This window comes from Balaenoptera acutorostrata, chromosome 11 (assembly GCF_949987535.1).
Source record: "Balaenoptera acutorostrata chromosome 11, mBalAcu1.1, whole genome shotgun sequence".
NCBI lineage: Eukaryota > Metazoa > Chordata > Mammalia > Artiodactyla > Balaenopteridae > Balaenoptera > Balaenoptera acutorostrata.
Window position 1 is genome coordinate 53212546 of NC_080074.1, and position 144179 is coordinate 53356724.

The following is a 144179-nucleotide window of genomic DNA, read 5'->3' on the forward strand; positions in this document are numbered from 1 at the left end:
AAGGAGGCAAGAATATACAATGGAGAAAAGACAGCCTCTTCAATAAGTGGTCCTGGGAAAACTGGACAGCTACATGTAAAAGAATGAAATTAGAACACTCCCTAATACCATACACAAAAATAAACTCAAAATGGATTAAAGACCTAAATGTAAGGCCAGACACTATCAAACTCTTAGAGGAAAACATAGGCAGAACACTCTATGACATAAATCACAGCAAGATCCTTTTTGACCCACCTCCTAGAGAAATGGAAATAAAAACAAAAATAAACAAATGGGACCTAATGAAACTTCAAAGCTTTTGCACAGCAAATGAAACCATAAACAAGATCAAAAGACAACCCTCAGAATGGGAGAAAATATTTGCAAATGAAGCAACTGACAAAGAATTAATCTCCAAAATTTACAAGCAGCTCATGCAGCTCAATATCAAAAAAACAAACAACCCAATCCAAAAAAGGGCAGAAGACCTAAATAGACATTTCTCCAAAGAAGATATACAGGTTGCCAACAAACACATGAAAGGATGCTCAACATCACTAATCATTAGAGAAACGCAAATCAAAACTACAATGAGGTATCACCGCACACGAGTCAGAATGTCCATCATCAAAAAATCTACAGGGCTTCCCTGGTGGCACAGTGGTTGGGAGTCTGCCTGCTAATGCAGGGGACACGGGTTCGAGCCCTGGTCTGGGAGGATCCCACATGCTGCGGAGCAGCTGGGCCCGTGGGCCACAACTGCTGAGCCTGCGCGTCTGGAGCCTGTGCTCCGCAACAAGAGAGGCCGCGATAGTGAGAGGCCCACGCACTGCGATGAAGAGTGGCCCCCGCTTGCCGCAACTGGAGAAAGCCCTAGCACAGAAACGAAGACCCAACATAGCAATCAATCAATCAATCAATCAATAAATCTTAAAAAAAAAATCTACAAACAATAAATGCTGGAGAGGGTGTGGAGAAAAGGGAACCCTCTTGCACTGTTGGTGGGAATGTAAATTGATACAGCCACTATGGAGAACAGTATGGAGGTTCCTTAAAAAACTAAAAATAGAACTACCATACGACCCAGCAATCCCACTACTGGGCATATACCTTGAGAAAACTATAATTCAAAAAGACACATGCACCCCAATGTTCATTGCACCTCTATTTACAATAGCCAGGACACGGAAGCAACCTAAGTGTCCATCAACAGATGAATGGATAAAGAAGATGTGGCACATATATACAATGGAATATTACTCAGCCATAAAAAGAAATGAAATTGAGTTATTTGTAGTGAGGTGGATGGACCTAGACTCTGTCATACAGAGTGAAGTAAGCCAGCAAGAGAAGAACTAATACCATATGTTAACATATATATATGGAATCCAAAAAAAAATGGTTCTGAAGAACCTAGGGGCAGGACAGAAATAAAGACGTAGACGTAGAGAATGGACTTGAGGACGCGGGGAGGGGGAAGGGTAAGCTGGAACAAAGTGAGAGAGTGGCATGGACATATATACACTACCAAATGTAATATAGATAGCTAGTGGGAAGCAGCCGCATAGCACTGGGAGATCAGCTTGGTGCTTTGTGACCACCTAGAGGGGTGGGATAGGGAGGGTGGGAGCGAGACGCAAGAGGGAGGAGGAGATATGGGTATATATGTATATGTATAGCTGATTCACTTTGTTATAAAGCAGAAACTAACACACCATTGTAAAGCAATTATACTCCAATAAAGATGTTAAAAAAAATAAAATAAAGTAGCATAAACAAATTTAAAGATAATCAGCAATGAAAAAAATATCACAACTCATATTACAGACAAGGACATTTTTTCGTAGTGTATAAAGAACTGGTATCAATAAGGATAAAAAAAAAGAACAAAAATGAGCAAAGGCTATGAACAAAGGACACATAAAGAATTTTTAAATAAATGTTAACTTCATATATATTTTTTAAATGTACATTAACTACCTGATCAAAAGGTTTGGTAAGATACTGAATAATATGAGGGTAGAAGGAATTGGGCATTTTCATACATCACCAATGGAAGTCAAAATTTATACATAGAACATCTGTAGATAGTAATTTGGCAACTTTATCAAAATCTAAAATGCACATTGTTAACAGGTAATTCCATATCTAGGAATTTATCCTATAGCAAAACTTGCTTGTTTGCAACATAACAACACATGTACAAGGATATGCATATTCCATATTGGAAGCAACCAAATTATCTAACAATGTACAAGAGGGTAAATCCACTGTGTAGAGTAAAATGAAATGCAGCAGTATAAACAGACTGAGGTTGACACCTGCACTGTTGTGGAATGACCTCCATGATACATTAAGTATAAAAGAAAGGTTCAAGACTTCCCTGGTGGCACAGTGGTTAAGAACCCGCCTGCCAATGCAGGGGACACGGGTTCGATCCCTGGTCCAGGAAGATCCCACATGCCGCGGAGCAACTAAGCCCATGCACCACGACTACTAAGCCTGTGCTCTAGAGCCCACGAGCCACAAATACTGAGCCTGCATGCCACAACTACTGAAGCCCGCGCGCCTAGAGCTGGTGCTCTGCAACAAGAGAAGCCACCACAATGAGAAGCACGCGCACAAGGAAGAGGAGCCCCCGCTCGCCGCAACTAGAGAAAGCCTGCGCACAGTAACAAGGACCCAACATAGCCATAAATAAATAAATAAATAAATTTATTTTAAAAAAAAAAAAAGGTTCAGAAGGTTATTATGCTGCTACTTATAAATATTTGTGTGTGAAAGTGTTTGAATATGCATAAAATCTTCCTGGAAGGGTATGCAAGAAAATAGTAGCAGTGGTTTCCAGTGGGTAGAGAAATTGGTTGGCTAAGAGACAAGGCATGGAGGGAGACCTAGTTTTTACCATGTGCTTTTCTGTACATTTTGAATTTTCACCATGTGCAAAGTGAAAGTTTTAAATAACTTTGTAAATGTCCTGTTGCTTAAAGATATTGAAAACCACTGAGCTCCATGATCTCTAGGTCTGATATTTAGTAATTCCATTATTCCAATACAAACACTTTTGTTAAATAATTCCATGATTCTGTGATGTGTTTCCCACTTAAAAAATGCACTAGAAACTCCAGTCCATAGTTCCACGTGCAAAAAAAAACCAAAACTTTAAGCTTTTCACCATCTGCTAGTTTGGTTGCATAGTTTGTGGAGTTTATCAGGTGGCAGTTATATGTAACCTGACTTTTCACAGACCTCAGCAAATTTCTCGTCCAGATAGGGTCCCTGTAACAACAACAACTCAAACCACTGTTCTCACGAACATCTTTTGAGGTAGGGCCTATAAAGTCTTCCTATCCTCTTAACACAGGGCAAGGTTTTCTTGAAATCCTCAAGAGGTGCTTCACTTGTTTTCCCAAACAGGTGTGCTCCCCAGTGAGTGCTCCTACAACTCTGCTGGACACCTCAGCTCCCCAAGAGGCCCACTCCCCAACCCAGCCCTGCTGCTTCCCAGCAGATGCCACCAGAGCTGCTCCAGAGCCTTCTCTGTCAGAGAGCTGCATGGGCACCTGAGGGAGGGAAGGGAAATGCCCTCAGTTTCCATTATAGCCGGTGAGAGCAATTCCACAAATATGCTGCTTGGACTCCCAAACTTTGTGGAATTCAGTTAAAACAACCCTTCCATGTTTTGCATATAGTTTCTCTGCTCTCCACAGGACTCAGCTGTGAACGCAGATGGGGCTGGAACAATAGGTAAAATTGGTGGAAAATCGTTTCATACTCAGAATCACTTGTCCTTCTGCCACAAGGAGACACAAGGCCAAAGAAGATCCAAAGGCTGGAGGAAAGAACCCTCTTCGTAAAACAAGAACCACTCTCCCTGACTCTATCACCAGCTTACACTATCTATTATTATGATGGGGAGAACAGAGCCCCCCAAAAATAATAGAGCTCAGGAGAGGTTTGACTCACTAAACTAAACTAAAAATATCAGCTACTTTTTACTGACTGTACCATTATTTTGCCTTTTTAACCTATAATCTTCATAAAATGCCTGTTCCAATTGACAGGTTTTTAACATGAATGATAGAAAACCCAACCAAACAGGCTAAAACCAAAAACTGGAATGTTGGCTGATGTAATAAACGGTGCAGAGAGATTAATTTAACTTCAGGTATGGCCTGATCCAGGGGTGATCTGATATGAAAAGGGCCTGGTTTCTGTTTCTGAGCTCTGCTTGTTCAGTGTTGACTCACTTCTCCAAGAAACTCTCCTCTCATGGGGAGATGTTACAAGATGGCTGCCAGCAGCAACTCCTGGGCTTTTTCCTTTAGGTTCAAATCCACTAAAAAATGAGCAAATCAGCTTCCCCAAGAGTTCAAAACAAGAGCCCAGGAATTGAGTTTCTTTGCCCATGTGCTTGACCATGGGTCAGACACCATGGCAGGGAAGAGGGAGAGTGCTGAATGGCTTAGCTTGGTCCCTGTGCTCCTGGGGCATCACCTTCACCAGACTGCATGGAGAGAGTTAGAGGAGAACAAAGCTCTCCAGGGTATTGTTGTCAAAGGAAGGTAGTTAATTCTAGGCAGCAAAAATAGCAGAAGCCCACAACAAACCTTATGAGGTTGAAATTATTATCCTCCTTGTACAGATGTGGAAGTAGAAGGTCCCAGATGTTAAGAAACTTACACAACATCCTACTATTGGAAAGTGGCAGGGATTGGATCTGACCCCATTGATGTGTGTGATACGATTAAAAGGATGGGTGGGTGTTTCCCAGGCAGACTGGAGCAAGGGGGGTGCTCTAGGCGGAGGTTAATGAATACACAGTTACGAGGGTGTTGGGAGAGCAAGGAGATTTCAGGGAATTTCAAGTTGCTGTATGCAAAGTTCGCAGACAGTGCAAGGCAAAGAGCTTAAGCTCTGGCGTCAGAGGGATCAGGACTCTGCTATTTACCATGAGGTAAACGTGGTCAAGGACATAACAAGTCACCCCACTTTTATCATCTCTAATACAGGAATAATACGCTTTGTGGGGTTCTTGGGAGGAATATGCCAGCGAGATAACGTATATAAAGGAGCTAGTATAGTGCCTAGCAGATAGGATCTCAACAAATGGTTGATGTTATTCTGCTGCTGATGATAGATTGCAGAAGGCAATGCATGGGAAAGATGGTGGGAAAATAAGCTGGAAAAGTAACCACGGGCCAGATCAAACTAAGACAAGGATTTTAGCCTTTACACTCCAGGAGATGGGAACCGATTGAAGGATTTTGTCCAGAGGAATGGTCTGATCAGTTTTTCATTTTAGAAGAATCACTCCGGCAGCAATGTGTAGCCACGGTAACAGAGAGAGGTGGGATAGGATGGGAGAGACTAGTTGAAGGACATTGAAAATAGGTTGACCAGTGGTTGTCAAATCTAGTTCAGTATCAAAATTTCTAGGGGAGGTTTTTTTTGTTTTGTTGTTGCTTTATTTTGTTTTAATACAGATTTCTAAACTCTCCAGGGGTTGGGAGACACCTGGGTTGAAATATCAGCTAAGTCCCACCCAGAAAGCTGTTGGCCCCTTAGGGAAATTGATCCACCTCCTTCCCAAGGATCAACATCACCTAAAGAAAAACTAGAAGTGTTACAGGAATATATAGAAGGAATGCAAATATTAAGAAACAGTCAACTTTCTGGTTTTTTAACTTTAAAAAAAGACTCTCGAGGCCCCTGGGATGCAGGGTGTAGCAGTCCGATAAGGCTTGCCTGTGCTGGAAGGAATGAAGAGAATGGGATAGAGAGTGACTTTGAAAAAGGTCAGTGGGTTTGATCATGAAAAAGGTCAGTGGGTTTGATCAGAGCTGAGCACCAGGAAAGAAGTAGACTCAGATTCAGGACATAGGCAGCAAGGAAATTCATGGGAGCTGATCCAACCCCAAGAGTCTATGGGTCCCCGTTTGGTCCCCATTTAATTGAGCCCAGGCTGCCTTTGTAGAAGAGCTACACTGCACAGTTCTGCTTTAGCCATCATCCAGTAAGTGCTTCCCATCCGTAGCTGTATCCTAGTGATTCTATGACTCTGGACTTCACTGAAACTTTCATCTGAACTGCCTCACGTGGATAAGAGATAACTGCCATTTCAATGGCCCAAATACTCATGGGCCATTGCACTTCCCTCCTGTAGATCAACCATAATTCATGCAACCATTACCCCTATTCTCAGATGTTTACATTGTTTATACTGTTTCCAAATTTCCTCTAGTAAATTTAACAGTGCAATGAAAATTTGCACATAAAACTTTCACTGCTATCACTTGCAACTCTAAAATATCTTAATATGCTTCGATGAAACCCGGTAATGGCCATTTTCTCAAGTTCAAAGATACCAAATCTCAAGCACCACTTCCTTCTCAAAGGATGCAATTAGGGATCATTTGATAAAGTTAAATATTTGTTGATTTTTTAAAAATCTCTTAGTGAGCAAAGAATAAAAGGTACTTTCCTTAACCTGATAAAAGATACCTACCAGGAATCTCAGGAAACATCTTACTTAATGGTTTTCTTAAAAGTCAGGAATGAGATATGAATGCCCATTATCACTGCTTCTATCAATGATGGAGGTCCTAGGGAAAAAAAAGAAAGAAACTACTGCCTCATCCAGAGGTGTAGAAAAACAGGCATTCTGCTTGTATATATAGTAAGTTCAATCCTCAAGGATGGCAATTTGGCGATACATATATATACGTTTTAAAAATGCACATACTTTCTGACCCTGCAACTCCACCTGGATGAACATACCCTAAGAAAATTCTTAGGGCTGTGTACAAAGTTATAAGTATTAGGATGTTCTCTCCAGTACTATCTACAATCAAAAAATACCTGTTTGAGATACACACTACCATATATAAAATAGATAAAAAACAAGGATTTACTGTACTGCACAGGGAACTACATTCAATATCTCGTAATAATCTATAATGGAAAAGAATCCAAAAAATAATATATGCATATATATATGTATAACCAAATTACTTTACTATATACCTGAAACTAACACAATACTGAAAATCAACTACACTTCAATTTTTAAAAAAAAAACACCTCATGGACAATGAGACACTGGTTATGTGAATTCTGGCATAAACACATGATGAAATAACAGTTACTGAAAATGATACTGTAAAAGAGCATTTACTGGCAAGAAAGCTTAAACTAGTTTTCTCAATATACCTTTTTGTAGATAGTGGTGTGTATATACACGAACACACATAAAAAAACATAGTGGAGAGACCCATACCAGAACACCAATGATTCCTTGTGCTCTTTCTGTTTTCCAGATTGTCTTAACACATGTCATTTTTCTAATTAGGAAACTAATATACTTAAAATGCTGCCTCAAATGACGGCTGTAGGTAGCAAAAAGAAAGTGGCTCAGCAGCACTATTTACAATAGTCAGGACATGGAAGCAACCTAAGTGTCCATCAACAGATGAATGGATAAAGAAGATGTGGCACATATATACAATGGAATATTAGTCATAAAAAGAAACGAAATTGAGTTATTTGTAGTGAGGTGGATGGACCTAGAGTCTGTCATACAGAGTGAAGTAAGTCAGAAAGAGAAAAACAAATACCGTATGCTAACACATATATATGGAATCTAAAAAAAAAAAATGGTCTGAACAACCTAGGGGCAGGACAGGAATAAAGACGCAGAGGTAGAGAATGGACCTGAGGACACGGGGAAGAGGAAGGGTAAGCTGGGACAAAGTGAGAGAGTGGCATGGACATATATACACTACCAAATGTAAAATAGATAGCTAGTGGGAAGCAGCCGCATAGCACAGGGAGATCAGCTCGGTGCTCTGTGACCACCTAGAGGGGTGGGATAGGGAGGGTGGGAGGGAGGGAGATGCAAGAGGGAAGAGATATGGGGATATATGTATATGCATAGCTGATTCACTTTGTTATACAGCAGAAACTAACACACCATTGTAAAGCAACTATACTCCAATAAAGATGTTAAAAAAAAAAAAAAAAGTGGCTCAGAAAGAGTAAAGGGAGATTTTATGAGGGGAGATGGCAGGCTGTACACTTGACCACGGCTCTCCATTATCTAGAATCCATAAGACCAGGAAGCTAAATGGCATTCTTATTGTTCTATTTTATTAAAACAAAGAAAAATGACAGATCCACAGGTTATTTTTATACACACACATACATTCACACACACATACACACACTCCTGAATAAACTCTTTTACTCATATTCGGGAACCCGCCATTCTGCCAAGTTCTTGGCAGGTCATAGGCCACCCTACAACCCAGTGATTAGACCGGCGGAGATGGAGTTTATTGGGCTGTTCTCTTGGTTCACACGACCAAGGTGGGGTAAAGCTGACAGGGTAAGAGAAGGGGGTGGGGAAAGTCACAACAGCGTTCTATGCAGGCGCTCAGATAAACAACATCACAACAGCTACAACAATGAAAATCTTTATGCATATATCTTTGTAATCAGTACAGTTCTTCAGAACAAGAGAGACTGATAAAGGGAATACAATATTCCAAACAGTTACAGCCCCATAGGTTGACATTACAAACTAGGTTTAAATTATCTGGAGGCTTTTGTAAGAGAACTGAGGTGCAGAGACATCAGGAGTCGGCTCCGGCCTAAGTGCTGACGGGGTACAGACATATCTAAAAATAAAGAAACCGCTACTTGGTAAGTACTTCTGGTGCTGGCATACAGTGTCCAATACAAAGAAGATAAAAGTCCATACTGGTCTCTTCGCACATGCTGTGTGCTACAGGCTACTGCAGATTCTTTATTTTCTAAAGTAGGCAAAGCTCACAAGTTGACCAATACACATGGCGATTACATGGTACAATGCATGCACTTTAACAGGACACAGTGCTTTAGCAGGAATCTGTCAGGTTTTGAAATCCTGATGAGGTCATTTTTACCTCAAAGGACTATTATCCTTTCAGTAGTTTATTCATTCGTTCAACAAATACTTATCCCAAACCGTGTGTCATCACATCCATTCTTTTCTCAGGAAGACCAACCCCAGGAAACAGGTACAGCATGTGCTACTCACCCTAAGACAGGTGGCAGACAGCGATGGCACAAGCCTAAGAACTGCAGTAAGTGCCCTCCACCCCATTACCCACCTCCCCAAACCCAGACCCTCCGGGAGCTGGGAGCTGACTCAAGAGAGAAAAGAAAAATTCTCTATTCAAGTCAGACATCCCTCAAGGGGAACAAGACTATTCTGACTCACTTGGGAAGGGGGAGGAGAAAAGAATATAAGGTGGAATGTGAAATTCAGCAGATGGAAGAAAATCGAATCACTGGCTTAACTTTGGAAAATGCAGTGGGTCTCATCCTGGGGGTGGTATGCAAAGTAATCCCGACTCTCCACCTACACCCTTCCCAAGACACAGGCTGTGGGAGTGGCTGCTTTTTAAGAAGCTGCAGGCTAACTTCAGATGGCACTGAATTCTCCTGCAAGACCAAAACTGCAATAACTTATTAGTCATATTTTCCATCTTCAGTTCTTGGAGGGTAAAAATACCACAAAAGGGATAACTCTTCTCACTGTATATATCATTCCTGTGTTTCCTGTGCAAAAAAGCCCACACAACCACATTCTCTATTTTATTATAAAAATTAGTGCCTCTCATAGTAAAAACTCTTTCTAAAACTATAGCTTTGGTTTCAGAATTAGCAATCCAATTAGCTCAAATGAATACTGACTGCATCATCAAAATGCCGGCAAGCCTAGCCGAGGTCTTCCAGGGAACGAGGATAAAAATGCCAAGTCTATCTTCTAATGTTGGTGGGAGAAGGGGATTGAGGAGTGAGCCTTTTGTCCAGCCAAAATGACAGCTGCATGAAGCATTTTTAAAATGAACTACCTTTTCGGATAAGAAGGTCAAAGCTGGTGTTATGAAATGCCATCACAGGACTCTGTACCATCTGGAGAAAGGTCCTTTGAGTCAGGAGGGAGTGCAGTGAATAGCTTCCCAGTCTTGGTTTCTAGAACCTATGTAGCCAATGCATCTGGGTACAAGGAGCATAAAACCCACCTACTGCACTGGAGGCAATGTGGCTGAGTCACATTGAGTACCGGGAGTATTTACCTTGAGTATCTCAAGTACTACTTCACCTCTGTGTGGCTCAGAGTTCCCATCTGCATGGTGGAGATAACAGGTGCTGTCTCTGGGGAGGAATGGGCGAGACAGAGCTAGAAAGCACTGGGGTCTTCTCCAGGGAAAGGCAGTGTTCAAGTAACAAAGTACTCAACAAAGTACTTCCACCCCCAAAAAAAGCACAAAATTCAAGTAATAAGAGTTGCAGGTGCAATGTTCTGGCTTTTGAGCAGAGGCTTCTCGCATCTGCAGTGGAGAGCTGGTAGGTAAATGAGCTGCTTGGTGGAGGCCAGACAAGCTCTGTGTAGAGCCCATTGGTCATCCCAACACTGAGGACCAAAACTCTCCTTAAGAGGCGACCATGAAGCTCGAGGAAAGCTCAGTGGAATCAGCAAGCTGTTGAGAGCAACTGCTTAATGCATAACCCGTTTGTGTCCTCTGCATAAGATCTTCCAGCTGATGATCAAGCTACATTTCAACAGATAAAGGTTTTCTTCCTTTTGCAGGTAGAAATAGAAAGTGAAAGAAAGGCTATCTAGATTTTTCTCCTGCATTTTAGCACAAGAATAAAAACCAGTTTTGAGACTGGCTGAAAGAAACTACTGAAGGAAAACTCACACATACAAGCATTCCCCCCAGCGGGGCATGAAGAGGGAAACTGGGAAGTTCTTTGCAACTAAGAAACTTACTTTCTTTTTACAGTTTCTGTTCTAGCAAGCTAGTGTGTGCATGCTTGAGTATTAACAACACCCAGAGAACTGGAAGGTTGGGTGGGGGGTTGTCACAGGCACCCTGAAGGCCCTCAGAACAGGAGGAAGGAAGAGGGGTTAACAGCCTAGATGCAAAGTCTTTTCTAAACAGCTCACAATGAAAAGTTGGGAAAACTTCACACTTTAAAACCACAATATTTATTTTGCCACAAGAACCCACGGTATCAATGATCGGAAGACATCCCTATTCTAGCACCCATTATAAAATTTCCAATTCCCATTTTTATGGACCGTTGCTCATCTCTGAACCTATCTCTTCATTTTCAATGGACAACTGAAGCTCTCTTGGAGCCATCCGGCTGGAACCCTTCTGCCACCATGAAGAGGGGAATGTAGATACACAGTTGCTGAGAGACGTCACCGTTTCTTAGTACCACTGTTTCCACCGCTGGACTTGCTGAAGCTCCTGCTCATGTAAGGAAAGTGCACAGTTGGGGTTCTTTCTGTAGGACCATATAATCCCAAATTCCTGGCAGCGGCTGACTTCCGCAGTGGCTTGACGCTGGGAAAGGGGCTAAAGACGGGAGTTTTCGGGTGGCTGCCTTGGGGAGACTTGCCAGGGGCCTTGTTTCCTCCGGGTGCATCTGGCGGCTCCGGGACATGCTGCTGGCAGGGCAGGTGCACCTTGGGCTCAGTTTCAGCAGCAGCAGCCCTTGGGTTCAGTTCCAAGGCTTCTAACTTCACCTGGACCACAGACACATCGGCATCAGCATCCCCAAACAGCGGCTCTGGAGACTGCCCTTCGATGGTCCTCCCAGTGCCGCCGTCGGAGCTGCCACCTTCCCTTTGAGCTGCCCCCGCACAATCGGAGGAAAATGCCTGCACTGTCCCCAGGTTGTGAGTCTTGCAGCCCTCATTCTGCTCTTCTATCAGCCCGACGGTGTCCCCACAGCCCAGCTGGCTCTTGGTCCTCGCCGTGTTCTTTTTGTGGACCCGGATGTGAGTTCGCCATGGAGAATTGAGCTTGGTCCTAAGGTCTTCATAGGGGACAGGAGATATTTTGCCTCCTGTGTGACCAGGGATGTGGATGACAGCATTCTTGGCAGCTCTGTTTGACGTTTTCATCTTCTTTCCTAAAAGAAGGTGGTTTATAACTGGAGAGTTGTTTACCTGAGATGGGAGAATGCTGGTCACTGGCCCTTTGTCTGAAAGAAATGTTGAAAGGTCGTGTGAAAGGTACCACAGAGAAAGACATCCATCACAGGAGTCACACACAGGTTGTCCCCGGACCCTGCCCACATATTTCCCAGCTCTTGGCAGAGTCATGCAACTGAAGGCAGCAGAAACTGAATTCAATCCTAGAGCCTGGGGTACGGATTCCCTCCTCTTCAAAGAGGAGGAGACAAGGGGCTGAGGATACAAAAAGGAACAGACTCTGACCCCTTGTTACTAATTAGAGCCCAGCCTCCCTAATGTTTTTTACAGAGAGCCTTGTGCCTGAGAAGCAACCTCGGAGGTCTTGTATCTAGGAAATCTTTGAAGATTTTTTTTTTTAAATAACAGGTCAAACACTATGACCATATAGATTACCAGCTGTCAGCTTCTGAGAGGTAGGAAAACAACACACTGCATATTACTGAGAGACAGCAGAATGAGAGAAGTGATAAGAAGGTGGTAAAAATGCAGTGACATCACAGCTATCCAGTGCCTGGCCCTAGTTCCACTCCTGTGTCCTCAATTGACTTTGAAAGCAAATTGAAAACAGGAAAGCACCAAAAGCTGTGTTCTCCTGGAAGGCACTGTTAACAGTATTACTATCCTCATCCTGTGGCTATGACCGAGCCCCTATTTCCAATGAAGCTTCAACACTCACGGCCCCAGGGACGACAGCTGCAAGCAGAAGTATCAAGAGAAGACCCCGCCGTCTTTGTGCGAACAGCCTTCCTCCTGACATCTAGGTCACGTGGCTGAACTCCCGTCTGTGCTTCTCGACTGCTCCTATCCATCTACCTCTGGTCACAGTCCCATCTTCACTGGAATTCTGATACCTGTTTCCTCTTCACTCTATGTCCTCTTACCTACCTCGGTTACTTTACTGCCTCGGTGACTGACCCATCCTCCACGTGCCCAGTTCCATCCTAAACCTCATCACACAGATCTGCCTCATGTGAAAAATATTTAACTCTCATATTCCTCTCTTTGACTCTTCCAGCTCTCAGACTCTCGATGTAACTATACCTGGTACTAAACCATAAAGATTTCCGTTCCTGATCCCTCAATCTTCTCATAACCTCTCACTGTCTCCTCGGCTCACTTACACCCCTACCCTGCTAGATGCACGGTGGATCCCTTGGACCACACCTCACCAATAACCACACATCCAGGCATCCCTATGGCTTTATCACACATGCCTGGCAAAACTCCACTCTAGATCCACAATTCACATCCTCCTTTCCAAAATAGGAGCCGCTAATAGCTGCTGGGGGTGGGGATGGGGATGGGGATGGGGGGAAATCACACAGCCATGTGGATTGATATCCCTTAAATTCATAACTTCCTATTTTTGTTAGGTCCGCAATGCCGCTGAACAAACTTTCCCTCTCCCATTGCTTCCGATGGCCGATCCAAATCTTCGTTACTTTCTTTAAGCTCCCACCCAACCTTCAACTTACTCCCAAGCAAACAACTTTTCCTCCAATTTCTTCATAAAAACAGAAGCTATCAGGACTGAAAAGCCTTAACTTCCTGTCCTCCCTAACCTAGGAAGCTGGTACCTCAACCACCATCCTTACCACCTTCCTTTAAATCTCAGAAGCTGAGGACTTCTGCCTCTAGCTCAAGTTCAATCTCTCCGCCTGTGCTGCTGATCCTATCCTACACCTACTCAAAGTGCAATCCCCATCCAGCAGCAGTGGCATCGCCTGGAGGCTTATTGGAAATGCATAATCTCAGTCCCACCCACAGCTACTGAAGCAGATTCTTCATTTTGACACATCCCCAAGTGATGCGTATTCACACTAAAGTTTGAGAAACAATGCTCTCAAACTCTGCCCTTGAGCAGCAATCTCTCCCTAAAAATAACCACATAAACCCTGATCTAGAGTAGGGGGTCAGCAAACTTTTCCTGTAAAGGACCAGACTATAAATATTGTAGCCACTGTAGTGCAAAAGCAGTCATAGACAATATGTATACAAATGGGCATGCCTGTGTTTCAATAAAACTTTATTTATAAAAACAGGCAGTGAGCAGAATTTGACCTACAGACCATAGTTTGCTGACCCCTGACTAGAGTACAGACACTGGGCTGATTTAGTACCCAATGGCAATTGTTCACCATTCCACCTAAAGCTTCTGAAAGTGGTTGGAAAAGAACTGCATAAAGAATCAGAACATGGGGGTTCTAGCCCTGGCCTGACCACTCACTATAGTTATATAATCCTAGACAGTTGCTAAGCCTTCCTGAATTACCATTTCCTCATTTTTTAAAAGGATATAAGAATATCTGTCCTTGTCTTTCTCATAGATTTAAGGACAAATGAGGATATGTATGTGCCAATGTTTTGAAAATTAAAGTGTTATAGTTGTTAGTTCCTTTTGTGATTGCTTTTTTAATGATTCAGGATAAAATAAGAATCTTTAAGAAGTTGCCTACTCCTCCCCAACAAGTGAAAGGTAAATTCAGTTTTTATGCAAGATCAGTCACATGCTCACAAGCCTCTTAAACACATGTCAAACTTATATCTTGGTTAATCCTGGATCGGCATCATTTTCATTAGGATTTCACTTAAAATAAGACAAACCAATTCCCAAATCAGCATATATTAAACAATAAATCAGATTGTTCATTGGGATTTTGGGAATTTAAAGGAAAAAAGAAGCCTGGCAATCCTTGGAAAAGAGCATTTCCAACTGCAGTACAACTGTGTTCTTCTCAGCAGACTCCCAAGACACTGCTAACCCACCAGTGAGGCACAGTAATGGCTTTTTCCTTTTCCTCTGATCACAACATCTGTTATATTACTACCTAAATGACTGGTAGTAATATTATTTACCAGTACACAGATGACTAAATTCTACTTCCAAATGCCTGAAATTTAGGAGGCAATAGCTCCAAAATGTCTCAAATCCAAGGACTGCATGACTTTGCAACATTCTAATCATTTGTAAAGCCTTCTCCACAAGCATACAGAGTAAAGAGGTATTGAATACCATCAACTGCCTGGTCCTTGGGACCTTTCTCTTATTTAGAGCCTGATAAGATAAAATAAAAAGTGAGAAGATAAAGATGTTATTGTCTCCTGCCAGCTGTGTTGGTGGATGCCGAGCCAGAGTGAGCAGTAATTCCCAGGCCATCCTGGGAATACTCGGTCTTCCTTTCACAAGTTGACACGGAGCTGAAATTGACTCAAACAAAGAAGTACATTACCTGCCCTGATATACACCTGATGAACCTGCTGCTGCTGCTTCTTTTTAATCCGAGAATATTGCTGCTTCAGCGCGTTGATATCTGTGGTCATGCGTTCCATCATCATACTGTTAAAAGCTGCGTGGTATTCACTTCGGCAGGAATTGATCGCTCCTGGACTCAGCTCCGCAATGTTATTGGATCTCAGATTCTGGTCCCCATTTGGTTCTATATTCCAAGGAATAGAGACAAGGAGACAGTATCACTGGAGGAGAACGGGACTAACTCAGAATTGATTACACTATATAACCTGGGGTAGTATCTTAACCTCCAGGAAATTCTGAACCACAAAAAACATGTACACTAGAATTTGTCTAGTACTTGTTTTTATTTGGTCCTGAAAATATTTCTGCATTTTCTTATTAGGCTAACTGTGAGTCTGAAACGAGCTGTGTGGGTTCATTGTTTGATTTTATTACCCCTTTGTTCATTATATGGACATACGATCCGCTGTTTCCAGATAAAAATCACCGTCATTTTCTAAAATTCCCTTAGAAAAATATAACTCTAGCTGTCTCAAGTCAGGGTACGGATTTCCATATAACTGCGTGAGGATTTACAAGGTTCCATATAACTATATAACTAACTGCATGAGGACTCACAGCTATAAATTTGTAAAGTTTACACTGTAGGGTTTAGTCAGTCATTAAAAGTGAGTTTTTCTTAAGTTAAAAACAGCAAGACAGGGGCTTCCCTGGTGGCGTAGTGGTTGAGAATCTGCCTGCCAATGCAGGGGACACGGGTTCGAGCCCTGGTCTGGGAAGATCCCACATGCCGCGGAGCAACTCGGCCCGTGAGCCACAACTACTGAGCCTGCGCGTCTGGAGCCTGTGCTCCGCAACAAGAGAGGCCGCGATAGTGAGAGGCCCGCGCACCGCGATGAAGAGTGGCCCCCGCTCGCCGCAACTAGAGGAAGCCCTCGCACAGAAACGAAGACCCAACACAGCCATAAATAAATAAATAAATAAATAAATAAAATTAAAAAAAAAAAAACCCAGCAAGACATTCTATAAGATTATCAAGACTTTAGATCATGGTATCACTAGAAATGAATGTTTTTATTCATTTAACAAGCATTTCCTGACCGTCTACTATGTGTGTTATGTCTGATGTGGTTTCTGCTCCCGTTAACACCAACAACTAGTAGATTTATCCCTTAAATAAATTTGAGGTTACCTCCAAGAAACAGAAATAAGTACTGTGTGAAAATACACTCACATGCCACACAGGTAAACAGGGGATAAAATGAGGCTTTTCTAACACGATATGTAAAACTTGCCTGGGGACAAGCTTAAAAAAAAAAGATTAGTAGGGGATTTCAAGTATCCTAACATCTGCTGAAAGTGTTATTCAGATAAAGACTGAATATCTGGTAAACTTTCTTTTTTATTGAAAATACTTCTCTAAGGAGAAGAAAATTAAAAGAGGACCTCTAATCTAACTAAAGTAAAACCAACGAGAAAGACTAAGGATGAAATTTAGGTGAAAATGACCATGTCATCCCAGAGCCTATAATTGCACAGAAAGAATAACAGGGGGGAAAAAATGGAACATAGACCCAGACGACAGAAAGCAGATTCAAAAACGTTAGAGTTAAAATACTTATTGATCCCGTGGCTAGAAACCAAAAGCTAAAAATCAGGCAACTAAAGAGGAGATAGAAACCATTACAAAACCAATAGAACTCTTGTTGAGTTCAGATTTTTTAAAGTCATTTAAAAAGATGACAGGGGAGTACATACCAAGAACACACACACAAAATGACATGAACCGAACATTAAGCAGGTTAAAACTCAAAACAAGCTAAGGCTTGCAGAACATACTCAAAACTACCACGACCAAAACAACAACAACAAAACAAACAAACAAAAAGGAAGCCTTCTAAGCAAGAGGAACAAAAACAAGAAAATAGCCCCATGACTTTGAGAAGGCAGTATAAAGCTAGCAGATGGCAAAGAGAATGCAGAGGTGCTTGACATCTTTTGCTTCTGTCCTCTTTCAGCAAGGAGAATGGTCTTCAAACTAGAATAAATGTCATAAAGGAAGAGCTGCCACCAAAGATAGGAAAGATCATAGTGGGGGAACCACGAACTGCTTTAAAAGAGTTCATTACATGAATAATGTCCCATCTGTTTTCTGCAAGAAAAAAACAAACATAGCATGACATTCAATTCAGAGCACCACTTTTTAAGAGGGATACTATCAAACTGCAGGACATTTAGAGGTGAATTTATAGAACATTAGAAGTTCTGGAAGACGTATCTTTGAGAAATTCTGAATTTGGACCATGAAGAAACTTTTGGGAGACGTGATGACTGTCGTCAAGATTCAAAGGAGACATCCAGCAGAAGAGGGAGCAGACTTGTTCCGTTTAGTTCTGAAGAGAAGAACTACTAATAGAACTAGTAAGTGGAGTTTCTCTCTTCAAAACTAGAAACACTGGGCTAAGCAGAGGAATTAGCAGAATGTCTTATGAGATAATGAGTTTCTGGTCACTGAAATTCAAGTAGAGGTACCATAATATTTTGGCTTTAGAGAGTATTTCTATAGTGGAAAAGAAGCCAGTCTATAATGAATTCAATTTAACTCAAACAGAATGTAGTAAGCATCTATTATATGCCAGGCTCAGTGCTAAGGAACTGAGCACACAACGTTAAATCAGACAAGTGGGAGGCAAAACGAATCATAAAGAAAAAGAAATATGTATTATGCATGTAACACATAACAGAGAGATACTCCTAAATGATAAAGTAACAGAGAAGTTACTTTTTTTTTTTTTTTTTAAAGATTTATTTTTATTGATTAATTGATTGATTGATTGATTGCTATGTTGGGTCTTCGTTTCTGTGCTAGGGCCTTCTCTAGTTGTGGCAAGCGGGGGCCACTCCTCATCACGGTGCGCGGGCCTCTCACCATCGCGGCCCCTCCTGTTGCGGAGCACAGCTCCAGACGCGCAGGCTCAGTAATTGTGGCTCACGGGCCCAGCCGCTCTGCGGCATGTGGGATCTTCCCAGACCAGGGCTCGAACCCGCGTCCCCTGCATTAGCAGGCAGACTCCCAACCACTGCGCCACCAGGGAAGCCCCTTTTTTTTTTTTTTTAACGTGATGATCCATTCATTCATTTATTTATTTATCTATTTATCTATGGCTGTGTTGGGTCTTCACCTCTGCGCGAGGGCTTTCTCCAGCTACGGCAAGCGGGGGCCACTCCTCATCGCAGTGCGCCGGCCTCACACTATCGCGGCCTCTCACTATCGCGGCCTCTCCTGCCGCGGAGCACAAGCTCCAGACGCGCAGGCTCATCAATTGTGGCTCACGGGCCCAGCCGCTCCGTGGCATGCAGGATCTTCCCAGACCAGGGCCCGAACCCGCGTCCCCCGCACTGGCAGGCAGACTCCCAACCACTGCGCCACCAGGGAAGCCCCCAAAGAAGTTACTTTTAATAGAGACCTTTAATAGTGGTAATCAGTTCAGGAAACAACAGGCATTTATAGGACACAATAATACTACCCTTGCTATAGTGAACCAACACATTGTGAGTATCTAATAGATGACACCTCTTTACCTTTAACTTGCTTTTGGTACTTCTGCAGTTCAGGTGCCAGGAGCCCACTAAAAGGTCCGAGACACCCCACCGCATTAGCAATAGCATCTTCATCGTCTGGGTCATTCTCTTCATCGCTGTCTCTGACCTTACCACGTCGTCTTGGAAAACATAAAAGAAAAAGGAATATTTTTTCAAAAAGTGGTATTATTTTTAAATAAGTAATATAGCCACATGACTTAAATGACATATATATAAATTATATACATTAATTTCTATAACATATTTATATTATATTTATATAATTATATATTATATTTATATAATTTATATATATATAAAGTCCATCTCCCATCCCTGTCCAACTTCTACCCTGTTCTTGCCCCACTTAATCCCCACAGGTGACCACTGTTACTAGTTTCTGATGTATTCTTCAGCTTCCTTACCAGTTAAATAAGCAAATATGACTATACAGTCTTACTTTTCTCCTCTTTTTCATAAGTATTAGCATGCTATATATAAGTACACTCTTCTGCACCTTGCTTTTATTCACCCAAAAAAAAAAATCTCTCCATATTCACACAGAGCTTCCTCCTCATCCTTTTCTTAATGGCTGCACTGTACTGTATGTATGTACTGTATTGTACGTATGTAGCCCATGTTATAGAACCAGGCTGCTAAATGATGCACACTCAAGTGGTTTCCAATATTAAACTATTATAAACAACACTGCAATAAATAACCTTATACATACTGTGTTTTGCATGTGTACAAATATATTTGTTGGATAATTCAGAAAGGTAGAATTGCTGGGTCAAAGGATATATGCAATAGTAATTTGGGGAAATACGGTCAAATTGCCTGCCCCAAATCCCATGGTAATTAACCTCTCATGAGCAAAGTGTAAGCGTGCCTGTTTCCCTATAGCCTTATCAACAGAGAACACATCAACCTTTTGAATTTTTGTCAACCTGATAGGTGAAAAAAACAGAATCTCAATCTTGCTTTAAGCTGTATTTCTCTTAGTCCAATGAAGTTGCCTTTTATGTAAACTGCCTATTCCCATACTTTCATCATTTTTCAGATGGTGGTCATTTTCTTACTGACTTCTAAGAACTTTATATATGAGAGGAATCAGTTACAAATATTTTTTCACAAATATTTTTGTGTCTGCTTATGGAGGTTTTCTTTTGCTCTGTTTTGGTTTTAGTCATGCAGAAAATTATTTTTAAAGTACTTAATTTTTTTTCCTTTATTGTTTTTTTTGAGTCAGTTACTAAGGCCTTCCCAATTCCAAAGAACTAAAGATATCCTTCCACATTTTCTTCTGCTTATTATTTCAGTTTTTTCCATTTAACTGTCTCATCTCTATGGAGTTTATTCTGATGTATGGTGTAAAGTATGACTCTAACTTTATTTCTTTCCAGATTGAGTCTTATTGGCCCAGCACCATTTACTAAATAGTATATCTTTTCAGTGTTGATTTACATTTTCATATATTAAATTCCTGTGTGTGTGTGTATATATATATATATTTGTCAATTTCTGGCCTAAACTAGCTCATCTGCCTACACTTTTTTGATTCTACCCTTTTTTAATTACTGAGATTTTTAATATTTGATATTTTTAAATAAGTTGTGGGGTTGCTAAATATCCCTTTAGCTTATGTTCCAACCTTCTTTGGAAAGTACACTTTCAAAAATCTCCCTCTTGAATTTAAATCAAAACTTTTGGGAAAGAGATATTCAGATTTTAAGCACCAAACTACTTCAAATGTATTTCCGGGGTTTAACAAATATTAATAACCAATTAAGGTATTAAGTCTTCCATCATGAAAACAACAAGGAAAAAAAAAAAGGACCTTACCCAGAAACTGAGGTGGGCTTAATTGTGGCTGGGAATGGTGTAATGTTGTAGGTGTATTTTTCCCTCAGCTCTGCCAACTGTGGAAAAGGGAATGGAGCCATAGAATACACAGTCTGGAAAACAAGAACAAAAATGCCAAGTCTGAACTGGTGGCCTTAAACAACTCTTATCAATCCTGCAAAGACATTAAAGTTCTATGATTTGGGTGTGAAGAGGTAGATACTGCTCCTTACACAGCAGGTGGAGAGAATATACTTCAATATCGTTTGAGAGAAAGACAAAAGAATACTGATAAAACAACAGCTAGTCCCCAAATCAACCCAGCTGGGACTGGGCACTCCAACTGGTGAACATGGGTGGGCAAATGGGGACAGTCTGACGTTCTCTTGCTCATTTGATAGATGCGTTAATTCAGAAATTCACCGCTCCCTATTACTTCTTTCACAGTGAACCCATCAATCTTCTTCATATGTACCACTCGTTTTTCAAACCTTTGCTTGATGATCGTTATAGGCATTAAATGTCAGCCTTCCGGATACAATTACGTCTGGGGGACAATCTTGTGATCACCTGCAAGCTTTCTCCAAAGATACCACCTTTTCAAATGTCTGTGAATCAGTTCTAGGTGAAAATTGTTAACTGTTATTTTTAAAGAAAAAAGAATAAAAGTGACAGGGTGTAAAGCATAGGCTGTTAGAAATCTATAAATAAAAATGGGAAAAGCACCTGTGCTTCCTCCAGGATTTTAAGATTATATACCATTCTACCAGCAGGAGGAAAATCATCTTGTTTGTTCTCTTAATTTTATGAAAAATTTAACTGCTCCAAACATATTTCTTCAATCTTTCAGGTTCTTATTCACCAGAAAATGTATATTAACCACATTAACTTTCATTTCTTCCAGGAAGCCATTCAAATGTCCTGATAACACTTTTCTAGGACAATATTTTGAAGTGGTATTTTTCATTTCAGCAGGACTGTTTTCCTGAAGGCTTAGGAGATGTCTAATATCTGCACAGGTAGGAAAAGGAGGGCTCTGAAAGGGGCTTCCTAGCACTGCAGCCTCACCCCATAACTCAGAGCCACCACCGGGACAGTCCACCGTAATTTCGATTCTAAACAGTCTGCACATCTGACTGTCCCCAAACTTCTGTGGTATCTGCTTATACCTTAGTGTAACATCTCAAGATTCCAAACAAGGAAGTGTTGACTAAAATTCCTTCCCTTTGATTCTCCATTGCTTATTATGCAAAGTTACACAGTTTATTGGGACCACAAAAGTCATCTCCAAGTCATATTATCTCACACATACTTGATTACAGACAGTCCCTGACTTACAATGGTTCAACTTAAATGATTTTTTCCACTTTACGAAGGTGCGAAAGTGATACACATTCAGTAGAAACCCTTCTTCGAATTTAGAATTTGGAACTTTTCCTGGGTTTACGATACACCATAGGTCCTCTCTCGTGATGCTGGGCAAGGCAGCTCCCCATCAGCCACGTGATCACGAGGGGAAACAACCAATACATTTACAACCATTCTGGACCCAGACAACCGTTCTGTTTTTCACTTGCCGTTCAGTGTGCAATAAATTACATGAGTCATTCAACTCTTCATTATAAAATAGGCTTCGTGTCAGATGATTTTGCCCAACTGTAGGCTAATGTAAGTGTTCTGGGCATGTTTAAGGCAGGCCAGGCTGAGCTGTGATGTTTGGTAGGTTAGGTATATTAAATGCATTTTCAACTTATGAAGGGTTTATCTGGATGTAACCCCATCGTAAGTCCAGGAAGATCTGTGTACCCAAAAGGCTGAGAAGCCGTACAAATTTACTAATAGTGAACTGTTCCCCACTGGGAAGAAGCAGAAGGCACCCTGTGGTTCCCACTAGTCTGGAATGTGAGACTAAGCTGGTTCCCAACCTCTCCAGGCCTCCTTTTTCTCATCTGAAAAAATGAAGGCATGGAACTCAGGATGCTGGTTACCTCTGAGAGGAGAGGGGGTGGTGGGATCAGAGAGAAGGGTATGAGGGTGTTCACCTGTGTTGTTAATGTTTTATTTAAGTTGGGTCGTAGGTGTGTAAGTTTTGTTGTATTATTTTAATACATTCTGTATGCCTGAAATACGTCATATAATTTCATTAATAACATGGTCAGAGTACACTCTCACATTTTTTGATCCCACAAAGTTTACCAGCCCGAGAAGCTGCTTTACTGCCAGTATGGAATTCTTCCCTCCTTGCTCCTGTGACCTGTCTTAACTCCACATACCCTTTTGAGGGAAATGGAGAGATGTGAAAACCTCAGCACCCCAGCTTTAAGTCCAGAGCACGGCACCTCTGCTTGGGCCTCAGTACAGCAGCGTCAGTCTCTGACACATCAAATGTTGGTCCCACTGCTGGGCCAAGAGTCAGCCTGTCCCTCACTCATGAGACTTTTCTTCCTTAACCATTTAGAAACCTGGTTCCGATTTCAAGAAACCCATACCATGCAATGAATAGCACGGTGACTATAGTTAATGATACTATATTGCGTATTTGAAAGTTGCTAAGAGAGTAGATCTTAAAAGTTCTCATCACAAGAAAAAAAAATTGTAACTGTGTGTGGTGATGGGTGTTGACGGGACTTATTGTGATCATTTCACAATATATACAAATATCGAATCATTATGTTGTATACCTGAAACTAATGTAATGTTATATGCCAATCATATCTCAATAAAAGAGAAACCCACACCATCTGGATTCAAGTTTAAAAGATGAAATTATTAATGCTAGGAATTTCAAAATTCTCTACAAACAAAGTAAGATGTCTCATTGGAGACAATTAGTGGGATGTCTAGCTGAAGATTCACTTGTGTTTTATTTTTGCCAGTTTTATTGAAAGTTATCAGAAAACTCCTTTGTCCAGCCTCATGAAGGAAGTGTATAAGAAAAGAAAGGGCTAATAAGGACCTACTGTATAGCATGGGAAACTCTACTCAATACTCTGTAATGGCCTATATGGGAAAAGAATCTAAAAAAGAGTGGATATATGTAAATGTATAACAGATTCACTTTGCTGTACACCTGAAACTAACACAACACTATAAATAAACTATACTCCAATAAATATTAAAAGAAAAAAAAGAAAGAAAGGGAAGTACATCTTGCCCCTAATCTGTCCCATCCTGCTCCAGGGTAAATAGTCTGGGGTCTTACCAAGCTCCTTCAAGGGCGACTCAGCTAAAGACATTGGACCAAAAAGAACACTGGCTCCACTGAGCTGCATTCTCTATTCCTGGTCTTCCTTTCTCTATAATTTACTTTTAGTTAGCCCTTCAAAGCATACATCGGTGTTCCTGAAACAAATGTGTTTATAGTACTTTGCATATATTCACTCACTTATTTAAAGGTCTCACATGTCGGCAGGCATGTTTATCCCATGAAGGTATACCACACACACCACCACAGTCCTCAGGATACCTGAGAAGCTGTAGATTTCCAACTGTGTAAATCAGAGATTTACAACAGATTTCAAGAAAGGAATTTTACTAATCATCTTAGAGCCAAAGTATAGTACATGGATAGGGTCTTAGGGTTAGAAAGAAATTTAAACATAATTTAGTTCAACCTCCCTCCCAAGCAGGAGTTCCCTCTAAAGCATCTCCAACAGATGGTCATAAAGGCATCGCTTAATCACTTTCAGTTATGGGCACACACAATTCTGCAAGGCAGACGGTTTCATTTTTGACAGCACTAATTAATCAAACAGTAACCTTCTACTGGACAAGCATTCACATCCATGTAATTTCTACTTCATCACTGATAGAAAAAAGGGAACAGTCCAAGGGCAGGTCCTGCCTCGTGGCACATGAAAGCTCCCCGCAGGTAACAGTAAATTATTGACAACCACTTTGGGCTAGGTTTTCCTAAGCACCTAAAACCCATCTAGTAAACAGCATCTAACTAACTTTTCTCTATATTACTCTTAAAGAATTCATGAGAGACTTTGTCAAAAGTCTTACTGAAATCCATATACACTATTTCATCAGCATTCCCCCAATATCTTTTTCTAACATTATTGTTTTTTTTTAAATGGCCATTACTAGTAAAATAAAAGAGTGATGCAATTTGCAGGGAGAAAAAACCCAGTAGATTATTTTGCGTATGGCACCTAGAACTGAAAAAAATACGGAGGACCAAGCAGGGAGAACGTTTTCATCTCTTCAGCTTGGAAATAAAGATCTTGTATGCAGTCCAAATTTTTCATCTGGAGTCATTTCAGGTTTGCTGACAGACTTAAAGTCTACCATAATTGGATCACAGCCATTGAATTAATTTTTTTTTAGAGTACAGAAAAGAGAGTGCTTGAAATGACATTCAGCATTTCTCTCCTTAATACTCTACGATGTCAAGGAAAACCACCAAGTCTATTTACTGCCCAAACTACCAACACATATTTAAATAGACATTTATATTTAGGCACTGCTGAAAAGGAACTATATTTCTCTCTTTCATTATTGACATGCTTTACAAGAAACATGAAAACATAAATTGTACAAAATTAGGCTCAATTCATCTTCACCAGATGTTTTCCTCAGCAGGAGAAATGCCGCTAAAATGGAATTCTAATCAATCAAGCCACAGCCTACATTTTTCCTTCCAGGATTCTCTTAAAGCAGAGTAAAGAAGGGGTGCTCTTTTCTCCTAATACTTAAGACTGGAAATTCCTAAGGGACAAAGATGGAGTATCTCAACATATCTATCATTCCTTCTGGCAATATTTAAACTTTAGGTGAGATAAAACGTTGCTCATTCTTCTAAAAGGGATTTCAGCTTTTAGAAAGTCATGTTTCCAATAAGGTGGAAGCCCTGTGTTGGGTGGTGAGGAGAAGCACTTGGCCAGGTGTCGAGCTTGGGCCCCAGTCCTGGGTCTGCCACTAGACAACCTAAGAATATGGCAAGATGCTCACTCTCCATGTCTTAGTTTCTTCTCTGTAAAATGACAGAATTAGGTTACGTGGACCATTAAGCTTCTTTCAAACCAGTGTTTGTCTAAGTGTCAGCTCAAAGCCACTTGCATCAGAACCACCCACGGGCCAAATATCTGCCTTTTAATACACTCTTGACATGCTGCTTATACACAGTCACGTTTGAAAACCACTGCCTCGAGTTCTAATGTTCTATAATTCTGTGTATGCATTGAGCAACCAGGTGGATTCTTAGCACTACATTAGATGTTATGGGGATACAGAGTAATACAAGGCCCTTATCATTAAGGAACTTGCTAGACAAGATTAACATATTTGAAAAAATACCAAACAATATAATTTGTAATGAACATTAAGTCAATTGCTGACAATCTGAAGTACTGAAGGAGTAGGGAAGAGGTATCATCAACGAGGGCTGAGATGACAGAGCCTGAGGGGAGGGGAGAACAGATGGAGTGGGATCCGGTAGACACAAAGGATTTGCCCAGATAGGGTGTCAGAGGGAACCACAAGCCCTGTCATGGGGATGAGCAGGGCCCACAGAGGACTGGGTGGGGACAGAGCTATGGCCAGTGCAATAGGTCCTGGCTGTGAAGTAGTGGGGAGCGCCTCTGCATAGGTAAGAAATGGGGCAACCACAGAATACCTCCAATGCAACCAGTGTGAAGACAAATCCACCTTCCTCCCCCCGTGAACTTTCCCTCTTCTTCCTAAAGCCAGAAACCTGGGGGCTGTCCTTGGCTCTCCCTGTCTTTCTCCCTCACCCCATGTCCACTTCCCACGGCCAAGTCCTGTCAATTTCATCTTCTAAGTACTGCCTCTGTTCCATTCTTCCTTCTACCCTTCACTGCCTCCCCACGGTGACCCCTTCAAGTCCACCCTTCACAGAGCTGCCCTTGTAGTCGACATCAGACACAATTGAGACCACTTCCCTCTTCTTCCTAAAACCTCTCAGGCCCACAGCTCTTCTTCTTCCCTTTCCAAAGGTTCCACAGAGGCCCAAGAACTCCAGCAAGCACAACCTCACAACCACTGACCTCCAGGATCAAGTCCACACTCCTTACCATGGGTTGCGGTCTCCCATGAGCCATCCCTGTATACCAAACTCCTGTAGCTTCCTTCCCACACCATAAAGGTTTTCATTGCCAATGCCTTGGCTCATGCTGTTCCCTCAGCCATGAACTGCCTCTCTGCTCTGCACCACTGCCTCAAGCATACACACTCACACACCCCACACGTGCATGCACCCATGGACACACACACACAGACACACACACACGCACACACACAGCCCGACCTACTCCTATCCATCTTGAAAGGTAAAACCAGATATTAATTCCCTCAAGAAAGCCTTCTGACAGAGAGAGATGCTCAATTAATATTTGGAGAAGTTAATACAGGGCCTAGAAAACTAGGCCGAAACATTTTATTTACTGCAGTTAATAACAAGGAAGCACAGAAGGTTTTATGAAGAACAATAAAATGACCAAAGCAGTAAGTGTGGACGAATGCTCTGGCAGCAAAGTGAGGACTGTATTAGGGCAGAGGGACCCTAGAAGGAGGGCCATCATCTCCGAGTGTGGTTTAATTCAGCAAACATTTACTGAGAAAGAGAAGGCAGAAAACTAGTTGCAGACTCTCAATAGATATTTGCTTAATGAATTAATACATTTACTGTGCAGCACCAGTAAAAGGCAAAGTGCTCTGTGTTATGAGCAAAGCACAGCCCCTGTCCTCAAGGAACTTACAATATAACTGAGGAAATAAGATACAGCCTCAAATCAAGGTAGAATGTAATGAAGGCTCACAAAAGAGGTACAAGGAAAATGTGGTGAGTCAAAGAAAGAGACGCTTTCAGTTGAGACTATCAGAACGTTTCACGAAGAAGATGGCATCTGAACTGGAACTTTCACAAGGAGGCAGGCCTGAAACACGTGAAGGGAGAAGAGAAAGACTGAACCGAGAGAACAAAGGTGTAGAGCAGCCATATTCCCAGGCATTTCTGGGAACATGGAAGACAGTGTGACTTGACTAGACGAGGTCAAGGGTACAAAAGGGAGGAATAGGAACTATGGCTGAAAAGATGGGTTAATGCCAGACAGTCAAGAGCACCGGATGATAAGCTGAGAAATCCATGCTTTGTGTTGTAGGCAGTGAGTAGTCACTGTAGTTTCATGAGTGAGGGAGAAGGGATGAGATCTCACAGTCCCGCTTGGGGCACGTGAACCAGGCAATTCTGTAGGACGTAAAGGATCTCACATGTGGAAAATGCCAAGCTGGGACCTCACATCCACAACAATGTTCAATAAAAGGCACTTCCCCCTAAGAGACAGAATGAGCGATGAAGCAACAGCCCAGGATGTGTGAGAGGAGTTGAAAGCAGAACACAGAGGTCAGGGGCAGATAGAGCGTTCCACCTGTGAGACAGACAGGAAGGAAGAAAGACCAGATGACAATGCAAAGAAAATGTGAAATACAAAATATGAATGTTCAGGGAAGTTATACCAGGTGGTCAGTATTCTCAATGAATCGGGCAGCTGTCTGCTAAAAGTGAGGGATTCTGAGAAAGAGCTGGAGGTACCAGGATACAAGCAAAGGAGTGGAACCTCTTCACTTGACAAGTCCTAAATCAGGGCCTGAGTCTTTGTTCTCTAACCTGTTGACTGCGCTCCACCACCCAAAAATGACCTCAGGCATGGAACCCAACATGAAAGTTGGCACCAAAAAAAAAAACAAAAGGAGAGAAAAACCACAGAGAAAGAAGGAACTAAGGTCCAAGGACGACCTTGGACAAGACCAACTTTTAGTCAGTGGGCAGGAGGAAAGAAGAACTAGGAAGAGAAGCAGTGGTCAGAAGCGGGAGGAGACTGCAGAAAAATCATGTTATAGAGCCTAAGGGAAGAGAGCGTGTTCACAAATCCGCTATCTCTTCTATACTCACTGCCAATTTTAATGATTTGGCGAATGTAATCTTGAGATACAGCAACATGCCAGAAAAATGACAAAACCCTTCAAGTCTTCCATTTTGAAATTTATGATTCGTATGTAATAACATGAGTTGCAAATGTGGGCAAAACAAATAAACCAAAATGCTGATTAGAATAATCTCCTTTTTTATCCTCAATAATCCCTTCCCAGAAATAATTATTTCTCCCCACAAGTCTCCCTCTACGGCTAAGAATCAGATTCAGAACAAATACCTGGTGATCTGGGGGTGAGGGAGGAGGTCTGGTGGTTTTTTGTTTTGTTTTTGTATTGCACGTTATGATTTTTAAGCAACACAGTTGGAACGAAAGCCGTAACAAATATCCATTTCTTCCTTCCTCTTGTGACACAGTTAGATTCTTAACAAATTATATATAGACTCTTGGTCATTTGAAAAACTACATCTGAGGGCTGGGCAAATACATTTCCCAAGACCGCTGCTCTGGCACTGCTTGTTCCCACGGTACCAGGGTCCTCCGAGCCAAGGGGGGTGGCACTGCCCACTCACCTGCATGAGTTCATGGCTTTCCAGAAGATCATTCTCCAGCATCTCCTGGGTAAGGCGCCCCATGGTGCTATAGAATTCATCTGCTGTTTCACAACATTCTATCTGCCTAGATAAAGGACAGAAAAAGGAACTGTTTAGGACACCCACGCTATCAGGTACATGCTGCAGGCACAACAAGATATGTTTTCTCTTGCCATCAAATCGACCAAGTTAGCAACCAACAAAAATCAAAATCCTATGATACACTCACAGTACAGCCTGTATTAGGCAGAGAAAAGATTTTAAAAATTCGAAGGGCAATGTAAAGGTACTTATTCTAGGATGAGTTCCCATCTTTGCTATGCTGCTCCCCTGACTCAGAGCCCCACCTGTGGCATCTTTATTGTTTCCATGTGACACATTCTACACATCAGAATACCCATCACTGATCAGAAATTATAACCAGGAAATTGGGTGCCCAAGTACAATTATTCCCTAGAGGGAATCTGTTTCTCTGGATCTTCAAACTGCAGTGGCATCGACAGACTGAAACCAAACCACAGTAGAAGTGAAGGATGAAATATACAAAAACTTTATCTGCATATTTCATCAGTCCACAGGATATTTTCACAGGTAGTCTTTGCAGCCCTTCTCAGGACACTGCTGCTAGTGGGAAATTACACCCTGTTTCCTGTGTTTGGTTCGACATGTAAATAAAGAATCTGTCACCTCCCATCCTGTGAGACAGGTGAGACTTTAATCCTTCTTCTAGAGGGGGAAAGAATAACCCAAAGCAAAGAGACCTGTGTATTTGTTTTATCTATTATGACATTCTTTGTATAGCAGGATAACTCTATTTGCCCACCAATCATAAGACATGCTCTTTGGCATACACTAAGGTTAGGGGATTCCCATAGAGCCATCCAAAAACAATATGATGATGGGAAAATTCCATGCTCTGGAGTGCTGTTCAAATCCCACTGCCACAATCATGTAAATAAATAAATGAAATAAACGGCTGACATGTTAATGAAAAATACCGAGTAGCACGTGGGCATAAAGTGGTTAAGTTTATCCTGCGAGTGGCAGGAAGAGTAAGGAAGAGAAGTAATGCCTAAGATGAGTTTTGAAAAATATTCTGCAGGTTGACAAGGTGGAAAAAGCATCCCAAAGATGTGGATACAGGAGACAGAAGGCACTACCGGGGAACTGCATGTAGGTCCCCACCACCAGCATGGGAGCGGCTGCACAGCTGGGGGCACCAGGGAGAGCTGAGGGCAGAGAGGTGCAGAGAGCAAATCGCAAAGGCCTCCCCTGCCTGCTGAGCCCCCTCAGGACAAGAGTCACTGAAAGGCCTTTAATATGGAGTGTGGGAACAGACATGCCCTTGGCAAGGTTGCCCGGGAGGTGGCATGGCGAGTTCGGGGTACGATGGGGAGGCCAGGGAGGACAGTGCCAGGCATGAGGCAACGAGGGAGGGAACCAAGGCAGTCAAGTCAGAAAAGAAAGGACATGTGAAAGAGATGCCAGTGGGGCTAAGGAGATGGTCTACAGCTTACATGTTCCAAAAGTACCGCTGGTATGAGCAAAGGAGGAAATTTCACGTTGCAGAAGCAGGGTGATGGGAAGGGTCCCATGGATAACCACACACAAGGCACATATGTTACTCAGGTACACATAAGCTGGAGATCACCTGCATACTGTTTACGATTTTTCCAATGGAAAGTTTGTGGACAAGATTACAGGCCCTGGAGTCTGACTGATTACAGTCAGAAAGATCCAGGATTAAGTCCCAGCTCTGCTACTCATTAGCTGTGGGACACTGAACTAGTTAATTAGCCTTCCTGGGGTAGTTTTCTCACTTGAAAAGACAGGGAGAATAACCCTGCCTACTTCACAGGGTTGTGGGGAGAATCAAATGAGATGATGTGTTTAAACTTCCTAACACAATGACGGCACTGCAGGTACTTGATGTTGTATACATGTTGGTTGCCTTTCCTTTCGTTTAACAAGCTGCACGCTCAAAACATGTATAATTATAATAAGCAAAGACTATGAAACATTTAAAATTCTACCAGTCTGATTCATAGATCCCTGAACTTCATAAACAGGAGCCATTTATAAGCAGTAAATTCACATTATTAAAAGCACAGATTATAAAGCCAAGGTACCTAGGTTCAAAATCAGGCCTTTCCACTTACTAACTGGGTGATTTGGGGCAATTTACTTAACTTCTCTGTGCCTCAGTGCCCACATCTATAAAATGGGGATGATAACAGAACCTACCTCATAGGATGATGGTGAGGACTAAATGAGTTAATTTTACATCTAGAGCGCTTAGAACCATGCCTGTCCATTGCAAGCACTCCATGAATATTGGATTTTAAGTGTAGCTATTATTATTTCAACAGTGTGCCAGCCTTGGGATGACCATATGAATAAATTCTGATCCTACAGATAATGGATAGATGGGAATAAAATGAGAACCACCTCTTTTCCTCCTGCCCCATAATTAAGAACTAACAAAAAGAGGACCCTAACTGACTCAGCATACAGTAAAGTGCTTTAGCATTTTAATCCCATAAGCTAATTACTCAGTAACACCAGTTAGAGTGTGATAGTGTTTGATAGAGAAATTATCAAAGCTCAAAGAGTTTACGAGGTGTAGAGTGGGTTGGAAATATGTGACTGCAGAAAGAGGTAAACATTGGAAGAAAGTAATCAGATAAGTAAATAGCACAACAAACCCCGCACAGATGAATTTATTTGCCTAGCTGAAAAGCTATGTACAATAAAACAAAGGCAAAGGAGATAGCTCTATGATATTTAAAAATACTTCCACACAACAATGATTTTTTTTAATCCCTGAATTGATAGTCAGTGGATCTTTCTTACAAAAAGTAAAAAATACTGCAAGTCTCCCAGGAAACAACTTGTCATAGATAAAAAGGCTACTGAAAAAGTTTCTGATCCGTGTCGTCTATGGGTACCCACTCAAGTCATTTACAGCTCTAGGAAAGAAACATTAAAAACTTCTCTGCATCTTCAAGTGGTACATATGTACAATGGAATATTACTCAGCCATAAAAAGAAATGAAATTGAGTTATTTGTAATGAGGTGGATGGACCTAGAGTCTGTCATACAGAGTGAAGTAAGTCAGAAAGAGAAAAACAAATACCGTATGCTAACACATATATATGGAAACTTAAAAAAAAAATGGTACTGATGAACCTAGTGGCAGGGCAGGAATAAAGACGTAGACATAGAGAATGGACTTGAGGACATGGTGGGGGGAGGGGGAAGCTGGGGCAAAGTGAGAGTAGCATCGACATATATACACTACCAAATGTCAAATAGATAGCTAGTGGGAAGCAGCAGCATAGCACAGGGAGATCAGCTCAGTGCTTTGTGACCACAAAGAGGGGTGGGATAGGGAGGGTGGGAGGGAGGCTCAAGAGGGAGGGGATAAGGGGATATATGCATGCATATGGCTGATTCACTTTGTTGTACAACAGAAACTAACACAGCATTGTGAAGCAATTATACTCCATTAAAAATTTTTTTTAAAAATCCTCTGCATCTTCAGTTAACTGCAACAACTTCTTCCTGATGTCTCTTCCATTACCCAAAAGGGAGAATTTTAATGTAATAGTCATAATATATTAGAGATAGGTGAAAATACCCTAGTTTTTTCAGCTCTGCTACTAGACAAGAATGTAAGTAAAATCTGTTTAGTAGTAATAGATTTCAACATAGAATTAACTCTTGATGAAATGAAATAAGTTCTACTGTTGACTAGGTACCAAGCACCATGCTAGATACCCTTATACATATTATCTCATTTAATTTTATCACAGGTCACAAAATAAATTATAAAGATTCAAACATAAGCCAAATTGCAGTCTTAACCAACAAACCTACCCAGTCCTCTCCAGATCTGCCTGTTCCTCTTCCACCTAAGTCCCTTTCCCTCTCCCCAACCAGTGTCAGGAAAGATGCTGACAGCTCGGACCAGGCAGGACACCAGCACTGAGGAGGAGGAGACCTACAGGCCTGAAACAGCTTGCCTCCTTCAGTAAAATGGATTCTCTCTGCCCCCCACATTCACAGAAGAGCCAGCTGACAGTTCAGAAGGCAGAAGCAATTGCACCCAGTTCACAACTTTCTCTCCTCCTCAAACCTAAATATCAATCCTTTACTTGTTAGAGCACAAAAATGGTGTAAGGCCCTCAACACCACAGAAAAGAACAGCAGTGGGAAATCACTTACTCTCCCAGTTTTGCCCAGATAGCCAGCGACACCCTTAGGATGATTTCCGAACCTTCAAAGAAGACTGAATCCCAAATCTTTAAAACCGTATGGTTAGGGAGGCACGTAGCGAAGAGAGTCAGAAACCACTGCATCGTGAAGACGTTCGTAAGTGGGGGCTCATATCCACCTGAAATAAAACAAACACTCTACATCTCTCCAGAATCGACAACTTGTAAGATGTAAAAATACCCTCTTTCAGTCTCCCATGTCCACCCAAATATGTTATTTCCTGACTGATTTCTTTATATCTCTAAATTCTGGTTCCTTCCTCCTTTTGTCCTTCCTTTTTTTTGGAAGAACATAGGTGTGTTTAATAAAAATCTCAATAATACGAACTTCACAGATTCTTCGTGATATTTCAGAAATCTTAACCTAAAATTTAATTTGGCTCTACCTATTGTGGGGTGCTGAAAATTAAGGAGGATGTTTTCCTTACCGAAAACAGGATAAAAAGGAAGGATTTTAACCTCTCAAAAGTAAAAGCTGATTTTCAAAACCTCCTAAAGCCTACCTTTATTCAAATGCTGCTGATAAAAATAAAATTGCTCATTAGCAGTTACTTGTCTACTTCTTGATTTATACATAGTTCTCAGACCACAATGGAATTAAACCAGAAATCAGTAACAGAAATAAAGCTGGAAAATCCCAAAATACTCGGAGATCAAGCAAAGTGAAATTTTACAATATTTTTAACTAAACTATACCCAGTTTTAAAGACCTGGGATCCACCTCACTTTGAAGTTTCTGGATTCACTAAAAAAAGAGTCCCCTCCGATTTCCTGTGATCACATAAGCGTGTATTTTAATGAAATATAAAAATTTAGACATTTGGACTAATTATCCCTCCAAATTACAGTCAGAAGGTGCATTTACCCAAGTACAAGCAAAACAAGATCTGTTCTCCTGCACTCATTTTCTTGCTTCTTACCTATGAACAAAGGAATAGCTTTGTTCAGAGACTAGAATCTGAGGTCACCACTTAAGCAAGTACAGGGCATTTGGGGGAAACGTGGAGCCCAGTAAAAGTGTGTCTGACTCCAGGACAGAAAAGTTTGGTCTCTCTGGAAGCTTTACGAAATCCCCATCGGTTCACAAGTATACTGCACAGCCAAATTAAGTAAGATTGCTCAAACGACTTAGAAGAAAATGCTTAGAGACGCTCAGGTGTCACTAAAATTTCCAGTGTATTTTAATCATAGATAGGGTCCTCAAAATCCTTTCGTATTTTCCCAGATTTAAATGCATGGATCAGGAACTGGCAACCACTTAAAGGAAGCATAGCAAACTTCTGACTATTCTATTTCTGGTATCCTGAGCACAGCCGGAGAAGTGCAAGCAGTGGGTATAATGACAGCTATGAGCTCAGGTACTTGGGAAACTGGACGAAGCCGGCTAGATGGAGGAGACTCAGAGCTGCTTGCAGAGCTGTCTCCATCACCGCCCCACTCAGCCCAGCCCATTCCTGCAGGGCTCAGGTTCTAAACAGAGGTCCAGAAGAGCCCTTCTCCAGCAAGAACAGGCCCATTCATCTCAAGTAAATCTAAATACCCTTCGCATGAATGAATAAAAGGAGCTCAGTCCAAAGGACTGCTTTTATCTCCTACAACTTTATGAAAATACATATTCCACTCTCCATAACATCAATGGTTGAGGCAAAACCACAGTCTGTGCTAAGTTGTACCTGTAGCTCAGTTTTAAAGAACTCTTATAGTTTTGGTGCCAACTTAAAGCAGTTTAACTAGATGGCAAGACACAGATACACTACTTTACCTAGAGTACAATATATACTTGGTGATCTGGTACTGGTGAAGTATTAGGTTCTTGACTGAGTTCCTAACCATAACCAGTTAGAGGTTCAACATTTAGCCCTCTGTTTTTTGTTCTTGGTTTTGTTTTTAGTTTTGTTTTTGTTCTCTAGAAATCTATTTCATTGCATTAAACTCTCACCAACAGAAATATCTGAAAATACGTATTTCCATTCAAGGTTTAGGCACTTACGTACAGTGGAACGACAGAAGTAAACTATTTTCAAAGGTAAAATAGCAATGTATCATCACTACCTCCACTTTCCTTGTTTGCAGTTTTCTGAAGAGTATCCAGGTGCTGAGATAATTCAGGGAGCTTCAGTCTCAAGAGGTCTCGGAAGACGGCCATATCCACAGACAGTGCCCGGAGATTGTTCACAAAATAGCTTTCAGGAAGTACCTTGTCAATAAGGTAAATCATAATCTGAAGAAAAAGATAAAGAATAAGATCGTTGGACTTCCCTGGTGGCGCAGTGGTTAAGAATCCGCCTGCCAATGCAGGGGACACGGTTCAAGCTCTGGTCCGGGAAGATCCAACATGCCGCAGAACAACTAAGCCCGTGTGCCACAGCTACTGAGCCTGTGCTCTAGAGCCCGTGAGCCACAACTACTGAGCCCACGTGCCACAACTACTGAAGCCCACGCGCCTAGAGCCCGTGCTCCTCAACAAGAGAAGCCTCCGCAATGAGAAGCCCGCGCACCCCAATGAAGAGTAGCTCCCACTCGCCTCAACCAGAGAAAAACCCGCGCACAGAAACAAAGACCCAACACAGCCAAAAATAAATAAATTTATTAAAAAAAAAAAAGAATAAGATCGCTTCATATAGGCCACGGGGCAACCAAGCCTGTGCGCCACAAAAACTGAGCCTGCGCTCTAGAGCCCGTGAGCCACAGCTACTAAAGCCCACGTGCCACAACTACTGAAGCCTGCGTGCCTAGAGCCTGCGCTCCGCAACAAGAGAAGCCATAGCAATGAGAAGCCCATGCACCACAACGAAGAGTAGCCCCTGCTAGCCGCAACTAGAGAAGGCCCGCATGCAGCAATGAAGGCCCAACGCAGCCAAAATAAATAAATAAATAAACAAACAAAATAAATCTATTAAAAAAAAAAGATTGCTTCATAAAAACCGGTATACTAATATATCCTAAATAGAACATATTCAAACAGATAAAATGCAGTTAACCAAAGCACACTATCCTTTACATATGTCAGAACCAAATGTTCTGGATTTTCAAGGCTCCTCTTCCGCTGGGTAAGGAGCGGGCGGCATAATTGCCTAAGTACCTCAGACCCCACATCTGCCAATGTCTAAAATTTCTAGCTGGGCTGCTAGACCTGAGTTCATCCTATAAGTAGCTGTGATGATAAATAAAACCCTCAGCCTCCCTCTGAGAAGCCACGGAGCACGTGCTTTCTCAGCAGCCGGCAGGAATCTCAATGTCGGCTCTCTCATATCAGCACAGTTTTACAACCTTAACCTGAAAACCAAGAGCTGGCCTGTCATGAAACATCCCAACTGCAGCCGGTCTCAAGATTCACTGACCATCAACCTGGGTTATTCGGACAACTGATGTCGGCTTTTTGTCCACTTCCTCTCCTGGGAGAGTGCAACAAGGTTTTGTTTGAGCAAATGGTACTTTTAAATAGGGATTTCTTTCATGAGATTGTCTCATGCTCTTCAAATTACTATTTTCATTCTGACTTTTCTGATTTTTCTGCATCTTTTCTAAGATGTCAAGGACCACCAGAATGACCCAGCAAAACACACGTGAGTTCTATATGTCAGCTTGCATGCTCGGTTTATGCCCTCCTCCTTAGAAGACCTGCTCTTTCCCTAGAGCACAGAAAAAGCAAAATTAAGAGCAAAATCATAGGACTTCCCTGGTGGTGCAGTGGTTAAGAATCTGCCTGCCAATGCAGAGGACACAGGTTCAAGTCCTGGTCCAGTAAGATCCCACATGACATGGAGCAACTAAGCCCATGCGCCACAACTACTGAGCCTATGCTCTAGAGGCTGTGAGCCACAACTACTGAGCCCGCGTGCCACAACTGCTGAAGCCCGCCACCTAAAGCCCGTGCTCCGCCACAAGAGAAGCCACTGCAATGAGAAGCCTGCGCACCACAACAAGGAGTAGCCCCCGCTCGCCGCAACTAGAGAAAGCCTGTGCGCAGCAACGAAGACCCAATGCAGCCAAAAATAAATAAATTAATTTAAAAAATAAAAGAACAAAATCATAGTGGGTCCTATACGTTGGTGGAGAAGTAGTCGTCTCATATTTTGATTTTCAGCATATCACAAAACACTATTTTCCAAAAAAAATAATTTTCTCCCAGACCTGCCAAGGGCCCATTTTCCCCTCATCCTTGGCTTGTAACTTCTACTTTTAGGGTCATAGTTGTTTTGTTTTGTTTTTTATAAATTTATTTATTTTATTTTATTTATTTATTTTTGGCTGTGTTGGGTCTTCGTTGCTGCGCGTGGGCTTTCTCTAGTTGCAGCGAGCAGGGGCTACTGTTCATTGCGATGCACAGGCTTCTCATTGCAGTGGCTTCTCTTGTTGCAGAGCACGGGGCTCTAGGTGCACAGGCTTCAGTAGTTGTGGCACACGGGCTCAGTAGTTGTGGCTCACGGGCTCTGGAGCGCAGGCTCAGTAGTTGTGGCGCACGGGCTTAGTTGCTCTATGGCATGTGGGATCCTCCCAGACCAGGGCTCAAACACGTGTCTCCTGCATTGGCAGGCGGATTCTTAACCACTGTGCCACCAGGGAAGTCCTAGGGTCATAGTTTTGACTAAGTCAGTAAGAGTGGGGACATACTCTCAAGAAGGCCCCCCGTGGCCTTTACTATAGGAGTGAACAGGCCCAGGGAACCGCCTTAGCCTTCTTACACAGGGTCAGAATTTACCAGGTAAATGCAGCATCACCCTGAAAATAGGAGCTTAGCAGTAAAAGCAGTACATTCAGGCTGTGTGGAGGGAGGAAGTCCTGGAGGGCCCAGGCCAGCGGAGGGGAGAGCAGATTGTCAGCAGAGCAGAGGGCACTGTCAGGGACCTCGCACTCTACAGGTAAGGAGAAGATTTATGGGATCTGAAGGCAAAATTTAAAGGTAACAGTCTATTACTGCACTTTTCATCTAGAATAAGCTATATAATACCAAGAAAGATTTTTTAATGAATTTGTAAGTTTTTATGAAGCGATTACAATCCCTCAAAATTACATGAAAACAAGAAAAAGAATTCCAATTATCACAGTAATTCTTGTGACACACTGCAATTCTCTGTCCAAACGCATCTCAAAATCTGACATAAGACATAAGAGCCAGCTAGGTACTGTGTCAGCTATGTTACTTCACCTACTACTGTATTCCAAAGACCAAACATTAGATCTTTAAAAAAAAAATAGGATACATAATGGCAATAGAACAGACAGTCTCTTCAACAAATGGTGCTGGAACAACCCTACTCTCTCCACAAAAAGTAACTCAAAAGGGATCATAGACCTATGATCTAAAACGCAATACCATAAAACTCCTAGGAGATAACAGAGCCTAGATGACCTTGAGTAGGGAAATGACTTTTTAGATACAATACCAAAGGCACAATCCATGAAAGAGATACTTGGTAGGTTAGACTTCATTAAAATTTAAACCTTCTGCTCTGTAAAAGACACTGTCAAGAGGATTAGAAGAAAAGCCACAGACTGGGAGAAAATACCTGAAAAGACAGATCTTAAAAAAGGACTGTCACCCAAAATACACAACAATTCTTAAAACTCAACAATAAGAAAACAAACAACCTGATTTAAAAATGGACCAAAGACCTTAACAGACACCCAAAGAAGATATACGGATGGTAAATAAGCTATGAAAAGATGTTCCACATCATAGTCATCAGAGAAATTCAAATTAAAACAACAGTGAGATACCACTACACACTTATTACAATGGCCAAAATCTGGAATGCTGACAACACCAAATGCTGGCAAGGATGTGGAGCAACAAGAACTCTCAGACTTTGCTGGTAGGAATGCAAAATGGTAGAGTCACTTTGGAAGACAGTTTGATGAGGTTTTTTTTTTACAAAACTAAACATACTCCTACCATACAATCCAGCAATTGCACTCTTTGGTATTTACTCAAAGGAGGTGAAAATTTATGTCCACACAAAAACCTACATGTGGATTTTTATAGCAGCTTTATTCATAATTGCCAAAACTTGGAAGCAACCATGATGTCCTCCAGTAGGTCCAGACAATGGAATATTATTCATTACTAAAAAGAATCATACAAATAGAACTACCATATGACCCAGCAATCCCACTACTGGGCATATACCCTGAGAAAACCATAGTTCAAAAAGAGTCATGTACCAAAATGTTCATTGCAGCTCTATTTACAATAGCCAGGACATGGAAGCAACCTAAGTGTCCATCATCGGATGAATGGATAAAGAAGATGTGGCACATATATACAATGGAATATTACTCAGCCATAAAAAGAAATGAAATGGAGATATCTGTAATGAGGTGGATGGAGTTAGAGTCTGTCATGCAGAGTGAAGTAAGTCAGAAAGAGAAAAACAAATACAGTATGCTAACACATATATATGGAATCTAAGGAAAAAAAAAAAAAGGCCATGAAGAACCTAGTGGCAAGATGGGAATAAAGACACAGACCTACTAGAGAATGGACTTGAGGATATGGGGAGGGGGAGGGGTGAGATGTGACAGGGTGAGAGAGTGGCAGGGACATATATACACTACCAAATGTAAAATAGATAGCTAGTGGGAAGCAGCCACATAGCACAGGGAGATCAGCTCGGTGCTTTGTGACCACCTAGAGGGGTGGGATGGGGAGGGTGGGAGGGAGGGAGATGCAAGAGGGAAGAGACATGGGAACATATGTATATGTATAACTGATTCACTTTGTTATAAAGCAGAAACTAACACACCATTGTAAAGCAATTATACTTCAATAAAGATGTTTAAAAAAAAAAAACAGAATTCAGCTATCAAGCCATGAAGAGACATGGAGAGACCATAAATGCATATTGCTAAATGAAAGAAGCCAATCTTAAGAGGCAACATACTGTATGATTCCAATGATAAGATATTCTGGAAAAGGCAAAACTATGGAAGTAGTAAAAAGATTAGTGGGAGGTGGGGCAGGGAGTGAAGAAAACAGAGCATTTTTATGGCAGTGAAAATACCCTTATGACATTCTAATGATGACTACGTGTCATTATACATTTGTCCAAACCCATAGCATGTACAACACGAAGGGTGAACCCTAATGTAAGCTGTGGACTTTAGGTGATTATTGAAGTGTCAATGTAGGTTCATTGATTTTAACAAATGTACCCCTCTAGTGAGTGATACTGATAATGGAGGAGGCTGTCGTGTGGGGGGGGGCAGGGGGGGCGCCAAGGGGTATATGGAAAATCTCTGTACTTTCCTCTCAATATTGCTATGAATCTAAAACTGCTCTTAAAAATGAAGCATTAAAAAAATAATGGGGAAGCTTCAAATTTTTAACAAATAGTTAAAAACAAAACAGTTGGGCTTCCCTGGTGGCGCAGTGGTTAAGAATCCACCTGCCAATGCAGGGAACATGGGTTCGAGCCCTGGTCCAGGAAGATCCCACATGCCGCGAAGCAACAAAGCCCATGTGCCACAACTACTGAGCCTGCGCTCTAGAGCTCGCGAGCCACAACTACTGAACCCCACGTGCCTAGAGCCTGTGCTCCACAACAAGAGAAGCCACCGCAATGAGAAGCCCGCGCACCGCAACAAAGAGCAGCCCCCGCTCGCCACAACTAGAGAAAGCCTGCGTGCAGCAACAAAGACCCACCGCAGACAAAAATAAATAAATTAAATAAATTAATTAATTTTAAAAAAAAAAGTTACTAAGAAAAAACAGTAAACGCCAAAAAAGCAGGGAAAATGGTTTACCTACTCTGATAAACTATTAATTTCCCAAATAACTACAACTTGCAGAGGCGAAAAGAGCTGCTGGAAAAACACTGACATCCAATATTTTCCTTAGCATCGGAAGTGTCTTCATAAACCCAACCTTCCTCTGCATATTAAATGTCTAACCACAAGATTCCTAAATGATGATGATGTCATTTCATTCCACAGAGTTCATTGTCTTAGAGGCAGAAATATAAATATTCAGTTTCTCAGCTTTGAATAATCCATCTTTTTATGTGAATTTTTGGTTTCAAATATCACTGAGATTTTGTGATTTGATTGGCATTTATATCCCCTTCCCCAAACCTCTTCACCCCACTCTCTAATCCGAATTGTTTATTTCAACATTTCAACTGGACAGTTCTCATTCCATAGTCATGCAAATTATACTGGAAAAAAAAACTGACTAAAGCTGATAGACTGAATAAACAAAATTGCTTCTTAATAAAAAATGTTTTAAACTCACGTATTTGATTTGTCACTGCCTCCTCCCCTTCACCCCTGCCTATTTGATGAACAAGTACCTTCAAAGCTGTTTCCTTAAATACATGAATGGAAAAATCGAGAGGGTGAATACAGATTTAGATCATGTCATGCTGGATTTATAATTAATTCCACCATGATGTATATAAAACCAGGAGGAAAATGTGTTTATTTTTCCATATGACATTAAGTGAGTGATTGAGAATATCACTAAGTTATTTGCCGCAATCAAACACAGAATTGGGAGGAGGGGGCGATCTTGAATACAAAGACTAAGTATTCATCCCACCCATCACACAACACTGCAATCAAAAACAGCTTCAGGGTTCAAATATGAATATGCAACCCCATACTACGCCAAGCAAATAAGGCAGTAGCCATCCTCTACATCTGAAATGCTTCATTTCTCATGAAGACTATTTGTGGTGACTCACTGAGTCATATTCAGACCTATAAGTTTAACTTGCTAGCGAACCATCTCAAAGTGTTTCCAGAATTTTTTTACTAAAAAAGGCCCTAGACATCAAAGATTAAAAGATAAGAAACATAATTCACTTTCATAACCTTTCTCCACACAAACACCTTCCATCACAGACATTCACTCTCAGCCTACCTCATTCATACCTTGCCCCAGATGTGAAAGCAACCTATTAACAAGATCCAACCAGAATTAAGCATAACAAATAAGGCAGTTTACAGCGTGACCTCTCAGGATCTACACCTCATGGTCGTCACACCCTTGTATATGCCCTTCCCCTTGAATATGAGCTGGACCTAGTGACTGGCTTCTAATAAATAAAACATATACTAACAGCCATAAAAGGGGAAATCAACAGTAACACAATCATAGTAGGGGACTTTAACACCCCACTTTCACCAATGGACAGATCATCCAAAATGAAAATAAGGAAACACAAGCTTCAAATGATACATTAAACAAGATGGACTTAACTGATATTTATAGGACATTCCATCCAAAAACAACAGAATACCCTTTCTTCTCAAGTGCTCGTGGAACATTCTCCAGGATAGATCATATCTTGGGTCACAAATCAAGCCTTGGTAAATTTAAGAAAATTGAAATCGTATCAAGCATCTTTTCTGACCACAACACTATGAGACTAGATATCAATTACAGGAAAAAATCTGTAAAAAATACAAACACATGGAGGCTAAACAATACACTACTTAATAACCAAGAGATCACTGAAGAAATCAAAGAGGAAATCAAAAACACCTAGAAACAAATGACAATGAAAACACAACGACCCAAAACCTATGGGATGCAGCAAAAGCAGTTCTAAGAGGGAAGTTTATAGCAATACAATCCTACCTTAAGAAACAAGAAACATCTCAAATAAACAACCTAACCTTACACCTAAAGCAATTAGAGAAAGAAGAACAAAAAAATCTCAAAGTTAGCAGAAGGAAAGAAATCATAAAGATCAGATCAGAAATAAATGAAAAAGAAATGAAGGAAACGATAGCAAACATCAATAAAACTAAAGGCTGGTTCTTTGAGAAGATAAACAAAATTGATAAACCATTAGCCAGACTCATCAAGAAAAAAAGGGAGAAGACTCAAATCAATACAGTTAGAAATGAAAAAGGAGAGGTAACAACTGACACTGCAGAAATACAAAGGATCATGAGAGATTACTACAAGCAACTAGTGGAGAAAAGGGAACCCTCTTGCACTGTTGGTGGGAATGTCAATTGATAGAGCCACTATGGAGAACAGTGTGGAGGTTCCTTAAAAAACTAAAAATAGAACTACCATATGACCCAGCAATCCCATTACTGGGCATATACCCTGAGAAAACCATAATTCAAAAAGAGTCATGTACCACAATGTTCACTGCAGCTCTATTTACAATAGCCAGGACTTGGAAACAACCTAAGTGTCCATCAGCAGATGAATGGATAAATATGTGGCACATATATACAATGGAATATTACTCAGCCATAAAAAGAAATGAAATTGAGTTATTTGTAGTGAGGTGGATGGACCTAGACTCTGTCATACAGAGTGAAGTAAGTCAGAAAGAGAAAAACAAATACCATATGCTAATACATATATATGGAATCTAAAAAAAAACAACAACAAAATAAAATGGTCATGAAGAACCTAGGGGCAAGACTGGAATAAAGACGCAGGCCTACTAGAGAATGGACTTGAGGACATGGGGAGGGGGAAGGGTATGCTGGGACAAAGTGAGAGGGTGGTAATGTATATATGGACATATATACACTACCAAATGTAAAATAGATTGCTAGTGGGAAGCAGTCGCATAGCACAGGGAGATCAGCTCGGTGCTTTGTGACCAGCTAGAAGGGTGGGATAGGGAGGGTGGGAGGGAGGGAGACACAAGAGGGAAGAGATATGGGACTATATGTATATGTATAACTGATATCACTTTGTTATAAAGCAGAAACTAACACACCATTGTAAAGCAATTATACTCCTATAAAAATGTTAAAAAAAAAACCCAACACAGCCAAAATAAATAAATAAATAAAGTTATAAATAAATAAATAAATAAAACGTGGGTGGGAGGGAGACGCAAGAGGGAGGAGATATGGGGATATATGTATATGTATAGCCGATTCACTCTGTTATAAAGCAGAAACTAACACACCATTGTAAAGCAATTATACTCCAATAAAGATGTTAAAAAAAATCACAAAAATGATGGAATGTCACCTCTGATATTAGGCTACAGATCTGTAATGTAATGTCTTCTGACTTGCTCATTCTCTTTTACTCTCTCATTCACTCTGAGGGACGCCAGCCACCACATTGTACAATGGAGAGGCCCACATAGCAAAGAACAACAGCCAGCAGAAAAACTGAGGCTCTCAGTCCAACAATCTATGATGAATGAAATCCTACCAACAACCACATGAATGAACTTGAAAGTGCATGCTCTCCCTACTCAATCGAGCCTTCAGATGAGACTAAAGCCCCAGCTGAGAGTTTGAATGCCACAATGATGTGACTCTGAGCCAGCTAAGCTGCACCCAGATTCCTGACTCAAAGAAACTGTGAGGTAATACATGTTGGCTGTTTGAAGCAACTAATTTGTTATGCATCACTGGATAATCAATACAGTTAATATTTAGCTTGCTTTAAATATGATGTCTCTAAAACGAAACGAAATTGAGTTATTTGTAGTGAGGTGGATGGACCTAGACTCTGTCATACAGAGTGAAGTAAGTCAGAAAGAGAAAAACAAATACCGTATGCTAACACATATACATGGAATTAAAAAAAAAAATGGTTCTGAAGAACCTAGGGGCAGGAAAGGAATAAAGACACAGACGTAGAGAATGGACTTGAGGACACGGGGAGGGGGAAGGGTGAGCTGGGACAAAGTGAGAGAGTGGCATGGACATATATACACTACCAAATGTAAAACAGATAGCTAGTGGGAAGCAGCCGCATAGCACAGGGAGATCAGCTCGGTGCTCTGTGACCACCTAGAGGGGTGGAATAGGGAGGGTGGGAGGGAGACGCAAGAGGGAGGAGATATGGGGATATATGTATATGTATAGCTGATTCACTTTGTTATACAGCAGAAACTAACACACCATTGTAAAGCAATTATACTCCAATAAAGATGTTAAAAGAATAAAATAAAATAAAATTTAAAAAAATATGATGTCTCATAAGAGACTAAAAACATAATCATTCTCCTCAAATTTGGCAGCTGCATAAGTCTGTCATGTGACTAGGCTTTAACCTGGGAGAAATGGTATCATGGATAATAAGAAAGGTGTAGTCAGTACCCTGGAAGGAGGTGGAGCACCAGGGAAGAGAATTTATAGCTGCAGTATTTCCCTCTCTGAAGAATTTTAGTTGCCGTCTTCAGAGCCTGATACTCACTTTCAGAGCATCGCCTTCGTTGCCTTCCACCACTTCCAGAATTAGTGCGGCCAGGATGTTAAAGCCTTGGCAATACCCGACGTTCTTGTTCCATCGGGCGTAGGCCAGCAGAACCCGCTTCAACACAACCCTGTCCTGCTCAGCCTCCTGGCCACAGTAAGAACTGCAGCCTGTGCGGTGAAGATCCTAAAATGAGAGGGAAACAACATTTTTTAAAATACCTCCTTAAGCTCTCTAAAAAAAAAAAACTTTAGTTTTTTCTCTGCCTCAGCATTAAGTAGAGTCAGAGTTATCAACATGGATTTTAGTTTTCAAAAATGTATATGCAACTTAAACACATGGACCAAAACTTCTTTTTTTTTTTTTTTAGTTTTCTAATATGCTGAGGCATTTTCAAGAGGAATTTCAGTCAGGCAAAATTTCTACCACAAGTATTTCCAGAGTTAACACAAAAAGGAACTCAGAATTAATATTGCATTATAATTCCAAATAAATTGACAGTTTATTTTAATCATACATCTCAAATAACAAGTCATTTTAACGCATGTATGATAGATGCTAACATTATTTCTTTCTACAAAAAATGATATAATATTTAGCTATCGAAACTCCAAATAGTATTAAGGAGCAAAATGAAAAGAATAAAAAAATGTAGGGGCTTCCCTGGTGGCGCAGTGGTTGAGAATCTGCCTGCCAATGCAGGGGACACGGGTTCGAGCCCTGGTCTGGGAAGATCCCACATGCCGCGGAGCAACTAGGCCCGTGAGCCACAATTACCGAGCCTGCGCGTCTGGAGCCTGTGCTCCGCAGCAAGAGAGGCCTCGATAGTGAGACACTCGTGCACCGCGATGAAGAGTGGCCCCCACTTACCGCAACTAGAGAAAGCCCTCGCACAGAAACAAAGACCCAACACAGCCATAAATAAATTAATTAATTAATTAAAAAAAAATGTAACTGGTACTGTAAAGAGACAGAAAAATCATTCTCTCCAAGCTGTTTTATAAATTTGTATAAAAGAGGCAGAAACATTTACTGTACTTTAATATTTAATGAAGGCAGGGGCTTCCCTGGTGGCGCAGTGGTTGAGAATCTGCCTGCCAATGCAGGGGACACGGGTTCAAGCCCTGGTCTGGGAAGATCCCACATGCCGCGGAGCGACTAAGCCCGTGCGCCGCAACTACTGAGCCTGCGCGTCTGGAGCCTGTGCTCCGCAACAAGAGAGGCCGCAACAGTGAGAGGCCTGCGCACCGTGATGAAGAGTGGCCCCCACTTGCCGCAATTAGAGAAAGCCCTCGCACAGAAACGAAGACCCAACACAGCCATAAATAAATAAATAAATAAATAAATAAAATTCTTTATTAAAAAAAAAAATTTAATGAGGACAATATCTATAATTTAATTACCAGAGACTATGATTTTCAGGAGCTGAAGTCATTTTACTGACATATCATTCATTTCAATGAGAAAAAAAAATTCTCTTAATAACGTGATTGTTACAAAATGTGCATTGCCTTAATTCACAACTTAAATAGAAAGAAAATATTTCAAATATGGAATACTTCACCTCTGGGAAACATATACCTAAATTCCAAATACACAGCTCAAATGTGGATAATGCAAAGGCTTTTCAAGCATACAATATAAAAGTTCCTTTTTTATATTATATGCTTGAAACAGACCAAGTTAGATGAGAAAAGAGCTCCTTTTAGTTAGTACCTCCTCCTGAAAAAAATATCTTCAAATCTGCCAAAACATTAGCCAACTTCTGGTGACCGAAATTTAGATGAAACAACTTTCCTTTTAAAACCTCAGTTTAGCATCACACGTAATGTACTCATATAAAATAAAAAGCATGTGCTAGAGGCTTATGTAAGAGAATAATAATGGGATTAAATCAAATCAGCATCCTTGGCTTTCGGTGCCAGGCTCTAATCAACTGTAATAATCCAGGTAGGCGAACCACAGCTGGCTTGAGCATTTGACCATCTGGTTTAAAGTAAACCCATCAGTCAATCTAACTATCTTCATAAAATGACAGTTAAGAAATTATCAAAATCCTAATAAGTGCCCAATTATTCTAATATGAAATAGATTTAACTTTAAATTTCTCAGTGACTTTTACATTAAAATACAGTTAAAAGCACTGACCCATGCTAAAGAAAAAAGGAATTTCAATTTCCTATCATGTGAGCAAAATAAATAAGTTGAATATGAATGGAAACATTTTCCTCTTACCAGCAACACACAAATTTATGAGGACAAGGCATCATCAAGTTCCCCATTAAAAAGCTGTTAACTAATGAAATTAGGAAGCAGGAAATACACGGACATTCAATCCATAAGGCTTGATCTTCTGTCCAGGAAATATCTGGCTCTTAGAATCTTTCTTCTAAGTTAGGACAATAAGCCAAACTTAGGGGCATTACCTTGACTATCTGAATTCCCATCAAGTCATCATCAGGATTACTCCTCTCATTGAAAGTGAAGCGCATGGTTTTGTCCCAATCAATGGCTATACTGTGCAAATAATGGTCTGCCAAGGTCAACCAAACCTAAAGTATTAATAAAAAAGAATGCTAAAGTAAAATACATAATTTCATCTTTCTTTATCAGGAAATAATGATTGCATCCAATAAGAAAATGAGAGCTGTTACTAGAACAGATATAGCCTACATGTAGAAATCTCTAAGAATCTCACTGAAAAGTTTGTTGTACTAAACTGTACCAATTAGGGGCTTTCATTTATTCTTTCAATTAATATTTGTTGAGTTCCTACTATGTACCAAGCAATGATCCAGCCATTAGGGGTATTGTTAAGAAAACAAAAACGTTTCAAATTTTATTTCAGTTCATTGGAATAGCTGAATTAGCTTATGAGCTTGTTATACTTGGCTCTGGATGGCGCTCTATGCTTGGGCAAGAGCTCCCTGGTCATCCGTGGAGAATGGGCCTGTTTTTACCATAAAGTGGCCTCTGCCTTTAAATCATCCCTCTCTCACACACAAAAAAAACTGGCAGATGGGTTCCTATAATGAATAACTTTTTTAAAGGAATCACTGGATATTTTTACTCCTTTCATTACCTTATCTGGAAAAGCTGTTTCATAATGCCATTTCTAATGTGCATTTTGAGGAACCAAAATGTTCAAATTCTGGGAGTATTAAGACCTGGTTTATAATACAAATGAACTTATTTACAAAACAGAAAGAGACTCACAGACTTCGAAAACAAACTTACAGTTTCCAAAGGGGAAATGTGGGGTGGGGAGATAAATTAGGAGTTTGGGATTCACATATACACACTACTATATATAAAATAGATAATCAATAAGGACCTACTGTATAGCACAAGGAACTCTACTCAATATTCTGTGGTGACCTATATGGGAAGAGAATCTGAAATGGAATGGCTATATGTATATGTATAACTGAATCACTTTGCTGTACACCTGAAGCTAACACAGCATTGTAAATTAACTATGCCCCAATATATAATAAAAATTAAATTTTAAAAAAAGGAATGGGAATTGTGGTTGCCAAAAAGGAAGGGGGTGGGGGAAGGATAGATTAGGAGTTTGGGATTAGGAGATGCAAGCTATTATATATAGAATGGTTAAACAACAAGGTCCTACTGTATAGCACAGGGAACTATATTCAATATTCTGTGATAAAGCATAATGGAAAAGAATATGAAAAAGAATGTATATATATGTATAACTGAATCCCTCTGCTGTACAGCAGAAATTAACACAACATTGTAAATCAACTTTACTTCAATAAAATTTTTTAAAAAAGGAAAAAAAGACTACGTTTATGAATTAATAAGATGGCAATTCAAGTTTTGGTATTTGAACATAATTTATCAGGAATAACACTGATTAATATCTCCAGCCATATTTCTCTCTTAAGCATCAGGATCATATGTCAAAATGCTCACTTGAGGGAGGGAGATGCAAGAGGGAAGAGATATGGGAACATATGTATATGTATAACTGATTCACTTTGTTATAAAGCAGAAACTAACACACCATTGTAAAGCAATTATACTCCAATAAAGATGTTAAAAAAAAATGCTCACTTGACATCTTCAACTTAAACATCTAATAGGCATCTCAACCTTAACATATCCAAAACCAACTGTCTAATCCACCGCCACCCCAACTATACAGAAATACACACAAACACACACACCTGCTTGTCCCCTCTCTGGGAAAGCAGTAACTCTACCCTTCCAGTAGCTCAGGTCAATCTTGAAGTCACTGATATCCCTCTTACACTTTTTATTCAATCCAGTAGGAATTCAAGTCAACTCAGCCTTCAAAATGTATCTAGAATCTGACCCCTTCTCTCCATCTCCACTACCACAACCCTGATCCACCTCTTGCCTGAATTATCTCAAGTCTCCTACTGGTCTCCCCGCTGCTGCCCTTGTCCTTCATATTCTCAAGTTAGTAGCCAGAGTGGTCCATTTAAAATATGTCATATCATGTTATTCTCCTCCTCAAAACTTCCCAATGCTTCTCACCTCACACTGGGCAGAAGTCCTACTATGACCTGTAAGGTCCTATATGATCTGCCATTCCCCTAAGGTCATCACATTACCTCTATGACCCTCCCCCCATTGCTTTCCCTTTTATTCACTGTGCTTCAGCCACCCTGGCCTCTTGCTTTTGCTTGCATACTCCTCAGTGATGCTCTCACCTGAGGGTGCTTCCTGTTTGGAGTACTCTCCCACCAGGTAGCTACGTGGCCAATGGCTCACCTCTATAAGGACCCTATTCAAATGTCACCTTGCCATTTAAAATGCTACCTCCTTACCTCCATTCCCCTCTCTCCTTATTCCTTTCTCTGCTTTATTTTTATGCATGGCACTCAGCATCATCTGAAATACTTTATATTATATGCATTGTAAACTCCATGAGGACAAAAATTTTGGCCTGCTGGGGTTTTTTTTCCCACTGCTGTATCCCCAGTACCCAGCAGAATGGTACCTGGCATAGAATAGATAATCATTAAATACTTACTGAATTAATGAATAATGAAGAGAGACAGATTTCAAATTACTAAATCTAGAATATCCTTTTTGACATTCCAGACACTTTAAAGAGGGACAAAGTGATGGTCCTTTTGTATTTTAGCCATACAAATCCTCACCTTTCTCCTCCATTCCTTTGGTATTCCTGTTGATAGTCTGGCAACTGCTTTGAGCGCATCATACCACTAGAAACAAAGAAGAAATGCTGTCAAAGTGATAATATTGACCTGGTTAAGCACTTTTCAACTTTTCCCCTTCTTGACGTTCGTAGAGCATGATAAAATTTATACAGAACACTGGGGTAAACATTCAGAGCTTCCTTCAGCCAGATATGACTGGTCTAAGGGCTATGACTGCCCCAAGGTCCCCCATTTAGGTACCCTTAACACACCCGTGATCCAACTGCAGTACACACACAAAGGCTGGGAACTCTGAAATCAAAACATGTATTACAGATTCAGAATAAGAGCATTTGGTTTTTAATTTTTTTTTCACACTTGAACCATTAAAAGAAAGTGCAAAATTTTTCACTGCAAGTATAAATCCAAGTCACTTATAGCTTCACAAGTTATTTTATCTATAATTTTTAAAACTGACTCATCTTCTTAGGCATATCCAAGCACATGTTAATTTTCCCACTTTGAGAATATACCTCAGGGTACCCCATAGGTACCCCAAAATAAAGGTATTTTCAAAACCAAAAATAAAATTACCTGCTGAAAACCATTTTGACCTAAAGATGGCTCAAGAGTGAACTTCAACTTTGTGTCAACTCCTAAAAGAAAAATACATAAATAACTGTTATTTGGGGAAAAAATACGTTACATCAAAAATAAAAGTAGGGCTTCCCTGGTGGCGCAGTGGTTGAGAATCTGCCTGCCAATGCAGGGGACACTGGTTCGAGCCCTGGTCTGGGAAGATCCCACATGCCGCGGAGCGACTGGGCCCGTGAGCCACAACTGCTGAGCCTGCGCGTCTGGAGCCTGTGCTCCACAACAAGAGAGGCCGCGATGGTGAGAGGCCCGCGCACCGCGATGAAGAGTGGCCCCCGCTTGCCGCAACTGGAGAAAGCCCTCGCACAGAAACGAAGACCCAACACACCCAAAAATAAATAAAGAAATAAATTTTTTTAAAAAAGAATCTTAACTTTAAAAAAAAATAAAAGTAAAAATTAACCTGATTCTACTGAGTCATCATAAAATTTTTAAAACATTTATTTTTACTAAATCGTAGTCAATTTTGTTAAAAGAAAAAGAATACTGATTATTAAGATAGAAAAATGTCCTATGGTAATAGAATGAAGCTTATCACATAGAATGGTGGTTCCACCGCTGTCTGTAGTGCAAAAACAAAAAAATGACACCACAGGCTTGGCGTCATGCACACTTTAATTCACCTTTGGTTCCTAGAGTCAAACAAATTATTTAACCTGTCTCAGTCTCAATTCTTTATCCTTAAAATGAGGATAACATCTATCTCAGTTAGTTGTTGCAATAATTAACCGTAAATCACTTAGCACAGTATAATTAATATTTATGAAACTTAGGAAGAGAATTCTCTACTTACAGAATTTGTTTTCTAGGACACTTGCATGGACTAAGTCTATTAAGGAAATGTCAGTGAAATATCAAAAGTTATAAAAATAATGTCACTGTCTTCCCACTTGTGGAATAATCCACTTTAACAAGACTATTTAGCGATTTTCGTGTATTTTTAAATTCTGTCATGATAGACTTATTCATTAAAGATAAGTTTATACGTTTAATTATAGACTCCAAGCTAAAAATATAACTGAACTCTAATTCCAAGTTATCTACAACTTTCGATAAACTTCTTTGACTCAAATCCCAAATCTATGGAATAGAAGTAAATAAATAGGAGAATATATAAAGATTATATGCTATATTCACATTGGGCTTTTTTATTATTGAGGTGAAATTCCATGACAATTTTTTTAACATCTTTATTGGAGTATAATTGCTTTACAATGGTGTGTTAGTTTCTGCTTCATAACAAAGTGAATCAGCTATACATATACATATATCCTCATATCTCTTCCCTCTTGCGTCTCCCTCCATCCCACCCTCCCTCCCTATCCCACCCCTCTAGGTGGTCACAAAGCACCAAGCTGATCTCCCTGTGCTATGCGGGTGTCTTTTTAAAAACATATATGGAGTCAAGAAGCTGAAAAGAGATGTGTCTGACTTGCCCAAGCCCGTGACAGTATGAAGATGTCCTTCTTGGAGTCCTAGAAGAATACTGTGTATACATGAGTTGGGTCCTAGATTTCTAAAGTCAAGCTGTGTGTGATACAGAATGCCAGGCATCCAATCAATGCCCTGATAATTCTCTTCAGAGCTTCAGGGCCAAAACCATACTCTGCCTAGATAGATAAGATTTTCTTCTTCGAAGGTATATTAAGTACCCCGACGGATTCCCAATTCTCTGTGATGGTTTAAATTAAGTCCTGCCTCAGTGCAGCGCAATGATACAAAGACCACAAGAGTGCCTCCAACTGACGCGCATGATTTAAGACACGATAAAACGGACCTCTTTGTGAGGTTGCTGTCCAGACACAGGGTGCTGAATGGAGGAGCGTATAGTCATGACGTTTGCTTTATTATAACAAAGACCAGGAAATTCGGTCCCACGCTCCTATTTCAACCGACCTAAAAGCCTCGGATTCCTCGCATGTATGACCGAATATGCTCCCTTGACTTTTTCAGAAGTACCTGCTGGGCACGATGCCGATCGCCTTGCCGAGCTGAAACCTGGCTGGGGTTAGTCAAAATCACAACTATTTTCTATCAAAAATGAGTCACAGGATTTAACTGGAATTGATCATTCGCTGCCTGCAGGCAAAAGCTGAAATCAGGTCATTTCCACCTCCTTTCTTCTAATTGAATAAGGGAGGGGAGAAGGTTTATGTTTTATCTGGTAATCATTGGCTGTTCCGGATTCAGAAATACAAAACACTTTTAACGTGGGAAGGAGGTTTCTTTTTTTAAGGCTAAAGGAAGACGGTGAATAACTACTACAGTCTCTGCAACTAGACACCTCCTTGGGGAGAAAAACAAAGAAACCACGAGGTTCGGAAAGGCAGCGACGTGTTCCACCCTTTGGGGCTCAGTGCCTCGACAGATTCTCCCCTGCAGCCTCAGGACAGCAGGTCCCCAAAGGCGCTGGGAGGCGGGATGGGGCGGGGTTGGGGGAGGACAAACCCACCTGGAAGCCAGCTGGTGCCACTCCGGAGACAAGTGTGCGCTACGCACGGGTACGAGTACAGCCGGCTCCCTCTGCGGCCACCCCTAGCCAGAAAGCCTTATGCCCAGGGGCCCGCGCGCCAGGGCCGGGCTCATAAAACCCTGCGGAGGGATGCCGGGTGGTGGAGCAGGCGCGGAGTTATGCAGCCTGGAGAAGCAGGGATGTGTAAACACAGGCTGACCGCAGAAAGGGCCTAGCCTAGCACAGCCAGGCGAACTCTGAGTCTACCTATAGAAAGAACCTCTACTTTGCAGGAGTGTTTCCTGCCCGCTCTCCACCCGGACACACAAACTAGAGGCTCCAGGTGAGATAATCCCGGCACCCACGAAGCAGGGACCCTCAAGAAAATGCACCCGATTTTTTCCTTCGCGGTCACTGCCTCCTCCTCTGACACCAAGCATCAGACCTGTGCCTTTCTCCGCCTCACACACCTCTTTCAAGGTGTGGCTTCTTGTGGGTCCGAAGCACAACTGGTTGCTCGGCCTCTGATAGCCCGGGTAGCCGCCAACACTTTCCCACCACTCGCAGAAGACCGAACGCATCGCTCGCCAGCAGCTGCCGGCACAAGCAGGGCTGGACCGCACGCAGGCCGTGGGATGGGGGCGCGCGGGCAGCCGGCGGCAGCAGCCGGTCCTCCGCGCCGTGGGAGGCCGCTACCCCCGCCCAGGCCTCGGTCCGCGCTCTTCCCTCCCAGGCCGACCCAGCCCCGCCTGCGCCCAGCCGCAGTACCCAGCACCGGGCGGCCGGCGGGTGTTCCCCGGCCTACGCGGAGTTCGGCTGAGGCAGAGGCACCAGCTCCGGGGTCGCCAAGCTACTTTCCAGTGCCCCATCTGCCGCCCCGGGTCCTCACCCGGCTCCAGGGTGCAGAGCAGCCGGGGCGCGGTCCGGGAAATGCAGCTGCGCTTCTTGAGCACATTGCTCAGGATGGTGCCCACGCCGCCACCGCCGCCGCCGCCGCCACCGCCGCCGCCCTGCCGCTTCAGGCATCTCCCTCCACGCCTAAGGGAGCCGGTCAGCTTGTCCTGCCGCATCCGAGAGCGCCCTGGGCTCCCGTGCGGCCGCCGTCCGCCTGGGTCCTCGCTGTCCCGCCGGCGGAGCGGCTTCGCGCGCGTGGGGCTCGGCCAGACCGGTTAGTCGAGGGTCTCTCGAAAGCAGCAAGAGTGCTCGGCGGTCAAGGGATCCTGCGGAGCACCGCGGCAGCCGCCAAGCACGGGGTGGCCGGCAGGGATCTGCAGTGCGGAGCCTGCAGGCTGAGGCAGGAGAGGACTTGGGGCGGGGAGGTGGGCGGGAGCGAGCGAGCGCTCGGAGACGGAGGCAACGCTCCCGCCCCCAATCCCGGCATCACCGTGCGCAGGCGGGGCTGCTTTAGCTCCCGAGCGCCCCGCCAGCTCGCGGCACCTGCGCTGGGGAGCCGCAGAGACCCGGAGCCCGGGAGCGGGCGGCTGAGCAACTGCGCCCGAGGGCCAGAAGCAGTGACAGAGATTTCCGTGCTTCTCCCAAGATCTGGGAGGTGCAGGAGGGAGCACCAAAGGGAGCGAGTCTCAGGTCCAGAACGCCAGCGAGATGCAATTGCCCACCTCATCGGAGCAGCCTTGCAAGAGTCGGTCAACAGACCGCAGGAAGAATCTAGCAGCGCGGCGGGAACATTGGTGGAAGGTGAAGCACCAGCTTCATCCCAAATTGTGTTAAACTCTTTTTCTTGGCATCTTAGAGAGGCATAGGAAACACGTTAAAATTATTATTATTATATATTACTATTAATATATACTTTGTATATTAAATCTATAATTATTATTATAATAATGGTTGTTTCTCTTGGAAGAGTAGACTTCAAGATAAAAGTGTTCCATTAAAAGCAGAGGTTTTTTTTTTTAAGTGCTTCCCCCGTCTCTCCAGCCAGAGACTTCAGTAGGCAGAACGGTTAGTGATAATTACTTTTTTTTTTTTAATCATTCTTAAACTACGACATTACAACATTCACCAATGGATATTAATCATAAAGATGAATAAGTCATAAGAAAGAAAAGGATGTGGAGGGAAATACAAAGATATTTTTATATGCTAATATTTAGAGAAGGAACACCAGATGGATTAAAAAAAACTAAAAAGTATTTATGTGGAAGGTAACAGTGTAGAAGAGAGAGGAATAGAAAACAGATTTCTCTAGATGTGCCTTATGTAGTTTTGACTCTGGAATAACATCTTATATTAATAATATTAATAAATCAAGCAAAAAGAAAACCCTAAAATTTGAAAATGAATGGAAACAAATGAACCTAACTAGAAATCCTGTTGATAGCATAAGAACACAGAAAAAATGAGTAAGTTGTTTTAGAGTGTAGTGTTACGCCTGGATATCAATGGTGGTATAGACTCCAAGGGCAAAAAGAGCTGCAAAGAAATCTTAAATGTCATTCAGTAGCATTACTGTTATTAATAATATTAGTGTTATTTCTTAATTCTTATGTACACTATAGGATAACCTAAATAAATAATTATGTTAACATCATAATCAGTCTGCTAATTTGGGGTGATTTTAAATGTTTCACTAAGTAATGTTGTGATGGATATCTTTGTTGACTAAGCTTTACTAGATTTTTGAACACCTAAAATGAATTTCCACAGTGGGATTATTGGATCTAAAGGCATAATCATCTATATGACATACATTGCTAAATTAAATCTACCAGTTTAGTCTCTGATTGACACCATTTCATCCTCCATTTTCAACAGCTCTCAGTATTATCATTTAAACACTTGCTGCTTTCATAAAGAGAACTGTCATTTTGTTGTTTTTATTGGCATTTTTTATTAGTAGTGCAGTTGAACTTTTTTTGGTATGTTAACTAAGCAGTTATATGATATTTTCTGTGAATTTCTTACTCGAATATTAAAGTCTACATGTTTTCTTAATGAAAAAATAAATATGTTAATGTCAAAAGAAACACAGAAAATACAAGTATGCAACCAAAGAAATTAAGTTTTTTAAATCCTACAATAGTGTATTTTAAATGAGTATGAACTCATCTTTTTTCTTTTCAAAAATACATACAAAGCCACTGAATAGGTTTAGAACTAAGGACAACCCAGCAGCAGTGAACACCCCCAGCACTCAGGATGTGGTCTCTAAAAACCGTTCCCCACTAAAAGGAACCAGGGCTCCTTTGAGGTGCAACTGATTCCAGATCTGGGCCAGAAAAAGTACAAGATGAGCCTGAAATATCTTGATGAATTCAGGAAAGAAGGAAGTGCTCCAAGACTAATGGGGTCATGTCAAAAAGACATGAGAGCCACACAAATAGGATAGTATTGGCCAAAGATGGAACACTTTGAGCATCAAAAACAATGACTGCTAATCGACAGATGAATGGATAAAGAAGATGTGACATATATACAATGGAATATTATTCACCCATAAAAAAGAATGAAATTTTTGCCATTTGCAGCGATACGAATGGACCTACAGATTATCATACTAAGTGAAGTCTGTCAGAAAGAGAAAGACAAATACCATATGAGATCACTTATATGCAAAACCTAAAACATGACACAAATGAACTTATGAACTTATTTATGAAACAGACTCACAGACATAGAAAACAAACTTAGGGTTACCAAAGGGAAAAGGAGGTGGGGGAGGGATAAATTAGGAGTTTGGGATTAGCAGATACAAACTATTATATATAAAACAGATAAACAATAAGGTCCTACTGTATAGCACAGGGAACTATAATCAATATCCTGTAATAAACCATAATAGAAAAGAATATGAAAAATTATATGTATATATATATAACTGAATTACTTTGCTGTACACCAGAAACTAATACAACATTGTAAATCAACTATACTTACATATAAATAAATAAATACATTTTTAAAAAACAATGGCTGCTATTGATTGAAAGTATTAACTTTTTAAAAAATGTATTTCTAATGATATTCTGAAAGAACTAAAAAAGAAGTCCTTCACATGACTCTGGCACACTTATTCTGTAATCAGCACATTCTGGACTTTGTGAATTGCCCTCAGAATTTGAGGACAATGTCAGAAATGATATAACACTAAGCATGAAATATACATTTCACATATAAAAATCTGTTAACATGACATTTGTCATCTGCAAAAGTAAAGACAGCTGATAGGGATATAGAAGCTATTCAGTTATGCCCACCTGACTGAGATAAAGATGCCTTGAAACAGGCAGTAGTCTGCCTCATCACTTTAGAAGATAAAATCATTGTTGAACCTGGTCGTGATGAACTGTTTGGCTTAGATTTCCCAACATTGCACACCAATCTCAGGTACAGAAATCTACGCTTATTCAGCCTGATGCTTATAGTTTCAGTACATGTTTGTTCCCCTTCAGCTTTCTCTTAATTTTAATAAGATGTCCCTTGACTGCTCTGGCCTGAGAACGATAATTGAAAGATATCTGATGTTTGGCTTTGGACAGTTTTTTAGAGGACCACACAGACCCCTGGGTGAAGATGGTGATGAACACCCATAGTTAAAGGAAGAAAACTGGAAGGAGAGGGAAAATCCAGGCCAAGGTGGTAAGTGCATGCACAGTATCGTCTTCCAGAGCTCTCATCTTCTCAAACCATAGAGGGTTCATGTTCTCGTTTAACAAGAAAGGCTGTTCATGCTCAGTTTTAGCAGTGGGCCAGCAGGAAAGACAGCCTCGCAGGCCAAGAGGAGGAGCAATGGGCTCTGCTTTACAACACTGCCTCTGGGGTAGAAAGGAGGACGTACAGGCCTGGCTGACATCCACCACTCAGACCATCCCACACCCTTTGGCTCAGACTCCCTGCTCACCAAGCAAACTTTTGATTGTCATTTGGCTTCCCATAGAGACTTTGCCACTGAGGAGAGGACAGGCTGACCAGTTAACAGTGGTCAATATCCCTGAGTCTGCTCAACTCTCAGTGAGCTGAAGAAATCAAATTTCTGGGCTGCCAAAGCTGAAGTGTAGACCCTAGATTGCCAACCCACCCAGATGTGTCTTGGCTGACAAAAAGGCCTGTCTCTGAAATTCTTCAGTTACAGCATTCTTCTTACTATTAGTGACAGGGGCTTGTTTACTTTCAAAAGAAAAATTCTATTTCACTCAGATTTATTACAAGGAAAAACTGACTTAAAAAAAAAAAGCTTTCTTGAAAACTTCCCATTCTAAACTACATAGAAGTTGAAACTCACAAAAAAAAAAATTTAAGAGTTTCTACTATTAAAGCAATACGTAACGAAGGAATTAAATAATATTATTTTGTTTACATTGGAGAGGAAAGCCAAGACTGCCAACTTTTGTAGCAAACAGATAATTAAGCACTAAAATACAATGCTCTAAAAACAGCCATGGCACAAGCCTAGCATTATATTTATTGTATGACTCATAGTTTCTTATTCGTGTCTGGAATATTGTTTTCCAAAAGCAAAAGATGTCATCTGAAGTCAACCTGCAGAGGAAACAATGCCAGCATGAGCTCTGCTTGAGGATCTCAGCTGGTGAGATTTCTAGCCAAAGCCAACTTACCATCACTCTTCACTGAGTGATTTTTACTAATCAAATAATATCAATGAATTCACATTTGGGCAAATCATACCTTGGCATGGTCCAGAGCAGTTATGATTTAAGCTGAATTTGGGAAAAGGAAAACTTCACATCAGATGAGAATCTGTTACTGGCTTGCTAAAGAAAATGAGTGCTTTGAGGAAATACTCTGAATGTCTCAGAGAGTCCAGTACCCATGGTACATCCCCAGAGATCTAAGCTCCCAGGCCAAAACAAGGAAGTAGGGATCATTCAGCTACCCCTGCATCTTCAGGCTTACGTGCTGGCAGTGAGGCTTCCTTGAGAGCAAACTATTCCTTTAATGGAGAAAGGGGACAAGCCAGAAGAAAAAGCAAGTCCAACATAAATAAAAGCTATGTCCCACGGGGCTTCCAGAAGGGAATCAGGTCTGGGATTCCTGCGGTTTCCTAAAGATGTTACTTTCATTTAACAGTAAAATCTTAAAATACAAAGGGCCTATGTGTTTATCTTCAGGGACTGAACCGAGCCAGTGGTGACAGTTACCAAGAGAAAAAGCTCCGGAAACCTGCAGCAAAGAGAGAGAAAACACAGGGAGCTGGTCTGCTCTGGAAGGTGAGCCTGGAACTCATCCTCATGGCTTCAGAGCCCCCTGGCAGCTGTTCTCCAACCCACAAGTCTCAAAGGGTAAGAAGAGATTATACCAGACATCAGGCCCAGCACTGTCTCCCATCGGGCAGGAGATGGTACGTCTTTGCACTTGTGCTAATGAAAAGGGTGGTGGTCTGGTGGCATAAAAGTCACTCTTCTCCTCTCTGCTCTCCCCACAATTTCTGAAGGTCTGTGAGCAACTCCTAAATAGGAAAAGTAATATCTCCTAAAGGGATGGTAAACTGTGATCAGTCACATAAGAAGCTAACACTCTCCTCAGAACTACTTAAGAGTAGGGCCTTGGGCTTCCCTGGTGGCGCAGTGGTTGAGAATCTGCCTGCTAATGCAGGGGACACGGGTTCGAGCCCTGGTCCGGGAAGATCCCACATGCCGCGGAGCAACTGGGCCCGTGAGCCACAACTACTGAGCCTGTGCATCTGGAGCCCATGCTCTGCCACAAAAGAGGCCACGACAGTGAGAGGCCCGTGCACCGCGATGAAGAGTGGCTCCCGCTTGCCGCAACTAGAGAAAGCCCTCACACAGAAACGAAGACCCAACACAGCCAAATATAAATAAATAAATAAATAAATAAATAAATAGATAGATAGATAGATAGATAAAGGAGTAGGGCCTTAATAAGCAGTTCCTTCAACTCATTGTCCAGGACGGAGCCCACACAACAACTATGAGCTCATGGAGACGAGCATCATAACCATTTTCCCGCATGAAAGACACAGAAGCGGGACAGCAGGAAGAAACCAAGGGGAAAGGAAAAACCTTACAATTATCTGACACATCACACGACGTACATGGGACATTTTGTTTTCTTTTTATATGGTTTCCCTTCTTAGTCATAAAAACCTATTTCTCTACTTAAATACAGGCATCCTTGAAGACAATCAGGTGTAGCTTTTGTATTTTGTTTATCACAGAGAAAGGATTCTGTCCAGCGTGGAACCGAGAAGCTTTGACATTCCAACACCAAATCACACTCAGCACCATCTTCTACCTCCCAATAGTCCCTGCTTATGCTTTCTCAGGACCATTCATTTTAATCAGATACTTTCAAAACCAAAACCACTCTTAACATTCCCCCCAAGCACACTCAAATATTTTGGACGAAGTATTTTAAGAATAACCGGTTTTATTTACAGGCCAGAAAGTTTCAAATTCAAAACTTATCTAATACAAAAATTTAATTCCTAGCTGGAGTGAAGTCCCATTTCACAGTACCATAGTGGAAATATATGTAAAACCCTGCATCCAGGTCCATGTAACTTCAGATACATAGCTAACCCAAGATTTTCTATTTTCTAGGAAGTATTTTCTTGCTTCAGAATAACTGAAACTGATTCAACACCACTTGAGGCAGGTTTATGTTGCCCATGTAAGACATCTTCCTATTTCTTTTATTCATTCATTCATTAGTGAAATAAACATTTATTCCTCAACTGCTGTGGGAAAGGCATTGTGCTATGGCCTGTGGGGAATAAAATTATGAATTCAGTATGTTCTCTGCCCTCAAGAAGCTTATAGTTTACTAAGGGACAGACAAAGTAGGTAGTGATAGGACAGTGTGAAAGGTTCATTTAAAATACTATGCAAAATCCAAACTACAATGCGACATCATCTCACACCAGTCAGAATGGCCATCATCAAAAAATCTACAAACAATAAATGCTGGAGAGGGTGTGGAGAAAAGAGAACCCTCATACACTGTTGGTGGGAATGTAAATTGATACAGCCACTATAGAGAATAGTATGGAGGTTCCTTAAAAAACTAAAAATACGACCCAGCAATCCCACTACTGGGCATATACCCTGAGAAAACCATAATTCAAAAAGAGTCATGTACCACAATGTTCATTGCAGCTCTATTTACAATAGCCAGCACATGGAAGCAACCTAAGTGTCCATCAACAGATGAAGGGATAAAGAAGATGTGGCACATATATACAATGGAATATTACTCAGCCATAAAAAGAAACGAAATTGAGTTATTTGTAGTGAGGTGGATGGACCTAGAGTCTGTCATACAGAGTGAAGTAAGTCAGAAAGAGAAAAACAAATACCGTATGCTAACACATATATATGGAATCTAAAAACAAACCAAAAAAAAAGGTCATGAAGAACCTAGGGGCAAGATGGGAATAAAGACGCAGACCTACTAGAAAACGGACTTGAGGACACAGGGAGGGGGAAGGGTAAGCTGGGACAAAGTGAGAGAGTGGTAGTGTATATATGGACATATATACACTACCAAATGTGAAATAGATAGCTAGTGGGAAGCAGTCACATAGCACAGGGAGATCAGCTCGGTGCTTTGTGACCAGCTAGAAGGGTGGGATAAGGAGGGTGGGAGGGAGGGAGACGCAAGAGGGAAGAGATATGGGGATATATGTATATGTATAACTGATTCACTTTGTTATAAAGCAGAAACTAACACATCATTGTAAAGCAATTATACTCCAATAAAAACGTTAAAAAAATTTTTTAAATAAAAAAATGAAAAATAAAATACTATGCAGAAAAAATATTGCTACAATTTTTGTCAGAGTGTTCTCCCTAAGTTTTCCCCTAGGAGTTTTATGGTATCCAGTCTTACATTTAGGCTTTATTTATTTTTGTATATGATGTTAGAGAATGTTCTAATTTCATTGTTTTACATGTAGCTGTCCAGTTTTCCCAGCACCATACTGTTTTGGTTACTATAGCTTTATAGTATAGTCTGAAGTCAGGGAGTGTGATTATAGCAAACATAATTATAAATGGAGTATACCCTTTAAAAATTGTGAACCACTATATTGTACATCTGTAACTTATAAACATTGTACATCAATGATAATTCAATTAAAAATTAATTAATTAAATACTATGCAAGTACTTGGAGGGATACCATTATCTCTACCTCCTCCTAGGTATCATGCATTCCAATGTTTTCCCAGGGCTTCATTTTATTGAACTATTAAATTTCACCTGAAACTAGGCCAAAGACCAAGCTCATCTGTGCTCTTTTCATAATTGTGATATTCAGCCCTTTATCTGCACATCAGGAGTGGATCTCAGTCTGGAAGACTGAGATCCATCACTTTAGAAGATGAAATCATTGTTCAACCTGGTCACAACTGACTATTTAGCTAAGATTTCCCAACCTTTATACTAAGCCATTCTGAGATCCTTTTCGACCCAGTTGAGGGATATGAAAGGAGAGGTTTCTCATACCTATTGATGCAGATCAGTTTGGCTTAGAAATATATGTTCCTAGAGAGAAAAAAGGTGATACCTTTGAAAATAATATGCTTAACTTTGATGGTAAGACTAGAGAGGTATCAGGAAGAGGAGAGAGATTCGAATTAACATGAATGTTGGCTTGGCTGGCCTGGGAGCCTTAGATCTCCCAGATGGGTTCATTCAGAAGAGAAGACTGTAGAACATGTGAACTGATGAGGGAGCTCGTAAAAGCTGCACCTGATAAGGCCTCAGGAGGCAATGTGGTGTATCAGAAAGGGCCTGCCCACGTGGCAGGGAGACCGAGATTAGAATGCCAACGTCCATACTTACTAGCTCTATGCCCTTGGGCAAGTTACTTAAAATTTCTGCGCTTCAGTTTCCTCATCTTGAGAATTAACAATACTTACCTGAGTACTTGTGAGAATTAGGTGGCATAATGAAAGTCAAGATTCTAACACAGTAGTGGTACAAAGCAGGCACTCAATACATTTGCACTGGGGTGTCCTCCTTAGTGTTTGTTGATAATCGTACAAGATAAAGGTTAAAGTGGCCCTGCTCGCAGTCTATCCAGAAGTCTGCCCAGCACAGGATCAGGATCTGACCCACAGAGAAAGTCTGCCTGGCCAGAACACCCCCACTGAGGTCCTCACCAGATGCTCCTCTTTTACATTCTTACCCTGGTGCCCTCACTCAATGGGAGGAAAACTGAGGTTAGCTTCATGTTCACTCCAAAGTGCAAAACCAGAACTGCTAAATGGGGTTATAGAGAGGCAGACATCAAAATTTAAGGACACTATAACTGTAGTAAAACGGCCTCAGGAGATCATAAATGTCCTTTCTTTGGAGTTCTCAGGCAAAGACTGCAAGCCCAGCAGTCAGGAGTGCTGTGAAAGGGCATTTAAAACGAGGTGAGGTTCAAGCATCAGTATCAGTAAAACAGCTTCCAACACTATGATTCTCTGAAAGCAACTGAACTGATATTCAGGTCTCTTACTCTGTAAGATTTCCTCAATCCAATACAAATCCTGACCAACTATAATGCTGGGAGAATACAGTTTGGATTGTTATAGTTTCAGGTAAACTGAAGTTTAAGCAGAAGAGATCCAGTTGGCTTCAATCCTTATTAGGGATATTGTTTTTAATGTACCATTATACTTTCTTTACTTAAAAAGAGAAGTCTGAACAAACTGAATTTTTATGTATTTACTAAAAATCTAACATTATCTTTATGTTATTATTCTTATTGTCTGAGAGTCCAGGACAGGTGTTAGAAAGGAACTGCAAATCACCTTAGGAACTACATTAAAAGGAAAATGGGGCTTCCCTGGTGGTGCAGTGGTTAAGAATCCGCCTGCCAATGCAGGGAACACAGGTTTGATCCCTGGTCCGGGAAGATCCCACATACCGCAGAGCAACTAAGCCTGTGCGCCACAACTACTGAACCTGCGTTCTACAGCCCATGAGCCACAACTACTGAGCCCACGTGCTGCAACTACTGAAGGCTACACACCTAGAGCCCGTGCTCTGCAACAAGAGAAGCCACCGCAATGAGAAGCCCACATACCACAACGAAGAGTAGCTCCCGCTTGCCACAACTAGAGAAAGCCCACACGCAGCAACGAAGACCCAACACAGCCCAAAATAAATAAATAAATAAATAGATAAATTTTTTTTAAAAAAAGGAAAATGCATGTCTCCTGAATTATATGGGTGACAGATACTTGGAGGTAAGAGGAATTTTATGGTATGTCAGTCAATACAGGCCTCAGCATTTCAAAGGGTACTATATCTGGTGACTTACATCCACTTTTATCTTTACCTCCATAGATACAGGAATTCACCAGTGTAGTCTTTAAAATGGTCATATATGTGTTCTAGTTTTTGCAAGTCAACTTAAAGTTTTGATACTAGAGAAAAACTCTTAAGAAAGCAGATGCTTTTAATAAATATACTTCTGATGTAATCCTTCTCTTCGAGAAACAACACGAGTGTGGCCTAATATACTCATGTACTTAATATAGCAGCACTGGCACCTTGAATTACCACCATCTTTAGTCCCAGCTTACCACAGAGTGTCACTTGGCAGTATGTCACTCTGGCCTAACACCAGCATCAATCAGATACACCAGCTCCTAAGGAGGGAATAGATTATGTCTAAATAAAGTTAACCCTGGTTTCTCTAAACTTTAAACCTTCCTAATACTTGAAAACTAAGTACCACAGTGTATTTTAGGAAAATATACAATAATTTTCTTGCACAGGGCCTGAAATACAGTAGGGACTCAGTAAAATTTTTTAATTGCATCTATGACACAAAGAGCATCAGGTTGGGATCTTGCTGACTGGACATTTTAAAATGGTACCCACATTAACACCTGTATTTCAGATGCCACACTTCTCCCACCCCCACGTCTGATTCATCCATGCCCTTGAATTATTTATAGGCTTCTCAATAGATCATAAACTGCTTTGAGCACCAGGACTAAGACTTCTTCATTGTTGGATCTCTCCCCTCCCCTGCCTGCATCCAGCACGGGGCTCATACACTTCCGACACTCAGTACATGAACATGGACAATAACGCCATAAACTCATCATGGCTAGACCATGAGAGCTAGACCTTCCCACTCCTTAAAAAAGGGCTTTTTATTCAACTACAAGAGAAATAAGCAGATGTGTTTATGAAAAGTTATTTTGACTGACATTTATGCAATGTACCCAGAAAAAATCCACAATCACTATTCTTAGTCTCCCTGACAAGTCTCCAAAATATAAGATGCTCAAATATCACATAGTTGCTCTACTCATCGGGTGAAAGACGCTCCTGAAATTCTAGATATAATGGCAGTCAGCATAGTATAGCAGCTAAAATCAGACTCTAGAACCAGCTACCTGGATTTGAAACCTGGCTCCACCACTCAGTAACTATCTAAACTTGGGTAAGTTAATTATTTCAGTTTCCTCATCCATAAAATGGGAAAACTATCTACTTCATAAGGGTTATTCTAAGGATCAAATGATACAGAGAAAGCACTTATGCTGTCTGTCTTATAGTAAATGACTTATTGTGCCATTAATATATAGTATTAAAGGCACTCAGAATTTTTTTTAAATATTTGTGTTGTTTTAATTTGCATTTCTGATCATGTAGATTTTTTTTTTTTTAAAGGGAACGCTATTTGTTTATTTATTTTGACTGTGTTGGGTCTTCGTTTCTGTGCGAGGGCTTTCTCTAGTTGCGGCGAGCGGGGGCCACTCTTCATCGTGGTGCGCGGGCCTCTCACTGTCGCGGCCTCTCTTGTTGCGGAGCACAAGCTCCAGACGCGCAGGCTCAGTAGTTGTGGCTCACAGGCCCAGTTGCTCCGCGGCATGTGGGATCTTCCCAGACCAGGGCTCAAACCCGTGTCCCCTGCATTGGCAGGCAGATTCTCAACCACTGCGCCAATAGGGAAGCCCGGAATATTTTTTTTAAAGGAAAAATATTTTAAGCTTATACATCAACATTGTTGTAGATTACAAATGATGCCACCTGGTCACTCAAGCATCTCTGCTCTTTAATTATGTTACCTTCCACTTGGGCAGAGATTTTAGAGCGAAACCAGTCTAGGAAGCCCATAAAAGGGAACATCCATTTAAACTGACAAACTGTTCACATTTCTCATCATCTTGATTTTTTTTTAAACATGTTACTTGGGGAGAATTCACTTCAGTGCAGACAAGCTAATCCTTCCCTGCTCTTCATAAATTAATAAAGCCCCAGCATTAATTACCCAACAGCCTCTTGCTTTGCAAGATCACTACAGGGAAGAAATCAATCTTTCACAGCAGAGTTTAAGTAAGCAATTTTCTTCTCAATCTTTCCATTCCTCCGATATTACAGCTTTTTTAAATAATGCATGCAGTTTTCTAAAATTTGGTTCAATCATTTTGTTTTAAAGGGTTTCCCAAATGTAGTCCATCATTCATCAGGAAGTTCTGGTCTTTCAATGTATTTTTATTATTTGCCATATAAATAAGTTGTATGGTGTATTCTATCCATTTCTACATGTATCAACATCAATTCCTCGAGTTGGGGTTGGGGGGTTACAAATACATCCTAGAAGGAGAGTTTGTCAAAAAAATAGTTTTTCTAAGTTTGTCGATTTTCCAGTACTAAATTTTCTAATGGAGATGTACCAAGAGAAAAGTAAGCGTGGGAGGAGAGAAATAAGTAACAACTACCGTGTACCAGCTGTCTGCTATGGATCAGGCACTGGGCTAGGTGTTTAATTATCTTATCTCATTTTAACCCAACAAGGTAAACATTATTCCCCAAGAAATGGGGAGTAAAAGGAGAGTGTATACATATATTATCAGGGTAATTTTTTACTAAGCATGGAGGGGGGGGGCGGGAATGACTAAAAGAAGATATATTCAAATATAAATAGTTAATTCTGAGTGGTGGGAATATGGGAATTTATTTTATTTTTCCTTGTACTTTTCTGATTTTTTTTTTATTCCTGAAGGAAGGAAGGGAAAAAAAGAAGGAAAAAACAAAGAGGTTAAATAAGTTTCCCAAGGCCATATAACTAATAAGTGGTGGAGTTGGGATTTGAAACCAGGTCTATCTCACTGGAAAGCTACACCAAGCCAATAAAATAAAGCAGGTATTTTTGATCTGAGCAGGATCAAAAACACTTTGGAAGTTCTGAAAGGAGACTTGTTCACAGCCTCATTTATGTTACCAAGTGAATGAAACATCCATAATTTCCTCAAACTCCCCATTTATTATTTACCTACTAAAACAAACAAGATACTGGTAGAGATAATAGAGAAGCAGCATCAACAAGGTCAGCCCAGCACTGCCAGGTAAACAGAAAGATTCCATGATGCCAGAGCAAATGAGTGAAGCTCTTAGGTAAGGATTACAGAAGACCAGCTGTGTCCTATAGGATACGTGGCAGGGCATGCAGGAGTTCATTAGAACCCACAGCGAGATGGGGCTTGGTGGAGACCTCATGGGGCAGTTCTTTCTGCATCAACCCACCCTATAACTCATCCAGGAAAAATCTGGGCCACCTTGAAGTTCCCCCAAGAAACTGCAGATATGATTTGTCTCTGAGAATAATTTGTCAAATGTGAAACAGGAGACAGGAAGCTGGTTCATTAGTTGAGAAAGCAACAAACCAAAGACCCTCTCCATAGAGAGAAAATGTTAAATGATGAGGACTTGGGGTATAATCAGTCTCGAATAATTTTTGTGCCATTGTTGTGTTCCCCCTTGTGCAGGGGCCAGCTGTCACAATCACTGTGTCTCGGAGTTAGGATAACATTCGAGATGATTCAAACTAAGTTGCCCAGACTTTTAAAAATGTGTTTGAAAACTCTTGCACAATATCACAGACAGTAGAAAAATCTCATTAACCACTCACTGATGTTAAAGATTTGATGCAGTGAGTCAACGCTTCAGATGCTTCCTTGCTGTATGTCCAACAGCTGCATTACAAAATTTGGTATACAAATGGTCAGAATGGCTATCATCAAAAAAGAACACAAATAACAAATGTTGACAAGGATTTGAAGAAAAGGGAACCCTTGTACACTGTTGGTGGTAATGTAAGCTGGTGCAGCCACTGTGGAGGATTCTCAAAAAACTAAAAATAGAACTACCATATGACTCAGCAATTCCACTCCTGGGTATATATCTGAAAAAAACAAAAACACTAATTCGCGAAAAAAACAAAAACACTAATTCGCAAAAAATACATGCACTCCAATGGAAGCAACCTAAGTGTCCAGGTTTAGAGTGAAAAAACAGTGCTTATATATATGTCAGTCCCAATCCCCCAATTTATCCCTCCCCCCCTTATCCCCTGGTAACCATAAGTTTGTTTTCTACATCTGTGACTCTACTTCTGTTTTGTAAATAAGTTCATTTGTACCCCTTTTTTAGATTCCACATATAAGTGATATCATACGTTATTTGTCTTTCTGTGTCTGACTTACTTCACTCAGTATGACAATCTCTAGGTCCATCCACATTACTATATATAAAATAGATAACTAATAAGAACCTGCTATACAGCACAAGGAACTCTACTCAACACTCTGTAATGGCCCTTATGGGAAAAGAATCTAAAAAAGAGTGGCTATATGTATAACTAATTCACTTTGCTGTACACCTAAAACTAACACAATATTGCAAATCAACTATACTCCAACAAAAATTAAAAAAAAAAAAAAAAGACAGTTCTGCAGGGACAGACAGCACATGACAGGAGAGAAGTAGGATGGCCCCAGTCAGGACAGATGTGAAACTAGCCACTCTCCCACCCAATCCACTAACAAGGGCTGTTGGGAGTGGTGGTTATATTTTGCAATTGTCTCTAGTTCAAGAGGTCACTTTTCATTTCTCCAAGGCCTTGCAATCATGGGAAATGGGGGAAGGGGGAGCAGTAGGGGCCAAGGGTAAGGAAGGGGGGCTTCACGCCGAACAGAGCATGGGAGGGCTGCTGCCAGTGGAGCCTCCCTTCTCCAATGGGAATAGCTGGCAAAGCGGAAGAGAAAAGCCTGATGGGGTGGAGAAAGTAGAGGGGGAGGAGGAGGGGGAGACATTCTGTCAAGAGATCCCAAACTCCACAAGTTGGAGAAGCAAGTCTTCCGACTGGACCTGTAACATGAGTGATCCGAAACCACAGAAAAGGGGGTGCGTATGAATCACACAGGCAGACAGAAACCACAGATGCAGTTCTAAGTGAAGAAAACAAGTCACAAGATCAACGCTGGGGAGACTGGAAGAGGACAGAAAGCAGGTGGATGGAGAAAAATGGTTCAGGATGGAGGCTGTAAGAATTCAGGGTCTAAAAGGTGTGTTTTTTATGTGGTGCTGTATGGATGGCACAAGGACAGACCTGTCATGCTTAAGAAGTCAGAGCTACCCCATGTTCACAGCAGCATTATTCACAATAGCCAAGGGGTGGAAGCAACCCAAGTGTCCATCAATGGATGAATGCATAAATGTGGTACATACATATGGTGGCATATTATTCAGCCTTAAAAATTAAGGCAATTCTGACACATGCTACTACTACATAGATGAACCTTGAGGACATTATGCTGAATGAAATAAGCACGTCACAAAAGGGCACATACCCAATGGTGGTTGCCAGGGACTGAGGAGAGAGAGGAATGGGGAGTCATTGTTTAATGGGTACAGAGTTTCAGTTTTGCAAGATGAAGAGTTCTGGAGATGGATGGTGGTGACGGTTGCACAGCAATAAGACTCTACTTAATACCAATGAACTATGCTCTTAAACATGGTTAAGATGGCAAAGTTTATGTTGCATGTATTTTACCACAATGATTCAAAATGAACTTTAAAAAAAAGCCAGAGAGTTGCAGATCAGCGATTGGTGTTGGGCAGTTTTGAATATGTCTCTCTTACAGCAGTATCTTCCAAGACAGAGTTCATCTTCCGGCAAAGGTTTTTGAGCCCCTACCCTGTGCAAGCGGCGTGCTAGACACTGGGAACATCGAGTAAGTAAGGCACAGTCCAGCGTGAGATGCAGACCAGAAAACAGAGCAGGACAATTCCACGTGGCCAGGACGAGCCTGACCAGAGGAAGCACCAGATTCAGACTCTGGGGTCAAAAGTACTTTCCAGAAGGAATGATGCCTCAGCTGAATCCTAAAAGTAGAAGTTACCATATAGAGGTAGCGGAGAAAAGAGTACCAAAGCAAAGAACATGTGGCAAGAGAGAATGCGGTGAACTTTAAGTACCAACTGTAATGCATCCCGCCTGGAGCACAGAGTGGGAAGGTGTGATTTGAAAAGAGGCGGATGGAGAGTCAAACAGCATCCACACATCAACAGTGAAAATTATTTTTCTGGGCAGTGACAAACCGGTTGGGGGAAGGATGCTTTAGCTTCTGATGCATGATTAATTTTGTGGAAAGAATATCATTAACGGCATATTAGGACAAGCACAGAATAGTTGAGAGTAAATGAAACACCAACTATCCATGTGGACATAAGCTCTTTTGGTGAGGGGCGGGGGGGGGGCGGGTGGTAAAATACAGGTATCATAAAATTTACCATCTTAACCATTTTTAGTGTGTAGCTCAGTAGTGATGAACTGTTGTACAACCAATCTCCAGAACTCTTCATCTTCCCAAACTGAAACTCTGTAATCCATTAAACAATTCCCCATCTTCCCTCCTCCAAGCCCCTGGCAACCACCATTCTACTTTCTGTCTCTATGAATTTCATGATTCTAGGTGCCTCATATAAGGGGTACCTACCTATCTGTCTTTTTGTGACTGGATTATTTCACTTAGCATAATGTCCTCAAGGTTCATCCATGTTGTAGCATGTCAGAATTTCCTTCCTTTTAAAGGGGGAATAAGATTCTACCATATGTCAAGAATATACAATGGAGAAAAGACAATCTCTTCAATAAGTGGTGCTGGGAAAACTGGACAGCTACGTGTATAAGAAGGAAATTAGAACACTCCCTAACACCATACACAAAAATAAACTCAAAATGGATTAAAGACCTAAATGTAAGGCCAGACACTATAATACTCTTAGAGGAAAACATAGGCAGAACACCCTTTGACATAAATCACAGCAAGATATTTTTTGACCCACCTCCTAATGAAAATAAAAACAAAAATAAACAAATGGGACCTAATGAAACTTAAAAGCTTTTGCACAGTAAAGGAACCCATAAACAAGACGAAAAGACAACCCTGAGAATGGGAGAAAATATTTGCAAACGAAGCAACTGACAAAGGATTAATCTCCAAAATATACAAGCAGCACATGCAGCTCAATATCAAAAAAACAAACAACCCAATCCAAAAATGGGCAGAAGACCTAAATAGACATTTCTCCAAAGAAGACATACAGGTGGCCAACAAACACATGAAAAGATGCTCAACATCACTAATTATTAGAGAAATGCAAATCAAAACTACAATGAGGCAACCATACTCCAATAAAAATTAATTAAAAAAAAACAAAACACTAGTCCTAAATGTTGAGAAATGGGTGAGGCCAAATAAAATCAATGTGAACAATTAAAAAAAGAAACCTACAGTGAGGTATCACCTCACACCAGTCAGAAAGGCCATCATCAAAAAATCTGCAAACAATAAATGCTGGAGAGGGTGTGGAGAAATGGGAACCCTCTTACACTATTGGTGGGAATGTAAATTGATACAGCCACTATGGAGAACAGTATGGAGGTTCCTTAAAAATCTAAAAATAGAACTACCATATGACCCAGCAATCCCACTCCTGGGCATATACCCAGAGAAAACCATAATTCAAAAAGATACATGCACACCAATGTTCACTGCAGCACTATTTACAATAGCCAGGACATGAAAGCAACCTAAATGTCCATCAGCATGGAATGGAACGGATAAAGAAGATGTGGTACATATATACAAAGGAATATTACTCAGCCATAAAAAGGAATGAAATTGTATCATTTGCAGAGACATGGATGGACCTAGAGACTGTCATACAGAGTGAAGTAAGTCAGAAAGAGAAAAAAAATGTATATTAACACATATATGTGGAATATAGAAAAATGGTATAGACGTACTTATTTGCAAAGCAGAAATAGAGACACAGACGTAGAGAACAAATGTATGGATACCACTCTCAAACGTATGGATGAATTGGGAGATTGGGATTGACATATATACACTACTATGTATAAATAGATAACTAATGAGAACCTACTGTACAGCACAGGGAACTCTACTCCGTGCTCTATAGTGAACTAAATGGGAAGGAAATCCAAAAAAAGAGGGGATATATGTATATGTATGGCTGATTCACTTTGCTGTACAGGAGAAACTGACACAGCAGTGTAAAGCAACTATACTCCAGCAAAAAATAAATAAATTTTTTAAAAAAGATTCCACCATATGTATAAACCACATTTTGTTTATCCATTCATCCATCAATGGACACTTGGGGTGCTTCCACCTTTTGGCTATTGCGAATAATGTTGGTATAATCGTGGATGTACAGATACCTTTTCCAGACCCTATTTTCAATTCTTTTGGGTATACAGTTGACCCTTGAACAACATGGGTTTGAACTGTGCTAGTCCACTTATGTGCAGATTTTTTCAATAAATACTACAGTTCTACACGATCTGCAGTTGATTGATTCCACAGATGTGGAACTGTAGATACAGAGAAACTTGAGCATCCGTGGATTGTGGTATCCACAGCTGGTCCTGGAACCATATGCTGCAGACACCTAGAGACGACTGTATACCCAGAAGAACTGCTGGATCTCATGGTAATTCTATTTTTAATCTGGGGGGGAACGGTCATACCATTTTCCGTAGCAGCAGCACCATTTTACTTTCCCTCCAAAAGTGTACAAGGGTTTCAATTGTTCACACATTCTTGCCAACACTTATTTTCTGGGTTTTTTTTTTTTTTTAATAGCAGCCATCCTAATGGATGTGAGGTGGTTACAACCATCTCATTAGCACTTCTGAGCCTCCAATTTCCTCATCTGTAAAATGAGCGTGTTGGACTAGATGATCCCCAAGGAGCTCAAATTTCATGATTCTATGAATTGAGAGGAGAATTAGGTTGATTTACTGGGAAAACTCAGGTCATTTACTCATTCTGAGGCTCACATTCCCTAACTATAGTCACAGCACTGACACCCACTCTGGATATGGTTTCAAGTAAAACACAGACTGAAATTCAAGTGCAAGGAGCATTAACTTAATGGGAAAGTTTAAGAGAGCCGGGTCCCAGCCATCCGTGGCAAGGACGTGGATACCACTGGATGCTGAAGGCGACTGGTCGACACAAGTGGAGCGAATTTCACATGCCACTGGTCTTCCCACAGGTGGGTTAATTATTAGCAACGACTATAATGAGGACACCTTCTACTCATTGTTCAACTTTCACTTTCACTCGTATAAAGGGATAAATTGATTGCAACTAAATTTTTTTTTTAATGGTCAGGCTGGGAGGGCAGAGACAGATGGTCATTTTCCTGGGAAATTTGTTATGTTTTTCTGATGTGGGGTGAATCCTCCCCACTCTCAAATACAACGGCTAAAACTTGAAAGAGAAAATGTATTTTCTTCAATGAGACACCCTGAAGAAGAGTCACCAGTAAGTCCCCAAGAAGAATACTGTTTTTACAAACAGGTGAACAAAGGCAAGCAGGATGATTTGCAGAAAATCCAGAAACATCAAAAACAGAATCCAGGACTCCTGAACTCACAGCCCAATACTGTTTGCAAATTTAGTTCCTCCTCTATAAAGGAATTATTATTATCACATCTTTCATGAATAACAACAAAAAAATCTATTAATATGGATGTGTATAGACTTTAGCTCCATGTAAATCTGTGTCTTTTTGTAGGAACGCTGCAACATTGTGGACCTCGATGTGGGAAACAAACTTGAGAAGCCTCCTTAACGACCTATTAAGAATCATCCTCCAACATGAAGACCACAACCTCCTCACATTACAAGCGTTGAGGGTTGAGTCCCTTATACCTTCCGTGGGTCATCCTGGGAGAAAAAGGGCAGAAAAAGCTCAGAGAGGGCCACCAAAGTGGGCTAAAAGACATCTGCCCCAAAGAATCAAGATGTATGGAGAAAACAAGAATGACTTTTGTGTCCCTTTTCCACTAGTTTTTAATTATATTATAACTGATTCTAGAAACTGTGTGATCTGACAAATCAGAAAACTGCTGGATATCAGAGGTGACAGACTGGGCAGGAAGAAGAGAGTGCAGGTCCCAGATCAGGGAAAGGAGCAAGCCTGCCCTCTGCTGGCAATCCTGGGTAGTGGCAGTAAGGTGTGAGGAGAAGATCTCCACCTTGAGCTGGAGGAACTAGACACACAAAAAAAACGAAGACACCCAGCTACAGCAACTTTCATACACAGCAGAAATCTTATGGAAGAGATTGCAGGCCAAAGAGCAAACTTTGATGTTGCCTTAGTGACCATGTCCTGGAACATTCCTTTTTGCAAATGGTTTTGAGAAGGCAATACTGGATGAGACCGAAAAAGAGCTCTATCTAAAACACTAGGCATGGGCAACAATGTGCATTCATTAGAAACAATTCTCTTCCAACATAAGATATTAAAATATATTTCTATACAGAGTCCATTATAAACATCTACTTGTTCATGCCCTCCCCAGAAAAAAAATATTACGTTATTGTTCAATGACATTGAAAGTAAAATCATGACAGAAATGCCAAGAAGCAGGTAGGAAAAAAAAGGTCCTGCAGTCTGGGGAGGGAGATAGGTCAGATCCATATTTAGAACTGAGTAGGTAAAATTTTACAATGCTGTTAAGGACATATTCTATAAAGACAACACAGCTGAATTATCTGTCTTTGCTATTTTCCTGCTGCCTGGTATATACATTTTCAAACTTTCTTTCTAACGAGAGTGATATCATCTAATTTTCCCTACTCACTTCATCCTCACGTAGAGATAAGATTGCACTCTCATTATCGGTTAGTATTATGTACTAAATGTTCACTTATCAAGTAGTTATTGTCAAATAGCCATATCCTCAAACAGCTTTCAATCTAGTTGAGAAGGCAGTTCACAGACACTAGTGTTCTATGTTCAAGAGGCAGTTACACTAGATTAAATCTGAGGTTCCCTCTAGCTCTAATTTTATATCCAGAAATACTAGATTACTAAAAGTATCCTAAGTACCTGATGTCCTCGCAGCCTCTGCACCATTATCTCTGCCTGGAACATTTCCCCAGCCCACCTACCCTTGGCCACATAGCACATTTCTGTCATTCTTCTCATTCTAGTTCTTCTTTGAAATGCTTCAAGGAGGATTTGGGTGATTCTCACCTTGGACCCTACTGTCCTTGTACACACAGGCAGTTGCCTACTTTCAGACATAATGTGTTTACTTATCATCTTTTCAACTGAAACACATAAAAGAGGAGCAATCTCCTTGCATGTTATTGGACAAGAGTAAGCCATCCTTTCCCAAAGAGCTAAAGAAGTCTAAAATCCCTAATTATGATCATCTAATATCTCCTCCTCAAATAATCCCATCCCATCAATTTTTGTAAATGTGAGCAACCCCAACTCCAACCTTCTCAACTGCCTTCAAAAGGCAAGTATCCAAATGCTGGTAGAAAGGGCAGCCTCTAAACCTCCCCACAGCAGAAATAATGGCAATAATAGTAAGTAATATGGCCAGACACTGTTCTATAAGCATTTTATATAATTTCACTCAGTTCTCATAACCACCCTACGAAGTGGGTATTATCATCATGTCCCTTTTTTAGCTGATGAGAAAAATGAAGCACAGGGATGTCAAAGAACTTACATGAGACTGCACCTTGAGGAAGTGGCAGAACCAGGATTCAAGCTGTGACAATACAGAGAACGTAAATTTAACACGGTTCTTAGGAAGGCTTAAAAGAGAAAGAGAACTCCCCCTGCTGTCTGTATACACAGTTTTCTTTTGTCACAAGTGATAGCAAGGGCACCGCCAACCAGGGGAGCCCTGACTGAGTCATCAACCAGTAGAGTGAGTTTCCGCAATGTTTTGTTATTAACTGAAGTATAGTTGATTTACAATACTGGGTTAGATTTAGGTGTACATCATAGTGATTCGTTTTTTTGTTTTGTTTTTTTGTTTTGCAGATTATATTCGGCAACACTCTTAACTCTTCCGCCTCACTTTGCCCAGCCCTAAGGTTGGGAGTAAACAGAAATCAGATTTAAGTTCTCTTCCAGCTCTAAATTACTATGACTTTGAGATTCAGATGTTTTTCTCTAAAAACCAGTTCTCTCTGTAATGTGCACAAGAAACAGCTACTGTTTTGTTTTTTTCCAAAGCCACAAGAATCTCTCAGGGGCTTCCCTGGTGGTGCAGTGTTTAAGAATCCGCCTGCCAGTGCAGGGGACACGGGTTCCAGCCCTGGTCTGGGAAGATCCCACATGCCGCGGAGCAACTAAGCCCCAAGTGCCACAACTACTGAGCCTGCACTCTAGAGCCCGTGAGCCACAGCTACTGAGCCCACGTGCCACAACTACTGAAGCCCATGTGCCTAGAGCCCATGCTCCGCAACAAGAGAAGCCACCACAATGAGAAGCCCGCACACCGCAACAAATAGTAGCCCCACTCGCCACAACTAGAGAAAGCCGGCACGCAGCAACGAAGACCCAACGCAGCCAAAAATAAATAAATAAATTTATTAAAAAAAAGAATCTCTCAGAAGTTAGAGGTTCAAAAGCTATACAGTACTTTCAAATATTTCACAAATTTGCAGTAAGGATAAGAATAAGTAAATTATGACAAAATTAAAAAAAAAACTCAGCTGCAAGACACTAAGAGTTTAAAGAAAATGAGAGGTGGGCTTCCCTGGTGGCGCAGTGGTTGAGAATCTGCCTGCTAATGCAGGGGACACGGGTTCGAGCCCTGGTCCGGGAAGATCCCACATGCCGCGGAGCAACTAGGCCCAAGAGCCACAACTACTGAGCCTGCACGTCTGGAGCCTGTGCTCCGCAACAAGAGAGGCCGCGATAGTGAGAGGCCCGCGCACCGCGATGAAGAGTGGCCGCTGCTTGCCACAACTAGAGAAAGCCCTCGCACAGAAACAAAGACGCAACACAGCCAAAAATAAATAAATAAATTTTTTAAAAAAAGTTAAACAAAAAAAAAAGAAAATGAGAGGAAACTTGCTAAAATATGTTGTAAGCAATAATAATCCAATTTCTTTCACCTAGTCATAGTCTTACTTTAGGGCAGACCACGCTGCTAATTATATATCAAAACAAACCTAAATCTGTTATCAATATTAACAAATTTATACCAGAAGTCACAACTCTGCAACCAAGTTCCAAAGTTAAGGCACATCCACCTTAATCTAAACGCTAACTTGTTTATATGTCAATTATATCTCAATAAAGCGGAAAAAATACTAATTTCTTTCCATCTAGCAAAACAAATGAGCTTATGAAAAAGGAATACATACATCTGGGTTAAGAAGGAAGATTCAAAAAAAAATTCCATCTAATTTTGGTCCCCACCAAAATCACACTAAAAATACAGTTAAGAGATTTTTGTTTATCATAACCCACAAGGACCAAGAAGTAAAAAAACAAAAAGCATCAGAGACAACAGCAATAGAATTTTGAAGATGAAAAAACATATGGACGAGTAGAAATTGACTTAGCAGATCCTAGAAAGCCAAATCCCCAAATCGCACGGGAAAGTGGAAATCCAACCTCTATTACACCACATATTCCACAAAAGACTCAGAGACAGGCAGCCAGGCTTCATAAGGAGAATTGGGAGAAAGCTGTTGAGAGAAGCAGTTGGATCCGTATATCCTCTCCTCTACTTCATGAGGCTGGACAATTACTCCTCTCCCATCCCTGCAAAAGACCAAAGGTTTCATTTCTGAAAAGGGTTAAAACAGAGAGTTGCCGGACAACCAGCTGAGGGTGGGAACCTTACCTAAAACAGAGGGAATCCAGTGACCATATGCACACTGAATGCTGAGTGCAGAGACCCAGCTCTTAGCCCCACAGACCTTCACCATCCGGGCAGGAAGTCAGACGACTCTTCCCTGAGGACTCTGACCAGCTCCACAAGAAAAACCTGGAGACACTGACCTGGGGGGCCCTATAAGAAAGGGCCCATCCAGATGACACTCCAGTAAAGCTCAAGGTCCACAAGCTCTACTGGGTGAGCTCAGAGTTCAACTCATTCTTTTAGATTCTCACACTTAACGAGCAGACAGTCAAGGATCACTGGATATCCGGGGAAAGACTTGAATTATAACAGCATTTTGAAGGTTTCTTTCCTCCCTGGATAATCTATTTCCTCCAAATTGTTGTTTTCTGTTTGTCTGTTTTAGTCTCTATCAATAATATCCTTAGAGCAATAAGAAAATAGATTGCATCTATGAAATAAGAACAGAATACCATATATATACATGAAACATTCAACTAACTTAAAAAAGAGCTCTCAATAACAGGAGTGGGAAATAAAGTTGCGATAATCTCTGAGTAAGTAAAGCAAAAAAAAATAAATAAACAACAGATATAGAGAATAAGACAAGAATATTACAGAACTAGTCCAGACGTTCCGACAGCCAAACAACAGAATTCCAGAAAGAGGAAAAAGGAAAAAATAAAAGGAGAGAGGAAAAACATCAAAAGGAGAGAGGAAAAACATCAATAGAGGATAATCTATTTCCTCCAAATTGTTATTTTCTGTTTGTCTGTTTTAGTCTCTATCATTAATATCCTTAGAGCAATAAGAAAATAGATTGCATCTATGAAATAAGAACAGAATACCATATATATACATGAAACATTCAACTAACTTAAAAAAGAGGTCTCAATAACAGGAGTGGAAAAAAAAAAATAACAGGAGTGGGAAATAAAGTTGCGATAATCTCTAAGTAAAGCAAAAAAAATAAATAAACAACAGATATAGAGAATAAGACAAGAATATTACAGAACTAGTCCAGACGTTCCAACAGCCAAACAATAGAATTCCAGAAAGAGGAAAAAGGAAAAAATAAAAGGAGAGAAGAAAAGCATCAAAGAATTAATTCACATACATTTTTCAGAACTGAAAAACATAGTTGCCTGATCAAAAGAGCCCGTCTAGACCCAGCACAGTGGGTGAAAATAGACCCACACCAAGCAACATGATCGTGAATTCCAGAAGACCAAGTACAAAGAAAGATCCCACAAGCTTTCAAAGAGGAAAAACAAACAGTCCAGTACAAAGGATAAGGAATCAGAAAGGCTCTAGACTTCTCTAGACCAACAATGAAAGCAAGGCAATAAAACAGGTATAGAAATGTCAATTAAAGCAAGGATGTAATAAAGATATTTTCATTCCTGCACAATTTCCAAAAATTTACCTCACAGGCACCCTTCCTCAAGGGGATATGGGCAATGATATTTAAAAAGAAAGAAAGAAGAAAACACAGGACACAGGAAGTAACAGATCCAACACAGGAGAAAAAGAGAGCCTCCAGGCTGAGAGTGAAGAGAGATCCCAAGATCATGGGTGTGCATCAGACAGGGCACAACAGACAACGGTTGTGTTGACTGCAGTCAACACAAGATGCTTCCTGCTATTGGACCCTCTTTCTAACTCGAAGAGAGAATGCCCAGGTGAGCTGATCCAGATTCTCACCTGTGCTTGTTTATCTCACAGTGTGCTGATGAAGTGCTTGTTCTCCACTCCCCTCCATGCCCACAAAAGTGTTCTGCTTGGACCTACTTCTGAGAGCAAGAGCAAGGCCATGTTGGCGAACTTCAAATCAAAAACAAGCAGCAGTCCACTCCTCCAGCTTAGCTGATCATTCATCAACTAGCCCAAAACACAGCCCTGGCAGATGCCACAGGACTTGCCCTCTGACTCCCCCAGAAGGGGCTCCTGTGAATTCTCTGAGGAACCCAACATCAGACTGTGACCCAGAAACGGTTTGGTTTACCTTTTGAGAGCTTTTCTCTAACAGAGGCAGCAACGTTACCCTTTCCCTACACAACTAGGCATGGGCTTGCTACTCAGCTTTTCAAAACTATATGTTGTTTAGGAATATGTACAAGAGGCAGAAAAACTATAAAGAGAAGCAAGGGAATAATTAACACAAACGCAGGGGAGAAAGGAGATTTCAGCCAGGGAGGAACACACAAGGGCTTCTAATGTGCCAGTAATATTTATTACTCAATCTTCATAGGTAGATATCCACATACATAGATTTTGCTTATTTTTTAATATATATACATGTATTAGAATACTCTTCTTTATGGTGATGCATTCTATAATAGATATCTTAAATAGTAAGTGAATTTCTATTTAAATCAGTGATATTGTTTTAATATTGTGGAACACTAAAGGAACCAAAAAAAATTCTTAAAATTTTTATGCCTATAAATGTGAAAATTTACGTGAAATGGGCAAATTGTATGTAATTTACCAAAGCTGATATAAAAAGAAATAGAAAATACAAATAATCCTATAATTTTTTAAGTTGTCATAATTTAAAACCTTCCTATGAAGGAAACTTCAGGCCCAAATATTTTACCAGTGAATTCAACCAAACGTTTATGAAAGAAATAATTCCAGTCTTACACAATCTCTTCCAAAGAATGGAAAAAGAGGGCACTCTGTAACTTCTTTTATGAGACTCCCAAAACTTGACAAGAGCATTACAAGAAAGGAAAATCATAAGCTAACCTCACTCATGAACATAGCCATAAAAAATCATAAACAAAATATTAGCAAAACAAATCTAGCAATGTATATATGTATGTACATATACATATTGTGTGTGTATATATATATATGTGTATATATGCATGTATATATTATATGTGTGTATATATATATCTCATGACCTAGGTAGGATTTTTTTCAAGGATACAAAGTTGTTTTACCATTCAACAAAAATATAAAATTCAACATATTATCTCAATACAGCAATAAAGTATGTGATAAAATTCAGCATCTTAGCAAATTGGATGAGAGAATTTTCTTAATTTGATAAAGGATTTCTACAGAAAACTTTCAGCAAACATTGTACTTAATGGTGAAATGATAAAAAGAAAACTTTCCTTCTGAGGTTGTACATGAGACAAAAATTCTCATCTTATTTTCACTACTTCTATTCAAGATTAAACCGGAGGTCCTAGCCAGTACACAAGATGAGAAAAATAAATGAAAAGATGGTAAAGAAATCCATAAAACTGACAGTATTCACAGATGATAAAGATTATGTACTTAGAAAAAACAAATGATTTTACAAATAAAGTATTAGAATCAACAAAAGAAAAAGTAAGATTACTGGATATAGTACCAATATGCAGATAACAATCATACTTCTATGTACTAGAAACAAATAGAAAATGAATTTCTTAAAAGATACCAATTTAGAATACCATCAAGAAAACTCAATTACCTAAGAATAAATATAGTAAAAGATATGTAAGACCTCCACATAGAAAACTGTAAAATATTATTCAAATAAATTTGAATAATAATTTTAAATACCATAGTTATGGATTGGAGGACCCAACATTGTAAAGATGTCAATTCTCCCCTAAAAGCCAATAATAAGCAAAACAATCCTGAAGAAGAACAAGGTGTAAGAACCTACACTATCAGAGAGTAAGAGTTATTATAAAGCACGGTAATTAAGACAGTGTTGCATTGGCTCAAGGATAGACAAATAAAACAACAAAATAGGATAAGAGCCCCCAAATAGACCCACACACATATAGAAATTTATATAAAAATCGCACCACAGAGCAGTGGTAAAAGGATGGTCTCTGATAAACCGTGCTGAGTCAATTAGATGTCCAAATGGACAAAAATGAATTTTATTTTTCTGGACAAAAATGAAATTTGACTCCTTTCTCATTTCACGTGAACAAAATGAATCAATTCTAGGTGGCTCTTGATCTGAAAACAAAATAATAAAGCTTCCTGAAAATATAATGGGAGAATAGAAAGCACCAGCTATAAAGGCAGGACTGGTTACCTAAACTGTGGGACCCCTTGTTCAAAAATCACTAAGAAAAGCAACAGCAGAGCATTAAACCAAGTGTAGGGCCCTAAGGAGCATGGGCCCCACGTGACTACACAGATCACATGCCTGTGAAGCTGGCCCTGCAAGAAGCCAAAAGACTAGTAAATTGGACTACATAAAAACTAAGAACTCTCGTTCCTCAAACGACACTTTTTTTTTTAAACTGTTCCATCTCCTTTTATTACAATCCTGTCCTTGTGTTCCAGAATGAATAGCTATTTAATACACACACCACTCCTAAAATGGATCTTAACAGTCCCATTTCTTTCTCAGTATATTAAATCAAAAGGAAAAAAAAAAAAAAATCACCTGGTTTAGTACATCCCAGGAACAGCACCTTTACTAAACAACAGGAAACAAAACATGCCAGAAATCTGACCAAATACACAAAGCAGCAGGTGAGATGCCTGATAGGAAAGAATGACTCCCAATGGAATGTTCATAGATGAGATGCCCTCTAGATGACACTCTTAACAGAGTGAAAATGCAAGCCAAAAAAGTGGGAGAAGGTATTTGCATCACATGTATCTGACAAAGACTCATATTCAGAATACATAAAGAATTCCTACAAATCTATAAGAAAAAGGAGACAATCCTTTTCTTAGGAGACAATTAGCCAGTAAACATATGAAGAGGTGCTGAACCACGTTAGTAATCAGCAAAATGAAAATGAAAATCACGCAGCCACTAAAACACTCACTAGAAGAGTTAAAACTTAAAGGACTGACAACACCAACACCAATTGTTGGCCGCTCCAAATCTGCCTTTTCCTGTTGGCTTTTTTTTTTCCCCTATGGCACTTATCACCTTAACACCTCCTTACATACCTTAAAAAAAGGGTTGAGTCTTAGTAAGCATGTGACCCAACTAGGTCAAGGAAAGTGAATTATGGGACTTTCTGGAGCTACGGAAAAAGATGTTCTTTTTGGTAAGTTTGCTGATTTGGAGTTGCTGTTGTTGGCCATTTTGGTGTTGTCCAATACAGAGGAAAGCACAGCTAAGAGATGAAGTCATATTCTTACAGATACTCTCTGAGCACCTGTATTTACCTGACTTAGCTACACCTGAAGGCACATCCTTGGACTTTCTATCATGTAAGCCCATCAATTTCCTTTATTGCTTAAATCAGTTTGAGTTGTGCTTCTGTACTCACAACTGAAAGGAGATTCGTCACTATTACAATGTGGTGACAAAGCACAATGGTAGACTGAAAAATAGTGCATTAATCATTCAAAATTATGTTTATGAATAATTTATGCCAATGGCACCAGCTCATGATATGTTACATGAAAAAGGCGGGACACAGAAATATTATACCGTACACCGACTTTGGAAAAACTTCCTATTAAAAAACCACTTGACTAAAAATTCAAAAACATGAAGAGACTGTCTTTAGAAAATGGTATTTCCTCTTCTTTTTACACTTCTGTATTTTCCAAAGTTTCCTTATTATTATATTTTAACACTTTTTGTTAAGATATAATTCACATACCATAAAATTCACCCTTTCAAACTGTACAATTTAGTGATTTTTAGTACAGTCACAGAATTCTTAAACATGCAGGTGATCCTTTGAAAAATGTAGGTTTTTCAGACCTTCCTTTTAAAATGTTTGCCTTTTAACTTATCTTGGGAATGATGTATTGAATTTGGAAATTGTAGCTACCAGTGGATGTGTGGCATTTTTAGGAATTCACCCATCTGCATTTTTCTCCTTATTATATTCTGGTAGTATTTTCAGGCAACATGTTATTTTGCTTGTAACATGTATGAATCATACACAAATCATAATGGTATGAGCCACTTTGTTCTATATTTTTGTACAAGAACTCAATTTTTTTTTCACTTTTTATTATGGAAACTTTCAAACATACATAAAAGTACAGAAAATAGTAGAATAAGCCCCACGTACCCTTTACCCACCTATAATGATCATCAAATTATAGCTTTTTTAAATCAATTGTTTTGAAACAAACAAACAAAAAAAAACCATCACCACTATCTGACAGCACAACATTTTCATCACCCCAGCAAGAAACCCAAGCCATTAGCAGTCATTTCCTATTCTCCCTACCCGCAAGCCCTGGCAATGACTAATTTACTTTCTATTTCTATGGATTTGTCTATTCTGAACATTTCAAATAGAATCATAAAGTATGTGGACTTTTGTGCCTGCTTTTTTCACTTAGCAGCATGTTTTCAAGGGTCATCCATGTTGTAACATGAATTAGTAACTTCATTCCTGTTTATGGCTGAATAATATTCCATCATATGGATGTATCACATTTGTTTATCCATTCATCCATTGACAGTCATTTGGGTTGTTACCATTTTTTGGCTATTATAAAAAAAACTACTATGAACATTCATGTACCAATTTTTTGTGGGGATATACATCTCCAATTCTCTTGGGTAAATACCTAGGAGTAGATGGCTGGTTGAGTGCATTACTTTTTAAATTTTTTAAAAAACAATGAGAATTGTTTCTTAGTGGAAAATGCTGAATGTCAGTGATACCAAACTCGGGGTCACACAAATTCCTTCTTCTGCCGCAGAGGACAAGGTACTACTGTAGAGAAGAGACCCATAGAAAAAGAAGAACAAAGACCACTCACTATTTGACAAAGTATCAGTCTCTACCAGGCATTTATGATAGCAAGATTTAATCATATTATCAGGATGCCAGGGTGGACACATTAATAAAATGAGTCTATAAGCTGCCTAAAATTCCTGTACTTATAGACCAGGCTAAAATAAAGATAATATTTCCATTTACATTCACGTTTTTTTTCATGCTTTTCTCTTTTCAGTTTTCCACCGCTAGATTTTACCACTTGATCTATAACACCTTTCACAAACTCAACTAGCATAACAAACATTTAATGTACCAATGCAGAAAACTGTAGAACTAGGCAATGCTGATCATTAAGATGGCCTCCCTTCTGTTTTCAGGAAAAATAGTTAAACCACGGGATAAGCAAACTACTTAAAAATCTTAACATCAGAATCAAACTCCCGGCCAAATATTCACCTTATTCTTCCCATCATCTTAATGCCTTTGGGTAGATTTTCCTGCCCACCACACTATATTTGTTCCATAATCCAGCTGGCCAAGAAAAGATATTTACTTCACATGCAAACTATGCTAAAGCAGTATATTCTAATAAACCTGAAACTCTGTATTATATCCTTCGTATGTTACAAATTTCTTATTGCTCCAACAGTAATCCAGTATTATAGAAGTATCAATCTAATTGCTAAGAAAAAGCAGACCCCTCTTATGTTTACGGTACAAAGAGTGAAGTTTTGAGATACCTATCTTCAAATTCCTTCTCAACCACTAGGTAAACTACCTAAACTTTCTGAATCTCAATTTCCCAATAAAATGTGCCTAAAGACAATATACTTTTGGAATTGCTATGAGAGATAAAACCAACACTTTCACATAAAGCACATACTTAGTGAATAGTAGCTGCTGATACCATTCTTATTATTAATTTTAAGATTAATATTGAAGTGGTTATACTATGGTTACCCTTAGATAAACAGTAAAATTTAGGGAAAAAATCCGCTGTTCTGTAAGGCAAATATTGATCCTGCTCTTATTCTCACCCCAGTTTGAAAATAAAGGGATTCTACCATAAGGTTTGGTGTAGAAAATCAAAAAGTCTAAGCAGTTGCATCACCTGTGTTAGAAATAAAAATGATCTAGTCATTTTGGTTCATAATCCACACTTTCTGAATCATCATCCACTTATGATTCTTATTTCAAAATTAATATATCCCCTTTGGTGTATCAACAGGAAATAATCCATTTTAATAAAAGATTAAAATTGTTTAATTCTATAATATGACCCTGTTTTTGTAAAACTAACAACAATAAAAATATTTCATGTACATGTAAAAAGAAAATTGTTTAATTCTATAGCATGTTATAAAAGGGGAAAAGTCACTTACAGAAAGAATCGTAAGCACTGAATCCATATGGAGGGGAAAATAGGGATTATCTGACTTTTGCACATTAAATGCAAACAATTCAACACGTATGCTGTAATTCAATGCATCACTGACAGTCACCACTAAACTGAAAGTTCAGTGACTAATCTAATTAAACATATTTGTTATTAGTTGACTTTGAGGAAAGAGGACAAATGGGTAACTACTGGAATCAGGCATTTAGTCACTAAACATCTAACCTCTGGGGCTTCTCTGGTGGCGCAGTGGTTAAGAATCCGCCTGCCAATGGAGGGGACACAGGTTCGAGCCCTGGTCTGGGAAGGTCTCACATGCCGTGGAGCAACTAAGCCCGTGCGCCACAACTACTGAGCCTGCATGCTAGAGCCCGCGAGCCACAACTACTGAGCCCATGTGCCACAACTACTGAAGCCTGCGCGCCTACAGCCCGCACTCTGCAACAAGAGAAGCCACGGCAATGAGAAGCCCGTGCACCGCATCGAAGAGTAGCCCCCGCTCGCCACAATTAGAGAAAGCCCGCGCGCAGCAACGAAGACCCAATGCAGCCAAAAATAAACTAATTAATTAATTAATTTTTTAAAAAATCTAACCTCTGGAGTTCTCAAATGGATAAATAACCATTTAGTCAAATTTCTAACAATGTCTACATCATAATACTTTATCATATGATGAGAATGATAATTCTAATACACTGTTATTTCTTAATTCAACAAAAAAAAACCATTCTGTTCCATTTAATAGAGTCTTATTACCCAGGTAAGAACTGAAATCCAAGGAAAGGAGCCATTAACCCCATATTCTCTGACATGCAAAACTCTGGATTTAAAGAGACAAAAATCTAAAATACATAGGAATGCTGCACCCACAAATCCACAAATTAAATCGGGGGCATGTGGACACATTTTTCTAAAAAGACATAAAAGCCGGTCCTTTCATCAGTCAAGCAAAGTGAAATTCTAAATGATTATCAGTCTCTGGTAATTACCAGTCTGTGATCCTGTGCTAGCCTGACATTCCTCTCTGTCTCCTGACACTGGCTCCAATGCCCCCCCTTATACTTTCCCACACATCCAAATCCATGCATTTACCACTTTGTGCTTTTAACTTCTGGTACAAACAATGGGAAGATGAAAACACAGTTGGAAAGAGAAAAATCAAAATCAAAACATTTCAAAATAAAAAGAGAAAATAATACCATTTTTACTGGACACTAGTGAATCAACCAGAATCCATGGAAAAATATCAAATACTTATAACACATGACAACTTTTTGTATACATACACATATATAGATATACATGTACTATATGGTATACATGTGTATCTATATATGTACATGTATATCTATATATCTCTACCTATTTCAGACAAGTGTCTGGCTCTGGGGAAAACCCTATTCAAAACCAGTCTACTCAGTTATATTCCTGCTTCTTGTATGGACTATTACATCATTATAACAATAAAGTATTCCGTTTAATACACATTAGGTTGAAACCTTCCTCAGTAAACAACATAATAATAATTTGGGGATAACAGTGATATAATAAAAGGAGAGGAAGAAAACAGTATTTTCTTTTAATAACAAACATAAGAATGGAATTTAAGTCATTAATTTTATTATCTGAAGCTAATCAAGCCCTAAAAATTGTTTTACGAAAACAGACACATCTTCATTTGGAATTTAAAAAAAAACTCTATGAAGTGTCACGTTACATACAAAATGTGACAGGGTACAGGAAAAAGAAAAGGCAACTTTCACATGCACCTAAAAAGCTGCCACGGGCATTCTGTCAAAACACATTATCGTGCCTCTGTTTACCATACCTGAACATACTGTTCTGCCACGCTGCATGTTAATAAAAAATAAAAAACAAAAATAGGGAAACATTAGCAGAATAAAACATAAAACTCTTGCATGGAGAATTAAAAAATCAATTCACAAGCTTTTATATCTAGTATCTAACATGGATTAGTAAGTTAATATTTTGTTTTTAACTCAGTTAATAAACCATGCATCTCTTACTTATGAATGGATTACCCATGAGACAGGTTTAATTTGTTAAAATATTTTGTCCTTTTCGGATTTCAGAGCAAGTTGTAAGATCCTGTTCCGAGAGTCTCCTTCTTTTAAATCAATTGTTTAATTCACTTATTAGAGCAACACAGCACAAGAAAGTAGAGACATGCCTTTTAGGTTGTGTCTCTTTGCTGCTGTTTTAAAACTAAAGATTTTAGTCATTATGTAGCATCAGGCAAAAATAACCATTGTCAAAGTGAAGTGCTACCTCAAATCTAGAATAAAACTAACTACATTGTAACATCAGACATGTCATATACATTTTAACTGAAAAATATAGGAAGCTGTCTGAGTTGTTCATCGTTCTTAGTTCTGAAGGTATAGACTTCCATTTAAAACTTCTCAATACATATATCCAAAAGCATAATGACTACTGGCGTGGCTTCACTAACATTCCTGTCCCACGTGGCAAAAGGGCTTACCCCAATCCAGCACTTACTTCTCTTCTGAGACACAGCCTGCAGGCATGCCGTCACAACATCGCAGTTCCTCTGTACTTTGTGCACAAGCCTATCTTTCTGCTTCAGCTGCCGAAGTAATTTCGCCGATTGAATGCCAATCCTGTACTTTAGCTCTCCAAGGATCATCTTCAGTTCATTTGTGTCTATCGGTAAAGAAAAAGGAAAATAGAACAATAAATACCCTGAGAGGAATACAAATTCCAATGTGATACCAATCATGAGATAAATCTCTGGAATATCCATTTAAACCAAGTAATCCTGGATTCTCACCCAGGATTACATGTAAACATTCAGCTAAAAGATTCTGATGAAATAAGTCACTCATGTATTAATATTTCTTGCCCTGTCCATGCAAAGACTGTAAGAAAATTTTATTCTTGAGGCTACTTGTAACATGTAAGCAAAGACTCTTATGATATCCAGCTCTGGTTTCAAATTTATGTTTCATTGCCTTAAAATTGGCATGTATTTTTTCTATCATTAAAGTGCTCAGATGGTAAGCTTACAAGAAAAGAATCTTTAGTCTGTTAAATCAATGATAAGTCTAACAACTGATAACGAATGTTTTTTAAAAGCACTCACTTTTGTAAATGATCAGTTAAAAGTAAGTAATATTACCACATTTTCTTTTTTTTTTTTTTTAATTTTTATTTATTTATTTTTTATTTATGGCTGTGTTGGGTCCTCGTTTCTGTGCGAGGGCTTTCTCCAGTCGCGGCAAGCGGGGGCCACCCTTCATCGCGGTGCGCGGGCCTCTCACTATCGCGGCCTCTCTTGTTGCGGAGCACAGGCTCCAGACGCGCAGGCCCAGCAATTGTGGCCCACGGGCCCAGTTGCTCCGCGGCACGCGGGATCCTCCCAGACCAGGGCTCGAACCCGCGTCCCCTGCACTGGCAGGCAGACTCTCAACCACTGCGCCACCAGGGAAGCCCCACCACATTTTCTAATATAGATAAATGTAGTGATAATGGTTTTGTTTTAAATATACAGTCTTCCCATAGCTTGACACTGAGTACAACATTTCATCTTCACATACGGTAGAAAATATGTCCTTCAAACAGATAAATAAAAGACAGTTCGCATCTATAAAACTAATATTCTCAACAGCAGTTTTTCTACAAATGAAAAAAGACTTGGGAATCAGAAGTGACCACAACATTTATACGAATAATCATTACAATTTGGGAGTCTCGTTTGTCATACTGCATATTAGTATGACTATTGTCGTACTTCATTAGTCACCATACCGTGACCTGCCAGGCAGGCAAAGCCTTCCACTCGGCGTGGTGGCACAGGCTAGGCCCTCGTTAGAGGTCCTGTGTGGGGTTTGGATCTACTCATTTTGAAAGGGATTTGGAGAAACTAGAGAGGATCAGACGAGAACAAAAGAAGTGTGCAAAAGTAAGAAAAACATTGCAGAGATCACAGGAGGTGAACTGTCCGGGTCTGTGTCAGAGAAGTGGGTGAGGGTTGCTTTAACAGCTGTCATACTTGATTGACCTCATTATGGAAAATGCATTTGACCTTGAGTTAAAAAGAATTGCCTTTGGATCAATCCACTTATCTGTGTGATCTCAGGCAAGGCAGTGCTCCAAGTCTCAAATTCTACAAGATTATTCTGAAAAACAAATGTGAATAGCCTTTATAAACATTAATATAAAGAGCACTAAAGTAAGAATAAGGAATTACTGTGAAGAAGAAAACAACAGCCAGCTATTTCTCTCACCTTGAGTTCAAATGTGGTGAGATATAATGAGAAGAACACACTTAGGTTAATTGAAAACATTTGGGTTCTGAGGATGATTAAATGTGGAATCGAGCAACAAGAAGACACCAGAGACTCTTCAATCCCAGATTCCTTCAAATAGAGCAAATTCGAATGTTTAAAGTTTTTCCCTCTATTAACAGAAACAAAAGGGATAGGGATATCATCATCTTATATTCAATTAAACTTTCCTTCCACAAAAGAGTCATTTTCGGTGACTCTTCAGATACCTAGAGCTCTGTGATTTTCTGAATGATATGTACTGTCCAATGTAGGAAAAATCTTCAGAGTTGAACTTGAAAATGTCTTTTACAGCAACATCTGCTGGTATATAAATATCTGGAAGACAGAAATAAGGTCTCCTTTATCTTTATTATGTCCCACAGCATCAGCCATAGCTCCTAACACAGTGTTCAATAAATGAGGAAAAATGAGATCATCAACTGACAAACTGGACAATTTCCTCTTTAAGGAATTCCAGTGTATATAATAATAAAAACAATATCTCACATTTATTGCACTTCACACCCATTAACTTACATAACTCTCACTACAGCCCTATGAAGTAGTAGCATTTTCTTTTACTGAAGTATAGTTGATTTACAACACTGTATTGTAATTGTAATACAATATTGTATTGTATTGTAATACAATATTGTATTAGTTTCAGGTATACAGCAAAGTGGTTCAGTTATATATATTTTTTAGATTCTTTTCCATTATAGGTTATTACAAGATACTGAATATAGTTCCCTGTGCTATAGAGTAAATCCTTGCTGTTCATCTATTTTATATATAGTAGTGCGTATCTGTTAATCCCATACTCTTAATTTATCCCTCCCCACCCCCTTTCCCCTTTGGTAACCATCAGTTTGTTTTCTGTGTCTGAGTCTGTTGCTGTTTTGTAAATAAATTTATTTGTATTATTTTTTAGATTCCACATATAAGTGATATAATTTTTTTTTCTCTGCCTGACTATGAAGTAGTAGTAGTATTATCCCTATTTGTAGGTGAGGAAAATGAGACTCAGAGAGGTTAAAGAGCTTGCCCAAGGTCACACAACTAGTAAGGAACAGTGGCAGGATATTAACTCAAGCTTTCTAACTCCAAAGTTCACGCCCTTAATGACAACAGTGAAAAGAGCGCTTAGACTTCCTGAGAAACCATTTTGGTGCCTCACTTAAATAAACGACCCACACATGCTAAATATCTAAATAGGTGCTACAACAAAATCCCTAACAGAGGGAACAGCGAATTAATACACAGGTTATCTACATTATGAGAGTCTTAACTACATATTATGTTAGGTGGGTTATTTTTTTGACCCTGAAAAAAATCAAATAACCTAATCTGTAAAATGATTTAAGTAGACAGCTGTTTCCATTACCTGATTCTTTATTCTTAGTACTCCAATGATGTTTATCGATCAAGGAAAAGGGGTATTATGTGCGTGTGTGTGTGTGTAGGACTATCATAATACGGCACCGTGTACATCCTAACAGGGTCGACTACAAGGAAAGAAGAGATTAGCAGATAGCTGACCATGCAGGAAGACTGAGACTTGGGCAAAACTGACTCTTACAGGTCTTATGAATGATTAGTAGAGTGGTCACTTATTTGAAATCTGTATTTCCAAAGCTGTACTGTGACGTCTTCCTTAAACGTTAGCTTGCCAAATTTCCTCTTCCAAAAGGAAATCACTAATCCACAAAATTCTCTCCGTAATGAAAAGTAAGTAACCTTGTAAAAAACAGAAAGCCAAATCGTAAGTCTTCAAAACTGATTCTGTTGGATTCTGAAAGAACTACTGCCCTGCAGAACTCTTGGCATAAACACTCAGAACAGCCAAATAATTGTATAAAATTAAACAGCACAACTCCAGCTAAAGTCCCAGGCGGGGCGGGAGGAAGGTGGAAGCCACTCGTAACAATCAGCTGGGAAAAAAATCCTCACCAGGAAGCCAAAAGAGGAAGCTGAAAGCTGTTTACACAGATTACAGAAAGCAGGCAAATTTATTCCTTTTCTAGTTAGGTTCCGCCCCCCGACCCCACCCCATCCCGCACCAGCTGGACTGACTTTACAAATAGGAGACAGGAGACCCATCCATAGTATTCCTCCCTTTCCTGGTAATTTAGCACAAGGACATTAACTCAAGAAATGTTATAGTGGCTTAGCATGTTTTTCCACACCTCACTTCATTTTGTAAATTGAGGTCTTGATATATCTATACAAAAAGACAACTGTAATAACTCTGTAAGTGCCTGAAAGGAAATCTATTATGAACAGTTGAGGGGGAAAAAAAAAATCTCAATTAGGACACAGCATCAGAGTCTGATAACAAAAGAAACCAAATTAGCCTCTCCCCCCAAAGCCAAGGCCATTTTGGGATCGACCTCTCCAACTGAAGGTACCGGCAGTTAAATGCTGTGATAATGACAACGCCCTAGGGCCCTCCACTAATCCTCCACCCAAGGGGGAAAAAAATCCACCTAGTGAGCTTCTTGAAACCAGACGTTCTGAGAAATGGATTTCACACGTTCTGCTTAGAAACTGCATTACTGAATTATTCTGCCTCACTAGTTAAACACTCTCCCAGTGGTGTGGCCAAGGAAGGCGGATTTAAAATTTTTAAAAAGTGGATTTTTTTTTTAAACCAGCCCCAAGAGTCGCCTCTATTCTCCCAGAGCCCTCTAAGTAACTTCAGATAGACAAATCGGAAACTCCAAACCTGTCTTAACAGCTGTTCTGGTGAAATTAGAACCTGGACTGCCTCTCCCCCTGGGCCTCCACAAACACAAGGAGGATGGGGGACGGGGGGAGGGGGGAGACCCGTTGGTACCATTCCGATAACCGATGCTTCACTCGACAACTCGAGAAGGGATGGGGGGACAATAAGAACTTAGTCATGAATCCGTGACACTGTGGCCAGCCGCGCCAGATCAAAGGAGACGTCCCAAACTTAACCTCTGGGCGCACGGCCCATCAGCACAGGTGCGCACTGGTGAGCCGGAGAGCGCGGACTGTCCCAGCGGGGGCGCGGCTCCAGGAAGCTCCCGGGAACCCCCTCCCCCCGGCCCTCACCTTTCTGCCACAGGTACTGCATCTGGTGCCGCTGGCTCGGCCGCTCCTGCAGCTCCTGCAGCACACGGGAGTCGCCGGCGCCGCCGCGGCCGCCCAGGAACACGTCGGAGCCCGAGGCCTCCGTGGAGCTGTCGAGGCTGTCTCGGCGCCGCTGGCGGCCCCCGGGCCCGCGGCCCCCGCCGGCCGCCTCGTCCTCCTCCGTGTAGCTGTACAGCTCGGTGAGCAACCCGCTCACCAGGGACGCCGTGCAGCTGCCCCGAGGCTCGCCGGGCTCCGGGTCCTCCTCGCCTTCCCAGGAGTCCCGGGAGCCCCGCGTTCGCTCCGCCGGGGGCGCCCCTCGCAGGTTTACAACCAGGGGCGCTCTGGGCCCCGCGTCCTCCGGCCTCACCTCAGGCTGCGGGAGCCCCGTCCGGCCCCCGCCGGCGGGCAGGACCTCCATGGCTCTCGCCGCTCCTCCCGCCGTTGCTCCCGCGGCGCCACGCCGCGCCGGCCAGTTCCGGGAGGAGGCGCGGCCTCGGCCCCGCTGGGGGTGTCCTGGGCCGGGCGCAGCGCCAGCGGCCTCCGGATCCCCCAAGCGCCCGACCTCCCCCCGGGTCTGTACGCGCGCCGCCTCCCCTCGGCCCCGGGTGGGGAGGATAGGGCGGCGGCCACGCCTCTCGATACCTGGAGACACCTGCAGCAGGTGAGGCCAGCCTACGCCCGGGAGCGATCTCTGAAGAGCGTCCAGGAGCAGGATGTGGCCAGAACGAATCAGGATGAAGCCTTTAGCCCGGAGGGGGAAGGGCGCTCTGGCTGCTGCCACCTTCACTTTTATGAACGTGATTAACTCAAAAAGAGGGCAGCTCTAGCATCCTATTCAGCCACCAGCTCGAAATAGTGCCCGGTAGAGTTCTAAGCGCCCATCAATAGGCCGAGGCCGGGAGCTCCCTCCTTCATCTACTCCGGGCACAATGCCCAGCCCTTCTCACCTTCCCACCTGATCTGGGCGCCTTTAAAGGCTTTCTTAGTTTAGTTTCTGACAATAACTTTTCTGAAGACCAGGCATATACTTGAGATTTAATAACGCTGTGAACTTTTTTCCTTCGGTGAAAGATAAAGTACTGGATTAAAATCAACTAATGCCCTGGCACAAGACCTAACAGAGAATGAGGATTTAATACGTGTCATGAGAAGGCAAAACTAATAAATTGATGCAGCTGATTCTATCAGATCAAAAGTTTACCTGATATCCTAAGAGATGTATCTTTACCGTACACCTCAATGGAAGAACTGGGTGCCCCTCCACTGTAGATATTTTTGTGAATTTAGTAATAATTGTCAATGTTTTTGAGCACTTTTTGTGTGCCAGGCACTGTTCTGAGTTCTTTGCATGAATTATCCCATTTAATTCTCACTTTAACCCTATAAAGCGGTAAGCACTATTTTTTTATTGAGGCATAACTGACCTATAACATTATATTAGTCTCAGGAGTACAACATTATGATTCGATATTTGTATATGTTGCAAAATGATCACCACAATATGTCTAGCTCACATATGTCACCATATAGCTACAAAGGTAACAAAGTACTATTTTTTCCTCACTTTTCAGATGAGGGGGCTGAAGCACAGAGAGGCTGAATAACTACCAATTCACAAAGAATAAAGTGAACTTTCCTTAAAGCTTAAAGTGTCTGGCTTTCAGTACGGATGTGTATATATTTGTCTATCTCCTAATGCTATTAAATACTTGCCATATTTTTTAAAGGAACAGCAAAGCACCTAGTGAACAATGGTGGTATTTTATGTTTGTTCAACACACTTTTTACTTTTCAAGGCACTTTCATAATAGAGCCTATAGAAACCTGGTGTCCCTTGGCATCACCACCAAAATACATGTAAACATAGAGTGAGAGCAATAGGACCCTTTTAGAAACTGGAGTTAATATAAGAGAAGCAGAAGTTTTATAACTTTTCCTTTATATATCCAGAAGTTAAAATTATACTAGAAATCGTATTTTATGGTTTTGTAACTGTGTTAACTACTACTGTATCCATTTAACTTTAAAATGTATGCAGTAGAAGGAATGGAATTATTTGTTATTTTGTTGTTGTTTTGTTTTTTGAGGTTCGGTGTTTTTTTTTTCTGTTGTCTCCAGCATTGAATACAGTCCTGAAATCCTTCCTTCAGATGTCAAACTTTGCAACAAGCAGGACTTAAGCAAAGGGAAACGCTGAAATTGGATCTCTTTTCTTAGTTGACTTCCCAGCCCTCTCTCTCTATCTCCAGTAAGAGATGTGATAACTACTAGCCTTCAGCACAATTCACATCTGGGGTATCACTATCAGGACCTATAAAGAAACTCAAAGTGAGCTGAAGTGGATGGTGAAAGAGGCCAGGAAAAACAGTAGGTCATTGACAGTCAACATTTCTAAATTAATCAAACTCCAAAATCATCTCCTGTTACCCATCATTACCAAATCACCTGAGGACAGAAAATTGGCAAAATAAAAACTAACAAGGAAAGCAGATTCAAGGTCCTTTGCCCTTGTGGGAATGATCTTGGCCCAGATATCCACGTGACTCTTCTCTCACCAGGAGAGGTCTCTGTTTAAATGCCATCTTCAGGGCTTCCCTGGTGGTGCAGTGGTTAAGAATCCACCTGCCAGTGCAGGGGACATGGGTTCAAGCTCTGGTCCGGGAAGATCCTACATGCCGCGGAGCAACTAAGCCCATGCGCCACAACTACTGAGCCCATGCTCTACAACAAGAGAAGCCACTGCAATGAGAAGCACACGCACCACAATGAAGAGTAGCCCCCCTCGCTGCAACTAGAGAAAGCCCGCGCGCAGCAACAAAGACCCAACTCAGCCAATAAATAAATAAACTTTTAAAAAATAAAATGTCATCTTCTCAGTGGATCCTTCCTAACCGCCCTGTTTAAAATTGCAGCTCCCTAACCCCCAGTATTCCCTTCTTCCCCCTCCTTGTTCTCTTTTCTTCCGTAACACTCACCACCTTCCAACATATTATACCATCTATGGATTTATTTTATTCTCTGTCTTCTGCCACTAAAAATAAGGTCCTGAAGGCAGGAATTTTTGTCTCCTTTGTTCACTGATGTATGCCCACCACCTAGAACAGATGCTAGCACATTATATGTACTCAATAAATATTTGTTGAATTAATTAACTGAATGAATAATATGAAAACTAGAGAAAAGATCAACCAATTACCTACTTTCCTAAGAAAAGTGAGTTCCATTAAACAGAGTCCTAGAAGAGGTGTTGGCAAAGAGCAACCCATTTTTGCACCCTACATTACTGCTGCCCGGTGATGGGATGGTCCCCAATGAGTTCCCTAAAGGTCTGAAGCCAACTAACTGGATATGAGAGAGAACCATTGGCCTGACAGAATATGATTTCAAACTGATCACGACTAATTAATAGCTTAAATTAAATTTACTATGGTTAACTATGCTACTAATAATAAGCAGCATTTTAATTTGTTTGGAACTTTAGTTTTACTATTTAAATAATTATATTAATTATTTGTATCAGATATAAGGTCCAATATTGCATTATATTTACAAGTAGCTAAGAAGCATCTATCTCTAAGTTGAGTACAATTTACTATAATCTATAGAATATAATTTATATAAATCTGTGTACAAGATACAGACCATGAACATTTTAATTATTTCCAAACCTGTATCAGGGTCTTGCCAATAACTTTCTGTCACCTGTCATTTAAAACTACCTTAACCTATATAAGATGGATTTTGTATATTGTTTTCTTGCTCAACATTTTATTATGAGTATTTTCCCTACTATCCCATTTAATAAATGATATTCTATTTTAAAAAATAAAAAATAAAACTACCTTAAGACTCTCAGCATTATTAATAATTTGATAATTTTTTTCAGCGTGTGCAAACACACATAAAGACGAAATTGCTATGATGAAATTTATGATTATTCTTGGAATGGCTGATTTGTAAAATCTAGCAGTTAACCTTTTACTCTAATCCTTCAGGGATTACTCATTCTTGAGTCACAGGAGAAATGCACAAGGTCGTTGCTGGATTTCAGCTTCTCCTCATAGAAGCTCACTCTTTCTCAAAATTAATTGCTGATTACAATTTATATCCTTGGAATGCAATACAATCTCTATTTTCAATTTAATAACTATACATGAAGAATCATATTTTTCAATCCCAAAAGTTGGGATAAGAGGTAAAAAGGGGATTTTCATATTTTAAAAAGCCACCAAACCTTAGACCTTGGGAAATACATAGTAATCCATAGTAGACAGTCAATAAATAAGAGCTATTAATGTTGAATGACATTTAAGTCATAAAATTTGAGTGCTTAGAGGAACTTTGGAGATCTCATTTGACTACTGCTTAATAATTATTATACTGTATTTCAAAGTGACAGACTATAACCTTTCCTTTGCAAGAGTAGAAAAAGTAGTTGTATTGCTCAATGCATATCAGCTGGGAACTGAACTTCTGATCTCTCACCCATATTCAAGTGACATTCTTTGAGAGTAAGTGAGGTGTCTTAGGTAGCCACCGACAAGGGCGGACTAACATCAATGGCCTCAGCTGCTTTGCCTAATTCATTGTTTAGTGCCTCTTCCATGTGAATGCTTTCTGGTGGACATAAACACATCATACAAAGATCTTCACACTTCGTGCCTATTCCTACATGTCTATCCCTATGCCTCCACACCAGAACTCCCCATCTCCAATCTCCCAGTCATTTTCCTTCCATGGTCATGACCACCCAGCAGAGGCCATTCACCACTGCCAGTGAGTCCATATACATTCTAATCTCAGGTCACTTCTTTCTACACAAACTGGGTGGTCAGGTGCATCACTGAAAGCTCTGCCCATTAAGATGGTTTTCTCTCACCACTGTCATTCAAGGCCAAGCCGAGTGAGGCTATAATGCAACCATCAACCACTTCCACTTTACACCCATATACCAAGCTGTTCTATCCTTAAACAAAGCTCAGACTTTCTCCTCCTCTTTCAGCTGGTCTATAGTCCCCCAGGTGTGAGCTGAGATAGGAGTATGGGGCAACCATGATGAGTGAGTCTGGGCTATCTCTTCATGCACTTGCTTGTGCCCTCTGGTCTTGTTCATGCTTGGTTCCAGATGTACCATTTCATCTTCTGTAGAACTACTGCTGATCCTGACCAACTTTATGACTTGGGAATCCTAGAGAACCCAACTGGTGATGGATAATTCAGGTAGCGTCGTCATTTAGTGCCTCATGGTCAAGAGTCCCATCTCTCTCAGGGCTCAGTACATTAGGAGCTGTTTTTCAAAAGATGTGTGATTCCTGCTATAGGTATCATGACCTTGCTCCAAAACCACAGGGGTCTGCATTGTGATTTTTTCCTATTGGAGTGTGTTTCACATTGCATCTGTTCCCACCACTGACACCTGGAATGCCATAGGGTCTGCTTGCAGGTATGGCCCAAGCAGAAGGGCTACCTGCATCACAGGTTGGACCTGCCACCAGGATGGACTTCAAGATGTGACCTCTGCACTTGTACAGAGCTGCACTTTCAGAATGTCCCCACACTTGGCTTAATGTTTTGTTGTCATCTTGAAATTATTAACAATATTTTCTTTGAACTTGTGTTTTGTAAGTGAAGTCCAGTGGGACAACGGAAGGTGTGCAGGAGCAGTAGAGATAAGCCAGGACTGGGGGGTAGAGCAGACAGCAGCCAGGCACCAAGAAATTGTCACATGTGCATACCTCCAGGCGGTCCAGGGAGCCTCAGGGCCCCCAGGTGGGCAGGCAGAGACCAGAGCCCAGGTTGGTGGCAGCAACTGTAGAGAGAACAGTGGAAAAGCAGCAGTGGTGGCCAACAGCAGTAAGAAAGAAAGGTTTTCTACTTAAAACTGGTGCTGGGACCTGCTGTGGGGATCCAGCTTGCCCATCTGTTTCCTGAATGCCATCTTTGTGATGTTTGCACAAATCTTTGAGATCTGTGCAAACATCACAAATCTGTGCAAAAAATGCCAGTTTTCAGGCATTGCATTTTGTCAGTAAATTATTATAAAATACAAGCACACATATGATACTGAAATAAAGCATATCAGAAAATTATTAGAATTCTTCACTGAGTTTAGTCTCTGGTTTTGAAAACTTCTGCAATGTGGCAAATCAAATTTCCACAGTCTTAGAAAGAAATTAAAGATCAATGTATTTGATGGAAAAGAACACTATTTTCAAATATAGCTCCAGATAAACCAATTATTAACGATGAAAACAACTTAAAATTTTAATTTTTTCTTATAATTGAAGATGCAGTGATAGAATGCAAAAACAGGCACTCCAAATTATATAAAAACTTGAAGCCATCTGAGGTTTCTTTTAGGCCCTTCACAAGTTACAGGAAATGTTGGAGGAAATATCACAATGTAACTATTACACCAGTCACAATTTTACAATTGCAAAATTATAATAATTTATGATTTACATTGAAATTAAATTCATATCTAAATAAAACTGATCTGTAGAGAGATTTAAATGTTTTTAGAAACTTTGTTCCACAATCATCAGCTCTACCTGTGCTAAAATTTGTATTTTGAAATAATCTGTCAAAAGTTTATCCCACTGTTATACACCCTATAAAATACTCTTAACAGCTCCAGTAACAGTTATATCAGAAGATCCTCCTCAAAATTAAAAATTATTTGCAGTCAGGCATTTGCTGAGAGTCACGAGATCACTTTTAGTTATATCAATTGAAAATGAAGTTGCTAAAAATACACATTTTGATTTTGAAATGAATTTGTAGGAAATTGTGAATTTGTAGGCCTATGAAATGAATTTATAGGAAAGCAAGCCAGAAAAATTATATAATCAATCAAGATATCACATTAATAATCATTATTTATTGTATTACATAAATTATAACACCAAAAGTTTCTCTGCAGTTTGTAAGATTACAGTGTTACTCATGTATCACTATAACATCCATTGCATTTTGTAAGTAATTCAATATTTTTTAATGAATAACTTTACATTTTACCACTTTCAGTGGCACTTTTTTCCTGCTTTTTTTTTTTTCTTTTTACTTATTTATTTATTTATGGCTGTGTTGGGTCTTCGTTTCTGTGCGAGGGCTTTCTCTAGTTGCGGCAAGTGGGGGCCACTCTTCATCGCGGTGCGCGGGCCTCATTATCGCGGCCTCTCTTGTTGTGGAGCACAGGCTCCAGACGCGCAGGCTCAGTAGTTGTGGCTCACAGGCCTAGTTGCTCCGTGGCATGTGGGATCTTCCCAGACCAGGGCTCGAACCTGTGTCCCCTGCATTGGCAGGCAGATTCTCAACCACTGCGCCACCAGGGAAGCCCCTTTCCTGCTTTTTTAACAAAGGGCCCCACATTTTTATTTCACGCAGGGCCTTACAGATTATGTAACCAGGCCTGTCTGCTACAGAGTGCTTTTCTGCCCGAGGCTCCACTCAAATCTGGTATCCTTTCCTGTCATTCAGTATATGGGCTGGAGCAGTACTCCTAGGTAGAATGGGTTGCTTATAAATACTGAAAGTTCTACCAAGCACTGTGCCTCCCTTTCTGCAGTAAGAAATGCAAGAAGCAGCGATTTGTTTTTACTTTGGAAGCAATGTCCTGACACAACACTGGACACCTAAGATCCTCTACTGAAGTGCCAAGTCCCTGAATTTTTATAGGGTCTCTCTCCTACCCTCTGGAGCACGTGTCATATGAAAGATTCTAGCCTGTTAGATGCCTCTTGTTCATCCTGCCTGATCAGCATGATGTCATCAATGTAATGGATGGATATGATGTTCTGCAGGATGCCCAGATCTGTTTAAACTCTATTACGACTTGTGGTTATAATAGGTGTTCTAACACACTGATCTGCTAATTCCTTCATCTCGTCATTTATTATCTGTTTTTACTGCCTGGTTTTTCTTTTGGTTATGGGTCACATTTTCCTGTTTGGGGGCATGTGTAGTAATTTTTTTTTTAATTGGATCCAGGCCATTGTAAATTTCATGTTGTCAAGTATCTAGATTTTGTAGTCTTCCCTTAAAGAGTACGGGGCCTTATTTTGGCAAGCAAGTTAAGTTTCTAGCAGATCAGCTTGACACTTTGAGACTTGTATTTAAACTTTGTCATTGTAGGCATACAGTACTTTTCACACATGATAGTTTAGCTCTACTACAAAAGTATAACCTTTCTGGGTTCTCTACTGAATGCTCCTTGTGATCAAGAAAGACTTTCCCTTCTGGCTGGTTGGATCTCAAACATTTCCAGCGCCTCTGGGAATTATTATATATCCTTGGTCATGCATTGCGTTACCTTATGGTGCCTTCACCCCAGGCATGTGCATCTTAGTGTTCAACAAAGTCTCACAAAGATATCTACCCAGATTTATGAAGCTTTGCACCTACATAGCTTCCTCCTCTTTGGAACATTGCCCCACAAGTTCCAGCTACTTCAGCCCCCCTTAACTGTAATCTTTCTCTTTTCAACTCAACTTTGTTCTGCATGGGACCTTTTTCCTGGCTCCCTGGTTCAGGATATGCCTCCAGGTAGAAAACTGGGGCAACTGTTTGTTTCCCTTCACACGTACTCTTTAAGGGAAGACTAAGAGGAAGAGACAAATTGCAAATAAAAGTAATAAATAGGCTCTTGAATCGTTTGATAATTTGTAAAGAGAAGTGAATCATATAAATTCATTTAAAAATGTTTAAATTTTTTTCTGATTTGACCTCAAACTGACATCAGTGAAATTCATATAAACTCATAATATGTGATTACAATGAGTGCACTGATGTAGTGCCTTCAATTCAAGGAATATCTAAGATTAGTAACTGTGCAAGATAATTTGAAATGCCCATATAAAAATATTTGATAGAGCTCCTGAAATTTCACACAGACACACACACACACACACACACACACAAATAATGAACTACAAGGATGAAAAAATGTTTTCTGAGCTATTAATAATAAAAAAACAAATACTGATCAACCATGCTAGAGAAAAAATAAATTATCTTTGTATTCTCTCTATAGAAAATATTACAAACCATGGTAATATGAAGAGTCGATTAAAGAGTACACAGCCATAAAATTTGGGAAAAAAGTTTGGAGAGGCATGCCTGACAGTTTATTAATAAAAATATTTTGTTATTTTTACATTTTGCATTATTTGTAATATTTCTCAACTTTTTTTTAAAATTAATTAATTAATTAATTTATTTATGGCTGTGTTGGGTCTTCGTTTCTGTGCATGGGCTTTCTCTAGTTGCGGCGAGCAGGGGCCACTCTTCATCGCGGTGCGCGGGCCTCTCACTGTCGCGGCCTCTCTTGTTGTGGAGCACAGGCTCCAGACGCACAGGCGCAGTAGTTGTGGCTCACGGGCCTAGCCGCTCCGCGGCATGTGGGATCTTCCCAGACCAGGGTTCGAACCCCTGTCCCCTGCATTGGCAGGCAGACTCTCAACCACTGCGCCACCAGGGAAGCCCTCAACTTTTAATAATTTATAATATTGTGATTTCTTTTCTCAGTCTAAATAAATATACACTTTTGTACCTAATTTTGTATTTATAATTGCTATTCTTTTTCTTAAGGAGCCCCCAAAATTGTATATAAGCTTCAGGCCACACAAAATCTGGATTTGCCACTGTTATCATCATCTCTCCACCTAGCTGATCTACCTTTATCCATTCCTGTCCTCTTCTAGTCTGTACACCGTACCACAGCCAAAAGGATCTTATAAAAATTCATGTATGATTATATTTCTCCTCTACTCTTCCAGTGATTTCCCATTAGCCTTAGGATAAAGACCAAAATCTTTAACATAGGGTCTGGGCCCTGCCTACCTATCCCCTTCCTTCTCTCTCTCAGCTGCAACCATGGTGGCTTCTTTTAGTTATTTGAATGCACCTCCTTAGGACTTTTGCACATGCTGTACTCCGTGCCTAGGAGACATTCTACCACCCAACTATTCCACTAACAAATTATCTCCTTTAAACTTCAGACTGTCATTCAAGGTTATTTCCTCAGGGTATCTTAGACTAGATCAGCCCCCTACGCCCTTAAATGCTCATCACACTCTTTGCTTTTCCTTCGTAGTACGTCTCCCTATTTGTAATTATATACTTCTGCGATTGTTAGGTTGTATATTTCTCCGCCACTAGATTGCAAATTCCATGAAAGAGGGACAGTGTCTCCTCAGCACTAGCCTAGCATCTGGAACAAAGTTGGTACCTAATTATACAATCTCTGGCCCCAAATAATTTACCATCTAGTTTTTTCTGTTTTTTAAAAATTCTACAGCATTTAGCCCCAAATAATTTACCATCTAGTTTTTTGGGGTTTTTTAATATAATTCTACAGCATTTCTATTTATTGATTGATTGATTGATTGATTGGCTGTGTTGGGTCTTCGTTGCTGCACGCAGGCTTTCTCTAGTTGCGGCGAGCGGGGGCCACTCTTCATCGCGGTGTGCGGGCCTCTCACTGTCGCGGCCTCTCTTGTTGCAGAGCACAGACTCCAGATGCGCCGGCTCAGCAGTTGTGGCTCACGGGCCCAGTTGCTCCGCGGCATGTGGGATCTTCCCGGACCAGGGCTCGAACCCGTGTCCCCTGCATTGGCAGGCAGATTCTCAACCACTGCGCCACCAGGGAAGCCCTACAATCTAGTTTTGAAACAAAAACAGTGAGAAAATTTAACAATCTGGAGCATCAGTGCAGATGGAATAGATTATTTTTGTGTGCAGAAGTCTTACTGGAAGTCTTGAAATCTGAATACATAGGGGTTGGTTATTCCATCAGTGTGCAAAATTAGCCTAGCCTGAGGCTGTAACACAGTACACTGGCCATCTGGGAAGTACTCTGACCAGATTCTCAGCACAATCCTTTTTTGCAGTGGAAATCTACTTCATTCTTATTTTTCACTGTGCTTTTTTTCTTATAATTTTTATTGGAGTATGGTTGATTTGAAATGTTGTGTTAGTTTCTGCTGTACAGCAAAGTGAATCAGTTATACATACATTAATACATATATCCACTCTTTTTTAGATTCTTTTCCCATATAGGTCATTAAAGAGTATTGAAAAGAGTTCCCTGTGCTATACAGTAGGTCCTTAATAATTTTCTATTTTATATATTCTACTTCATTTTTAAAAGATTATCTTGTCTTCTGTAGACTTACTTTTAAAAAAGTAATAAAACTAAGGATGTTTCCTTTTGCATAAGCCTGATAGTTGTGTGTATGACATTCCCAAGCACTTCCATAATTATTTTTACCTTATACGACAGTGCTTTCACAGATTTGAAGACTTCCAGTTGGAGGGTTCAGCTTAGAGAAAATACACCTTATTTGTTAGGAACCAGGAGGTAGAGCCTGTTGTTCTCGGTTGGGAATAAGTCTTGGTGGTTCACCTTGCCAGGGATATTTCTTTTGTTATTGTTGTATTCACCAGTTTCTTTTATTTTTTAGACTCCACATATAAGTGATATCATACAGTATTTGTCTTTCTCTGACTTATGTCACTAAGCATAATACCCTCCAAGGCCAGAGATACTTCTGTTTTCCTAGACTTGGGCAGAGGGGCAGGGTAGAGCTGTTCTAGAGCTATCACAGAAATATTTGGAGCCCTAGTTTCATGGAATTTTTAATCCCTAAACATTACTTAATAACTTGGTTGGGTGACCATGTTGCAGTGTTTTGGTTTTTGTTCAATGTGCACATCCTCCAACATCATCTAAAAGGTCTTTCAAAAATTCACCAATTTTTAACAATCTGCCTGACAATGAAGGGGACACGGGTTCATGCCCTGGTCCAGGATGATCCCACATTCCGCGGAGCAACTAAGCCTGCGTCCTACAACTACTGAAGCCCGCACTCCTAGAACCCGTGCTCCGCAACAAGAGAAGCCACCGCAATGAGAAGCCCGCGCACCGCAACGAAGAGTAGCCTCCGCTCGCTGAAACTAGAGAAAGCCGGTGCGCAGCAACGAAGACCCAACGCAGCCAAAAATAAATTTAAAAATTTTAAAAATTCACCAATTTAATGTTATTGTAAATATTCCAAAATTCATCAAGGAATATTAGGCTGTCAGAATATCCCTAAATCGTTTGTTTGAAACCACGATATCAGCTGAGGAACAGCATAACCAGGCTTGGAGTTAAATTGAGTTGTAGAGAAAATTAAAAGCATTTAAATATAACGGCACTCAAGTGTTGTTGACTCAGGGATTAAATACGGTACGGCCCAGACTTTGCCCACCAGCTGATCTTACTACCGCATAGGCACATTTCTCCTTTCTCTTAATTGCTTCCTACTGGCTGATTCCCTCCTCCTCTTATCTGATCGTCCCCCCCATTTTAATCCCTGAACAAAGCGCCCTGGAACGGCTCCTACCAAAACCCAACCCCTGCCTGAGTCGGGAGCAAGCGCGGGTCTCGCTCCCCTATGGCTTTTCACCCCTTTCCGCCCACTTCCGGGTTTCCCTCGCTGCTGCTGTCTCCCCTCTTCCTTTCGGTCCGGAGCCCCGCCCCGCCACCCGTCACGTGACCTCACGGCGTGCTCCGCCTCCTGCCCCCGGTTCACGTGATCGCGCCCGGTAGAAAACGCCTGACCGCAGACCCCGGCCTTCATAGTGCAGTCGTTTTTTTTTTCTAGCTGCTCGTCGGCTTCTCGCTCTCTAGCCTTCTGCACGTCTTTCCCCTCCGCCCGGGGTCCACCCCCGGAGCCCTGTCCGCCATGCGGCTCCTGCCTCTGGCCCTGGGTGTGCCCCGGCGGGGCAGCCCTCGCCACCTGCCCTACTGCAGCCCAGCGCCGCTGCTGCTGCTGCTGGGAGGCTGCCTGGGGGTCTCCGCGGCGGCGGCGGGCTCTCGGAGGCCCAATGTGGTGCTGCTTCTCGCCGACGACCAGGACGAAGTGCTCGGCGGCATGGTAACTCTTCTTTCTGTTTCTGCCCCGCCCCTCCATCTCCCGGGCTGACTCCCTGGTTTCTGGCCCTCGTTCCCCATTCCTAACTAGCTGCCTCGACCCTGGGTAGGTTTGCTTTTGCCGCGCCAGGCCCTTGGCGCAGGCTTATGCAGCTGCGGGACTCTATTTCCTCTTTCCCCCGAGTCTCTCCTGGGTCCACACACACGCACGCACCACACGGAGCTTCTAGTCTGGACCTTACTGCTGAGGAGTTTGCTTCATGTCTCAAGACAAACATGTGGACGCCTGTTAGGGATGGGATGAACCAATGAGGAGCAGGTGCTGGCTAAGAGCACGCAAGCCTTGATTGTTCGTCTTTCAGGTTAGAGGACAAATCCAGCCCCCTCTTTGAGGAACCTAGGCCACTTCTGCATTTGACCCTGTGTGCAGTGTCTATGCCTGTTATTTATAAAATAAGTGCTGATATAAACTATTCTGGTAGGTAGGTTGTAGAACTCTTCAGGGTGTGCTTTGCCTCACAAGAATCAAGAAAATTCAATTAGCCTAATTGAACACCTGGCTGATGCATTAGATACTGTCAGCGTTCCGTTTTATATCAGATGGGGGGTGTCCTGAGACTTCATTCTTTCTCAGAGTGAATTTTGCTTCTGGATCTTAGAATTCTCGAATTTGTGACCTTCAGGAACATCTACCCAACCCCCTGCTCACGGAGGCCTAGAAAGTGGCTTGCTCCAGGCTCATGAGTAGTTGTGGCAGTCCAGACAAAATCCTCACTAGTGCTCTGACCCTGGGTATGGCATTACTCTTACCTTTTTAAAAACAAGTGCTTTATTGCTTTCTTCCTTTCAGTTCTCTTTTTGCTTTCAGCCAAATGCTATGAAAACATTTTAGGCACGAGTTTCCTAACTTTTACTGTGTGGGAACACCCTAGCTGAGTGTCTTTCAAACTGCTGATTTCAACCCTTAAGTGAGTTGTGAAATCAGTTTAGTGAGTAGCTACCAGCATTTTTACTTCCCTGTGGAATAGAGTAGAATAGAAAATGTCTGTGTGATACATGAGGTCAAGGTAAGCATATCCATATATAGATATGTCTTAGTTGTGCATTAAAATGTATTTTTTCCTCAAGGCTGTGTTCAAGGGTATGAGAGTCTTTTTTAATTTTTTTTAAACGTTTCTTTAATTAATTTATTTATTTTATATTTATTTTTGGCTGTGTTGGGTCTTCGTTTCTGTGCGAGGGCTTTCTCCAGTTGCAGAGAGCGGGGGCCACTCTTCATCGCGGTGCGCGGGCCTCTCACTGTCGTGGCCTCTCCCGTTGTGGAGCACAGGCTCCAGATGCACAGGTGCAGTAGTTGTGGCTCACGGGTTTAGTTGCTCCGCGGCACGTGGGATCTTCCCAGACCAGGGCTCGAACCCGTGTCCCCTGCATTGGCAGGCAGACTCCCAACCACTGCGCCACCAGGGAAGCCCCCGAGAGTCTTTTCTAAATGATGTTTAAGATGCTTGCGTTTTGACTCCCCGCTGGTTCCTGCCACATGTACCTCATTGCCTTTTAGTTTCTACCCAGCCCCACTAACAATGAAGAGTCTTGACTTAATGGCCCTCCTGGATTTTACTTTGTTTTTTCCACCATTCCAACTGCTACACTTATCCTCCACACAAAACTCCTTTTAAAACAAATTTGTGTGTGTGCTTTTGAAGTGTTTTGTCCAGAAAAAGCAAGCCATCTCTATCAAAACTTAATAATGGTTTAGTGACTTAATTAAAAGGCCCAGCTTTCACGGCTCCGTTGAAAACAAAATCCATCACTTAAATATAAGGTATTCAGAATTCAGTTTCTTCAATTCTTGTAGACCACCAATGTGGTCTGTGTATATTTGAGGTTTCTTCCCTTTAGCCTGTTAATCCTATTTGCTCCTTTAAACCAGTAGCAGATTCTTTTATACAGATGTTTGTGCTGGAGAGAAGAGCCAAAATTAAGTGGAGGGAAAAAGTCAAATTTAATACTCCCAGTTCTCTGGAGAATTCTGTCTTCTCCTGTAACCTTTTACAGAATACTCTAAATACCACTGATTGTCCAACAGGACTTGAAGGGGAAGAGCTAAGAAATAACGGCATTTGAGAACCTACTTGGAGCTAGTCAGAGTGTGAAGTGTTTTATACAGTGCTTCAATTATCACAGGAATCCTCTGCTGTAGGTATTGTCCTTATCTTAAAAAATGAGAAACTAAAACTTAGAAGGGGTTAAGTAACTTGGCCAAGGTTCATATAGCTATAATAAGGGGCAAAGCCCGGTGTCTTATAGTGTAAGAGCCCTGAGATTATATGCTTTTTCTCCTATTCTAGAATACTGGTAATACTGATTTACCAGATGTCATTCCACATACCCACATCAGCATAGTCACACCATAGATCAGAGATTTCTGCAGGTGACATGGAACTCCTTAATTTACACATAATACTTCATGTGTATTATTTTCATTTTTATGGAGAGAGGGAGGTCTCTGAGCCAAAAAAAGATCATGAATTGCTGCCATAGTTGGCAAATAAACAAGTATCAGTCCCCCAGACTAACTCAGGTCAAAGGATTATAGCACTTGTATGACTGTGGTTTGATGTGGAATGTTGCGATCATCTTTGAAGTAGTCTTTTATGTGGTAGCATCATCTTTAACCGTTCATTGTATTTGTTGTAGCTTTCATCTGTGGGACTCCATTTTTAGTTTTTGCCCAGGGAACCGTTCATCCATTTCTTGATTTTACTTGAATGTTGTTATGGTGTGATGGACACACTGTTCTTCACTGAAGCACAGGTTGCTATTTTTAAAATCATTCTCTAGAAAAACTGACACTTGGTCAAAACCTCAAGGAAGTGAGGGAAGGAGATGTAGGGGAAGAATGAATACATCGTGTCTTTGCTTAAGGCAAAGTGATCTTTCATTGTTAAAAGTTAGCTATAGAATTATCCGAATTGTCAAAACTTTATTTCAGAGCAGCTGTATATGGGGCCCAGGAAAGCAGATGACTCCTTAGGGGTTTTTTTGCTTCAGATGAGTAAAGTAGCACATTAGTCATATGCAAGTGTAAGATTGGCTGTTTCTTAAAGAATGTAGTTTGGCCTTAACGTGACCAGCCACTATCTTTGCTTAGATCTTGAGGATCCACTTTATCATTCAGGTTAGCATGGACACACATACACGTTTTTTGGTACAGTGTGGTTTCCTGTTTGGGACTTGTTTGATTAAGCACAGAGTATGGTTATCCCTTGTACTACCATTAGCAGTATAAAGGTTATGGTTATTGATATACATTTCTTACTTAAACTAAAATCTGAATTCCTATGCAGCCCTGCATCATCATCTGACTCCTGCCTACCTCTCTGACCTTGTCTCATTACCCCATTCTTCCCTTTACTTACTGTGCTGCTTCTAGCACGCTGACCTTTGTTCTGCCCTCACATGTGTTGCCTTCCTTCTCTGGCAGCATATTACTTGTTCACTCAACCTGAAAGCATCTTCTTCTGGAGCTTTGCCTGGCTGACTCATCATGTGACTCTCAGTACTGAAGTTACATCCTGAAAGAGGCCTTTCCTGACCACTCGTTGAAAGTAGTTTTCCCCTTTCCTCTCATCACCTGCAAGCACATGGTCCTGGTTTATAGTACTCTTCACTGCCTGAAATAATTGTTTGTTTGTTTACCTGTTGTTTGAGTACAAGGATCATGAGAGCAGGGACCTTCTATCTTTTGTCCACCATTGCCTAGATCAATGCCTGGCACACATTAAGTGTTTAGTAAATGTGTTATAATCACACAATTTAGTCTTACTATAAATCAGATATTCTTCAGTAGCTTTGCATAAATACCAGACAATTTGACCATTGTGCCCTATAATCAGCTCACATAAGTCCTTTTCCTATTTATACTTTGCATTCCTGTTTCCCCTTCCTGTGTACTCACTGTAACTCAGATTATTCATCAACCCAATGTTTCATTCAGCCCAGTGTTTTTTACTTGAGGATAGCACCCAGTGATGTTTTGTGGGAGATCATGGCTGGTGACATTCCTTCTGAAGGTTAGCAAAGACCTTATATATCTCTAGCATCCCCTGGGAACCTATTGTGGATCTAAGACCACATCATCAAAGACCTTTTTTTTTTCTTTAAATTTATTTCTTTTATTGAGGTGTAATTGACATAAAACATTATGTTAGTTTCAGGTGTACAACATAATGATATTTGTATATATTGCAAAATGATCACAGCAATAAATATAGTGAACATTCATCATAATGCATAGTTACAGAATTTTTTTTCTTGTGATGAGAACTTTTAAGATCTACTCTCTTAGCCACTTTCAAATGTGCAATACAGTATTACTAGCTGTAGTTGCCATGCTGTGCATGACATCCCCATGACTTCTTTATTTTTTTTCAATTTATTTATTTTTATTTATTTTTATGGCTGTGTTGAGTCTTCATTTCTGTGCGAGGGCCTTCTCCAGTTGCGGCAAGCGGGGGCCACTCTTCACTGCAGTGCGCGGGCCTCTCACTATTGTGGCCTCTCCCGTTGGCGAGCACAGGCTCCAGATGCGCAGGCTCAGTAATTGTGGCTCACGGGCCCAGTTGCTCCACGGCATGTGGGATCTTCCCAGACCCGGGCTCGAACCCGTGTCCCCTGCATTGGCAGGCAGATTCTCAACCACTGCGCCACCAGGGAAGCCCAACTTCTTTATTTTATAAGTTTTTACCTTTGGACACCCTTCACCCATTTCACTGCACCCACCCTCACCCCCCACTTCCTGTCTCTGGCAACCACTAGTCCGATCTCTGTATCTGAACTTGGTTTTTTTTGTTTTTTTAGATTCTACATACAAGTGAGGTTATACAGTATTTGTCTTTCTCTGACTTAATTCACTTAGCATAATGCCCTCAGAGTCTACCCATGTTATCAAAATGGCAATATTTCATTCTTTTTTATGACTGGGTAATATTCCATTGTATATATATACCACATCTTCCTTTCCATTCTTCCATTGATGGACATTTAGGTTGTTTCCATGTCTTGGCTATTGTAAATAATGCTACAATAAACATGGGGGTATTTAATCTTCGAGTTAGTGTTTTCATTTTCTTCAGATAAATACTCAGAAGTGGATTTGCTGGACCATATGGTAGTTCTGTTGTTAATTTTTTGAGTAACCTCCATATGGTTTTTCATACTGGCTGAACCAGTTTACATTCCCACCAGCAATTGCACAAGGGTTCCCTATTGTCTGCATCCTTACCAACACTTTTTATCTCTTGTCTTTTTGATGATAGCCTTTCTAACAGGTGCACAGTGCTATCTCATTGTGGTTTTGATTTGCATTTCCCTAACAATTAGTGATGTTAAACATCTTTTCATTTACCTGTTGGCCATTTGTATGTCTTTTTTGGAAAAATGTCTTTTCAGATCCTCTGCCCATTTTTGTTTTGTTTTGTTTTAAGATTTATTTATTATTTATTTACTTTATTTTTGGCCGTGTCTGGTCTTAGTTGCAGCACACGGGATCTTCATTGAGGCATGAGGGATCTTTTGTTGCGGTGCACGAGCTTCTCTCTAGTTGTAGCGTTTGAGTTTTCTCGTCTCTATTTGTGGTGCACAGGCTCCAGGGCGCATGGGCTTTGTAGTTGTGGTGTGCGGGCTCTAGAGCGCGTGGGCTCTGTAGTTTGTGGCACGCAGGCTCTCTAGTTGAGGAGCGTGAGCTCAGTAGTTGTGGTACGCAGGCTTAGTTGCCCCGTGGCATGTGGGATCTTAGCTCCCTGACCAGGGATCAAACCTGCGTCCCCTGCATTATAAGGCAGATTCTTTACCACTGGACCACCAGGGAAGTCCCCTCTCCCCATTTTTTAACTGGCTGTTTTTTTGCTGTTGAATTGTATGAGTTCTTTATATATTTTGCATATTAACCCTTTATCAAATATATGACTTGCAAATATTTTCTCCCATTCAGTATAAGTTGCCTTTTCATTTTGTTAATGGTTTTCTTGGCTCTGCGGAAGCTTTTTATTTATTCTTTAATTGAGCTAGAGTTGATTTACAATGTTGTGTTTCAGGTGTACAGCGAAGTGATTTATTTATAAATACATATATATTCTTTTTCAGATTCTTTTCCATTATAGGTTATTACAAGATAATTGAGTATAGTGCCCTGTGCTATATACAGTAAATCCCTTGTTTTTTATCTGTTTTATATATACTGCCATACTCCTAATTTATCTCTTCACACACCCCCACTTTGCTAACCATAAGTTTGTTTTCTATGTCTGTGAGTCTGTTTCTGTTTTGTAAATGAGTTCATTTGTATTATTTTTGTTAGATTCCACATAAAAGTGGTACCATATAATATTATATGTCTTTCTCTGTCTGACTTACTTAACTTAGTATGATAATCTTTAGGTCCATCCACGTTGCTGCAAATGGCAAAATTCCATTCTTTTTTATAGCTGAGCAATATTCCACTGTATATATATGTATACCACATCTTCTTTATCTGTTCATCTGTTGATGGACATTTAGGTTGCTTCCGTGTCTTGGCTATTGTAAATAGTGCCGCTGTGTACATTGGGGTGCATGTATCTTTTCAAATAAGAGTTTCTGTCTTTTCCAGATACAGGCTGAGGGGTGAGATTGCTGGATCATATCTTAACTATACTTTTAGTTTTTTAAGGAACCTCCATACTGTTTTCTGTAGTGGCTGCACCAATTTACGTTCCCACCAATAGTGTAGAAAGGTTCCCTTTTCTCCACACCCTTTCCAGCATTTATTATTTGTAGGCTTTTTGACGATGGCCATTCTGACTGGTGTGAGGTAATACAGTAATAGTTCATTGTAGTTTCAATTTGTATTTCTCAAATCATTAATGATGTTGAGCATGTTTTCATGTGCCTGTTGGCCATCTGTATGTCTTCTTTGGAGAAATGTCTATTTAGGTCTTCTGCCCATTTTTTTTTTTTAAATTTTATTTATTTATTTATTTTTGGCTGTGTTGGGTCTTCGTTTCTGTGCAAGGGCTTTCTCCAGTTGCGGCAAGCAGGGGCCACTCTTCATCGCGGTGCGCGGGCCTCTCACTATCGCGGCCTCTCTTGTTGCGGAGCACAGGCTCCAGATGCGCAGGCTCAGTAATTGTGGCTCACGGGCCTAGTTGCTCCGCGGTATGTGGGATCTTCCCAGACCAGGGCTCGAACCCGTGTCCCCTGCATTGGCAGGCAGATTCTCAACCACTGCGCCACCAGGGAAGCCCCTCTGCCCATTTTTTGATTGGGTTCTTCGGGGGTTTTTTTGATATTGAGGTACATAAGCTGTTTGTATATTTTGGAAATTAACCCCTTGTTGGTTGCAATGTTTGCAAATATTTTCTCCTGGCCCGTTGTCTTTTTGTTTTGTTTATGGTTTCCTTTGCTGTACAAAAGCTTATAAGTTTGATTAGGTCCCATTTGTTTATTTTTGCCTTTATTTCTTTTGCCTTGGGAGACTGATCTAAGCAAATATTGCTACAATTTATGTCAGAGAATGTTTTGCCTGTATTTTCTTCTAGGAGTTTTATGTTGTCATGTTGTATATTTAAGTCTTTAAGCCATTTTGAGTTTATTTTTGTATATGGTGTGAGAAAAATTTCTAATTTCATTCTTTTACATGAAGCTGTCCAGTTTTGGCAGCACTACTTAGTGAAGAGACTGTCTTTTCTCCGTTGTATATTCTTGCCTCCTTTGTTGTAAATTAATTGATCATAAGTGCGTGGGTTTATTTCTGGGCTCTCTATTCTGTTCCATTGATCTACGTGTCTGTTTTTGTGCCAGTACCGTACTGCTTTTTTTTTTCTTTTTTTTTTTTTTTTGGCTGCATTGGGTCTTTGTTGCTGTGCACGGGCTTTCTCTAGTTGCATCTTGCAGTGGCTTCTCGTTGTGGAGCACAGGCTTGAGACACGCAGGCTCGGTAGTTGTGGCTCCCAGGCTCTAGAGTGAAGGCTCCGTAGTTGTGGCACACGGGCTTAGTTGATCCACAGCATGTGGGATCTTCCTGGACCAGGGATCGAACCTGTGTCCCCTGCATTGGCAGGCAGATTCTTAACCACTGAGCTACCAGGGAAGTCTCACCATACTGCTTTGATTACTGTAGCTTTTAGTATAGTCTGGAGTCAGGGAGCATGACACCTTCAGCTTTGTTCTTCTTTCTCAAGGTTATTCTAGCTGTTCAGGGTGTTTTGTGTTTCCATACAAATTTTAAAATTATTTGTTCTAGTACTGTGAAAAATGCCATTGACATTTTGATAGGGATTGCATTGAATGTGCAGATTGCCTTGGGTAGTATGGTGATTTTAACAATATTAATTCTTCCAATCCATGAACATGGTATATCTTGCCATCTATTTGTGTAATCTCCAATTTCTTTCATCAGTCCCTTATAATTTTCTGAGTACAGGTCTTTTACTTCGTTAGGTAGGTTTATTTCTAGGTATTTTATTCTTTTTGATGTGATTGTAAATGGGATTGTTTCCTTAATTTCTCTTTCTGATAGTTCATGGTTACTGTATAGAAATACAACACTATATTAATTTTATTAATATTAACTGTATATCAACTTTGTATCGTGCAACCCTACCAGATTCATTGATGAGCTCTAGTAGTTTTTTGGTGATGTCTTTATGATTTTCTATGTATAGTATCACGTCATCTGCAGACAGTGATAGTTTTACTTCTTCCTTTGCAATTTGGATTCCTTTTCTTTTTCTTGTCTAATTGCTGTGGCTAGGACTTCCAATGCTAGGTTGAATAAAAATGGCAAGAGTGGGCATCCTTGTCTTATTCCTGATCCTAGAGGAAAAACTTTCATTTTTTCACTGTTGAGTAGAATGTTAGCGGTGGACTTGTTATATATGGCCTTTATTATGTTGAGGCACATTCCCTCTATATCCACTTTGAGAGTTTTTATCATAAACGGATGTTGAATTTTGTCACATGATTTTTCAAAATTCCTGAATAAGTTAGAATTCTCTAGCTAATGGGTTACTTAGGTTTTCTATCATCTGTATAAAACAATGGGGATAACTTTTTTACAGTATTGAAAATGACCCTCTTGTTAACATGGTTATGTATTTGGGTTATTAGTCTTTAAGAAATTATTACACAACAGAATACACTTAAAACTGTGTTCAGTATGGTCTCAGCTTTCACAGGAACTTCAGAATCGTTATGAGCTGACTCATAATACAACTGAAATAAGTTTCTTCACATCGTCCTTTCTTGCTGTCTGGAATCTGGATAAAGATTATTAGTATTTTTTATTGTTATTATTTATATCTAAGTGACCATCTTCATACTTTTTATCCTCACTCTAGGATTTGAAACTAGTTGTTCTCTATACTTGTCAGGATCTTAAGTTTTGAGCAAAAGATAAAAAGCAAGGATGTAAACGAAATAATATTCTGACTAGTCTTTTGCTTGACAAGGTTTTCTGTATATGTGTTTGCCACTTAGTTCAAGTCTTTGCTGGAGGTGGTGGTTGGTCTAGTGCAGAGGGCCATGAGCTTATGGTCAAAAAGTGTGCATCTGGGCTTAACCACCGAGTGTCTGATATTTGAGTTAGTGTCAGGGCCTTGTCTGGCTTTCAGAACCTAAGTGTTGTTTTATTTCTGTTTTAAAGGATGGAAGGCTCCTTTCATATCATTTTCCATATCCTGCTTCTAAAGATGAATTGATAGAGATAGATCTGCCCCACCTGTTTGTAAGGCAGCTGGTGACAAATGAGAGAAGGGCACCAAAATTTCATTACATTGAAATCAACATTGCTAGAATAATGCCATCAGCTGTGAACTTTCCCTTCCTGCAAGCATTATAACTCCCTGAACTTTTGCACAGGACATAACTGACTGTAACCAAACTTGTTTGGTTCATCTCCAGAATCACACGGGACGCTTGGCTGTTCCTTAGTGTCAGATAGAGCTGATCATTTGGGAATAAGAGGTTGAGAGTAAGATACAAAAAAACAAATTTTGTCCTGTGTGTTTTAGTTTATTGGAAGAAATTGTTTAATAGATAACTGTTTACTTTACAGACACCACTAAAGAAAACCAAGGCGCTCATTGGAGAGATGGGGATGACTTTCTCCAGTGCTGTAAGTTTTGAAGCTGATTTAATTTTGTTAGACTTTAATTGTGTTTATGTTCTAAGAAGGAACACTTACTTTTGGGTAGTCTACTGTAATTTATGTGGTTTTTTTCTAATTAAATGCCTGATCTAAGGGAAGGAGTCTATTTAATGTGATATAAATTTGTTTAATTGAAATATTACTTCTTAACAATTGAAGATTAATTACAGGTATTTTGTAAGCCATTCTCATCTAAAACTCAGAACTAGAGAAGTTTATTTAAAACTTCACTGTTTGAGGTTTGAAAATGGATTGTAAGAATCGGTTAACATTTGTACTGTGTAAAATGTTCCATGGTAAAAGCTTGCAGGCTACTCTACAAAACCCAATTAACCCTGATAGCCAAACCCAACAAAGATAATAGCAGCAAAATGAAAGAAACCCAACAACAACTATGTGTACATGTGTGTGTATATATATGTAAATAATATGTGTATATGTACATGTGTAAACATAAATACAAAGATCCAAAATAAAATACTAACAAATCAAATTCAGGAACCATGCTCATAACCAAGTCAGTGGTAGCCCAGCTTAATATCAGGAAATCCACTGAACAGCAGCATAGTGTTGTGGTTAAGAGCAGACTCTGGAACCAGATCACCCTGTTTTGAATGTTGTCTCTGCCTCTCTCCTAGCTGTGCGACCTTGGGCAACTTATTAACCTTTTTGGCCTTTGGTTTCCCCATTTGTAAATAGGGATACTAAAACCTGTCTCAGAGGTTAAATGGATTGTTACATGTAAACCAAGCACTTATATCAGTGCCTAACTTAGAGTAAGTACCACTACATAATGGTGGTTATTATATTGTTCACCAACATATCAGTGGTTAAAAGGAGGAAAATTAGATACTCATCTCAGTGGATGCTTGAAAGTCCTCTGAAATGTTGGCATCCTTTCCTTGTAACTTATTAAACTGTTACATCCATACTATGATGAATATTTCAAACAAATAGCACAACTTAGAGTTAAGGTTAAAGTCTCAGAGCACTGCTGTTAGGGAAGAGACGAGGGCCCAATATCTCTCACTTAATGTTCTTCTGAACTGTCTAGTCGTTGGCATAAGTCTTGTGGAATTCAGAGGTAAAAGTACTGGAAAAAGACAAAAATTGTTATTTCCACTTGTCTGGATTTTCTGCCTAGAAAACATAGAGTTGTTGGAAAACTTTTTAAATTAATAGAATTTAGTAAGGTAGAAATGAAAAAATAGAAGTAACTTTCTTCCATATAACTAGTTAGAGAAACATGGGGGAGAGAAGATCCCACTTATACAGCAGGAAAATATAGACTCTAGGAATAACTGGTGGTGGCCAGTAATGGTGAAGACCTATGAATGTAGTTACAAAATTTTGTGAGTGATAAAGTATTGGGTTGGCCAAAAAGTTCATTACAGAAGATGTTACGTAATGAAACTTCAAAGCTTTTGCACAGCAAAGGAAACCATAAACAAGCCGAAAAGACAACCCTCAGAATGGGAGAAAATATTTGCAAATGAATCAACGGACAAAGGATTAATCTCCAAAATATATAAACAGCTCATTAAGCTCAGTATTAAAGAAACAAACAACCCAATCCAAAAATGGGCAGAAGACCTAAATAGACATTTCTCCAAAGAAGACATACAGATGCAAGAAGCACATGAAAAGATGCTCAACATCACTAATTATTAGAGAAATGCAAATCAAAACTACAGTGAGGTATCACCTCACACCAGTTAGAATGGGCATCATCAGAAAATCTACAAACAACAAATGCTGGAGAGGGTGTGGAGAAAAGGGAACCCTCTTGCACTGTTGGTGGGAATGTAAATTGATACAGCCACTATGGAGAACAATATGGAGGTTCCTTAAAAAACTAAAAATAGAATTACCATATGATCCAGCAATCCCACTACTGGGCATATACCCAGAGAAAACCGTAATTCAAAAAGACACATGCACCCCAATGTTCATTGCAGCACTATTTACAATAGTCAGGTCATGGAATCAACCTAAATGCCCATCAACAGACGAATGGATAAAGAGGTTGTGGTACATACATACAATGGAATATTACTCAGCCATAAAAAGGAACGAAATTGAGTCATTTGTTGAAACGTGGATGGATCTAGAGACTGTCATACAGAGTGCAGTAAGTCAGAAAGAGAAAAACAAATATCATATATTAACGCATGTATGTGGAACCTAGAAAAATGGTACTGATGAACCGGTTTGCAGGGCAGAAGTTGAGACACAGATGTAGAGAACAAACGTATGGACACCAAGGGGGGAAAACCGCGGTGGGGTGGGGATGGTGGTGTGCTGAATTGGGCGATTGGGATTGACATGTATACACTGATGTGTATAAAATTGATGACTGATTTAAAAAAAAAAAGGAAAATATGTTAAAAGTTTAAAAAAAAAAAAAAGGAAAATATGTTAAAAGTTTAAAAAAAAAAAAAAGACGTTACGGAAAAACCCGAACGAACTTTTTGGCCAACCCAGTACTTTATACATAGATAGGCACATCATTTTCTGTGGAAAGACACAAGATTATAAAACGCTTATTCTAGTCAGAATCCCAACAAGGTTTTTTTAAGGCTGAATTAAGTGATTCCAAAGTTATCTGGAATAATAAGTAGGTTAGAATAATCAAGGTAAAATGTTTAAAGGAAGAGATTTCCCCACTGGATACTAAATGTCATATGAAGATCCAGTGAGCAGTGTGGCATTGGCCAAAAAATAGGTCAGGAAATATAAAAGGGAGAGAATTAAAAGAGTTGCCAATGTGAAAATTATAAAAGTCAAACATGTAACAAAATCAAAAAGCAAAAGTAAAAAATGGGAAGTATTTGTAACCTGATTGAATCCTTCCTTAACTCAAATTTTATGTAACAAGAGGGGAAAATGTGCAAAGCACATGAACAAGCCATTCACATGAACACAGTTGGTCAGTATGCATGAGAATGTTCATCCTCACCGGTATTTAAAAATGCCAAATCCAGTTTGAAAGGCCAAAGAAATGCTAAGTATTTCAAAGGGATAATATGTAATTCTGGCAAGGGCGTGCTCAAATGAGCATTCCCTCCCTGCTGGTGCGAGTATAAGCTACTATTAGCCTTCTGTAAAGTGGATCGGTGATGAGTATTAAGACCTAGACAAATATTGGGTTGAATAGGGTAATTCCGTTGATCACAGGAGCTAATAGAAGCATAATCAGAGTAGGAAAAAAATTTGTGTCCAGTGTATAAAGTGATGCAGGAAATGTATAAAGCTACAGATCAGCCTGAAAATGAACCTCTGCTTCTCTGACACATTAGATTCAAGCAGTATTCTTTATCTTTGTTCAAGACCTAGCTCCCACCATGCTGTATTCCTTGCATGTAAATATGTCTTTGGCAGATGAAATTAGAACAACTTTAGGTTATCCTGTAGAAAGAAACCAGCTGAAAAAGAAATCTGTTTTCTGGGTTCTATCTGCTTTACTGTCTCCACTAGGGGACTTAAAGCAGCTCTGAAATGTGTCATGTACAAAGAAAACCTCTATTCCATGGGAAACTAGAAATTTGACTTTGGAGCATTGAGCAGCTTGCTTTCTCTTTAGAAATGATGAGAAATCCATCTGTCTTGTGTAACTTTGCCTTTTTTGTTTCTCTTCCGTTTGTAGTATGTGCCAAGCGCTCTTTGCTGTCCAAGCCGAGCCAGTATCCTGACAGGGAAGTACCCACATAACCATCACGTCGTTAACAACACTTTGGAGGGAAACTGCAGTAGTAAGTCTTGGCAGAAGATCCAAGAACCAGATACTTTCCCAGCAATTCTCAGATCAATGTGTGGTTATCAAACCTTTTTTGCAGGGAAATACTTAAATGAGGTATGTTGAATGGTCTAATTATTCCCTTTCTTTCTTTTTAAAAACAGCTTGAATGTGAATTAGTATGATTCATGTTAATTGTTTTTTAATTAGCATCCGTTCAAGTCATGTTAAACGGTTTTTGGTATATGTTGTTTTCTCTTAATCTGCCTGTTAAACCAGAACTTACATGAATGTATTTACATGATTTGGGCACTGTGGTTATTCTTTCTTTAAATAGTCTCTGGAGCATTTGTTTAAAAATTGTCTTAGGACTGCTGTGGTCTGATGCATCTTCCCCCTTTTCCTGAAGAATTCTGCTTGTCCTTTGGCTGTCATGGTATCTTTGTTTCCATTTCCCCTTTATCAGGACTGGAGTGAAGAATTTTTTCCTCTGGGCATCTTTTCCTGAATTATAACAGTTTAATGCTTAACCCATTTTCTGAAAACTGGGAGCAGATTGTGGAGAGATCAGTGTTGAAGGAAAAGCACCCAGAGCCTGAGACATTCAGGCCATTGAAGCATGTGGCTGAGTGGTTAGTGTGCTGGCCTTGAGGGCCTGGATGGAGGGAGGCCTCACTGTGACCTGCCAAGGCCAGATTTCAGGGCCTCGAGTCCACCACATCGGCCTTAGCATTTAGTCAAAGTTCAGGCTTAAAAGAAATAATGTGTTTGAGAGTGTTTGGAGTTATCTCTTAAAATAAAACTGGGGATTCAGGACAAAGAGAATATGTACGTTTTCTTATGTACTTTATCTGTGGTTGCTAGAGATCTTAATATCTGATCTGAATTTTGTTAATTCTCCCCCTCCCCGCAACAGTTGGGGGATTTGCAACCTTGTGGATTTGATGAAAAATGAGTTAGTTTGAAAAGAATCATGAGCAGTGTGATGGGTTAAAGCTATAGGTCATAAAGAGACCTTACACTGCTTTGCATGTTGAAGATCATCTAACATATACAAAATTAGAAATTCTTCAAAATACAAAGACTTAGGGGACTTCCCTGGCAGTCCAGTGGTTAAGATTCTGTGCTTCCAATGCAGGGGGCATGGGTTCGATCCCTGGTCGGGGAACTAAGATCCCACATGTCGCAGACACTGCCAAAAAAAAAAAAAAATACAAAGATTTAGTTCTTAGAGGCACTGCCTTAAATGGGCAGTATTAAACCTTGTCGAGATAAAATGGGATGATTCTGTGGTCTCTTCACTTAATTCATCTCATCAGATAAATTGAGTCCAAAAGTAGACTTCATCAGCAGGACAGCTGAAGTGATAGGCTGGTAGCTTGTAGTCTGATGATTTGGGCTGTTAGCCACAAGGTTGGCTGGACCATTCAGTCTAGGCCATCAGTAGCTCAGCAAATGAGCCATGTGGCCTACCTAAGCTCTGTGGCCTTTCCCTGTAAAGGGCCAGAAGTAAATATTTCAGGCTTTGCAGGCCATATGTCTCTATAGTGACTATACAGTTCTGCTGTTGTAGCAGGAAAGCAGACTTACATAAACCAATGAGTGTGCCTGTGTTCCAGTAAAACTTCACCGTGACTGAAATTTCAATCTCATGCAACTTGTCACAAAAATATTCCTCTTTTGATTGTTTTTTTTTTATTCAAGTATAGTTGATTTTGATTGGTGTTTATTTTTTAATGTTTGGAAGAAAATTCTTAGCTTGCTGGCCACACAGAACAGTTGGCAGGCTAGATTTGGCCCTCCAGCCATAGTTTGCCAACTCCTGCTTCAGAAGTTCCTAGGATGATAGTGTTCTTTACTTTTTTTTTTTTTTTAATTTTATTTTTGGCTGCATTGGTTCTTGGTTGCTGCGCGCGGGCTTTCTCTAGTTGCGGCGGGCGGGGGCTACTCTTCTTGCAGTGCGTGGGCTTCTCATCCCGGTGGCTTCTCTTGTTGCAGAGCACGGGCTCTAGGTGCGGGGGCTTCAGTAGTTGTGGCACGTGGGCTTCAGTAGCTGTGGCACGTGGGCTTCAGTAGTTGTGGCTTGCGGGCTCTAGGGTGCAGGCTCAGTAGTTGTGGCGCATGGGCTTAGTTGTTCCACAGCACGTGGGATCTTCCCAGATCAGGGCTCGAACCCATGTCCCCTGCATTGGCAGGCAGATTCTTAACCACTGCACCACCAGGGAAGCCCTAATGTTCTTTACTTTTTGACTGTTATGTGTTTGAGGAAATTGAGCACCTACCGTGTTTCAGGCACTGATCTAAAAAGATTCTGAAAGTTTCCTGTTTCCTTCTGGTCTGGTCCTGTCCTAGGCACTTCTAATGCGCTGCTTGTTTTGATTTCCAGTACGGAGCCCCAGATGCGGGTGGACTAGCACACGTTCCTCTAGGCTGGAGTTACTGGTACGCCCTGGTGAGTGATTAATGAAGTCAGTGACAATTCTGCACAACCCTACAGATGCTATTTACTTTCTGCGGTAGCTCTGATGTTGACATTATTTGGTTTGCTTTTATGATTGGCCATTTTGTCTCCTTAGAAGAAAGTCTGTTGATTTGTGAGTCACTCTGCTGTGGGATACTTGTCTTGCATTCCACAAGGTTTAGCAACATATTTTGCTGTTCTACCGGATCCATTTCTGGCTTTTTAAACTAGGACATATTATTGAAACTATGCTAGTAGTTAATAAAACCCTAGTCAGAAAGTCCAATTCAATATTGACTTGAGCAATTACCTTTTTTTTTTTTTGGTCTTATCACTATTTAAACAGAGTATAGTTTAGCCCAGCATGGTTTCCAACTTTCATTTTGTGTGCTGACCTCATAAAAAATCTTACTTTCCTCTCTTTAATAGGAAAAGAATTCTAAATACTATAATTATACCCTCTCTATCAATGGGAAGGCACGGAAGCATGGTGAAAACTACAGTGTGGACTACCTGACAGATGTTTTGGTGAGTTACTGAAGCTCTGTCCTTGCACTTTAGCTCATGTTTAATTAAAGTCTCTGCCTAGAAAAATCTTTACTTGTATTTGTTAATGTTGGGTAACATGAATAATAACTTGGTCTAACTGCCAAAGAATATTTCCAGCTGATTAAAAACTCCTGAGGGTGTTTTTCTTTGTAATTAAGCCAGGCTCAGATCTAATGTTCTTGAAATTCCAGCAGCAAATCCCTTTTCCAAAGGCTAATCTCTAAGACTATGGAGATTACTTTGAAGAGGTTTTACTTTGTAGGGGTTCCTACTCTTGACCCCAGTTTTACTCACAAGCTACAAGATGGCAGCTTCATCATGAGGGTGGCGGGATAGGGATAGGGGAGTTCTTCAGGCATTGTATATTATATATAAAAAATACTGAAATCGGGAGGGGAATTTGGGACTGTCCTTTCCTGTCTAAGATGTATCTAATGACAGCCCTCCCATAGGGCATTCATTCACCAAGTACTTCAGCACCCATTATAGCAGGTGTTCAGCAGTAAATGAAACAAAGTCCCTGATTCTGTGGACGGTAACCTTTTAGTGGAGGATTTTATTTACCCATATGTGTGTCGTCTTGTTAGATGGCGATTAGTTAGAGAAATAAGGCAGGGTATGGGAGTTACTTAGATAACATTTAAGCAGAATCCTAAAGGAGATGAGAGTGAGCTATACAGATCAGGGGAAAGAGTGCCACAGGGAAAGGGAACAAAAAGCGTGAGGGTGTTGAACCAGGAGTGTGCCTGACAGGTTGGAGAAACCACAGGGTTTCTTGACAGGGCTGGAGTAAAGTAGGGGGACGGGATGGTGATAAGAAATTGATAGTATCTTTTTAGTTTAGTGTTGGGAATAAATGAAGATGTAAATCAACTAGAAAATTAAAAACACAGCATGTTTGTGGGAAGCTTTCATTTTCGTAAAGTATCTCCAGAGAAGCAAACGAAAAATTTAAGTCCATATAAATTAAAACCCTGGTGTGGTGTATTTGGACTTAATATTATTCACTTAGTTTAGCTACTTCAGCTGGCATAACTTAGGATATCTACTCTACATATTTTTGTAAAATTACAGTAACTTAATTCACTTTTCCCACTGTTGTGAATTAGGTTGGCTCTCTTTTTATGTTCTTTAAAGCATCAAACGTATATACTCTAAGCTGCATAAATGTATATATTCCAAGCTACATTAATATAAGTTAGTACTAAAATGCTGAATTACTATTTTTTTTCCTTATGGGAGGCGTAACAATTTTTAGGTCATGTAAAATCATCAAAATCCTAATTGCTTTCTTCGATGGTGTGCTTTTCAGTTTTTTATTGTGTTTGCCTGAAAGCCAAACGATCTGTTCCAGCAACACGCTTGCAAGTGACTGTGACATAGATCGTATGCTAAGATTGATGGAAAGCTAATAGGGCCCTGTACACCTGTTCACCAGAGAACAGGTATCTATCAAGTCCTCAGCTGTGAGGTAGGGTAAGCAATGACAGATCTTTGTGTATGTCAGGCCAATGTCTCCTTGGACTTCTTGGACTACAAGTCCAATTCTGAGCCGTTCTTCATGATGATCTCCACTCCGGCACCTCATTCGCCTTGGACAGCTGCACCTCAGTACCAGAACACCTTCCAGAACGTCTTTGCACCAAGAAACAAGAACTTCAACATCCACGGAACGGTAGCTTCCCCTAACCCTTGCATTAAGCCATGCTCGATGTGATTAATTGTGTAATATACTTGTCAGGGAGCCTTTGAATCATATAGTTGGTCTTCCTTCTAAATCTCTTAAAGGTAATTGCACCTGTCGCTAACATACTAGGTAGTATACACTTGCTTCAGAAATCAGGTAAGGTTCCTGCCACACACCCAGTGAGCAGCTGGAGAGTCGGCGGAGAATGGTAAAGAAATGCCATCTTTCCTGACGACAGGCTCTTTTGATAACCTCTGTGCTGGCACTCCTCCTGCCTGGCAGTGGCTGAGACATGTCCCTTGGGGCTGAGCTGGGCCTGCAGCAGTCTCCTGTGGGTGGCCCTTACGAGGCCCAAGGCATAGGAAGAAGAGGGGTGACACAGTGCAACGTGATTGGGAAGGGAATTTGAATGGAGAAATGAGCCAGAGCAGGCCATGACCTAAATACTGTTCACTTCGTATGCCACTTACCCTTCCCTTGGCATGGGAGATTGGCAGTTTGCTAGTTCAAAGGCAGAAAGCTTCTACTGCCTCATGCCTGTTACCCAGAAATCTTAGTTGCTTGTGAGGTGGTAGAAGGAGTGAGTCTTGGAGTTAGAGTCAGTATTACCGCTTTCTGGCTAGGTGACCTGACCGTGAGCAAGATGCTTTAACTTGCATTTTTCTCTCTAAAGTCGGGGATCCTGACCTCTCCTGCAACTCTTGTATGGATTAAAATACACAGAAACGTCTGGCGTGTTGCCTGGCACAGTGTAGGCATGTGCTTGCCATGGATGACATTAAAGATGAGTGAACCGAGTTTGAAACCTGGGTGCCATTCTCTCTGTGTTCCAAAAGAAGTTCATGGAAGGTCCCATGACTAAGTAAGGTTAGAAACTTCAGGTTAAATAAGTCACTCTGCTACAGGATTTCTCAGAGTTATTCGTGTTCTGACATGAATTTGCAACAGGAAGAGATGCTCTATAGCATTTGTCAAGCATGCTAACTAAAGGCTTTGAGGATCACAGTTTGCGAGATGGCAGCTTAGGGTTTTATGAATAGGGAGGAGAGAATCAATGGTGTTTGGCAATGTTTTGTTTTGTTTTGTTTTTTAATGTTATTTATTTATTTATTTATGGCTGTGTTGGGTCTTTGTTTCTGTGCGAGGGCCCTCTCTAATTGCGACAAGTGGGGGCCACTCCTCATCGCGGTGCGCGGGCCTCTCACTCTCGCGGCCCCTCTTGTTGCGGAGCACAGGCTCCAGACGCGCAGGCTCAGCAATTGTGGCTCACGGGCCCAGTCGCTCCGCGGCATGTGGGATCTTCCCAGACCAGGGCTCGAACCCGTGTCCCCTGCATTGGCAGGCAGATTCTCAACCACTGCGCCACCAGGGAAGCCCTGTTTTGTTTTTTAACTGTGACTTTTATTTATGTGAGAAGAATCCTCTAGATTTGGACTTGAAGTTTTAGGAAATTGCTATGATGAGATTTTTCCTAAGGTCCAAGGATGATCGCTATCTTAGGTAGGAAAATAGAGGGCCATGGAATGATGACTTATTAGGCAAAACTTAGAGGAAGGTAAAGTGGATATTTATCCTTTTATAGTTTGGGTGGTAGACCCAAGTTATAATCTTCTGGTTAGTAGTTTCCAGTATCTTTCATGAAATCTCTTATTAAAGCTGCTAACAAAGGAGCCCAGGCCTTCTGCCATTAAGGAGGTGATGAGAAGAAGCTAAAGAATGAGTGATAATTTGCAGAGTTTTTTTTTTTTTACGAACACAGGGGAGGGAAGTGGGGGGTGGGTGGTGGAGGGAAAATCTGAAGTTGCTTAAACAGGCTCCAGTTAGTTCCTTTTTTGCTCGAGTACATGATCCTTTTCATTATCTATTCTAGTAGTTTGACTGTGGTGACTTGGTGTTAACTTTTGTTTTTCTTTTAAATTTTAGAACAAGCACTGGTTAATTAGGCAAGCCAAGACGCCAATGACTAATTCTTCAATACAGTTTTTAGATAATGCATTTAGGAAAAGGTAAGAACTGCTCCTTTCCAGTCTAGGTGGTCTTTGAGGACCCTCAGAAGCAGCCCATGAACAGGGAACTGCACCACGTGGTTATCTCTGAGAAGAAATCAGAGGGTAGCAAGATGTTGGGAGAGACTCTGATGGGAGGTCTTTACATTTAGCTACAAGGTGGCCTTTGGACCTCAGGTCTAATTAAACAGTCCGTTTTTATGACTTGTTAAAACATTGCAAATTGGAGCCATTTGGTTTTTTTAACCATTTTCTATATCTAAAGAAAAGGTCGCTTTCTGAGAGATTAGCCCCAATATTTGCCTGAGACCCAAAGGCTTAGGCTAGAGCAGAATATTTGCCTTTGCAGTTTTTAGCTTTCAGGAAATTCTTACTTTCTCTTAAGGTGCATTTGCCACAGGGGTTGGCAAACTTTCTGTGAGGGGCCAGATAAGAAATATTACAGGCTTGGCGGCCGTATGGTCTGTGTCGCTGTTGCTCAGCTCTGCTGTTGGAGCGCAAAGCAGCCCTGGGCAAGACAAGAATGAATGAGCATGGCTGTGCTGCAGTAAAACTTTATACATAAAGCAAACAGCGAGTTGTTGTTTCATGGGCGTAGAGTTTCAGATTTGCAAGGTGAAAAGGTTCTGGAGATCTGTTCCACTATGTGAATATACGTAACGCTACTGACCTGTACACTTAAAAATGGTTAAGACAGTAAATTTTATGTTATGTGTTTTGTACCGCAGTTAAAAACAAAAACACAGACAGTGGTCAAGCTTTGGCCCATGGCTATAGTTCGCTGACCCCTAGTTCGACCATTAAACATTGTTGTAGCCAGGTCTATCTGAATTCATCTCTATCAGTCAGTGCTGAGTTGACAACTTTCCCTTCCAATAGTCTTTTATTCTCATCACCAGCCACGATAAATAATAAAGCTAACTGGTTATAAAAAGCCTCATTTATTTCTGTAGAATCGGTTAAATTTGGAATCAACTGATTGTGTGCTGGAATTTTCTAATCTGTGTTTTGCAATGAATGGAAGGAAAGGAAATAGGGGATTTGAGCTTTTGGGGAGAGTGGCTCTGAGGGGTTTTTTTTGGGGAAGGAGGTTGGGAGTGTTTTTGTTTTGATTTGGTTTTGGGGTGTTTTTTGGACTTTGCTTTTGCTTTTTTGGCAAGATGGCAGTACCTCAGCCATTGTCTCTGAAGTCCCATTGCTGCCCTCTGTTCACATCCAGGTGGCAGACTCTGCTGTCAGTTGATGACCTTGTGGAGAAGCTGGTCAAGCGATTGGAGTTCAGCGGGGAGCTCAATGACACCTACATCTTTTACACCTCAGACAATGGCTATCACACAGGTAAGGGGCACCATGACCTTTGCGAGGTGCCTTTCCTTTCTCGCTCAATCAGTAGCACTGGCAGGGAGCTCCTGTCCTTTTGCAGCAGTGGACAGGCCAGAGGGAGGGTCTTGCCTTCAGGGCCCCTCTGGTTAGAGGGCCAACTCATTTCCCCTGGTGAGAGACCAGGCTTCATTATTTGTTATTTCACAGGCTGAATTACATGGTGTTCTAGGAGTCTGAGCAGAGAGTGAGCTTGATGGGTTAGAGGCAGGCTTTATGAAGTAGGTGAGAAATTGAGCTAGATTTTAAGGACAGTGGATCTCGGGGAATAGGGGTATGACATTTGACACAGGAAGACCACGAGAGGGTTGTCCTGGGAAAAACTTTCCTGTGAAATGAGGTGTTTTGGTGTGTGTGAGTTTTGTTTTGTATTTCTTGTCTTTTCACAACTGCAGTATGAGTCACCCCCGTGTCCTTGACTTTCATCCTTTCTACTTGGACCTTCTCTAGTTAAAAATCAGTATTTTTTTTTCTTTCTCCACTCTTTTAAATTTCCTAAACTTGAAGGGAATTAATCTGAGGTTTGTTTGCACAGGAGCAGATTGATTAGGCATTTCATGTGTTGTTATGAATATTTTTAAGCACTCACAGTAGAGACTAGTAAAATAACTCCCATTGTCCAGCTTTGATTTTCAGCTGCACGAGGCCAATCTTTTGAATTCCTCATACCTTCTTCATGTTTCTTTTTTAGCTAGAAGTTTTTGAAGAAACTCCAGATGTTGTGATTCCATATGTCAGCACTTGGTTGTGCATCTGACTAGTTCATTACCTTTCAGAACCCACACAAAGTCCATATGCTACCTTTAGTTTTTATGTGTCTTAAGGCTGTCCTTTGCCACGGATTTATTGGGAAAACTGGTCTTCTGTCCTTTAGAATATCTCACATTCCATATGTAGCTAATTGCTCATGTGATGCCTTAACTCGTTTATCTATGCTCAACATTTTCTATAGATTGGTAGTTAGATCTAGAGTCTTAATAGAAGTTCACGTTTTCAACAAGAATGCTTTCTAGTTGATGCTGTTATGTATTTCTTATTGCTTCATTCACATCATGCTGCTGGGGTGTCTGCTTGCCTCACTTTAGGGATGCTGTTACTGATTGATGGCTCATGTGGTATCAACCTGAGCCCATCCTATGACCTTTCGTGGCTAAAACTTCCATTGATGATTGTTGCTTAAATCTATTCCCTCAGAAATTGCAAAGTTTGACTTCATAACTCTGTCCTTCCTTCTGAATTTCCTGGCTGGAATTCCTCAGGAAATTCCCCTCATCAATTGTTTGGTTATCTTGAAATATAGTTTATTCAGGAAAGGCTGGATAAATGGTTTTGTCCCTTTATTTAGCAGCTTTTAGAGTAACTTCATTCAATTGTGATCAGGTCGAGTATCATACATAAATAGCGTATTTTTGCTTCAATACTTTCTAGTCATTCTTTTTGCTGAATTTGCCTATTTTAGACCAGGGTGTCCCTCTAGGCATTTTTTTAAAAGATGAGCTCATTGTTTCCTGCCTCGTAGTAATAAGAGACCCAGGCAAATTTAAGCTTTCCATTAAAACACCATAATTAGTAGAACAAGGCTGTTTTTGATTTTTACTGTTTATTGAATGAATGCATGCATGAGTGACATTTCTATCTTGGCTCCATCTTTACCCTATGCATTTTTTTTTTCAGGACAGTTTTCTTTGCCAATAGACAAAAGACAGCTGTATGAGTTTGATATCAAAGTTCCACTGTTGGTTCGAGGGCCTGGGATCAAACCAAATCAGACAAGCAAGGTAGGTTGCTGACAAGGTGATGTAGCATTTGCCTGAGGAAAGAAAGCTTTTCCTCCTAAGAGGAGACTGATTCAGTTTCTCCTCCTTTGAGGATGAAGGCTGATTGGTTTAAGATTTTTTTGCAAGTGTATTTATAAGCCTTGCAAACAGTGATTCTTTTTTCTTTCTTTTTTTTAATTGAAGTATAGTTGATGTACAATATTCTATAAGTTACAGGGGTACAATACAGTGATTCACAATTTTTAAAGATCATACTCCATTTAGTTATTTTAAAATATTGGCTGTATTCCCAGTGTTGTATAACATATCCTTGTAGCTTATTTTATCCCTAATGCTCTTAATCCCCTACTCCTGTATTGTTCCTCTCCCATCCTATCCCATCCCATCTCCCCACTGGTAACCACTAGTTCTCTGTATCTGTTCTCTATATTTTGTTATGTTCAGTGGTTTGTTGTATTTGTTAAATTCCACATATAAGTGATATCATACAGTATTTGTCTTTCTCCGTCTGACATATTTCACTTAGCATAATACCAGTAAACTGCTGGCCACCCACTATTAGATGTGTACGTATCATACCAGCATGAATAGCTTTTGCTTGTGGTTTGTTTTTTTTTTTTAATTAATTAATTTATTTATTTATTTTTGGCTGTGTTGGGTCTTCGTTTCTGCGCGAGGGCCCTCTCTAGCTGCGGCAAGCGGGGGCCACTCTTCATCGCGGTGCGCGGGCCTCTCACTACCGCGGCCTCTCCTGTTGCGGAGCACAGGCTCCAGACACGCAGGTTCAGTAATTGTGGCTCACGGGCCCAGCTGCTCCACGGCATGTGGGATCTTCCCAGACCAGGGCTCGAACCCACGTCCCCGGTACTGGCAGGCAGATTCTCAACCACTGCGCCACCAGGGAAGCCCTGCTTGTGTTTTGAGACTAGATTTTTACTTGGTCCTCTAGCCGTGACTCTCCACCAGGGTGCTCATCAAAACTACCTTCTGAAACTGAAAGGCTCAACATCTAGAAAGGTTCAGATTGACTCACTTGGACTGGAATAGAATCCCTGCCTCTGCTTTTTTCCTTAAGTTGACAATGATTCTGAGAGGCAGCCCAGTTTGGGGCCCATAGCCCGGGAGAGCAAAGCTCTTCAGGCTTTGTTGTGTGTGCACGTCCCCTGGGGGCCTTGTTGAAATGCAGAGTCTGATTCTGCATTCCAGCCTGCCCCCAGGTGTTCCCAGGTGACGGCTGCTGCTGGTCTGACCTCCCTCTGAGTATAAGGCTACAGAAAGGGTGTTGTCTGAGAATTTAGTCCCCCTCCCTGTGGGGCTCTTCCTCACTAATGCCTTTCTACTTTACTGATTCTCTCTCCTAGTACTGTCATAAAGTACCACATTCTTTTGTTACCATTTCCACTTGGTTTCAAACTGGGTTCCTAATACTGAGGTACTTTGTTCCTAGAGTTCATGGGCACCTTGATCCAAAACACTGGTCCAGTGTCGGGAGATAAGAACTGATAGGCTCTACCAGTTGTTTTCTCTTTCCTAATACCACAATTTTAGTCCCAGCTCTGTGAGACAAAAGAAAATGAGCAAATGGATTATTTAAGCTAAAACTGGAAAATAGGTCAGAATTTCTGGGTATACTGGTGCATGAGTTTAATTTGGGGGTTTAATGTTTACTTTGTTTAAACGTCTGCCCTTCACTTATTTCCTTTCACGGTGCTCTTGATGGAATTCTGTTAAAATTCTCTCGGAAACTTAAAATGGCCTTCATAAGTGCCTTTTGAATTTTCTTTTTCTTTTAAGACCCACATTCCTAAAGGCAGTCACCTTCCACTACAAATTCATTACCCTCTAAACAGGCCTCTCCTGTCAGCGGAGGTAGGCAAGTTTGGAAGACCATTCAGTCTTAAAAGTGTTTTCTTGATGTTGGTGTTGGGGGCTGGTTGAGGAGAGCACGTCTGCACCTGTGTGCACTTCCGAGGAGCAGGGCCATGTCTAACCGGTGCGGGGAAGGAGGCTGATGAGAACAGAGTGACGTGTCAGCCAGCTGCCCATAGAACAGACTGTTCCTTTTTCCTTCAAGTTAACAGTGGCACTAAATGTTACAATCAGAAACTTCACTTTCTCTAAGCCAGCTAAGTGAAACCAGGTCCTAGGAAGCCATTTCAACAATAATAACCTTTATTGAATGCTTAGGATGTGACAGGTGCTGTTCCAACTGTATTACCTGTATCAACTCAGTTAACCTTCACAGCCTTATGAGATATGAATACTGTTATCCCCATTTTACAGATGAGGAAACTGAGGTATACAAGTTCAGCGATTTACCCAAGATGATTGTAGCCAAAGAATATCAGAGCCCTGTGCTTGAGCTCGGGCAGTCTGGCTGCTAAACACTTCACCAGCGTCTGTGCACTCAACCGTTACACTGCAGCTCAGACAACAGTGTTCCTTACGTATCTTCCTGTGCCAGCGCGGTGTACCAGGAGCCTTGGGGCCACAGCAAGAGCCGTCAGAGAAGATCGGTTCTCAACTCCCTGTGTCACGGGGAGCCGGGTACCTGAGCTTCAGCTGTCAGTGAAAGTCTCCGAGGCATTTGGGCAGAGACCCGGGTGTCAAGCAAGAAGGACTGAGTCATGCAGAGATCTGTGGGAGGGTATCCTGAGCGGCAGAACGGTGCGTGTGAAGGCACAGATAGGAGAATGAGCTTGGCCTGTTCAAGGGACAGAAGGTGGCAGTTGTCCTGAACTACTTTTACTTCCGACTTGAACCATCTCTCTCACCTCCTTGCCTTTGTACAGCTGGCTGCTCCTTCTGTGTGAATGCCCACCTCATGCCCCTTTCACCCGGCTAAGTTAATTGTCCTTCGGGGCTTCGGTTTAGGGCTCCCCTAAATGAACGTCGCTGTAGACCCCCGCCCCACATGGAGTGGGTGCCTTTTTCCCAGCTGGCCTCACACTTACCACACCCGACTGAGTTTGTCTTTTTGACTCTAGGAGTCCCTAGTCGAGAGGTATTATCCGAACTTAGAATACCCAGCTCTTAGTGGGAGTTTGGGGTTAGCACGTGTAAGCTATTATATATACAATGGATAAACAACAAGGTCCTTTTACTATATAGCACAGGGAACTCTGCTCAGTATTCTGTAATAACCTAAATGGGAAAAGAATTTGAAAAAGAATAGATACACATATAACTGAATCACTTTGCTGTACACCTGAAACTAACACAACATTGTTAATCAACTATGCTCCAATATAAAATAAAAATTTGTAAAAAAGGTCCTATTATATAGCCTAGGGAACTATATTCAATATCCTATGATAAACCATAATGGAAAAGCATATTTAAAAAAAAGAATGTATCTCTATATGTGTGTAACTGAATCACTGTGCTCTACAGCAGAAATTAACACAACATTGTAAATCAACTGTAATTAAAAAAAAAAAATACCCAACCCTTAACATACAGTGGGTGACATCCAAGTTGTGTGAATGGATATATTACCAGGGTCACACAGTAAGTGGCAAAACCAGGTCTGAAAATTAACTGTCTATTCTCAAAATCCATGGTTTTTTGGGAATTCCCTGGCGGTCCAGTGGTTAGGACTCTGCACTCTCACTGCTGAGGGCCTGGGTTCAATCCCTAGTTGGGGGACTAAGATCCCACAGCGGCGTGGCCAAAAAAAAAAAAAAAAAAAAAACCATGGTTTTTGACACTCTGAGCTGACATATGTGGTTTGAGACGTATGAAGTGCCCCACTTCCATCTAGCACAGTGTGTCAGAGATGGTGGGTGATTCATCGTGTGCTGGCAGCAGGGTTGTCTTGGTGCAGGTTCTGTGTGAGGGCCACAGGGTGGTGAGTTGAGCATAATGAGCTGCGCGGGCAACAGCCTAGTAGCCAAAGTAGGACACGTTTGACCAGTGGATCTGGCTTTGTGTTGGCTGCTGGGGTGAGCCAGGGGCCGGTGGTATGGGTGGATGCCAAACATTGGCTGCTGAGGTCTTCTCCTCTGGCTATAAATGAATCTAGCTTTAGATCTGGTGGTAGAATTTCTTCAAGTGGGCTTTAAGAAAGGAAGAGGTTAGTACGAAAATGGAAATGACATAGCATGATCCAGGGGAAATAAAACTGAACTGGGAGTCAGGAAGACCACCTATTGGCTTTAAGACTTTGGATAGACTAAGCCTTGGTTTCCCCATGTGAAATTGGGAGGATGCTAAGGGCAAATTCTCAAGTGTAACTAGGTGACGCCCTGGCTTACTCCTTGTTAGGGAAGTGGGGTGTGAGGGGCAAATCCAGATGAAGCAGCCCAAGACGTGTAGAGTTCTCTGCTTTCAGTGCTTTTCTTTCTTTCTTTTTTTTTTTTTTTAAACATCTTCATTGGAGTATACTTGCTTTACAATGGTGTGTTAGCTTCTGCTTTATAACAAAGTGAATCAGTTATCCATATACATATATCCCCATATCTCCTCCCTAGTGCTTTTCAGTAGATGGATTTGGGGTGCTCTCTGGTGTGCTTTGAGTCTTTTTTTTGAAAGGCTTACATGAACTCTTTAACATCAGGGCTTAAAAGTCTGTTTGAAAACCTGATGTATCCTCCTGGGAGCCCTTATTCTTTTGGGTAATTCTGGAGCACTGTCCTTCTTCCAGAGCTAAAAAATAAGCAGGTTCAAGGCATGATATCCCTCGATCTCATGCCCCCCAGAGTTTTTTAGGGCCTTATGTTTGATCGAAATGTATATATACTTTAATCCTAAGAACATTCCCAAACAAACTGTGAGGCTGTGATTCATGAAATAATTTACTTGGTCTTGTCAGAGCGTTTTCTGTTCCAGTCCTTTTTTTTTTTTTAAACAATTTATATTTTATTTATTTATTTATTTATTTATTTTTGGCTGTGTTGGGTCTTTGTTTCTGTGCGAGGGCTTTCTCTAGTTGCGGCAAGCGGGGGCCGCTCTTCATCGTGGTGCGCGGGCCCCTCACTATCGTGGCCTCTCTTGTTGCGGAGCACAGGCTCCAGACGCGCAGGCTCAGTAGTTGTGGCTCACGGGCCCATTTGCTCCACGGCATGTGGGATTCTCCCAGACCAGGGCTCGAACCCGTGTTCCCTGCACTGGCAGGCAGATTCTCAACCACTGCGCCACCAGGGAAGCCTGTTCCAGTCCTTAAATGGATCTGTATACTCAGTGATAAAAGCAATAATACCATTTTAGGAACTTGAAATGCTAATGTTTCTAGATGTCATTAGGGTGATGGGCTCATAGTATCCATTCTAATCCTTGGCTGTATAAAAACCAGAGAGAGGTATAATTCTCTCTTGAATTCTTCACCCATACTTGGTATCTACTAGAAGTCTCCCATCTCCTGACACTGTATGCTAATTTTGAGACTCTACGTCTTAGTCAAACAAAACCCAGTAGGAAGAGAATTTGTCCATCATTTTTAGGGAGGATGTGATCATTGTAGATACCTGGGAAGAAAGAGACCTGGTGATGGCGTTTATGGTACTTGTGCCAAATTAGCTACTTAACTTGTCCTGGATCTTGCAGACCTTTCTCCTCCCCTGCCCCCATAGAGCAAACTGCCACTAGAGGGCGCTCCCACCCATTGCTGATGGCTTGAGGCAATTCCTGCTGAGACTGGCAGTCACTGTTTTATCTCTGTGGGTTTTATTATTTTGGTGCCTTGGACATGTTAATAATACCTGTGGGACTGACTTGACTTCATTCATGTTCTGGACATCACTGGAGATCTGTCAGTCACATTTTGGAGTCTTGTTGCCTTTATCTGGTTCTGGAGGTGGTGTCTCTGCTTGTCTCTTCCGTATTCATACTCACTCTTGTTCACTGTATTCTAAGCCGCTCAGTCTGCCTGGGGTACTTGGAACCAGGAAAGATATCTCTAACACCGGGTCTTGTGTAATCCCTAGAGACATAGTTTTTGTGTTTTTTATCCTCAGCAACATATGGATTGCTTTTCCCGTGAGTTGCCTGCCACTGAAGGGTAATTTCCAACAGCTGCAGAGTTACACTGATTGGTTCAGAGCCAGGATATGTGTATCACTCTGCCCTCCAGGAGCCATCCTAGCTACCAGGAAACCTGGCTGCTACTGAACGGTGCTTCTTGCCTTTCATGTCTGTACTTCGGTTTTGTTTTTAAATTAATAGGATTAGATTTTTTTTTAAATCCCCATTTGGCTTCTCCTGAGATGATCTGAGTTTTCTCAACAGTTGTGTGTTTTTTTTTTTTTTTTGGCTGCATTGGGTCTTTGTTGTGGTGTGCATGCTTCTCATTGTGGTGGCTTCTCTTTGTGGCAGAGCACGGGTTCTAGGCGAGCAGGCTTCAGTAGTTGTGGCACGTGGGCTCTCAGTAGTTGTGGCCCACGGTCTTACTTGCTCCGTGGCATGTGGGATCTTCCCGGACTGGGGCTTGAACCCGTGTCCTCTACATTGGCAGGTGGATTCTTTTTTTTTTTTTTTAAGAAAGTAAATCATCACCTTTTTTGACCAGGATTCTTTATTTATTTATTTATGGCTGTGTTGGGTCTTTGTTTCTGTGCAAGGGCTTTCTCTAGTTGCGGCAAGCGGGGGCCACTCTTCATCGCGGTGCACGGGCCTCTCATTATCGTGGCCTCGCTTGTTGCGGAGCACAGGCTCCAGACGCGCAGGCTCAGTAATTGTGGCTCACGGGCCTAGCCGCTCCACGGCATGTGGGATCTTCCCAGACCAGGGCTCGAACCCGTGTCCCCTGCATTGGCAGGCAGATTCTCAACCACTGCGCCACCAGGGAAGGCCTGGCAGGTGGATTCTTAACCGCTGCACCACCAGGGAAGTCCCTCTCAACAGTTTTAAAGACTGTTATTTATTTCCAGTAAATGACAGCTTTTCCAGTTACAGGCTGCTGACTTTGTGTCAGTTACTTCTCTTTCATTTCCTCATCTGTAAAATGGGGAAAATACTGCTTTCTATGACTGTGGGGAGGATTAAATGATGATAAGCATTAAGCACTGGCCCAGAATAGGTGCTCAGTGAACACTAGTTCCCTTCATTTCCCTGGTGGATTGTCTCCGTCACTCCAAGGCTTTTTCTAGCCTGTGACCACGTGACTTCTAGACTCTCTGCTACAAAAGTTCATGTGGTTCTTTTTTTTTTTTTTTTGGCTGTGTTGGGTCTTCGGTTCATGCGAGGGCTTTCTCTGGTTACGGCAAGTGGGGGCCACTCTTCATCGCGGTGCGGGGACCGCTCTTCATCGCGGTGCGCGGGCCTCTCACTATCGCGGCCCCTCCCGTTGCGGGGCACAGGCTCCAGACGCGCAGGCTCAGTAGTTGTGGCTCACGGGCCCAGCTGCTCCGTGGCATGTGGGATCTTCCCAGACCAGGGCTCGAACCCGTGTCCCCCGCATTAGCAGGCAGATTCTCAACCACTGCGCCACCAGGGAAGCCCTTCATGTGGTTCTTGAGCCAGAACATATATGGGATAGTCCAGGTTGAGATGTTATAATTGTAAAATACCAGATTTCAAACACTTGATTCAAAAATTTTTTTAAAGTAAAATCTCATCACCTTTTTGTATTGCTTACATGTTGAAATAGTAATATTTAAATATTTACAATGAATTTCACCTCTTTTTTTTTTTTTACTTTAATGTGGTCACTAGACAATTTTAAATTACACGTATGACTCCTGTTCTATCCCTATTGGACTTTGGACTATGCTAGTTTAGGCCTGGTAGCGGTATTGTATACAGAAGAAAAATAGTCCAATAAATCAAGGAGATATGGCAAGGTATAAATGCTGGACAATGTCTTTAATTTCTAGAATCTTTGTTTAAAAACATCCAAGTTTTGGGACTTCCCTGGTGGTGCAGTGGTTAAGAATCCGCCTGCCAGTGCAGGGGACACGGGTTCAAGCCCTGGTCCAGGAAGATCCCACATGCCGCGGAGCAACTAAGCCCATGCGCAACAACTACTGAGCATGCGCTCTAGAGCCCGTGAGCCACAACTACTGAAGCCCATGTGCCTAGAGCCCATGCTCCGCAACAAGAGAAGCCACCACAATGAGAAGCCTGTGCATCGCAACAAAGAGTAGCCCCCGCTCTCCGCAACTAGAGAAAAGCCCATGTGTAGCAACGAAGATCCAACGCAGCCAAAAATAAATAAAATAAACTTATTTTAAAAAAAGAAAATAAATTTAAAAAATAAAAACATCCAAGTTTTGTGCTCTTTAAGGAAACTTATTGATGCATTGTTGGGATGAGTTTTCTGCAGTCTTCAAAAACTACTGCAAACATTTCTTACCAGTGTTGTCACTTCAAAAAACTATTAAAAAGGCTAACATCCTCATTGGTGACAAGCATTCAACCTTTGAGCCTTTAAAAAACGTCAGGAGTCAATTTGAAGTCAAGTTTAGTGAACTAATAAGAATAATCAAGTTGGAAAACACTTTGTATAAAATAGCCCGACATTTTTCTCATCATTCGTAACAGACTCAAGGCAATCCTAAAGGAATCTTGAAAAATGTTTTTATCAGTGGTAACAGTATGGGTAGAATAAACATTAACTTCCCAGGAGCATGTATTATAAACTTTATAAGGCTTTATGTTTTGTATTTTAAATTATTATAGTTATATTTGAATATATGCAGTAGGAAGTATGGGTTGTACAAAAGATAATAGTAAGTGCTGTTTGTCTCACAGGTGGGTTGGGGGGGAAGAGAACTCTAGTATAGATAGAAAAGGAAAATGGGACGAACTGTGTTCTAGATCAATTGACTGTTTTTTCCTCTTTCTCATAGATGCTCGTTGCTAACATTGACTTGGGTCCTACTATTTTGGACATCGCTGGCTACAATCTGAATAAGACACAGATGGATGGGATGTCTTTCTTGCCCATTTTGGTGAGTATAAAGCCCTAAATCAGGCCTGAGCCAAGATTCTGAAATAAATTCCAGGTTATATAAGTAGACTTAAAATTTAAATCTTAAAGCTGTTAAATTAGGGGAGCAGAGGATAGAATTTTTCTCTTATCTGTCGTGGGAAGGAGTTTTCTTAAAAAAAGATGGGACACACATGAACAGAGTTCTATATCCTCCCTTTTTCCCTTCTCCCCCAAAAGCCCCATCATAAAATTAAAACAGGTGACAAATTGGGAAAATATTTGCAACATACATGAAAAAGGGTAATTAGTTTTAATAGATGAGTTCTTAAAAGCAAAGATTAATACCCCAGTATAAAAATGGGCAAAAGAAGTGAATAGTCAACTCCCAGAGGAATTAAAAATGGCCAAAGTCAGTGCAAAAAAATTGCTTCAATGCTGATCAAAGAAATGCTTAACTAAAGGAGGCCTCTGTCGCCTGTAAAACTGGCAAAGATTAAAAAGATTAATACCCTGTATTTACAGAAGTTTGAGAAAATGAAAGCTACTCAGACTCTGTTCATTGAAATGTAATCAGTATAAGCTATCAGTAGGCTAATTTAACAAGACCCATCACTGCAAAATACACATCAAGCAGTCCCATCTGAGAATTTATTTTAAGAAAACAAAATTCATTCAAGAAATATTTGAGGGGGCTTCCCTGGTGGCGCAGTGGTTAAGAATCCGCCTGCCAGTGCAGGGGACACGGGTTCAAGCCCTGGTCCAGGAGGATCCCACATGCCATGGAGCAACTAAGCCCATGCGCCACAGCTACTGAGCCTGCACTCTAGAGCCCATGAGCCACAACTACTGAGCGCACGTGCCTAGAGCTCATGCTCCGCAACAAGAGAAGCCAATACAATGAGAAACCCGTGCACCACAACAAAGAGTAGCCCCTGCTTGCTGCAACTAGCGAAAGCCTGTGCGCAGCAACGAAGACCCAATGCAGCCAAAAATAAATAAAAAGAAATTTTAAAAAAGGAAATATTTGAGTACCTAGTGCCTAGCACTGCCCAGAGCTAAGTATGAAAACCACATGTACTGGGGCTTCCCTGGTGGCACAGTGGTTGAGAGTCTGCCTGCCAATGCAGGGGACACGGGTTCAAGCCCTGGTCTGGGAAGATCCCACGTGCCACGGAGCAACTGGGCCCGTGAGCCACAACTACTGAGCCTGTGTGTCTGGAGCCTGTGCTCCTCAACAAGAGAGGCCGCGATAGTGAGAGACCCGCGTGCCGCAATGAAGAGTGGCCCCAGCTCGCCGCAACTAGAGAAAAGCCCTTGCACAGAAACAAAGACCCAACACAGCTAAAGATAAATAAATAAATAAATAAAATTAAAAAAAAAAAACTACATGTATTAATAGAAGAAAATTGAAAACCTAAATATACAGTAGGGAATTGGTCACATTGTGGCACAATTAAACAATAGACTATTAAACCAACACTAAATGGTGTAGGTATGTATACATTGACTTGGAAACATGCCCACCACATACTATAGGGAGAAAAAGTTTCAAAACAGCATCTTTCTCATTAAATATGTATGTAAATATGTTTAAGCATAGAGAAGTTTGAAGGATCAGTACTCATTATAGATGACTCTTCCTCATTGATTTGTCTGAGTCTATCACAATTTATTATTAGGTAATATATGATTTATACAAGAGAATACCCGTAACTCACATAAGTTATGAAACACAAGAAATACACATGAACCCATCACCCCATTTAAGAACTGAAATATTCCCCATACTGATGCATCTTCCTATGGGCTCCTCCCCATCCCACCCCTTACCTGCCCATACAAATGAGCACTTTTCTGAATTTTATGGTTGTTAATCTCTAGCTTTTATTTTTTAGTAATTATCATGGATGTGTCCCTAAACAACATACCTATCTTGGGGGGAAAAATACCTGTCTTGTTTTGCACTGTAAAAGTGATATTCTACCAGTTGTAATCAGGACTTTTTTCAATTCATCATTGTTTGCAAATTGATCCATATTGTTCACAGATGCCTAATATTCCATTGTAAGAAGGAATGCATCACTACTTGATCATGTTTTCTTGTCAATGTACATTTGTGGTGTTCCCAGTTTTGTTCTAGGAACATTGCTTCTATAGCATTCTCATACATGTTTCCCAGTGAGCATGTGTATATGCACCAAGGTTACAGGAACCTCACATGTTCATTCCTACAAATATTACCAAGTTATTGTACAAAATCGTCATCAGTTTACATTCCCACCAGTAACTTATGAGAATTCCCTTTGCTCTATATGAAACTGTCCGACTACTTAATATTTGCCAATCTAGGGGGTGAAAAAGATCAAAATTATATTTGGTCCTACTGTGCATTTCTTTATTAATGAGATGAATCTTTTTTAATTTTTAATATATACTTATTTATTTTTGGCTGCATTTGTCTTCGTTGCTGCACGCGGGCTTCTCACTGTGGTGGCTTCTCTTGTGGCGGAGCACGGGCTCTAGGCGTGCAGGCTTCAGTAGTTGTGGCTCGCAGGCTCTAGAGCACAGGCTCAGCAGTTGTGGCACACAGGCTCAGTCGCTCTGCGGCATGTGGGATCCTCCCGGACCAGGGATCGAACCCGTGTCCCCTGCACTGGCAGGCGGATTCTTAACCACTGCGCCACCAGAGATGCCCGAGATGAATCATTTTTTTAACAGCTTAATTCACTTACTATACAATTCAGAAGTTTAAAGTTTACAGTTATTCAGAGTTGTACAGCCACACCATAATCTTAATTTTAGAACATTTTCATCACCCCAAAAAGAAACCCCCCAATACATTAGCAGTCACTCCCCCATTGCTCCCTCTCCCAGCACCAGGCAGGCACTAATCTACTTTCTGTCTCTATAGATTTGTCTACTGTGGACATTTTCTAGAAATAGAATCATACAGTATGTGGTCTCTTGTGATTGGCTGAAAAGGGTCATCGCCATTGTAACATGTATCAGTACTTTTCTTTTTATTACTGAATAATATTCCATTATGTGGATGTGTCACATTTATTTATCCACCCATCAGTTGACAAGACATTTGGGTTGTTTCCCGTTTTTGACTATTACGAATAATACTGCTGTGAACATTTGTGTATAAATTTGGGGGCAAACTAATGTTTTCTATTCTCCTGAGTGTATCCCTAAGAGTAGAATTGCTAGGTCACGTGGTGATTTTATGTTTAACCTTTTGAGGAACTGCCAGACTTGTTTCTAAAGTGATTGCACCGTTTTATATATTCCCACCAGCAGTGTAAAAGGGTTCCAGTTTCTCCACGTCCTTGCCAGCACTTGCTGTTACCAGTCTTTCTATTATGTCTTAGTGGGTGTGAGTGGTACTCATTGTGGTTCTGATTTACATTTCCCTAATGACTAATCATGTTGAATATCTTGTCATATGTTTATTGGACATTTGTATGTCTTCTTTGGAGACAGGTCTATGCAGATCCTTTACGCATTTTTTTAAATTGGGTTTTTGATCAGTGAATCATCTTTCATTATGCCTTTTGTGCTTCTTCCCTTGTGAAATGCCTCTTTTTGCCCATTATATTCTTGCTGTTTGTTGTCTTTTCCCTGCATTAAGATATGAGAACACAGGAGTTGAATGTATAAATCATCTCAGTTTATGGTTAGTGTTCTTTGTGTCTTGCTTATAAAAATGCTTCTGAATCTTGAGGTCAGAAAACAATGCTCCCTGATTTTCTTCTGAAAGGTTTGTAGTTCTGCCTCTACATTCAAGTCCTTGATGTATCTAGAATTGGTTTTCTTGTGTGGTAGGAGTCAGGGATCCAATTTCATTTTTTTCTCTGTAAATACTCAGCTGTCTTTTCTGTTCCACAGATCTGTCTCTCCCTGAACCAGTATCTTTTTATCTTGTTATAAAGCTGTATATTAAATCTTTGCGTGGGCACACCTTTCTCATTGTTCTTAGGGGTATCCTAAGAGGCGGTTACCTCTCTTCCCTATAAACTTTTAAAACAGCTTTTCAGATGGCCTAAAAAATCATTTTGGGCTTCGGCTGGAATTACAATGAATCTATAGATCAGATAGAGGGAAATTTACATTTCTTAACTCTTCCCATACAAATCTTATACTGTATACCTTGTTTATTTCTAATTAGGAAAAAAAACCCCTTCACTACAGGGCTAAAATCATTATGTTATTTCATAGTTAATTTCTCTGCAAAGTTTTGGAAATGCCACTTAGGACATGGCTCTTTGCCTTGTTGTTTTGTTTTGGAGGTTGGTCCAGTGAAACCTCTGATGTATTAGGGCTGCAG

At 40.8% G+C, this 144179-nt stretch overlaps 2 protein-coding genes across 5 annotated transcripts in view; one reads left to right on the plus strand and one right to left on the minus strand.

The window, feature by feature from the left end:
* Positions 1-8467: 8467 nt before the first annotated feature.
* TBC1D30 (TBC1 domain family member 30) lies at positions 8468-94722 on the minus strand. Of its 3 annotated transcripts, XM_057557624.1 has the most exons (13): positions 94261-94722; positions 89393-89557; positions 51352-51413; positions 50758-50823; positions 48031-48156; positions 45605-45790; positions 35521-35689; positions 33419-33587; positions 29170-29275; positions 20703-20815; positions 18858-18997; positions 15253-15459; positions 8468-12030 (listed from the first exon to the last, which is right to left on the minus strand). In XM_057557624.1, exons 1-13 carry the CDS (start codon positions 94697-94699, stop codon positions 11243-11245), a joined length of 2736 nt encoding a protein of 911 aa, XP_057413607.1. In that variant the 5' UTR covers positions 94700-94722; the 3' UTR covers positions 8468-11242. The 3 variants fall into 3 exon arrangements, with proteins under 3 accessions (XP_057413607.1, XP_028021692.1, XP_007179811.1); XM_028165891.2 differs by lacking the exons at positions 89393-89557; positions 94261-94722 and adding an exon at positions 54753-55173 and having other exon boundaries at positions 8468-11958; XM_007179749.2 differs by lacking the exons at positions 89393-89557; positions 94261-94722 and adding an exon at positions 54753-55173.
* Positions 94723-106863: 12141 nt separating this feature from the next.
* The window catches only part of GNS (glucosamine (N-acetyl)-6-sulfatase), a 53184-nt gene continuing 15868 nt past the window's right edge, over positions 106864-144179 (plus strand). The window contains exons 1-10 of one of the 2 annotated variants that reach the window (XM_057556789.1): positions 106864-107201; positions 117291-117350; positions 121030-121236; positions 123506-123571; positions 124010-124108; positions 125637-125804; positions 127740-127822; positions 129042-129160; positions 130877-130980; positions 139767-139868. In XM_057556789.1, the coding sequence (XP_057412772.1) occupies positions 107010-107201; positions 117291-117350; positions 121030-121236; positions 123506-123571; positions 124010-124108; positions 125637-125804; positions 127740-127822; positions 129042-129160; positions 130877-130980; positions 139767-139868 (1200 nt within the window). In that variant the 5' untranslated portion in view covers positions 106864-107009. The remainder of the gene's footprint in view (positions 107202-117290; positions 117351-121029; positions 121237-123505; positions 123572-124009; positions 124109-125636; positions 125805-127739; positions 127823-129041; positions 129161-130876; positions 130981-139766; positions 139869-144179) is intronic. The other variant, XM_057556788.1, reaches the window with a different exon arrangement.

What these genes read in the sequence shown, in the direction of transcription:
- TBC1D30 (XM_057557624.1), bottom strand. Translation starts at nt 94,699, where the DNA reads ATGGAGGTCCTGCCCGCCGGCGGGGGCCGGACGGGGCTCCCGCAGCCT. An exon ending in GTCAAAATGGTTTTCAGCAG is followed by an intron (nt 50,824 to 51,351) that starts GTAATTTTATTT and finishes CTTTGTTTCTAG; the next exon opens with TGGTATGATGCGCTCAAAGC. An exon ending in CAAAGGAATGGAGGAGAAAG is followed by an intron (nt 48,157 to 50,757) that starts GTGAGGATTTGT and finishes TTAATACTTTAG; the next exon opens with GTTTGGTTGACCTTGGCAGA.